Source organism: Pygocentrus nattereri, chromosome 27, assembly GCF_015220715.1.
Source record: "Pygocentrus nattereri isolate fPygNat1 chromosome 27, fPygNat1.pri, whole genome shotgun sequence".
Taxonomy (NCBI): Eukaryota; Metazoa; Chordata; class Actinopteri; order Characiformes; family Serrasalmidae; genus Pygocentrus; species Pygocentrus nattereri.
The window spans coordinates 23,957,688-24,069,854 of record NC_051237.1 but is presented as its reverse complement, the minus strand read 5'-3'; the positions used below and the strand labels follow the sequence as shown (position 1 = coordinate 24,069,854).

The 112,167-nt window shown below is 41.6% G+C and overlaps 4 protein-coding genes, 2 long non-coding RNA genes, 1 other non-coding gene, 2 pseudogenes and 3 gene segments (V, D, J or C); 8 read left to right on the top strand and 4 right to left on the bottom strand.

Moving 5' to 3' along the window:
• Positions 1-2,010: 2,010 nt before the first annotated feature.
• On the bottom strand, positions 2,011-5,316 carry LOC108438395. Its single transcript, XR_001858690.2, has 2 exons — positions 4,538-5,316; positions 2,011-2,496 (listed from the first exon to the last, which is right to left on the bottom strand). It is a non-coding gene; the product is annotated as an uncharacterized LOC108438395 (long non-coding RNA).
• An 80-nt stretch (positions 5,317-5,396) lies between these two features.
• LOC108438394 lies at positions 5,397-6,418 on the top strand. The segment is given in 2 exon segments: positions 5,397-5,472; positions 5,607-6,418. Coding segments are annotated over 2 exon segments (357 nt in total).
• Positions 6,419-12,370: 5,952 nt separating this feature from the next.
• LOC119262549 lies at positions 12,371-16,281 on the bottom strand. Its single transcript, XR_005129743.1, has 2 exons — positions 15,495-16,281; positions 12,371-12,868 (listed from the first exon to the last, which is right to left on the bottom strand). It is a non-coding gene; the product is annotated as an uncharacterized LOC119262549 (long non-coding RNA).
• A 6,326-nt stretch (positions 16,282-22,607) lies between these two features.
• Positions 22,608-25,163, bottom strand: LOC108438445. The segment is given in 2 exon segments: positions 22,608-22,930; positions 25,142-25,163. Coding segments are annotated over 2 exon segments (345 nt in total).
• LOC108438393 lies at positions 25,160-25,985 on the top strand. The segment is given in 2 exon segments: positions 25,160-25,255; positions 25,390-25,985. Coding segments are annotated over 2 exon segments (354 nt in total).
• A 9,278-nt stretch (positions 25,986-35,263) lies between these two features.
• Positions 35,264-74,867, top strand: LOC119262598 (annotated as a pseudogene).
• Positions 48,720-49,658, top strand: LOC108438444 (olfactory receptor 10J4-like). The gene has a single exon (XM_017716235.2). The coding sequence runs from the start codon at positions 48,720-48,722 to the stop codon at positions 49,656-49,658; it is 939 nt and encodes a 312-aa protein (XP_017571724.2).
• LOC119262624 lies at positions 61,894-62,045 on the top strand. Its single transcript, XR_005129780.1, has one exon. It is a non-coding gene; the product is annotated as a 5.8S ribosomal RNA (ribosomal RNA).
• Positions 67,378-68,313, top strand: LOC108438442 (olfactory receptor 6N2-like). Its single transcript, XM_017716233.1, has one exon. The coding sequence runs from the start codon at positions 67,384-67,386 to the stop codon at positions 68,311-68,313; it is 930 nt and encodes a 309-aa protein (XP_017571722.1). The 5' UTR covers positions 67,378-67,383.
• Positions 74,868-78,445: 3,578 nt separating the features above from the next.
• On the bottom strand, positions 78,446-79,384 carry LOC108438441 (olfactory receptor 6N2-like). Its single transcript, XM_017716232.1, has one exon. The coding sequence runs from the start codon at positions 79,382-79,384 to the stop codon at positions 78,446-78,448; it is 939 nt and encodes a 312-aa protein (XP_017571721.1).
• Positions 79,385-87,987: 8,603 nt separating this feature from the next.
• Positions 87,988-88,921, top strand: LOC119262552 (annotated as a pseudogene).
• Positions 88,922-101,100: 12,179 nt separating this feature from the next.
• Positions 101,101-102,012, top strand: LOC108438440 (olfactory receptor 10J5-like). The gene has a single exon (XM_017716230.2). The coding sequence runs from the start codon at positions 101,101-101,103 to the stop codon at positions 102,010-102,012; it is 912 nt and encodes a 303-aa protein (XP_017571719.2).
• Positions 102,013-112,167: the final 10,155 nt, after the last annotated feature.

The following is a 112,167-nucleotide window of genomic DNA, read 5'->3' as shown; positions in this document are numbered from 1 at the left end:
GGTGTTAGGAGTCTTGCCCAAGGACTCTTATTGGTATAGTGTAGGATGTTTACACAGGCGGGGATTGAACCCCAGTCTACAGCGTATAAAGCAGAGGTGTTATCCACTACACTAACCAACGACCAACAAGCACCACCAAAAAGATAAAGTATAATGTGCTATAAAACTGACATACTTAATGTGACTGGTATAGAAATTTCACTTGGACTCTCCCCACAGCAATAAGTCTACATTTAGCCCAAGATTTTACATGGCTGTTATTATGAGAACATACCTGGCCCTGCAAGAGTTGCAAAGGCCCAGCCTAAGCCTAAGACCCTAAGCCTGAGCCGCCAGCCACACCATCACCTAATATTCATTTAAGACCCTTTCTCACAGGCTTTCCTCTCTCTACTTGGGTCTGCCTCCCTGCCATCCCGTAATGAAAGCAGCTTTCATAAGACAGGAACGTTAGAGTGTCAAATGTTAAATATTTATGAGTTAACTTGATTCTGAGTCTGGTTCAGTTTACCTGGTAGAGATGCGTTATATATCTTAAGAGGTAACTCACCTTTAAGTCTGAGTCAGGGTACTCATTTCACGCCCCCTTGTACGTTATATATATCTCAAGAGGTACACTCCCAATTCCAGTGAAGTTGGGACGTTGTGTAAAACAAATAAAAACAGAATACGATGATTTGCAAATCCTTTTCAACCTATATTCAATTGAATACAAGATATTTAATGTTCAAACGGATAAACTTTATTGTTTTTTGAAAATATTCCCTCATCGTGCAATTGCAAGGAATTTAGGGATTTCATCATCTACAGTCCATAATATCATCAAAAGATTCAGAGAATCTGGAGAAATCTCTGCAAGTAAGCGACAAGGCAGAAAACAAACATTGAATGCCCGTGACCTTCGATCCCTCAGGTGGCACTGCATTAAAAACCAACATCACTCTGTAACGGAAAGCGAAAGCCATATATCAACAACACCCAGAAACGCCGCCAGCTTCTCTGGGCCTGACCTCATCTGAGATGGACTGACGCAAAGTGGAAAAGTGTCCTGTGGTCTGACGAGTCCACACTTCAAATTGTTTTTGGAAATCGTTGACGTCGTGTCCCCCGGGCCAAAGAGGAAAAGGACTGTCCGTATTGTTATCAGCGCAAAGTTCAAAAGCCAGCATCTCTGATGGTGTGGGGGTGTGTTAGTGCCCATGGCACGGGTAACTTGCACATCTGTGAAGGCACCATTAATGCTGAAAGGTACATACAGGTTTTGGAGCAACATCTGCTGCCATCCAAGCAACGTCTTTTTCAGGGATATCCTGCTCGTTTCAGCAAGACAACGGCAAGCCACATTCTGCACGTGTTACAACAGCGTAGCTTCGTAGTAAAAGAGTGCGGGTACTAGACTGGCCTGCCTGCAGTCCAGATCGGTCTCCCATTGAAAATGTGTGGCGCATTATGAAGCGCAAAATATGACAACGGAGACCCCGGACTGCTGAGCAACTGAAGTTGTACATCAAGCAAGAATGGGAAAGAATTCCACCTACAAAGCTTCAACAATTAGTGTCCTCAGTTCCCAAACGCTTATTGAGTGTTAAAAGGAAAGGTGATGTAACACAGTGGTAAACACGCCCCTGTCCCAACTTCTTTGGAACGTGTTGCAGGCATCAAATTCAAACTGAGTGAATTTTTTCAAAAAATAGTAAAGTTTATCCATTTGAACATTAAATATCTTGTCTTTGTAGTGTATTCGATTGAATATAGGTTGAAAAGGATTTGCAAATCATTGTATTCTGTTTTTATTTATGTTTTACACAACGTCCCAACGTCTCACTCACTCGTATCTGGTGCGGAGTGAAATAAAAGGCACAAAAGACGCTGATCTTGTTGTGTCTTGTTCCTTCCTGGTTCATGCTGCAAACATCACATCGAAACCATATGTTACTGGCCCCTTTTCCCCTAGGCTTACCCGTGGGGTTGTAACAATTGTGTAAATAATTCCAGATCAAAGTAAAACAGTGAAGTTTGTAAAAGATTTTATTTTGCAGACGTGATTAAAGCAGTGAATGAAGTGAAGTTGAGGATGAGAAGATCTGAGATGGAGCTGTAAGATGATGCAGGAGCTGCTGTCAGCAGGACACTCATACACACTGCAGACTGGTGGAGAGTGTGTGTGTGTGTGTGTGTGTTAGTTCTCGGTGCACTGCTGTGTGTTCAGACTCTTCACTGCTGTGCTGGAGCCGTGACTGACCTCACAGCTCACTACCCTCGTCTTCCTCCACTGGTCCTCAGTGAGGGTCAGCGTGCTGCTCCAGCTGTACAGGCCGTTTACCAGCACGCCGGGGCTGACCACCACACCTGAGCTCCACCTGCTACCGTCCACCTTCCAAGTCAGCGTCCAGTCTGAGGGAAAGCCCTTACTGACCAAGCACAGCAGTGTAGCCTTCCCCTGCTGGAACTCCTCACTGGAGGGGGGCAGCAGAGAGAGGGAGGGCTGAGTGACCCCTGGACACACCAGAGAGAGACGGACAGAGAGAGAGAGATGCAGAGAGACAGGGAGAGAGAGAGAGAGAGAGACAGAGAGAGAAATGAATAACGGAGGATCACCGTCCAGCAAGTCACATCATAGATTTCCATGAAAAGTTTTACAACCCTATTTCCAAAAAAGTTTGGATGCTGTGCAAAATGTAAATAAAAACAAAATGCAATGAAGTGCAAAGCACTTAAACCCCATATTTGCACTGCAATAAAAACAGACATGATTCTGTAGTGGAAATCACTGCATGGGCTCAGAAAGACTTCTGAAAACCACTGTCTGTGAAAACAGTTCATCACTGCATCCACAAATGCTGTTAAACCTCTAAAACACAAAGCAAATTGTATTGTATTTTATTGTAGTGTATTGTGTTGTATTGTATTGTATTTTATTGTAGTGTATTGTGTTGTATTGTATTGGATTTTATTGTAGTGTATTGTGTTGTACTGTATTGTATTTTATTGTAGTGTATTGTGTTGTATTGTATTGTATTTTATTGCTCTGCGCTGTGTTTAATTCTGTCTCTCTTTCTCTCGGGATCAACAGGGACTTTTTGTTTCTAGCAGTATCTGAGTTCAGGACCGGCTTTCTGTCCAATCTATTTGTAACTAGCAAGGATATTTTCCGTAGATAGACAAAGCACTTTTTGTAAGTCACACTGGATAAAAGTGAGTCTGCTAAATGCTGTAAATGTAAATATGTGTCAGTTTCCAAACACAGAGTGCTGTTAAAAGGCCCCCGTCCCAACTTTTTGGAACGTGTTGTTGGCATCAAAGTCAAAACGGTAAATATTTTTCAAAAAACAAAAAAATTTCTCAGCTTCAACATCTGATACGTAAACTTTGTAGTATTTTACATTAAAAATATGGTTCACATGATTTGCAGATCATTGCCTCCCAACTTTTTTGGAAATGGGGTTGTAAGTTTATCTGCGCACTGAACATTAATATCAGCGACACTGTTTTGGTTCTCTAAAATAGTCGTATTCGGTTCTGTCAGTCGTTCTGAAGATCTTTCACTTCCCTTTTCAGACTTTATGTTCATAAAGATAAACAGAACAGTTCTGTTAGAAAAGCAGCAGCTCATTAGAACTAATTTCACTGTTCACTACATTAACTGCTGCGATTAATAATATTCTAATAATTTAATAATAATTTAATCAACAAACCCTAACTTATATTTAACACTGTGTTTATAAAGAATAGAGTGGGGGGGCAGAAATGTCATTAATTACAGTAACGAGTGCAATAATTACAGACTATTTAATCAACAAACTCTAAATTCTATTTAAGAGACATTGTGTTTATAAAGAACAGAGTGAAAAAAAATCATTAATAACAGTAAAGAGTACAATAATTACAGACTAATAAATAACTACATTGTAATAAACACTTTTCTAAATAAAAAAATGTCTTAATGTGGGAAACAATTTAACTGTGTTTTTAAATAAAAAAATACACTGTATAAAACTGCAAAGCAAAATTTAGGTTTTGATTAAAAGTGATATTTTATCTCAATTCAAATCTTAAAAACACATCAGAAGTCAACTTCTGCCCTGTTTAATTTTTGTAAAATCTACAAAATTAAAAGTAATAAAACGGTAGAAGTAATAAAATTTCAATAGTAAGACATAAAAAAATGAAACATATTCAGGTAATATATTTACAATAATATTAACAAGTAAAAAGTCTCTTATTTAGAGAATATTCTAAAACAACTTTGGCATTCAATATATCCACATTTTTATTATGTTAAATTAAGTCATGATTTGTATGAATGAAATAAAGAAAATTAATGCAACATTCTAATTAAAATACACTCAAGTGGCTAAACTGAAATAATGATGTAAACATATACTGTAATATGTTGAATTATATTTTATTAAAGATGCTAAATTAAATTGTCATATTTAATATTTTTATCCATATTTATACATTTCCGTATCCATATTCATATATTTAGCATTCTGAACTAAATACTTTGTTATAAAGAGAATAAAAAATGACTCACGTCCAACAGAGAGTTTAGTTCCTCCACCGAAAACGTACCACAGTGATAGAAACTCACTGAGTGTCTGTACAAAAACCTCCTGCACTGAAACTGCACTGTTTAACTCAGAGAAACCCAAACCTTCTACAGGATCTTCATCATCTACAGCAGTTTACAGGAGCACAGATCACTCTCACTGCAGACGAGGCTTCCAGCTCATAGTTTACTGCTCAGTTTATTATCTACATTCATTTCTGACTTTCGTGATGTTGAATCTCTTTCCTGCAGAATGCAGACCTTTTTCTGCCTCTGGATCAGCAGGATTTCCTCAGTCGTTCAGTTCAGGATCAAATGATCGGTCTCACACTCTGATACTGCACTTAGTCCAACATTCGGTTTGGGTGCTCCATCAAACATCCACTGCAGTGAGTTAATCTCATTAACTGACCGTCTAAAAACAGCTGAGCTAAACTATTCAGGGACGATCAAACTGATCACGGTATATCGCCAGTTACTGGAGGAACGACGATGAGAGAAACTGTTCATTTACAGCAAAATGAAAAAAAAATTGAAGAAACATTTCAAAGTGAATAAACAGTTAAAACAGGATCAAAACAGAAATATCAGAAAAGAAAGAGTCCCACAGTTCTGGTTCGGATGGTGATCTTTGTGCTGCAACGCTTTTGAGAAAACAGGTTGGATCCATTTTAAAGGTCAGTAAAATCTGTAGGTTTCTATAATGGACTAAATGTGTGGGGATATGAAGGGCCTCTGGGTGAGAGCAGATGAAGGACAGTAAGGTCGGTCAGTAGAAGAGGTTTTGCATGATCACAGCTCCACACTCTTTAAGAGCAGCGTGTTCCTCATTGTAGACATCAGTCCTTTCAGAGCCCCTCACAGCACAATGATGACCACTCTGATCCTCCTGCTGACCGCACTGGGCTTCTTTCCTCAAGGTCAGACTTTATTTATTTCTACAGTCTGGTGAAGTGCTGAGTCTGGGAACTTGGTAACTTTCCACACTGACAGTGTTCTCCTACACTTCAGGAGGTTTTATTCATTCTTAGCTTGTTTGTTCTCATTCCTTCAGCGTCCCACCAAGAGGTCCAGACTCCTGAGAGAAGTTCTGTAGAACCAGGACAGTCCGTCACCTTCAGCTGTGTTGCAGATCGTGGGATCGGTTATCTCATGAGTTGGTACCAGTTGAAACCTGGAGCAGCTCCTAAACTGCTGATTTACGGATCAAGTTATAGAAATTCTGGAGTTCCACAGCGATTCAGTGGAACAAACTCTGGATACACCTTTACGATGACCATCAGTGGAGTCCAGCCTGAAGATGCAGGAGAGTATTACTGTATGGGTTACTATGACTTTAGTGCCGTGTCCGCACAGTGAAAAAGAGTCGTACAAAAACCTCCATCGGTCAGAGATGAGACTCTACACTGCTGCAGCTGCAGCTACTGAACCACAGTGTTATTGTTATTTTTGAATTGCAGCTTTTGTTTTTAATTTCCTTCATTATTTTTCTTCAGATAAAAGAAACCTCTGTGTCTAATTTAAACTTTTTTATAATCAATAACCACTCACTGTGTTTAAAATCATACTTTTCCTTCAAAGTGTGTTTAATTTGGCAGACACTGTGATCCTGAGTAACTTAGTTTGATTGTTTTACACAGGTAGGTGAAGGTCGCGTTAGACGTCTTGCCTAAAGACTCTCATTGGTAAAGTATTCGTCCAGACAAGTGATTGAACTCCAGTCAACAGATTGGAGGGCAGAAGTGTTATCCACTACACTACACCAGCCACTAATACTCTAATATTAACCTTTATTTATTAAGCTATAAACACATTGATTATAATGATTTAAAGCAAATCAATAATAAAGTTAAAAGAATAAATGTTTGTCAGCTGTGTGTCTAAGATAATCAGATGAACCTGATATGATGACATGCTTTATTCTCATTTAAGTGGAGAATTTTTGCCATTCTCGCTCTGACGTTCTTAAAGAAATCAAAAATAGATTTTTAAAATTAATAATTTAAACTTTCCATGAATAATAATAACTGCTATATATAGCTGTGTTTTTAGGTGTGAGGCAGTCCAGTTTAAGGCAGTCCTGTGAACAGAATCAGAGGTAAACAATGAAAACATCCACAATGGCAGTAATTAAAGAAGTGTTTATTTCAGTGTGATGATCGCTCGACCATTTAAGAATCATCTTTGTGCCAAGAAGCTTTCGGGAAACCCAGCCCTGGTCATTACTGCTTTAATAGTTTCTGGAAGTTGATTTCATTACATAACATTCGAAATATAATAATTTTCTGAATGAAAAAGTTCTGAACATTGCTGGTTTTAAAAGTTTGGTTTTATTCTCATGTTTTTGTTTTTCCTTTAAAGGGCCACCTGATAATTCTCCCCATTTAAAAAGTCTTGTCAACTGAGCTAAAGTGTAAGTGAAGGGTGACGGTAGCAGGAGAACCTCTCTGGGAGCATAAGAACAAAACACTGAAAGGAACCAAGACTCTGAAGGAGAACCCGTCCTCCTCTGGGCTGCACCTCATCGTTCAGTTAGGATAGAAGTAAAGAAGTTTACAGGGAAAGTGAAGCAGGCATCAAACAGAGGAAAGATTGAATGGTTATAATATTAAAAACTCAGAAATCTGCACAAAAACAAGCTGATAGACTAGTGATTGTGAATAATAGAGTTTAGTGTGTGTGAAAGACAGGATTACAGATTCTAGAACCGAGGAATTCATGCTGAGTTTGGTAATCTCGAAGCTGAATACAGATCATCACAGAAGTTTGAGAGAGATATGATAAAGTTTTGTTTGACACTGGCCTGGATATAAATATGTAGAAAACACCTTCATTGCTTCATCCAACTGTTAAAATGCACTGTCTCTTTGTATTTGTGTGTATTTTGCATAGTACAAGCTGACTTTAGTGCAGTTGTGGAGGAAGATGTTGATGGTACCGCATGAATCTTTGTCCAGATGTTCTTTATCATTTGTTTGAAGGTTTGTGCCGACCAACTTTTCAGAGTCTTCAAACTGATCTGAATCAGATTATTGAAGCTATGTGATGGACGTTCCTGCCTCGAATGCTCCTCAATAATCTCTTTTTCCAATAATAAAACAGTACATAAAATAGTTATAGAAATTGGTATTAGGACACGTGGAAAACAGCACAAACCCACTGCTGGACCCCCTGCAGATTGCATAAGAGGCCAGCCACCACCATCTTCAAGAAGGCAGTAGAGTTCTTTAAATTCATGGGAACAACAAGCACCAGGGACTTGATGTGAAACATCCACTCCATCACAAAGAAAGATCAGCAGTGGATGAGCTCTGCTGAGTTTCATGCAGCTGAAGACATTCACCCTGCAAGAGCTGCTGGATCAGTTCTACACAGCCTTTATAGCCTGTTTATCACAGCCTGCTTCTGCTCTGACATCCACAATCCAAAATGCATTATCAGGTTTGATAAAACACTGGCATTACTCATCCTGCTTTATCTGCACACCTCCAGAACCAGGAAGCGTGCAGAGAAAACCAAATGTTACAGTATTACTGTGGTAGAACCCAGGTGTTCATGTCCATGTTCTGATCGTAAAGCTACAGCACTGATATTGTGTCTGAGGAATGTGTGGGATGTCGCTCCAGGATCGATAATGATGCCTTCTTCAGTGGTCAATAACCTGATGATCATCTCATTTGCAGTGATGGAAATCCCCCTAAACTCCCACAGCTGTCTCAGTCTCAGGGAGTTTGGGTGGGTTTGTGATGTGAAACTCAGATTTGCATGAGCAGAATGGCTGATGAAGATCAGAGCAGCACTGTGGAGCTGCTGCAACTTGAGTCCACCCATCCATCCATCCATCCATCCATCCATCCATCCATTCATCCATCCATTTCCCAAGCCACTTCTCCGTCAGGGTCGCGGGTGCAATAGCTGCTGAATTTTAAGTTCTCATTCGATTTGTTTTTCCTGTAAAGGGCCCTGACAGTCAGTTTGAGAGGGGTATGATGACAAACCTTTTGGTGTTTCTTTCAGTCTTGTGAAAGAATGGATTGTTCTGTAGAGCTCACTAGATTCTAGCATGGTACCGTAATAGGATGCCACTGAAATTTCTTCCCTGCCAGATATTCCATGATCACATTTGAGTGGAATTATTGAAAAGTGGAATTGTTTGGGAATCACAGCAACTCAGTCATGAAATGTTGGACCATGTAAAGTTACAGAGCGGGTCACCAAGTTCTGAGGAACACAGCATAAAAGTCTCCAGTGCTTTGCTGATCAATACCTACAGAGTTCAAACCTCCTCTGGCATCAGTATTAGCACAGAAACTGCACCGGGAGCTTCATGGCAGGGTTTCCATGGTCAAGCAGCTGCATGCAAGTCTTACGTTGCCATACGTCGGATGAAGTGTAGGAAAGCGCCGCCACTGGACTCTGGAGCAGTGGTCACTCCACAGAATACAATTCCAATCAGCTTCTCTATCCGCCAGTCTGATGGACTAGTCTGGGTCTGGCAAATTCCAGGAGAATGTTACCTGCCTGACTGCACTGTGCCAGCTGTAAAATTTGGTGGAGGAGAGATGATGATATGGGGCTGTTTTTTCAGGGGTTGGTCTTCATCAGGTTTGATGAAACACTGGCATTACTCATCCTGCTTTATCTGCACACCTCCAGAACCAGGAACCAGGTGCAGAAAAAGCCAAATGTTACAGTATTACTGTGGTAGAACCCAGGTGTTCATGTCCATGTTTTGATCGTAAAGCTACAGCACTGATATTGTATCTGAGGAATGTGTGGGATGTCGCTCCAGGATCAATAATGATGCCTTCTTCAGTGGCCGATAACCTGATGATCATCTCATTTGCAATGATGGAAGTCCCCCCCAAACTCTCACAGCTGTCTCAATCTCAGGGGGTTTGGGTGGATTTGTGATGTGAAACTCATATTTGCATGAGCAGAACGGCTGATGAGTTGCAAAGGCCCAGCCTAAGCCTAAGACCCTAAGCCTGAGCCGCCAGCCACACCATCACCTAATATTCATTTAAAACCCTTTCTCACAGGCTTTCCTCTCTCTACTTGGGTCTGCCTCCCTGCCATCCCGTAATGAAAGCAGCTTTCATAAGACAGGAATGTTAGAGTGTTAAATGTTAAATATTAGAGAGATAACATGATTCTGAGTCTGGTTCAGTTTACCTGGTAGAGACACCCTTGTGGACGGCTCTGCATGCGTTATATATCTTAAGAGGTAACTCACCTTTAAGTCTGAGTCAGGGTACTCATTTGATGCCCCCTTGTGGACAGTCCTGTGTACGTTATATATCTCAAGAGGTACAACCCCAATTCCAGTGAAGTGGGGACGTTGTGTAAAACAAATAAAAACAGAATACGATGATTTGCAAATCCTTTTCAACCTATTCATATTCAATTGAATACACTACAAAGACAAGATATTTAATGTTCAAACGGATAAACTTTATTGTTTTTCGAAAATATTCACGCATCGTACAATTGCAAGGAATTTAGGGATTTCATCATCTACAGTCCATAATATCATCAAAAGATTCAGAGAATCTGGAGAAATCTCTGCAAGTAAGCGACAAGGCAGAAAACCAACACTGAATGCCCGTGACCTTCGATCCCTCAGGTGGCACTGCATTAAAAACCGACATCACTCTGTAACGGAAAGCGAAAGCCATATATCAACAACACCCAGAAACGCCGCCGGCTTCTCTGGGCCCGAGCTCATCTGAGATGGACTGACGCAAAGTGGAAAAGTGTCCTGTGGTCTGACGAGTCCACACTTCAAATTGTTTTTGGAAATCATGGACGTCGTGTCCTCCGGGCCAAAGAGGAAAAGGACTGTCTGGATTGTTATCAGCGCAAAGTTCAAAAGCCAGCATCTCTGATGGTGTGGGGGTGTGTTAGTGCCCATGGCAGGGGTAACTTGCACATCTGTGAAGGCACCATTAATGCTGAAAGGTACATTCAGGTTTTGGAGCAACATCTGCTGCCATCCAAGTAACGTCTTTTTCAGGGACATCCTGATTATTTCAGCAAGACAATGCCAAGCCACATTCTGCATGTGTTACAACAGCGTGGCTTCGTAGTAAAAGAGTGTGGGTACTAGACTGGCCTGCCTGCAGTCCAGACCGGTCTCCCATTGAAAATGTGAGGAGCATTATGAAGCGCAAAATATGACAACGGAGACCCCGGACTGCTGAGCAACTGAAGTTGTACAACAAGCAAGAATGGGAAAGAATTCCACCTACAAAGCTTCAACTTTTTCAAAAAACAGTAAAGTTTATCCATTTGAACATTAAATATCTTGTCTTTGTAGTGTATTCGATATAGGTTGAAAAGGATTTGCAAATAATTGTATTCTGTTTTTATTTATGTTTTACACAACGTCCCAACTTCATTGGAATTGGGGTTGTAACTTAATTCCAGGTTATAAAGAGGAAGCTACTGTTTTCTGGATTTACTGCTGGTAAGAATCCAGTCCTACAAAACTGGATCACACCTGCACTTTCAATCATTTTGGGCTGTTAATTTACTTAACATAGAAAAACTTGAAACTACTGCTGTACGATGTAACCATGCTCAGCCCATGACTGTTGAAACTTGGCAGACTTTTGTGTTTCGTATTTTCCTGCAAGGTATTGAACACGGACAATTCCTCCTCTATTTCATTTTGTCTGATGATTGTACCTGTGATCACTTTTGCTCTTTATTTTTGTTTAGGTTGTCTGTGGCTCCCTGTCCTCCTGTTGTTTATTGTTTGGTGAAACAATAAAAATGTATTGATCATAAATTAACTTAATTCTGAGTCTGGGTCAGTGTAGCTGGTTAACGCCCCCTTGTGGACAGTCTTGTGTACATTGTTACGTGTCGGGCCTGGAAAGGGGGGGCTTTTCTGGCCAGTGTTATTTTTTTTCTCTTTTCTATTCTCTCTCTCTTTCTTGCTTGTATGTCTCCTCCCTTGTTTGCTCCCTATCTCCGTTACAGGTTGGCTGCAGTGTCAGTCATCGTTATAGGACCCGTACCCCACTGCGGCCAATCATCAGTCAGAGTTCAGGCCCTGGAAGAGGGACTTGGATTTTAAAAGAAGACCAGCGAAGCTCGTGAAGAGGCTGGCGTTACCCCTGGGCTCTAAGCTGGTTTCATTTGTTCCTTACTGCTCCACTGTTTTCATGGGACTGTGTAGTGTGTGTGTGTCTGGTTAGTTAAGTGGCCCAGTTTAAGTTTAAGTGCCTTGCACTGATAGTCCTGCTGGCTTTCCTGCATTTCAACTCTCTCACTCTCTCACGCTGCTGCTGTGTTTTCTTGGGGTTCTGGACAGGGTAGAAGGGCACGCTCATTACATCACGTAGCAGCCCAATGTATAGACACCCTAGGTACGGGGCGGGCGCCAACCCGTGTATTTCGGTTTTGTGTTGGGGAGACTAGTGTAGCCAGCGTTTTTTTTTTCTCACTAGGTGACTGACTCCACGAACTAGGGTAGTTTTTTTTTGTCCGTTTGTTTTGATTATTTCTTTCCTTTGGAGCCGTCCGGGTCCAGAAGTCCATTTTTTCTTTTGACAGCAAAAATGTAAATGTAAAACTGTAAATATTGTAAATATTGGTGATTGTTGTTATGAGGGGAGGGTCTCACTCACTCGTATCCGGTGTGGAGTGAAATAAACGGCACAAAAGACGCTGAACTTGTTGTGTCTTGTTCCTTCCTGGTTCGTGCTGCAAACATCACATCGAAACCATATGTTACTGGCCCCTTTTCCCCTAGGCTTACCCGTGGGGTCGTAACAATTGTGTAAATAATTCCAGATCAAAGTAAAACAGTGAAGTTTGTAAAAGATTTTATTTTGCAGACGTGATTAAAGCAGTGAATGATGTGAAGTTGAGGATGAGAAGATCTGAGATGGCGCTGTAAGATGATGCAGGAGCTGCTGTCAGCAGGACACTCATACACACTGCAGACTGGTGGAGAGTGTGTGTGTGTGTGTGTGTGTGTGTGTTAGTTCTCGGTGCACTGCTGTGTGTTCAGACTCTTCACTGCTGTGCTGGAGCCGTGACTGACCTCACAGCTCACTACCCTCGTCTTCCTCCACTGATCCTCAGTGAGGGTCAGCGTGCTGCTCCAGCTGTACAGGCCGTTTACCTGCTGCAGCACGCCGGGGCAGACCACCACACCTGAGCTCCACCTGCTACCGTCCACCTTCCAAGTCAGCGTCCAGTCTGAGGGAAAGCCCTTACTGACCAAACACAGCAGTGTAGCCTTCCCCTGCTGGAACTCCTCACTGGAGGGGGGCAGCAGAGAGAGGGAGGGCTGAGTGACCCCTGGACACACCAGAGAGAGACGGACAGAGAGAGAGAGGTGCAGAGAGACAGGGAGAGAGAGAGAGAGAGAGAGACAGAGAGAGAAATGAATAACGGAGGATCACCATCCAGCAAGTCACATCATAGATTTCCATGAAAAGTTTTACAACCCTATTTCCAAAAAAGTTTGAATGCTGTGCAAAATGTAAATAAAAACAAAATGCAATGAAGTGAAAGCACTTAAACCTGTATTTGCACTGCAATAAAAACAGACATGATTCTGTAGTGGAAATCACTGCATGGGCTCAGAAAGACTTCTGAAAACCACTGTCTGTGAAAACAGTTCATCACTGCATCCACAAATGCTGTTAAGCCTCTAAAACACAAAGCAAATTGTATTGTATTTTATTGTAGTGTATTGTGTTGTATTGTATTGTATTTTATTGTAGTGTATTGTGTTGTATTGTATTGGATTTTATTGTAGTGTATTGTGTTGTGTTGTATTGTATTTTATTGTAGTGTATTGTGTTGTATTGTATTGTATTTTATTGTAGTGTATTGTGTTGTATTGTATTGTATTTTATTGTAGTGTATTGTGTTGTATTGTGTTGTATTTTATTGTAGTGTATTGTGTTGTGTTGTATTGTATTTTATTGTAGTGTATTGTGTTGTATTGTATTTTATTGTAGTGTATTGTGTTGTATTGTGTTGTATTTTATTGTAGTGTATTGTGTTGTATTGTATTGTATTTTATTGTAGTGTATTGTGTTGTATTGTGTTGTATTTTATTGTAGTGTATTGTGTTGTATTGTATTGTATTTTATTGTAGTGTATTGTGTTGTATTGTGTTGTATTTTATTGTAGTGTATTGTGTTGTGTTGTATTGTATTTTATTGTAGTGTATTGTGTTGTATTGTATTTTATTGTAGTGTATTGTGTTGTATTGTGTTGTATTTTATTGTAGTGTATTGTGTTGTATTGTATTGTATTTTATTGTAGTGTATTGTGTTGTATTGTGTTGTATTTTATTGTAGTGTATTGTGTCGTATTGTGTTGTATTTTATTGTAGTGTATTGTATTGTATTTTATTGTAGTGTATTGTGTTGTATTGTATTGTATTACATTGCTCTGCGCTGTGTTTAATTCTGTCTCTCTTTCTCTCAGTATCTACAGGGACTTTTTGTTTCTAGCAGTATCTGAGTTCAGGACCGGCTTTCTCTCCAATCTATTTGTTACTAGCAAGGATACTTTCCGTAGATAGACAAAGCTTTTGTAAGTCACACTGGATAAAAGTGAGTCTGCTAAATGCTGTAAATGTAAATATGTGTCAGTTTCCAAACACAGAGTGCTGTTAAAAGGCCCCCGTCCCAACTTTTTGGAACGTGTTGTTGGCATCAAAGTCAAAACGGTAAATATTTTTCAAAAAACAAAAAAATTTCTCAGCTTCAACATCTGATATGTAAACTTTGTAGTATTTTACATTAAAAATATGGTTCACATAATTTGCAGATCATTGCCTCCCAACTTTTTTGGAAATGGGGTTGTAAGTTTATCTGCTCACTTAACATTAATATCAGCGTCATTGTTTTGGTTCTCTAAAATAGTCGTATTCGGTTCTGTCAGTCGTTCTGAAGATCTTTCACTTCCCTTTTCAGACTTTATGTTCATAAAGATAAACAGAACAGTTCTGTTAGAAAAGCAGCAGCTCATTAGAACTAATTTCACTGTTCACTACATTAACTGCTGCGATTAATAATATTCTAATAATTTAATAATAATTTAATCAACCAACCCTAACTTATATTTAACACTGTGTTTATAAAGAACAGAGTGGGGGGGGGGGGGGGGGGGGGGGGCAGAAAGGTCATTAATTACAGTAACGAGTGCAATAATTACAGACTAATCAACAAACTCTAATTTCTATTTAAGAGACATTGTGTTTATAAAGAACAGAGTGAAAAAAAATCATTAATAACAGTAAAGAGTACAATAATTACAGACTAATAAATAACTACATTGTAATAAACACTTTTCTAAATAAAAAAATGTCTTAATGTGGGAAACAATTTAACTGTGTTTTTAAATAAAAAAATACACTGAATAAAACTGCAAAGCAAAATTTAGGTTTTGATTAAAAGTGATATTTTATCTCAATTCAAATCTTAAAAACACATCAGAAGTCAACTTCTGCCCTGTTTAATTTTTGTAAAATCTACAAAATTAAAAGTAATAAAACAGTAGAAGTAATAAAATTTAAATAGTAAGACATAAAAACAATGAAACATATTCAGGTAATATATTTACAATAATATTAACAAGTAAAAAGTCTCTTATTTAGAGAATATTCTAAAACACTCTGGCATTCAATATATCCACATGTTTATTATGTTAAATTAAGTCATGATTTGTATGAATGAAATAAAGAAAATTAATGCAACATTCTAATTAAAATACACTCAAGTGGCTAAACTGAAATAATGATGTAAACATACACTGTAATATGTTGAATTATATTTTATTAAAGATGCTAAATTAAATTGTCATATTTAATATTTTTATCCATATTTATAAATTTCCGTATCCATATTCATATATTTAGTATTCTGAACTAAATACTTTGTTATAAAGAGAATAAAAAATGACTCACGTCCAACAGAGAGTTTAGTTCCTCCACCGAAAACGAACCACAGTGATAGAAACTCATTGAGTGTCTGTACAAAAACCTCCTGCACTGAAACTGCACTGTTTAACTCAGAGAAACCCAAACCTTCTACAGGATCTTCATCATCTACAGCAGTTTACAGGAGCACAGATCACTCTCACTGCAGACGAGGCTTCCAGCTCATAGTTTACTGCTCAGTTTATTATCTACATTCATTTCTGACTTTCGTGATGTTGAATCTCTTTCCTGCAGAATGCAGACCTTTTTCTGCCTCTGGATCAGCAGGATTTCCTCAGTCGTTCAGTTCAGGATCAAATGATCGGTCTCACACTCTGATACTGCACTTAGTCCAACATTCGGTTTGGGTGCTCCATCAAACATCCACTGCAGTGAGTTAATCTCATTAACTGACCGTCTAAAAACAGCTGAGCTAAACTATTCAGGGACGATCAAACTGATCACGGTATATCGCCCGTTACTGGAGGAACGACGATGAGAGAAACTGTTCATTTACAGCAAAATAGAAAAAAAAATTTAAGAAACTTTTCAAAGTGAATAAACAGTTAAAACAGGATCAAAACAGAAATATCAGAAATGAAAAAGTCCCACAGTTCTGGTTCGGATGGTGATCTTTGTGCTGCAACGCTTTTGAGAAAACAGGTTGGATCCGTTTTAAAGGTCAGTAAAATCTGTAGGTTTATATAATGGACTAAATGTGTGGGGATATGAAGGGCCTCTGGGTGAGAGCAGATGAAGGACAGTAAGGTCGGTCAGTAGAAGAGGTTTTGCATGATCACAGCTCCACACTCTTTAAGAGCAGCGGGTTCATCGTTGGAGACATCAGTCCTTTCAGAGCCCCTCACAGCACAATGATGACCACTCTGATCCTCCTACTGACCGCACTGGGCTTCTTTCCTCAAGGTCAGACTTTATTTATTTCTACAGTCTGGTGAAGTGCTGAGTCTGGGAACTTGGTAACTTTCCACACTGACAGTGTTCTCCTACACTTCGGGAGGTTTTATTCATTCTTAGCTTGTTTGTTCTCATTCCTTCAGCGTCCCACCAAGAGGTCCAGACTCCTGAGAGAAGTTCTGTAGAACCAGGACATTAGCTGTGTTGCAGATCGTGGGATCGATTATAACATGAGTTGGTACCAGTTGAAACCTGGAGCAGCTCCTAAACTGCTGATTTACAGATCAAGTTATAGAAGCTCTGGAGTTCCACAGCGATTCAGTGGAACAAACTCTGGATACACCTTTACAATGACCATCAGTGGAGTCCAGCCTGAAGATGCAGGAGCGTATTACTGTATGGGTCGTTACAGTGGTCCAGAATTCACACAGTGAAAAAGAGTCATACAAAAATCGGTCAGAGATGAGACTCTACACTGCTGCAGCTGCAGCTACTGAACCACCGTGTTATTGTTATTTTTGAATTGCAGCTTTTGTTTTTAATTTCCTTCATTATTTTTCTTCAGATAAAAGAAACCTCTGTGTCTAATTTAAACTTTTTTATAATCAATAACCACTCACTGTGTTTAAAATCATACTTTTCCTTCAAAGTGTGTTTAATTTGGCAGACACTGTGATCCTGAGTAACTTAGTTTGATTGTTTTACACAGGTAGGTGAAGGGCTCGCGTTAGACGTCTTGCCTAAAGACTCTCATTGGTAAAGTATTCGTCCAGACAAGTGATTGAACTCCAGTCACCAGCTTGGAGGGCAGAAGTGTTATCCACTACACTACACCAGCCACTAATACTCTAATATTAACCTTTATTTATGAAGCTGTAAACACATTGATTATAATGATTTAAAGCAAATCAATAATAAAGTTAAAAGAATAAATGTTAGTCAGCTGTGTGTCTAACATAATCAGATGAACCTGATATGATGACATGCTTTATTCTCATTTAAGTGGAGAAATTTTTGCCATTCTCGCTCTGACGTTCTTAAAGACATCAAAAATAGATTTTTAAAATTAATAATTCAAACTTTCCATGAATAATAATAACTGCTATATATATAGCTGTGTTTTTAGGTGTGAGGCAGTCCAGTTTAAAGCAGTCCTGTGAACAGAATCAGAGGTAAACAATGAGAAACGTCCACAATGGCAGTAATTAATGAAGTGTTTATTTCAGTGTGATGATCGCTCGACCATTTAAGAATCATCTTTGTGCCATGAAGCTTTCGGGAAACCCAGCCCTGGTCATTACTGGTTTAATAGTTTCTGGAAGTTGATTTCATTACATACATATAATATAATTATAATATAATATAATATAATATAAAATAATATAAAATTTGAAATATAATAATTTTCTGAATGAAAAAGTTCTGAAAATTGCTGGTTTTAAAAGTTTGGTTTTATTCTCATGTTTTTGTTTTTCCTTTAAAGGGCCACCTGATAATTCTCCCCATTTAAAAAGTCTTGTCAACTGAGCTAAAGTGTAAGTGAAGGGTGACGTTAGCAGGAGAAACTCACTGGGAGCATAAGAACAAAACACTGAAAGGAACCAAGACTCTGAAGGAGAACCCGTCCTCCTCTGGGCTGCACCTCATCGTTCAGTTAGGATAGAAGTAAAGACGTTTACAGGGAAAGTGAAGCAGGCATCAAACAGAGGAAAGATTGAATGGTATTAATATTAAAAACTCAGAAATCTGCACAAAAACAAGCTGATAGACTAGTGATTGTGAATAATAGAGTTTAGTGTGTGTGAAAGACAGGATTACAGATTCTAGAACCGAGGAATTCATGCTGAGTTTGGTAATCTCGAAGCTGAATACAGATCATCACAGAAGTTTTAGAGAGATATCATAAAGTTTTGTTTGACAATGGCCTGGATATAAATATGTAGAAAACACCTTCCTTGCTTTGTCCAACTGTTAAAATAAGTTTAAGTGATACTGTTTTGATCCCAATGGAAATGGAAATTCCATCTCCGCATTTAACCCATCCATGCAAGTGAAACACCACACACACACTAGGGGGCAGTGAGCACACACACACAGTGGGCAGCCCTATCCACGGCGCCTGGGGAGCAATTGGGGGTTAGGTGTCTTGCTCAAGGACACCTCAGTCATGGACTGTCGGTGCTGGGGATTGAACCGGCAACCTTCCGGTCACAGGGCCAGTTCCCTAACCTCCAGCCCACGACTGCCCCCAATGCACTGTCTCTTTGTATTTGTGTGTATTTTGCATAGTACAAGCTGACTTTAGTGCAGTTGTGGAGGAAGATGTTGATGGTACCGCATGAATCTTTGTCCAGATGTTCTTTATCATTTGTTTGAAGGTTTGTGCCGACCAACTTTTCAGAGTCTTCAAACTGATCTGAATCAGATTATTGAAGCTATGTGATGGACGTTCCTGCCTCGAATGCTCCTCAATAATCTCTTTTTCCAATAATAAAACCAACAGTACATAAAATAGTTATAGAAATTGGTATTAGGACACGTGGAAAACAGCACAAACCCACTGCTGTACCCCCTGCAGATTGCATAAGAGGCCAGCCACCACCATCTTCAAGAAGGCAGTAGAGTTCTTTAAATTCATGGGAACAACAAGCACCAGGGACTTGATGTGAAACATCCACTCCATCACAAAGAAAGATCAGCAGTGGATGAGCTCTGCTGAGTTTCCTGCAGCTGAAGACATTCACCCTGCAAGAGCTGCTGGATCAGTTCTACACAGCCTTTATAGTCTGTTTATCACAGCCTGCTTCTGCTCTGACATCCACAATCCAAAATGCATCATCAGGTTTGATAAAACACTGGCATTACTCATCCTGCTTTAATCTGCACACCTCCAGAACCAGGAAGCGTGCAGAGAAAACCAAATGTTACAGTATTACTGTGGTAGAACCCAGGTGTTCATGTCCATGTTCTGATCGTAAAGCTACAGCACAGATATTGTGTCTGAGGAATGTGTGGGATGTTGCTCCAGGATCGATAATGATGCCTTCTTCAGTGGCCGATACCCTGATGATCATCTCATTTGCAATGATGGAAGTCCCCCCCCAAACTCTAACAGCTGTCTCAGTCTCAGGGGGTTTGGGTGGGTTTGTGATGTGAAACTCACATTTGCATGAGCAGAACGGCTGATGAGTTGCAAAGGCCCAGCCTAAGCCTAAGACCCTAAGCCTGAGCCGCCAGCCACACCATCACCTAATATTCATTTAAGACCCTTTCTCACAGGCTTTCTTCTCTCTACTTGGGTCTGCCTCCCTTCCGTCCCGTAATGAAAGCAGCTTTTATAAGACAGGAATGTTAGAGTGTTAAATGTTAAATATTTATAAGTTAACTTGATTCTGAGCCTGGTTCAGTTTACCTGGTAGAGTCGCCCTTGTGGACGGCTCTGCATGCGTTATATATCTTAAGAGGTAACTCACCTTTAAGTCTGAGTCAGGGTACTCATTTGATGCCCCCTTGTGGACAGTCCTGTGTACGTTATATATCTCAAGAGGTACAACCCCAATTCCAGTGAAGTTGGGACGTTGTGTAAAACAAATAAATACAGAATACGATGATTTGCAAATCCTTTTCAACCTATTCATATTCAATTGAATACACTACAAAGACAAGATATTTAATGTTCAAACGGATAAACTTTATTGTTTTTCGAAAATATTCACGCATCGTGCAATTGCAAGGAATTTAGGGATTTCATCATCTACAGTCCATAATATCATCAAAAGATTCAGAGAATCTGGAGAAATCTCTGCAAGTAAGCGACAAGGCAGAAAACCAACACTGAATGCCCGTGACCTTCGATCCCTCATCACTGCATTTAAAACCCACATCGTTCTGTAACGGAAAGCGAAAACCATATATCAACAACACCCAGAAACGCCGCCGGCTTCTCTGGGCACAAGCTCATCTGAGATGGACTGACGCAAAGTGGAAAAGTGTCCTGTGGTCTGACGAGTCCACACTTCAAATTGTTTTTGGAAATCACGGACGTCGTGTCCTCCAGGCCAAAGAGAAAAAGGACTGTCTGGATTGTTATCAGCGCAAAGTTCAAAAGCCAGCATCTCTGATGGTGTGGGGGTGTGTTAGTGCCCATGGCAGGGGTAACCTGCACATCTGTGAAGGCACCATTAATGCTGAAAGGTACATTCAGGTTTTGGAGCAACATCTGCTGCCATCCAAGTAACATCTTCTTCAGGGACATCCTGCTTATTTCAGCAAGACGATGCCAAGCCACATTCTGCATGTGTTACAACAGCGTGGCTTCATAGTAAAAGAATGCGGGTACTAGACTGGCCTGCCTGCAGTCCAGACCGGTCTCCCATTGAAAATGTGTGGCGCATTATGAAGCGCAAAATACGACAACGTAGACCCCGGACTGTTGAGCAACTGAACTTGTACATCAAGCAAGAATGGGAAAGAATTCCACCTACAAAGCTTCAACAATTAGTGTCCTCAGTTCCCAAACGCTTACTGAGTGTTAAAAGGAAAGGTGATGTAACACAGTGCTAAACACGCCCCCGTGTTTTTTTAAAAAAACAGTAAAGTTTATCCATTTGAACATTAAATATCTTGTCTTTGTAGTGTATTCAATTGAATATAGGTTGAAAAGGATTTGCAAATCATTGTATTCTGTTTAAATTTATGTTTTACACAACGTCCCAACTTCATTGGGATTGGGGTTGTAACTTAATTCCAGGTTATAAAGAGGAAGCTACTGTTTTCTGGATTTACTGCTGGTAAGAATCCAGTCCTACAAAACTGGATCACACCTGCACTTTCAATCATTTTGGGCTGTTAATTTACTTAACATAGAAAAACTTGAATGTACTGCTGTACGATGTAACCATGCACAGCCCATGACTGTTGAAACTTGGCAGACTTTTGTGTTTCTTATTTTCCTGCAAGGTATTGAACACGGACAATTCCTCCTCTATTTCATTTTGATCATAAATTAACTTAATTCTGAGTCTGGGTCAGTGTAGCTGGTTAACGCCCCCTTGTGGACAGTCCTGTGTACATTGTGTTACGTGTCGGGCCTGGAAAGGGGGAGCTTTTCTGGCCGGTGTTATTTTTTTTCTCTTTTCGATTATCTCTCTTTCTCATTGCTCGCTTGTATGTCTCCTCCCTCGTTTGCTCCCTATCTCCGTTACAGGTTGGCTGCAGTGTCAGTCATCGTTAGAGGACCCGTACCCCACTGCGGCCAATCATCAACCAGAGTTCAGGCCCTGGAAGAGGGACTTGGATTTTAAAAGAAGACCGGCTGGCGTTACCCCTGGGCTCTATGCTGATTTCATTCGTTCCTTAGTGCTCCACTGTTTTCATGGGACTGTGTAGTGTGTGTGTGTCTGGTTAGTTAAGTGGCCCAGTTTAAGTGCCTTGCACTGATAGTCCTGCTGGCCTTCCTGCATTTCAACTCTCTCACTCTCTCGCTCTCTCACGCTGCTGCTGTGTTTTCTTGGGGTTCTGGACAGGGTAGAAGGGCACGCTCATTACATCATGTAGCAGCCCAATGTATAGACACCCTAGGTAAGGGGCGGGCGCCAACCCGTGTATTTCGGTTTTGTGTTGGGGAGACTAGTGTAGTCAGTGTTTTTGCTTTTTCACTAGGTGACTGACTCCATGAACTAGGGTAGTTTTTTTTTTGTCCGTTTGTTTTGATTATTTCTTTCCTTTGGAGCCGTCCGGGTCCAGAAGTCCGTTTTTTCTTTTGACAGCAAAAATGTAAATGTAAAACTGTAAATATTGTAAATATTGGTGATTGTTGTTATGAGGGGAGGGTCTCACTCACTCGTATCCAGTGCGGAGTGAAATAAACGGCACAAAAGACGCTGAACTTGTTGTGTCTTGTTCCTTCCTGGTTCGTGCTGCAAACATCACATCGAAACCATATGTTACTGGCCCCTTTTCCCCTAGGCTTACCCGTGGGGTCGTAACAATTGTGTAAATAATTCCAGATCAAAGTAAAACAGTGAAGTTTGTAAAAGATTTTATTTTGCAGACGTGATTAAAGCAGTGAATGAAGTGAAGTTGAGGATGAGAAGATCTGAGATAGAGCTGTAAGATGATGCAGGAGCTGCTGTCAGCAGGACACTCATACACACTGCAGACTGGTGGAGAGTGTGTGTGTGTGTGTTAGTTCTCGGTGCACTGCTGTGTGTTCAGACTCTTCACTGCTGTGCTGGAGCCGTGACTGACCTCACAGCTCACTACCCTCGTCTTCCTCCACTGGTCCTCAGTGAGGGTCAGCGTGCTGCTCCAGCTGTACAGGCCGTTTACCTGCTGCAGCACGCCGGGGCTGACCACCACACCTGAGCTCCACCTGCTACCGTCCACCTTCCAAGTCAGCGTCCAGTCTGAGGGAAAGCCCTTACTGACCAAGCACAGCAGTGTAGCCTTCCCCTGCTGGAACTCCTCACTGGAGGGGGGCAGCAGAGAGAGGGAGGGCTGAGTGACCCCTGGACACACCAGAGAGAGACGGACAGAGAGAGAGAGATGCAGAGAGACAGGGAGAGAGAGAGAGAGAGACAGAGAGAGAAATGAATAACGGAGGATCACCATCCAGCAAGTCACATCATAGATTTCCATGAAAAGTTTTACAACCCTATTTCCAAAAAAGTTTGGATGCTGTGCAAAATGTAAATAAAAACAAAACGCAATGAAGTGCAAAGCACTTAAACCCGTATTTGCACTGCAATAAAAACAGACATGATTCTGTAGTGGAACTCACTGCATGGGCTCAGAAACACTTCTGAAAACCACTGTCTGTGAAAACAGTTCATCACTGCATCCACAAATGCTGTTAAGCCTCTAAAACACAAAGCAAATTGTATTGGATTTTATTGTAGTGTATTGTGTTGTATTGTATTGGATTTTATTGTAGTGTATTGTGTTGTATTTTATTGTATTGTATTGTGTTGTATTGTGTTGTATTTTATTGTAGTGTATTGTGTTGTATTGTGTTGTATTTTATTGTAGTGTATTGTGTCGTATTGTATTGTATTTTATTGTAGTGTATTGTGTTGTATTGTGTTGTTTTTTATTGTAGTGTATTGTGTTGTATTGTGTTGTATTTTATTGTAGTGTATTGTGTTGTATTGTATTGTATTTTATTGTAGTGTATTGTGTTGTATTGTGTTGTATTTTATTGTAGTGTATTGTGTCGTATTGTATTTTATTGTAGTGTATTGTGTTGTGTTGTATTGTATTTTATTGTAGTGTATTGTGTTGTATTGTATTGTATTTTATTGTAGTGTATTGTGTTGTATTTTATTGTAGTGTATTGTGTTGTATTGTATTGTATTTTATTGCTCTGCGCTGTGTTTAATTCTTTCTCTCTTTCTCTCGGTATCTACAGGGACTTTTTGTTTCTAGCAGTATCTGAGTTCAGGACCGGCTTTCTCTCCAATCTATTTGTAACTAGCAAGGATATTTTCCGTAGATAGACAAAGCACTTTTTGTAAGTCACACTGGATAAAAGTGAGTCTGCTTAATGCTGTAAATGTAAATATGTGTCAGTTTCCAAACACAGAGTGCTGTTAAAAGGCCCCCGTCCCAACTTTCTGGAACATGTTGTTGGCATCAAAGTCAAAACGGTAAATATTTTTCAAAAAACAAAAAAAATTCTCAGCTTCAACATCTGATATGTAAACTTTGTAGTATTTTACATTAAAAATATGGTTCACATGATTCGCAGATCATTGCCTCCCAACTGTTTTGGAAATGGGGTTGTAAGTAAAAGCTTTAATTTACTTCATGCCGTCCTGCAGAATTTCAACCGCGCTCCAAATATTTTTTTAAGTTCTGAATCTTGTCATTTTAAATTCTAAAGTGTCTTTTAAATATAGAGTTCAGTTTATCTGCTCACTGAACATTAATATCAGCGTCACTGTTTTGGTTCTCTAAAATAGTCGTATTCAGTTCTGTCAGTCGTTCTGAAGATCTTTCACTTCCCTTTTCAGACTTTATGTTCATAAAGATAAACAGAACAGTTCTGTTAGAAAAGCAGCAGCTCATTAAAAATAATTTCACTGTTCACTACATTAACTGCTGCGATTAATAATATTCTAATAATTTAATAATAATTTAATCAACAAACCCTAACTTATATTTAACACTGTGTTTATAAAGAATAGAGTGGGAGGGGGCAGAAATGTCATTAATAACAGTAAAGAGTACAATAATTACAGACTAATAAATAACTACATTGTAACAAACACTTTTCTAAATAAAAAAAATGTCTTAATGTGGGAAATAATTTAACTGTGTTTTTAAATAAAAAAATACACTGAATAAAACTGCAAAGCAAAATTTAGGTTAGCTGAGCTAAACTATTCAGGGACGATCAAACTGATCACGGTATATCGCCAGTTACTGGAGGAACGACGATGAGAGAAACTGTTCATTTACAGCAAAATGGAAAAAAATTGAAGAAACATTTCAAAGTGAATAAACAGTTAAAACAGGATCAAAACAGGAATATCAGAAATGAAAAAGTCCCACAGTTCTGGTTTGGATGGTGATCTTTGTGCTGCAGCGCTTTTGAGAAAACAGGTTGGATCCGTTTTAAAGGTCAGTAAAAGGGGATATGAAGGGCCTCTGGGTGAGAGCAGATGAAGGACAGTAAGGTCGGTCAGTAGAAGAGGTTTTGCATGATCACAGCTCCACACTCTTTAAGAGCAGCGGGTTCATCGTTGGAGACATCAGTCCTTTCAGAGCCCCTCACAGCACAATGATGACCACTCTGATCCTCCTGCTGACCGCACTGGGCTTCTTTCCTCAAGGTCAGACTTTATTTATTTCTACAGTCTGGTGAAGTGCTGAGTCTGGGAACTTGGTAACTTTCCACACTGACAGTGTTCTCCGACACTTTGGGAGGTTTTATTCATTCTTAGCTTGTTTGTTCTCATTCCTTCAGCATCCCACCAAGAGGTCCAGACTCCTGAGAGAAGTTCTGTAGAACCAGGACAGTCCGTCACCTTCAGCTGTGTTGCAGATCGTGGGATCGGTTATGCCATGAGTTGGTACCAGTTGAAACCTGGAGCAGCTCCTAAAACGCTGATTTATGGATCAAGTTATAGAAATTCTGGAGTTCCACAGCGATTCAGTGGAACAAACTCTGGATACACCTTTACGATGACCATCAGTGGAGTCCAGCCTGAAGATGCAGGAGAGTATTACTGTATGGGTGGTTACAGTGGTCCAGAATTCACACAGTGAAAAAGAGTCGTACAAAAACCTCCATCGGTCAGAGATGAGACTCTACACTGCTGCAGCTGCAGCTACTGAACCACAGTGTTATTGTTATTTTTGAATTGCAGCTTTTGTTTTTAATTTCCTTCATTATTTTTCTTCAGATAAAAGAAACCTCTGTGTCTAATTTAAACTTTTTTATAATCAATAACCACTCACTGTGTTTAAAATCATACTTTTCCTTCAAAGTGTGTTTAATTTGGCAGACACTGTGATCCTGAATAACTTAGTGTTGTAGTGTTATCCACTACACTACACCAGCCACTAATACTCTAATATTAACCTTTATTTATGAAGCTATAAACACATTGATTATAATGATTTAAAGCAAATCAATAATAAAGTTAAAAGAATAAATGTTAGTCAGCTGTGTGTCTAACATAATCAGATGAACCTGATATGATGACATGCTTTATTCTCATTTAAGTGGAGAAATTTTTGCCATTCTCGCTCTGACGTTCTTAAAGACATCAAAAATAGATTTTTAAAATTAATAATTTAAACTTTCCACAAATAATAATAACTGCTATATATATAGCTCTGTTTTTAGGTGTGAGGCAGTCCAGTTTAAGGCAGTCCAGTGAACAGAATCAGAGGTAAACAATGAAAACGTCCACAATGGCAGTAATTAATGAAGTGTTTATTTCAGTGTGATGATCGCTCGACCATTTAAGAATCATCTTTGTGCCAAGAAGCTTTCGGGGAACCCAGCCCTGGTCATTACTGCTTTAATAATTTCTGGAAGTTGATTTCATTACATAACATTCGAAATATAATAATTTTCTGAATGAAAAAGTTCTGAACATTGCTGGTTTTAAAAGTTTGGTTTTATTCTCATATTTTTGTTTTTCCTTTAAAGGACCACCTGATAATTCTCCCCATTTAAAAAGTCTTGTCAACTGAGCTAAAGTGTAAGTGAAGGGTGACGGTAGCAGGAGAACCTCACTGGGAGCATAAGAACAAAACACTGAAAGGAACCAAGACTCTGAAGGAGAACCCGTCCTCCTCTGGGCTGCACCTCATCGTTCAGTTAGGATAGAAGTAAAGAAGTTTACAGGGAAAGTGAAGCAGGCATCAAACAGAGGAAAGATTGAATGGTTATAATATTAAAAACTCAGAAATCTGCACAAAAACAAGCTGATAGACTAGTGATTGTGAATAATAGAGTTTAGTGTGTGTGAAAGACAGGATTACAGATTCTAGAACCGAGGAATTCATGCTGAGTTTGGTAATCTCGAAGCTGAATACAGATCATCACAGAAGTTTGAGAGAGATATGATAAAGTTTTGTTTGACACTGGCCTGGATATAAATATGTAGAAAACACCTTCATTGCTTCATCCAACTGTTAAAATGCACTGTCTCTTTGTATTTGTGTGTATTTTGCATAGTACAAGCTGACTTTAGTGCAGTTGTGGAGGAAGATGTTGATGGTACCGCATGAATCTTTGTCCAGATGTTCTTTATCATTTGTTTGAAGGTTTGTGCCGACCAACTGTTCAGAGTCTTCAAACTTATTAACATTATTATTAATAACTCATGTTTATTATTTACAATTTACAGGCCACCCGGTCCGTATTCTCAGTTCTTACAAGAATTCTCTGAGTTTCTATCAAACTTAATAACGTTTTCAAGTAAAATTTTAATTGTCCGAGATTTTAATATCCACATTGACAACCCTCACGACACATTAAGTAAGGCATTCATATCTATCATAGACTCCATGGGATTCACCCAAATTATAAAAGGGCCCACACACTACCTCAACCACACTCTAGACTTAATACTGACCTCTGGTGTGGACATAGTTAACTTAGCTGTTCTCCCCCAGAGCACAGCCGTCTCAGACCATTGCTTAATCTCATACAAAATCCAGTTTAGTGGTAACCTAAACCTCCCGCAGTTATCAACTTCAGTCCGCTGTACATCTAACCCTACTGAATTAGATACTATGACCAAATTCCTAGAGGATACTCTTCGATCTACATTAGACATTGTAGCTCCATTAAAAAGCAAAATAGTACGGCAGAAAAAAACTCGCCCCTTGGTATAATGATCACACTCGAGCTTTAAAACAGACTGCCAGGCAACTAGAGTGAAAATGGGGTCTGACTAAATTAGAAGTGTTCCAGTCCGCCTGGAAGGAGAGCCTTATAGACTATAGAAGAGCTCTTACTGCAGCATGCTCAGCCTATCTCTCCTCTCTCATAGAAAACAATAAGAACAATCCCAGACTATTATTTAGCACAATTTCTAAACTAACAGAGAACAAAAGAGTCACTGAACCCCAGATGCCATCAGCCTATAGCAGCAATGATTTTATGAATTTCTTTAGTGATAAAATCGAAAAAATTAGAAAATTCTGAACACACAGTTAAACTCCACAAACCTGCTGGCTTATAATTCCAGTCTAGACCCTGAGAATATTAGAGTCACTGCAGATAGGCTGGAATCGTTCACATTACTTCAAGAAAATTAACTAGTCAAAATAGTTTCTTCTGCAAAACCATCGACCTGTATTCTGGACCCAATTCCTACAGGTCTACTCAAGGAAATCTTACCAGAAATAACCAAGCCTATTCTGTCAATAATAAACTCCTCTCTTAGCCTTGGATATATCCCAAAAACTTTTAAACTTGCAGTAATTAGACCGCTGATTAAGAAAGCTAACCTCGATCCCTGTGAACTATCAAATTATAGACCTATCTCAAATCTCCCCTTTATATCGAAGATACTGGAAAAAGTGGTAACCAAACAATTAAGCTCTTATTTGCATAGGAATAATCTACATGAAAAATTTCAGTCTGGTTTTAGGCCACATCATAGTTCAGAAACAGCATTAGTAAAAATTATAAATGATCTTCTATTATTCACGGACCAAGGAAATGTGTCGTTGTTAGTCCTCCTTGACCTTAGAGCAGCATTTGACTCAATAGACCACTCTATCTTTCTAGACAGACTAGAAAACCTTGTAGGGGTAACAGGAACCGTTCTTTCCTGGTTCAGGTCCTACCTCACTGATCTATATCAGTTTGTTAATGTAAAGGGTGAATCATCTGTTCTTGCAAAAGTAATGTATGGTTTTCCACAAGGCTCTGTTTTAGGACCTATATTATTCACAATATTTATGGTACCATTGGGCACCATTATCAGTAAACACGGCATAAATTTCCACTGCTATGCCGACGACACCCAGTTATATATATCAAGCAAACCGGATGATACAATTAAACTTGGCAAGATTGAGGACTGTGTAAAAGACATAAAAGATTGGATGTCAAGAAATTTTCTGCTACTTAACTCAGATAAAACAGAGGTACTGCTTCTTGGTTCAAAATTAGCTAGAAACAAACTGTCTAACTTAACACTTAACAATCTCTCAGTTGCATCAAGCTTATCTGTTAAAAATCTTGGTGTCGTGATAGACGCTGATCTGTCCTTCGACACACATATAACTAATATAACTAGAACAGCCTTCCTGCATCTCCGCAATATCGCTAAATTAAGAAATGCATGATCTCTACAGGACGCAGAAAAGCTAGTTCATGCATTTATTACTTCAAGGCTGGATTATTGTAATGCCCTGCTGTCTGGATGTCCCAGCAAAAGCCTTAACAAGCTTCAGCTAGTCCAGAACGCTGCAGCCAGAGTCCTCACAAGAACCAAAAATTTCGACCATATTAGTCCAGTTTTATCAAACCTGCAGTGGTTACCAGTTAAATTTCGCATTGATTATAAAACTATATTACTGACATATAAATCTCTAAATGGACTCGCCCCTCAGTACCTGAGTGAGCTCCTCTCCCACTATGAACCATCACGCCTACTTAGATCACTAGGCGCTGGCTTATTACTTGTACCTAGAATTAATAAAGCTCCATCAAGGGGGAGAGCTTTCTCATACAAAGCCCCCCACCTCTGGAATAATCTTCCTGTTAATGTTCGGGAGTCAGACACAGCCTCAATCTTTAAGTCTAGGCTAAAAACTTACTTATACAGTCAAGCATTTGGTGATTAGTCTTCCCTGTCAGGTCTAGACCTGCTGGAGTGTCCACTGCTCTGTTTTACTGTAATCTGTGGTCAGCCACTCTTTACAGAACTGACTCTGTGTTTTTATTTCCTTTCTCTGCCGAGCTGATCAGCTGCCCATCCTATGCGTCTGATGCAGTTGCCTCTTCTGCCTTGATTGGTGCCGATGCTCACCAGCCTTCTGGACCGGTTTGACCACCAATGAGCTTCTTGCTGTGCAGTCCTCACTCTCAGATCTTTTCTTTTCCCACTTTACTATAATACTTCATACTAATAATGTTTGCTATCCGGTGTCAACCTTAGGAGGATGGGTTCCTCTTCTGAGTCTTGGTTCCTCTCAAGGTTTCTTCCTCTTTTAGGGAGTTTTTCCTTGCCACCGTCGCCGCTGGTTTGCTCATGGGGGTTCGGACCCGGATTTTCTTTTATTTTCTTTTCTTTTCTCTTCTCTCTGTAATACTGATTGTTTTGTAAAGCTGCTTTGTGACAACACCTGTTGTAAAAGGCGCTATATAAATAAATTTTGCTTGCTTGCCTGCTTATCTGAATCAGATTACTGAAGCTATGTGATGGACGTTCCTGCCTCGAATGCTCCTCAATAATCTCTTTTTCCAATAATAAAACCAACAGTACATAAAATACTTAGAGTAATTGGTATTAGGACACGTGGAAAACGGCACAAACCCACTGCTGGACCCCCTGCAGATTGCATAAGAGGCCAGCCTCACCATCTTCAAGAAGGCAGTAGAGTTCTTTACATTCCTGGGAACAACAAGCACCAGGGACTTCATGTGAAACATCCACTCCGTCACAAAAAAGCTCAGCAGTGGATGAGCTCTGCTGAGTTTCCTGCAGCTGAAGACATTCACCCTGCAAGAGCTGCTGGATCAGTTCTATACAACCTTTATAGTCTGTTTATCACAGCCTGCTTCTGCTCTGACATCCACAATCCAAAATGCATCATCAGGTTTGATGAAAGAACACTGGCATTACTCATCCTGCTTTATCTGCACACCTCCAGAACCAGGAATCGTGCAGAGAAAACCAAATGTTACAGTATTACTGTGGTAGAACCCAGGTGTTCATGTCCATGTTCTGATCGTAAAGCTACAGCACTGATATTGTGTCTGAGGAATGTGTGGGATGTCACTCCAGCATTGATAATGATGCCTTCTTCAGTGGTCGATAACCTGATGATCATCTCATTTGCAGTGATGGAAATCCCCCCAAACTCTCACAGCTGTCTCAGTCTCAGGGGGTTTGGGTGGGTTTGTGATGTGAAACTCAGATTTGCATGAGCAGAATGGCTGATGAAGATCAGAGCAGCACTGTGGAGCTGCTGCAACTTGAGTCCATCCATGCATCCATCCATCCATCCATTTTCCAAGCTGCTTCTCCATCAGGGTCGCGGGTGCAATAGCTGCTGAACTTGAAAAGTTTTGTTCTCTTTCGATTTGTTTCTCCTGTAAAGGGCCCTGACAGTCAGTTTGAGAGGGGTATGATGACAAACCTTTTGGTGTTTCATTCAGTCTTGTGAAAGAATGGGTTGTTCTGAAGAGCTCACTAGATTCTAGCATGGTACCGTAATAGGATGCCACTGCTGTAACATGTAACAGTGAAATTTCTTCCCTGCCAGATATTCCATGATCACATTTGAGTGGAATTATTGAAAAGTGGAAGCGTTTGGGAATCACAGCACCTCAGTCATGAAATGGACCATGTAAAGTTACAGAGTGGGTCACCAAGTTCTGAGGAGCACAGAGCATAAAAGTCTCCAGTGCTTTGCTGATCAATACCTACAGAGTTCAAACCTCCTCTGGCATCAGTATTAGCACAGAAATTGCACCGGGAGCTTCATGGCAGGGTTTCCATGGTCAAGCGGCTGCATGCAAGTCTTACGTTGCCAAACGTCGGGTGGAGTGTAGGAAAGCGCCGCCACTGCACTCTGGAGCAGTGGTCACTCCACAAAATACAATTCCAATCAGCTTCTCTATCCACCAGTCTGATGGACGAGTCTGGGTCTGGCTAATTCCAGGAGAATGTTACCTGCCCGAGTGCACTGTGCCAGCTGTAAAGTTTGGTGGAGGAGGGATGATGATATGGGGCTGTTTTTTCAGGGGTTGGTCTTCATCAGGTTTGATGAAAGAACACTGGCATTACCTATCCTGCTTTATCTGCACACCTCCAGAACCAGGAAGCGTGCAGAGAAAACCAAATGTTACAGTATTACTGTGGTAGAACCCAGGTGTTCATGTCCATGTTCTGATCGTAAAGCTACAGCACTGATATAGTATCTGAGGAATGTGTGGGATGTCGCTCCTGGATCAATAATGATGCCTTCTTCAGTGGCCGATAACCTGATGATCATCTCATTTGCAATGATGGAAGTCCCCCCCAAACTCTCACAGCTGTCTCAATCTCAGGGGTTTGGGTGGGTTTGTGATTTGAAACTCAGATTTGCATGAGCAGAACGGCTGATGAAGATCAGAGCAGCACTGTGGAGCTGCTGCAACTTGAGTCCATCTATCCATCCATCCATCCATCCATTTTCCAAGCCGCTTCTCCGTCAGGGTTGCGGGTACAACTTCAGTCTTATTTCTTTTAAGTGATATCTTCTACATGCTCTAATCTTATGCAAGTTACTAGCTTGATCTGGTTAAATGAGTTACTAGTTAAAAATAATGTGCTATATTCAGCTTTACTGCTATCAAAACAACTCCTGTCAGCATAAAGGCATTCAGTAAAATTGCAGTGTGGTAATTTACTAATTTGAATGCAGACACACAGCAATACGTCTACATTTAGCCCAAGATTTTACATGGCTGTCATTATAAGAACATACCTGGCCCTCTAAGAGTTGCAAAGGCCCAGCCTAAGCCTGAGCCGACGGCCACCAGCAGATGGCAATGGCGGACGAGGTGCCACAAATTCAGGGAATTCCATTTCCCAGAAGCCCTCAGGCTAATTAGGCCCAACCTGGCACACCTGTGGACTCCTCTAATTAAGGCCTTGGTAAGCAGCAGCCCTTTGTAGAGGGGTGACCGTTACGGTACTTAAACCAGGTGGGTATTTCGACCAAAAGGAAAGGCACAAGAAAAGAAAAGGAAAAGATTCCTGTTAGAATCACAGAGGAAGTGCCTTTCGTATTCTGATTATATATATTTTTTCACTTTATCTCAGCCTTTGTTTGAGCTGCTTTCACTCAGTTCACACTCCATCAACTAATATTCATTTAAGACCCTTTTTCATGGGCTATCCTCTCTCCACTTGGGTCTGCCTCCCTGCCATCCCGTAACGAGAGCAGCTTTCATCTTAACTTCAAATAATAAGACAGGAGCGTTAAAGTGTTAAATGTTAAATATTAGAGAGATAACATGATTCTGAGTCTGGTTCAGTTTACCTGGTAGAGACGCCCTTGTGGATGGCTCTGCATGTGTTATATATTTTAAGAGGTAACTCACTTTTAAGTCTGAGTCAGGGTACTCATTTGACGCCCCCTTGTGGACAGTCCTGTGTACGTTATATATCTCAAGAGGTAACTTAATTCCAGGTTATACAGAGGAAGCTACTGTTTTCTGGATTTACTGCTGGTAAGAATCCAGTCCTACAAAACTGGATCACACCTGAACTTCAGTTTCAATCATTTTGGGCTGTTAATTTACTTAATATAGAAACTTAAATGTACTGTTGCACGACTTAACCCATGACTGTTGAAACTTGGAGACTTTTGTGTTACGTATTTTCCTGCACTTCCTCCTCTATTTAATTTTGTCTGATGATTGTACCTGTGATCACTTTTGCTCTTTATTTTTGTTTAGGTTGTCTGTGGCTCCCTGTCCTCCTGTTGTTTATTGTTTTGTGAAACAATAAAAAATTATTGATCGCAAATCAACTTAATTCTGTGTCTGGGTCAGTGTAACTGGTTAACACCCACTTGTGGACAGTTCTGTGTACGTTGTGTAAATAATTCCAGATCAAACTGAAACAGTGAAGTTTGTAAAAGGTCTTATTTTGCAGTCCTGAATGAAGTGAAGTTGAGGATTAGAAGATCTGAGCTGGAGCTGTAAGATGATGCAGGAGCTGGCTGAGTGACACCTGGACACAACAGAGAGAGGGAGAGGAGTAACAGAGTATCACTGTCCAGCAAGTCACTTTATGGATGTCCTTGAAAGGTTTTGAGTAAAAGCTTTTCTTCATGCCATCCTGCAGAGTTTCAACACTGAGCTCCAAACAGTTTTCACTTCTGACGTTTTTCATTTTGTCCATTTCAGGTTTTAATTGACTTTTAAATATAGAGTTCAGTTTATCTGCTCACTGAACATTAATATCAGCGTCACTGTTTTGGTTCTCTAAACTAGTCGTATTCGGTTCTGTCAGTTGTTCTGAAGTTCTTTCACTTCCATTTTCAGACTTTATGTTCATAAAGATAAACAACAGTTCTGTTAGAAAAGCAGCAGCTCATTAAAACTAATTTCACTGTTTACATACATACATTTTACTGTAATAAATAATTACACTGTAAAAAACACTTTTCTGAATTCAACCTAAAAATGACTTAATGTGGCAACAGTGTAACTGTTTTTAAATACAAGAAAATCATTGAATAAAACAGCAAAATTGTGCAAAAGAAAATTTAAGATTAGATTAAAAGTGATATTTTACCTCAAATCTTAAACATATCAAACCAACTTCTACCCTGTTTCACTTTTTTACAGTATAAAAACTATAAAATTAGTAAATTGATAAAATTTAAACTGGAAATTGTAGAATTTCAATAACAGAAGAAAAGTAAATTATGAAAAATATTCGTAAAGTATTTAGAGAATATATTTAAAACGATATGTACAAGCAAAAAGTAACTTATTTAGAGAATATTCTAAAACAATACTCTGGCATACAATATATCCACATTTCAGTTATTTAAAATAAAATTATGATTTTTAAGAATAAAATAAATTACAGAAAATTTACTGTATTCTAATTAAAATAAGTTAAAGTGGATAAATAGAAAGAATTATTTAAACATATAAGGCATTCTAATGTTAAATTATATTTTATTTAAGAAAGCTAAATGAAATTTTCATATCTTAAATTTTTTATTCATATTCATGAATTTATTTTGGATCCTGAACTAAATTCTTTATTATAAAGGGAATAAAAATTCAACAGAGAGTTTAGTTCCTCCACCGAAAATGTACAAAACTCACTGAGTGTCTGTACAAAAACCTCCTGCAAAAAAAAAAAGTCCTGCAGTTCTGGTTCGGATGGTGATCTTTGTGCTGCAGCATTTTTGAGAAACCAGGTTGGATCCCTTTTAAAGGTCAGTAAAATCTGTAGGTTTCTATAATGGACTAAATGTGTGGGGATATGAAGGGCCTCTGGGTGAGAGCAGATGAAGGACAGTAAGGTCGGTCAGTAGAAGAGGTTTTGCATGATCACAGCTCCACACTCTTTAAGAGCAGCGGGTTCATTACTGGAGACTTCAGTCCTTTCAGAGCCCCTCACAGCACAATGATGACCACTCTGATCCTCCTGCTGACCACACTAGGCTTCTTTCCTCAAGGTCAGATTTTATTTATTTCTACAGTCTGGTGAAGTGCTGAGTCTGGGAACCTGCACTTTCCACATTGACAGTGTTCTCCGACACTTCGGGAGGTTTTATTCATTCTTAGCTTGTTTGTTCTCATTCCTTCAGCATCCCACCAAGAGGTCCAGACTCCTGAGAGAAGTTCTTTAGAACCAGGACAGCCCATCACCTTCAGCTGTGTTGCAGATCGTGGGATCGGTTATTACATGAGTTGGTACCAGATGAAACCTGGAGCAGCTCCTAAACTGCTGATTTACGGATCAAGTAATAGAAGGTCTGGAGTTCCACAGCGATTCAGTGGAACAAACTCTGGATACACCTTTACGATGACCATCAGTGGAGTCCAGCCTGAAGATGCAGGAGAGTATTACTGTATGGGTTATTACAGTGGTCCAGAATTCACACAGTGAAAAAGAGTCGTACAAAAACCTCCGTCAGTCAGACGCAGAGACTCTGCACTGCTGCAGCTGCAGCTACTGAACCACAGTGTTATTGTTATTGAACTATTTATTATCACACTATCATCATTGTTACTACTGTTTTTAGTTGTTTTCATTGAACATTCAGTTCAATTTAAACTCACTCATTGTGACTAATTTATTTTTAGTTATTCATGCTTTTCCTTCCTCTCCTTGGATCACCACCTTATCGTGGTGGAGGGGTTTGCGTGCTTGATGATCTTAGGAGCTATGTTGTCTGGAGCAAAAGCTCCTGGTAGGGTCTCCCATGGCAAACTGGTCCTAGGTGACAGGTCAGACAAAGTGTGATCCATAATAACCCCTATGAAGAAACAAAAACGGGACTTGTGTACCCTGCCCGGAACAGGGTTACCGGGGCCGTGGATCGGGCAGTGTCCGAAGGCGTGGGCCTTGGCGTTCTGATCCTCGGTTGCTGAAACTGGCTTTTGGAACTTGGAACGTTACCTCACTGGCGGGGAAGGAGCCTGAGTTGGTGCGCGAGGTTGAGAGATACCGGCTAGATATAGTCGGGCTCACCTCAACACACAGCTTGGGCTCTGGGTCCAATCTCCTTGAGAGGGGCTGGACTTTATTCTTTTCTGGAGTTGCCCGTGGTGAGAGGCGGCGGGCAGGTGTGGGCTTAATCATAGCCCCTCGACTCGGTGCCTGTATGTTGGGGTTTTCTCCGGTGGACGAGAGGGTAGCTTCCCTACGCCTTCGGGTTGGGGAACGGGTCCTGACTGTTGTCTGTGCTTATGCACCGAACAGCAGTTCAGAGTACCCAGCCTTCTTAGAGTCCTTGGGAAGGGTGCTTTAATATGCTCCTCATGGAGACTCTATTGTCCTACTGGGGGACTTCAACGCTCACGTGGGCAATGACAGTGAGACCTGGAGGGGTGTGATTGGGAGGAATGGCCTCTCTGATCTGAACCCGAGTGGTGTTCAGTTTTTGGACTTCTGCGCAAACCACAGTTTGTCCATCACGAACACCATGTTTGAACACAAGGATGTCCATAAGTGCACATGGCACCAGGACACCCTAGGCCGCAGTTCAATGATTGACTTTGTAGTCGTGTCATCGTACTTGCGGCCATGTGTTTTGGACACTCGGGTAAAGAGAGGAGCTGAGCTGTCAACTGATCACCACCTGGTGGTGAGTTGGATCAGGTGGTAGGGGAAGATGCCGGTCAGACCAGGCAAGCCCAAACGTATAGTTTGGGTTTGCTGGGAACGTCTAGCAGAAGAACCTGTCAGATTGATCTTCAACTCACACCTCCGTCAGAACTTTGACCAGATATCGGGGGAGGTGGGGGACATTGACTCAGAATGGGCCATGTTCCGTTCCTCCATTGCTGAAGCAGCTGACTGTAGCTGTGGCCGTAAGGTAGTTGGTGCCTGTCGGGGCGGTAATCCTCGAACCCGGTGGTGGACACCCCAGGTGAGAGATGCCGTCAAGCTGAAGAAGGAGTCCTACCGGGCATGGTTGGCCTGTGGGACACCAGAGGCAGCTGGCAGGTATCGACAGGCCAAGCGATCTGCGGCTTCAGTTGTCGCCAAGGCAAAAACCCGTGTATGGGAGGAGTTTGGTGAGGCCTTGGAAAGTGACTAAGTCGGCTCCGAAAAGATTCTGGCAAACCGTCAGGCGACTCAGAAGGGGAAAGCAGTGTGCCACTAGCACTGTATATAGTGGAGATGGTGTGCTGCTGACTTCGACTGAAGACGTCGTTGGGCGGTGGAAGGAATACTTTGAGGACCTTCTCAATCCCACCGACATGTTCTCCAGTGAGGAGGCTGAGTCTGGGTACATGGGAATAGGCTTGTCCATTACTGAGGCCGAAGTCGCTAAGGTAGTTAAGAAGCTCCTTGGTGGCAAGGCTCCAGGGGTGGATGAGATCCGCCCTGAGTTCCTCAAGGCTCTGGATGTTGTGGGGCTGTCTTGGCTGACACGCCTTTTCAACATTGCGTGGACATCGGGGGCGGTGCCACTGGATTGGCAGACTGGGGTGGTGGTGCCTCTTTTTAAAAAAGGGGACCGGAGAGTGTGTTCCAACTACAGGGGAATCACACTCCTCAGCCTCCCTGGCAAGGTCTATGCAGGGGTACTGGAGAAGAGAGTCCGGCTTATAGTCGAACCTCGGATCCAGGAGGAACAGTGCGGGTTCCGCCCTGGTCGTGGAATACTGGACCAACTCTTCACCCTCTCCAGGGTTCTGGAGGGTTCATGGGAGTTTGCCCAATCAGTCCACATGTGCTTTGTGGATCTGGAGAAGGCATTCGACTGTGTTCCCCGGGGTATTCTGTGGGAGGTGCTTCGGGAGTACGGGGTACATGGCTCTTTGCTACGAGCCATTCAGGCCCTGTACAAACAAAGCTGGAGTTTGGTTCGCATAGCCGGCAGTAAGTCAGACTCGTTCCCAGTGAGAGTTGGACTCCGTCAGGGCTGCCCTTTGTCACCGATTCTATTCATAATTTTTATGGATAGAATTTCTAGGCGCAGTCAAGGGATGGAGGGTGTCCGGTTTGGTGACCTCAGGGTCACATTGCTGCTGTTTGCAGATGATGTGGTCCTATTGGGGACATCAGGCCGCAAACTTCAGCTTTCGCTGGATCGGTTTGCAGCCGAGTGTGAAGCGGCTGGGATGAGAATCAGTACCTCTAAATCTGAGACCATGGTTCTCAGGCCGAAAAGGGTGGAGAGCCCTCTCTGGGTCGGGGATAGGCTCTTGCCTCAAGTGGAGGAGTTCAAGTATCTCGGGGTCTTGTTCACGAGTGATGGTACAAGGGAGCAGGAGATTGACAGGCGGATTGGTGCTGGGTCAGCAGTGATGCGGGCTCTTTACCAGTCTGTTGTGGTAAAGAAAGAGCTGAGCCATAAGGCAAGGCTCTCAATTTACCGGTCGATCTACGTTCCCACCCTCACCTATGGTCATGAGCTTTGGGTAATGACCAAAAGAATAAGATCGCGAATACAAGCGGCCGAAATGAGTTTCCTCCGCAGAGTGTCTGGACTCTCCCTTAGAGATAGGCTGAGAAGTTCAGTCATCCGGGAGGGACTCGGAGTAGAGCCGCTGCTTCTTCACGTCGAGAGGAGCCAGCTGAGGTGGTTCGGGCATCTGGTTAGGATGCCTCCTGGACGCCTCCCTCGGGAGGTGTCACAGGCGAGTCCACCTGGGAGGAGACCCCGGGGAAGACCCAGGACACGCTGGCGCGACTATATCGCCCAGCTGGCCTGGGAGCGCCTCGGAATCCCCCTTGGAGAGCTGGTGGAAGTGGCTGGGGAAAGGGAGGTCTGGGCTTCATTGCTTAGGATGCTTTTTAGTGCTGCAGACTTGGTGTTTGCACATACAGTTCGAGGCCCACTTAAATTGTCGCAAGAGCAGTGGACTTCCAAAGGTGATAACGCCACTTCACATGGTAACTTACTGGATTATGTCAGTTCATTCCGTGAGCGCTTGCATCACGTGTGCAAGTTGGCTCATGCCTCCCTGACTTCTGCTCAGACAAAAATGAAAACGCTTTTTGATAACAAAGCAGTTTCTCATTCATTCCAACAAGGTGATAAGGTGCTTTCTTTGTTGCCTGTTTCTGGCTCTGCTTTAGAAGCTCGTTTTTCTGGCCCTTATGAAGTTCGTGGTAAACTCAGTGAGTCTGACTATGTCATTAGCACCCCTGACAGAAAACGTAAGACTAGAGTGTGCCATATTAATATGCTCAAGCCTTATGTTAGTAGGGTGGAGGACATCCCAGAGTCAAAACCCACTGTCACCCCTCTTGCTACACTCTGTGTTGTCGTCTACAGATGGTTCAGACGTTGATGAGGATGGTCTAGGCATGCGTAGCATTCCTGTGGCTGGTGCTCGTTTGCAAAATTGAGATTTTGGCAGATCTGGATTCGCTTTTCTCATTTATCAGAAGATTTTCGTAGAGATATTATTGAGTTGATTCAGTTTTATCCTGCTTTATTTTCTGATATACCCTCACGCACTGATGTTTTGTCACATGATATAGATGTGGGACAAAGTGTTCCAATAAAGCAACATCTATATCGTGTACATCCTGTTAAACGACACCAAATGAGCAGAGAGGTTGATTACCTCCTTGATAATGGTTTGGCTGTTCCAAGTTGCAGTGCATGGAGTTCTCCTTGCCTTCTTGTGCCAAAGCCAGATGGCACTGTTCGATTTTGCACTGATTACCGGAAAGTCAATGCCGTCACAAAACCAGACTCATTTCCTCTACCTCGAATGGAGGATTGTGTTGACAAGGTGGGGTCTGCTTTTTATGTGTCTAAGTTAGATCTGCTTAAAGGCTACTGGCAGGTACCTTTGACCCCTCGTGCAGCTGAAGTGTCTGCCTTTGTTACACCAGACAGTTTTCTGCAGTATACTGTCATGGCATTTGGACTTCGAAATGCCCCAGCCACATTTCAACGACTCATGAGTCGGGTGTTGATGGGAGTTTCTGACTGTGAGGTTTATTTAGATATCGTGGTTCATTCATCTAGCTGGTTTGAGCATTTAAAGACTCTTCATACCGTATTTAATAGACTACATCAAGCGTCTTTGACTCTAAACCTTGCAAAGTGTGAGTTTGGTAAGGCTAGTTACTTACCTAGGGAAGCAGGTTGGCCAAGGGCAAGTTTGTCCTGTTGCTGCAAAAGTGCAGGCTATTCTGGATTTTCCTGTGCCACGCACCAAGCGGGAACTCAGGAGGTTCCTTGGGGTAGTGGGGTACTATCGTGGCTTCTGCAGAAATTTTTCAGATGTCGTTTTACCCTTGACAAACTTACTTCGTTCCTCCTGTGAATTTGTATGGTCCACGTCCTGTCAAACCTCATTTGAGTCGGTGAAAATGTTGCTCTGTAATGCTCCTGTGCTTTCTGCTCCAGATTTCTCACATCCTTTCAAGTTGGAAGTGGATGCCAGTGCAACGGGTGCTGGTGCGGTCCGACTACAAGAGGATTCGAGTGGTATTGACCATCCTGTGTGCTATTATTCGAAGAAGTTTGTAAAACATCAGCTTAACTATAGCACAATTGAGAAGGAGGCCCGGGCCTTACTGCTGGCTTTACAGCATTTTGAGGTGTACGTGGGGTCTAGTCCATTGCCCCTTGTGGTGTTTACTGACCATAACCCGTTGGTTTTTCTTTCTCGGATGAGAAATTCAAATCAGCGCATTATGAGATGGGCATTAATTGTTCAAGAGTATAACCTTGAAATTTGCCATAAAAAGGGTTCCGACAATGTTCTGGCAGATGCTCTTTCTCGAGTTTAATGTGTTATGTTTGAATCACATGGTATGTTGATTTTTGGTGGTGGGGGTGTTACGTTCTGTGTCTTGTAGGTCTGTTTGTTTTGTTTCAGGTCAGGTGTTTTGGTGGTGATTGGCTGCTCTGCTAAATTGGTTGCTTGTTGCTCCGCCCAGTTGTGCAGTTTCTATTGGCTGGATCTGATGGCGGGAAAATTCAAAAGGGCCCTTTGTCTTGCAGTCGGCGAGCTGCACAGATTCTTTTTCCTGTCGAGCTGACGTGTGGTGCTCCAGTGGATGCCCACCAGCACAGACCAAATTTCTTATGATGTTTGTTTAGTAGCAGGATTCTTAGGGGTGACCTGCCTTTTTTTTTTTTTTTTTGGGATTTTGCCTCTGTTTTTTGGAAAAGAGTAGGCAGGGTAGTTTCCTTGTAATTTATTTTCTATTGGTTTGGTTTCAGGGTAAGTTAAACATCTCTTTCTTTTAGGTGATTTGTTTGTTTTGGCCTGGGGTCATCCTGAAGCTTTTAAAATCCTGCTATTTTTGGTTATTTGTTTCAGAAATCGGTGAATCTCGAGAACTGTTCAGAATAATAAAACAATCTGCTCTACTTATTTTTTTGTGTTTTGTTTGGTCTGAGGCTGAGTGGGCACTCACGCAAACCTTTTGTGCGTCCTACATCTAGAGGACGTAACACCAGAATATGGACAATGTACAAAGTATATAAAAAACAGAGAATCCTGCAACCTAAAATGTACTAAGAAAAGAAATTATGCAACAAATTTACTTTAAATCAAAACAAAAAAAAACAAAAAGGAAAACAAGTCAATAAACCCCAAAGAAATATAAGCAAGAAATAAATAACAAGAAACACAGTAAAGCCCTTTTAAAGAAAGAAAATAAACAAAAATATAATGAACTCAGAAAGAACCGATGAGTTGAACAAGCTTGGCGTACAATCCCCGCAGAAAGCAGGACGGGCTCAGAACAGAGGGAGCACCGGCATGTAGCACCGCCAAGCAAGCAGCGATAGAGGAAGAAACAAAGCAGCAAGCACGGAGATGGAAAGCTTGCAAAGGTACAACGGCAGAAACAAAACAGCAGAAGCCAACACCAATTAACTATCCGTTTATCCAGAGCCAGGCACAGGAGAGCAAAGGCTAATTCAGACGCTTCAGACCGTGCAAACGTAGATGTCAATAAGCACCTGCTTCGGGCAATAGTGAGCTGACGACACCAACACCAATCCTGCAGTCTATTGGCCCAATGCCAGTTGCAGCCACAGGCAACCGAACACAAGTTCACAACCCAGAAGCCAACGGGAGGGAAATGAGCAGTGGCAACAGTCATTCACACAGCGCCCCCCATGGCTGTACGCAGACTCTTTTATAGTCCCACAGAGAGCCCTGATTGTTCTCACTAATTAACACAAGGAACGGCCAACAAAAAAAGGCACACAAGTGCAACTGAAAGCATACTGCTACATGTGTATGTAAGCCCTGTGTTTGCCCCTTGTGTTGGCCAGTCTTTGTATGAATGTATTGGTCTTTTGTTTGATGTGTTCATTCTGGTTTTTGTCATGTCTGTCCCCCGATCTGTCCGTATCGGCTACATGAACCTGGACTGTTTTGACCATGACCCTGGATTTGCACCTAATAAATCTCGCTTATCTCAGCGTATGCGTCCGCCTCCTCGCTCCCCCTTACAGAAAGACTGGCCACCAGAGGACGCAGCAGGTAAGCGAGACTCCGCATTTCTGCACCTTCAACGGTTTGGGTTACGTGGACAACTGGTCCTCGTTTTGGGAGCAGCCAGCGCTCTACCGGAGGGATGGGCTTCACCCTAGTCGTCTGGGATCTATTGTCCTCTCATGGAACATCGAGATGGCCATCCACTGACTTCAAAGCGAAGGCCACATAAGTAGCACCAAAAATAGAAACGTTACTGCTAGAAATAAGTCAAATGATAGCACCTCTACAAATGCTTATTCTTTAAATACATTTGAGACTGTGTTTGTTCCCCGAATAAAACAAAGCATCAAAAAGCCTTGAAAAGTTTGCTCTAGTAACCTCATTCATATCAGACCAGTTACATCAGTTTCCAAAGACCGCACCTTTGGTCTAAAACTAGGACTGCTTAACATAAGATCCCTTACATCTAAAACCATTATTGTAAATGAAATTATTACAGATCACTATTTCGATTCTCTGTGCCTCACAGAAACGTGGATTAGACCCGATGAATACCTTAGTGTAAACGAAGCCACTTCCACAGGCTACAGCTATGCACATAGCCCTCGTTTAAGCGGCCATTCATACTAAAACTTTAGGCGTGAGCCAGAAAGTAGGATATAGATTCTCTTCTCTTGAAGTTCTTTTACTGAGTATACTCGATCAAGGAACAAATAAAAACTCATTTTTATTAATTACAATTTACAGGCCGCCCAGTCCGTATTCTCAGTTCTTACAGGAATTTATATCAAACTTAATAACGTTTTCAAGTAAAATAATAATTGTCGGAGATTTTAATATCCACATTGACAATCCTCACGACGCACTAAGTAAGGCATTCATATCTATCATAGACTCCATGGGTTTCACCCAAATTATAAAAGGGCCCACACACTACCTCAACCACACTCTAGACTTAATACTGACCTCTGGTGTGGACATAGATAACTTAGCCATTCTCCCTCAGAGCACAGCCTTCTCAGACCATTACTTAATCTCATATGAAATCCAGTTTAGTGGTAATGTGCGTTCATCACCATGTTATCAGGTTAAGAGGACTATAACTTCCTCCACAGCTGGCAGCTTTATCAGAAACCTTCCTCATTTATCAGGTCCTGGCAACTGTCCATCTAACCCTACTGAGTTAGATATTATGACCAAATTCCTAGAGGATACTTTTCAATCTACCCTAGATAGTGTGGCTCCATTAAAAAATAAAATAGTACTTGCCCCTTGGTATAACACTCGAGCTTTAAAACAGACTGCCAGACAACTAGAGTGAAAATGGCGTCTGACTAAATTAGAAGAATTCCAGTCCGCCTGGAAGGAGAGCCTTATAGACTATAGAAGACCTCTTACTGCAGCATGCTCAGCCTCTCTCTCTTCTCTCATAGAAAACAATAAGAACAATTCTAGATTACTATTTAGCACAATTTCTAAAATAACAGAACAAAAAAAGTCACTGAACCCCAAATGCCATCAGCCTATAGCAGCAATGATTTTATGAATTTCTTTAGTGATAAAATAAAAAAAAATTAGATAGAAAATTCTGAACATACAGTTAAACTCCACAAACCTGCTGTCTTCTAATGCCAGTCTAGACCCTGGGAATGTTACAGTCACTGCAGAGAGGCTGGAATCGTTTACATTACTTCAAGAAAATGAACTAGTTAAAATAGTTTCTTCTGCAAAATCATCTACCTGTATTTTGGACCCAATTCCTACAGGTCTACTCAAGGAAATCTTACCAGTAATAGCCAAGCCTATTCTGTCAATAATAAACTTCTCTCTTATCCTTGGATACATCCTAAAAACTTTTAAACTTGCAGTAATTAGACCGCTGATTAAGAAAGCTAACTTCAATCCCTGTGAACTATCAAACTACAGACCTATCTTGAATCTCCCCTTTATATCAAAGATCCTGAAAAAAATTGGTAGCAAAACAATTAAGCTCTTATTTGCATAGGAATAATCTACATGAAAAATTTCAGTCTGGTTTTAGGCCACATCACAACACAGAAACAGCACTAGTAAAAATTATAAATGATCTATCATTCTCTGACAAAGCAAATGTGTCTTTGCTAGTCCACCTTGACCTTAGTGCAGCATGTGACACAATAGACCACTCTATCTTACTAGATAGACTAGAAAACCTTGTAGGGGTAACAGGAACAGCTCTTTCCTGGTTCAGGTCCTACCTCACTAATCAATATCAGTTCGTTAATATAAAGGGCGAATCATCTGTCCTTGTAAAAGTAAAGTATGGTGTTTCACAAGGCTCTGTTTTAGGACCTATATTATTCACAATATCATTATCACAATAACATTATCAGTTTCTACCACAATTTCCACTGCTATGCCGATGACAGTCAGTTATATACAGTTATCAGTTATATGCTCAAAAAAATAAAGGGAACACTCAATTAACACATCCTAGATCTGAATGAATGAAATATTCTCATTGAATACTTTGTTCTGTACAAAGTTGAATGTGCTGACAACAAAATCACACAAAAATCATCAATGGAAATCAAATTTATTAACCAATGGAGGCCTGGATTTGGAGTCACACACAAAATTGAAGTGGAAAAACACACGACAGGCTGATCCAACTTTGATGTAATGTCCTTAAAACAAGTCAAAATGAGGCTCAGTATTGTGTGTGGCCTCCACATGCCTGTCTGACCTCCCTACCATGCCTGGGCATGCTCCTGATGAGGTGGCAGATGGTCTCCTGAGGGATCTCCTCCCAGACCTGGACTAAAGCATCCGCCAACTCCTGGACAGTCTGTGGTGCAACGTGGTGTTGGTGGATGGAGCGAGACATGATGTCCCAGATGTGCTCAATCGGATTCAGGTCTGGGGAACAGGCGGGCCAGTCCATAGCTTCAATGCCTTCATCTTGCAGGAACTACTGACACACTCCAGCCACATGAGGTCTAGCATTGTCCTGCATTAGGAGGAACCCAGGGCCAACCGCACCAGCATATGGTCTCACAAGGGGTCTGAGGATCTCATCTCGGTACCTAATGGCAGTCAGGCTACCTCTGGTGAGCACATGGAGGGCTGTGCGGCTGAAGGATGTTGCAGGCAGCAGATCGCTCTCCACAGCGTCTCCAGACTCTGTCACGTCTGTCACATGTGCTCAGTGTGAACCTGCTTTCATTTGTAAAGAGCACAGGGTGCCACTGGCGAATTTGCCAATCCTGGTGTTCTCTGGCAAATGCCAAGCATCCTGCACGGTGCTGTGAGCACAACCCCATCTGTGGACGTCGGGCCCTCATACCATCCTCATGGAGTCGGTTTCTAACCGTTGGTGCAGACACATGCACATTTGTGGCCTGCTGGAGGTCATTTTGCAGGGCTCTGGCATTGCTCCTCCTATTCCTCCTTGCACAAAGGCGGAGGTAGTGGTCCTGCTGCTGGGTTGTTGCCCTCCTACAGCCTCCTCCACGTCTTCTGGCCTGTCTCCTGGTAGCGCCTCCAGCCTCTGGACACTACGCTGACAGACACAGCAAACCTTCTTGCCACAGCTCGCATTGATGTGCCATCCTGGATGAGTTGCCATCCTGGATGAGTTGCACTACCTGAGCCACTTGTATGGGTTGTAGAGTCCGTCTCATGCTACCACGAGTGTGAAAGCACCACCAACATTCAAAATTGACCAAAACATCAGCCAGAAAGCATAGGTACTGAGAAGTGGTCTGTGGTTCCCACCTGCAGAACCACTCCTTTATTGAGTGTGTCTTGCTAATTGCCAATAATTTCCACCTGTTGTCTATTCCATTTGCACAACAGCATGGGAAATTGATTGTCAATCAGTGTTGCTTCCTAAGTGGATAGTCTGATTTCACAGAAGTTTGATTTACTTGGAGTTATACCAACACCAACATAATAAAAGTTGACTTATGGTCCTGCTAATTGCTGGCAAGAAGGAGGGGTGATGTCCTGAGGATCCTGAAATCTCAGTCATGCTAGTGTTAAGAGAACCTCGTCATGCCTCTGATACATACCGCTAGTGAGTACAACATGCGTCTTCAGTGCACGGTACACACACCTCTTCCATTCTCATTTGCACCCAACTGGAACACCAAAGGGACTACCTAGGAGTAGCCTTGTGTCACGGTTGGCCCCTCCCAGTCCTGTCCATGTGTTTCGTGTCTTGTAACTCCGCCCCTGATTGTGTGTTTGCCCCTTGTGTTTGCCAGTCTTTGTATGAATGTATTGGTCTTTGTTTGATGTGTTCATTCTGGTTTTTGTCATGTCTGTCCTCCGATCTGTCCGTATGGGCTACATGAACCTGGACTGTTTTGACCACGACCCTGGATTTGCACCTAATAAATCTCGCTTATCTCAGCATATGCGTCCGCCTTCTCGCTCCCCCTTACACCTTGCATCCACCTGGGACACCATATTAATCCCCAGCAACAAGCAGGAAACAAGCAGGAAAAACTCCCTAAGAGTAAGAGGAAGAAACCTTGAGAGGAACCAAGACTCAAATAGGGAACCCATCCTCCTCTGTTCGCCCCCCCAATGAACAGCCTGAGCACCTGCTGGGACTGCTGGGATAGGCTCCAACACCACCTGCGAACCAGAAGGAGAAGCAGCTTAGAATATGTATGTAGAAGATGCAATATGAAGAGGATAAGATTTTACCATTAAAATGCATACAAACACACATTTTCTAAGCTGCTTATGCTTCTCGGTTGCTAGTTCAGAAGGCTGGCGAGCAGTAGCTTAGATAGCAGCAGAGACTCAGAGACAGGTTTAGATATATCTTCACTAAAAGGGAGAGCCAGATGGTAACAAAGTCATAGGGGCTCGCTGAGATGTCAGTGTCCCTCCACTACACCATCAGCAAACCTGAGTGAATGGATTAGCTGACATTTGATGAGGTTGGCGAGAGGTCCTAAAAGATTCTAACAAATCAATGGAAGATCTGATTGTATCATGCTGTCATAATGTCTACTTTGTTGACCATTTTAGAGACCTGAATGAGTCTACAGCAGAATAGATGAGCTGAGTGGGATTCCATCTGTGCAAGGAATTCAAGTTGAAGTAATAGAAGTAGTATGGATAGAATACTCCAGGTTGACATGGTAGAACAGGTTAAATGGACAAAAGTAAGAAAAATTTATTAGATATTAGTACCACTTCAAAACATGAACAATATAGTACCACAGGAAATATATACTACCAGCGGAAGTGAATGAGTAGGTTTAAGGTAATACTTTGAGCCTACCCACTGGTTGCAATCATCCTGCATGATAGGAATTGGGTGAAGAGATATACCTGACCAAGATCAGACTACAGGTCACTAACTAACCTTCACTACATTTAAAAGGAAATGTTCAGAAAGTACAAAAACAACAGAAAACACATTTATGAAATGCCAAATCCAAAATACAACCAGAAACAACCAGCTCACAACCAAGCAATTAAAGTTAACCTGGTCTGAAATAATTGTACTGAACAATAAATAAGTGTACTTTGACTGCACTGATCAGCTGAAAGCAGTTGTATAACGTATTACTACATAACATTCTCTAAACCTTTTATCATAAAGTTAGAATTTATAATATAGAATATATTAATAATATATAGTAAGTTTATAAATATCAGTGTAAACATCTAAAATGAATGACTTTTTGTGAAAACCTGTATATCAAACAAATGTTACAACACTAAGTGAGGTAAACTACACTTACCAGTCAGTAAATTAGTCATTAAACCACTAAGGAATTTGTATCTGTCCAGTAGAGAATATATAAACACACAAAGCTGTTGTCCTCACCACAGCCTGCACAGACACAGGACCTTCACTGTGCTCAGTATCTTCTCTGTTATGCATGGAGTTTATGATGCTTGACTGAATACATAAAACACAAACAAAGTTACACTGCCTGACCTGTTTAAGGCATTTTTTGGTGACTTCATGAACGTTCATGGATAATTTTATTAATGATACATATTTATTTTTGGAAGGGCATGTGGAGCTGGAGAAATATAGATACCTTTACTTTTTAATTTGTCTCGTAGTTCTTTTATTGATACTTTGTTGTAATGTTGTTGTGCTTTCTATCATTTACACAAACAAACCTCTCCATGAGCCGATGTACATATTCATTGCTGCTTTACTTTGCAATTCTCTCTTTGGAACAGCTGCCTTTTATCCTAAATTACTGAGTGATTTACTGTCTGACAAACAAGTTATCACTCATAGAGCCTGTCTGTTTCAGGCCTTTTGCATTTATACATATTTTTCATCAGAGTTTGCCCTGTTAGCAGCTATGGCCTATGACAGATATGTGTCCATATGTAAACCATTACAATATGCAAATCTTGTAAAAATGTCCACTGTTAAAAAGCTCTTATTTTTCTGTTGGTTTGTACCTTCCTGTGAAATTGGCATATCAATAATACTAACATACCGACAGCTGTGTAAATTTAAATTAAACAGAATATACTGTAATAACTATGCAATTGCTAAATTAAGTTGTGGAGATTTAACTGTTGTGAATTCATACGGGCTGTTTGCTTTAAGCATTGTTGTATTTCCTCCAGTGATGTTCATAATCTACTCATATGTTAGAATACTTGAAGTTTGTTTAAAGAACTCAAAAGATTTCAGAAGAAAAGCTCTGCAGACCTGCTTCCCTCATCTTTTCATTTTCACTTGCTTCTCTGTTACCGGATGTTTTGAAGTGATTAACAGTAGATTTGAAGGAAATGTACCTCATTTATTTGCCATGATAATGTCAGCTGAAAATTTGGTTGTTCCTCCTCTACTAAATCCTATTATATATGGGCTGAAACTGCAGGAGATTTGGAATAGGATTAAGAGAATAACTGGGAAGAGAAAGACACATGATTTTGCAGAATGAAATTCTTATTTTGTGTATGAAATAAACATGATGAATATTATGTGGCTGAAAAAAAAGTAGCTTAAAATTAAATTTACCTGACTCAAATGTGTACTTTGGTTCAACATGAATGAAGTATGTTACATAAGCATAAATATTACACGGAAGTACTTAAATAAGTTACTTAATGTCTTTCCATAGCTTTAAGCAAAAGTGAGGACATTGGCACTGTGGCCATTTACTGCTCTACCCACATGGTAGGACACACCCTGAATCTGGTAATCTGGGAAAGATTTAAACACGAGTGTGTCCTTAATCTCTAATGTTTTCATGTCAGATTATTTCTCTATATTCTTATAATCAGTATAAGAAATCAGAAGGAAAGTGACTTAAAAATATTTGAAAAAAAGCTGCATTGACTCAAACAGTTTAGAAGTTTAGTTATTTATAATATAAATACATTTATAAATTACAGCTCTGACTCTGATCTAGATGCTAGATTTAAGTAAACTGTTGCCACACTTGCTCCAGTCTAATGGAAGAAAAACTTGCACACTCATAAAAATCAATGGATGAAAGAAAAAGAGTAGCATTGATGCTTCCATATGAAACAATCTGAGGCCAATTTCTAATCTTCATTTTTAAATAATGTCTAAATAAATAAAGAAAGAAAAAAATGTTTTGTGTATTTTAATATCAAACAAGTAATATGAGAAGTTTCAATCAGGTTTTTGTTCTAACCATAGAATTGAGAAGCATTGGCTCCTGTTGTCAAAGACCTCATGTCTCCACACTAATGCACAAAATCCTTCTATTCTGGTCTTAATGGATCTTAGTGAACTTTTGATACTGTTGATCATAAGATTCTAATCCACCATCTCAAATACTGTTTAGGCCTCTCAGGCACATTTTTAGTTTACTCTTGATTTCACACCACCAGCTCTGGACAATGGCGGTAACCTGGTAATAAAATTCTCTCTCAAGTCCTGGTGTTTTCTTCTTAGTGTCACAGTTTTATTCATGCCAAGACCCTTAACCTGTCCTTAGTCAACCTGGAGGTCCCTGGTCCCATCTCTGCCATTAAAATGCTACTTAGCTTTGAAGGCGCTGCTGCAGGCCTCAGTTTTTACTAAACTAGACTTGTGCATTGCCTACAATACCATTAGTGTGCAGCAGGTTGACAAATGAAAGACAACATTCATTACTCCCCCAGGCCATTATGAGTACCTTGTGACACCCAGCTGTTTTCCAGCGACTGATTGACTAGGAACCTAAATCTCTACTTGTTCATCTACTTTGATGGCATTTTCATTTAAAGCTGCTTGGTAGATGGACATGTAGTCCATGTCCATACTGGAGAACCATCTATATGTGAAGCTGGAAAAATCCCTCTTCCATACTCAGTAGGCCACCTTTCTTGAGCTTGTGGTGTCAAAAGGCTTATGAGCATGCACATGGCTAAGACCAAGGCCATCATGGAATGGCCATGCCCCACCTTCCTTTGCTAAACTCAAAGCTTTCTGTGTTTCACTGATTTCAGGTGGCAAGAGATGTTTTTCGGCTGATTCAATTTTGTCTTGTTGTTTTGGCCACAGTTAAGCAACATTAAGGCTGATGCTCTCTTAAGACAGTGGGATGTCAGACCCCATCATTCCAAAACACAATCCAGGAGGCACTTCAGGCTGAACTGTATCCTGTGGAAGATCTCTAGGTTGTCAGTAAGTCCCATCCTCCCCTAGGGCTTAGGTTCTCAAGTGGGGGCATACCTCCCCTTTTTCTTGCATCCAGGGAGACTAGCACACTTGAGTTTCTGTGGAGGTGCTTCTGGTGGCCAAGTATGGAGAACGAATATATACCTGTGTAACAGTCTGCAAGGTCTGCAGTGGCTGTGAATGATGATATAGTGTATTGGGTAACACATCTTCTATGCTGTAGACTGGGTAATCATTGGGCAAGACTTCTAGACACTACCTTCACCTTCCTGTGTAAGATGATCAAGTTGTAAGTTGCTCTAGATAAGAGCATCTGCCAAATACTGTAAATGAAAGACTCATGGCAAAAGCAGAAACACTCAGTCAGAGGGCAGAGTAATGGCATTGGAAGCAACCACACTTTGTTGGCATGCAGAGCAGCAGTAGTGAAAGTAGCTATACTCTTAGTGAAAGCAGCCACACTCGGTTAGCATGCATAGCAGAGCACTCATTGTGAAAGGAGCCACAGTTGTTTGGTGCACAGGGCAGAGCAGTAGGGGTAAAAGCTCTTAGTTCTTAGGTGGTGAAAGGGCAAAGTAGCAGTGACAAAGGCAAAGTAGCAGTGGTGGAAGCAGCCACATTCATTTTGCATGCAGGGCAGAATAGTAGCATTGGTGGATGAAGCCAAACTTGGCGGGCATGCAGGGCAGACCAGTAGTGGTGAAAGCAGTTATACTCACAGTGAAAGCAGTCATGCTTGGTCAGCATGCAGGGCAGGGTAATGGTGTTCGAGGCAAGACTCGCTCCAAGACTGTGCTCCAAAAGAAGGGTCATTATTATTTTAGATTAGTGACATAAAACACAGACACAGGGAGAAGCAGCAGTCAGACATGAGGATGCTAGCATAACTGTCACCTTGAACTGATGTCATACACACAAACTCAGTGTTCTGCAAGTGTTCTGCAAGTGGACAAATCCTCAGTCCTTCGGAGCAACATCATTTCACAATCACTGATCTTTTGGGGGCTTAAATTTCAAGTGATTCTAATCCACCATCATAACTGAGCAACTGTTTTGTTGCCAACAGGATAATCTATTCCAGACTACCTCCTGCACTGACCAGAGCATCCTTCAGCTGCCTCCACCTATCATAACGCTGTGGAGTCCATCCAGCTTTGAACCTTAACTCCAACCTGGATAGTGGAGGGCTTTGGATGAGACCCTGGCTGATGAAACACGAAGCACACTAAGCAAATACAAATCAGTGACAAATGTTGGTTTGGCAGTATTCCAACCAGTCGGTTTATTATACTAGCTGACCAAACAAGCCACATCTCACAGCTTCATGGTGGTCACTTTACAAACCTTCCTTCTCTTACTACTGCACATCAAGACTGGGTCTAGGGGCTTCCCAGGACAAGGCTGGCCCTCGTAATGAGTCTTTTAAGTCTTGCAAGTAGAATCTGGCCTTACCTAATGTTATCTGACCAGTCTGGTCTGTTGTTTAGGTGAAAACCCAGGTATAAGTCCTCTCTCTCAACGTCCATTCCCTGAATGTTCACTGGTGGAGGGAGGTGATTGCACCTGAGAAAATCAAACACCAAATCTTTGGTTTCCCCTGCTTTGATCAGGAGGTTGTTGCTCAGACCCCAGTCCACAAAGTCCTGTTTTTTTCTGTACTCTTATCTGTAATGAGGACCCTACCATTTTGTAGTGAAAGTCCTCTTCCTTCCTATCTAAAACCCTATAAATTTACATCTTTACCATCCATCTCCCATGACAAAGTTCTTGCCATCCCCACAACCACCTCATCTCCTCCCTCTTCTTCAGTCCGGTGACAGTCCTACTTTAGTTACAAGAGGGATCTGGCCAACTAATGACAGACAGAAGCCACCCTGAACTTCAGCCCAGGTTCTCAAAGTTCTCTCCCCTGGTGCAATGGTGTGAGTGTTTTCTTGGTACACTGTGGGCCTATTAATACCCATCAATTATTGCTTGAATGCCACAGCCTATCTGAGTACTGTTGCTGTCCATGTGCATTCCTTCAAGGTCACAATTCACAATTTTTTATTGACAACTTTAGCACCATGTCACAAAGCAAAAGTCCTTTCAAACTCATTTCATGAACATGACAATAAGTTCAGTATTCTTCAGTGGCCTTCACAGTCACCAGGTCTGAATCCAATAAAACAAATTTGGGATGCAGTATAACGGGAGATACGCAGCATAAAATTGCTGTTAAAAAATTTGCATGATGTAATCTGAAATGACAGAATCTCAAAGGGATGTTTTCAACATCTTGTGGAAGCTATGACATGAAGAACCAAGACTGTTTTGAGAGCAAAGGGAGGCCCTCCACCAGTACGAGTGTAATGTTCCTAATAAAGTGCTCTGTGTGTGTATAAGTAGATTGTAAGGATCATTCCAAGATATTCTGTAACGGTGTTCTAATCCTTAGCACTTGATTTAAAATTGACAAATTTAAAGTAGTGATATATGTAGGGAGAGAAATGTTTTTCCACATAAGAACATTTACCATTTATTTGAATTACATTCAGTGTGATGGACGTATTAATTATTATTAATAATAAAGTATTATTAATTATAAATATCACATGTTAAATGTTAAGATGTTTATTTATCAAACCTGTTTAAATGAAGACCAGAAATGTGTACATGCAAATGATATACACTGCTCAAAAAAATAAAGGGAACACTTAAACAACACAATATAACTCCAAGTAAATCAAACTTCTGTGAAATCAAACTGTCCACTTAGGAAGCAACACTGATTGACAATCAAATTCACATGCTGTTGTGCAAATGGAATAGACAACAGGTGGAAATTATCACCACTGGCACCCTGTGCTCTTCACAGATGAAAGCAGGTTCACACTGAGCACATGTGACAGACGTCTGGAGATGCCGTGGAGAGCGATCTGCTGCCTGCAACATCCTTCAGCATGACCATCATGTTTGGCAGTGGGTCAGTAATGGTGTGGGGTGGCATTTCTTTGGAGGGCCGCACAGCGCTCCATGTGCTCGCCAGAGGTAGCCTGACTGCCATTAGCTACCGAGATGAGATCCTCAGACCCCTTGTGAGACCATATGCTGGTGCAGTTGGCCCTGGGTTCCTCCTAATGCAGGACAATGCTAGACCTCATGTGGCTGGAGTGTGGCAGCAGTTCCTGCAAAATGAAGGCATTGAAGCTATGGACTGGCCCGCCCGTTCCCCAGACCTGAATCCGATTGAGCACATCTGGGACATCATGTCTCGCTCCATCCACCAACGCCATGTTGCACCACAGACTGTCCAGGAGTTGGCGGATGCTTTAGTCCAGGTCTGGGAGGAGATCCCTCAGGAGACCATCTGCCACCTCATCAATAGCATGCCCAGGCATTGTAGGGAGGTCATACAGGCACGTGGAGGCCACACACAACACTGAGCCTCATTTTGACTTGTTTTAAGGACATTACATCAAAGTTGGATCAGCCTGTAGTGTGTTTTTCCACTTTAATTTTGTGTGTGACTCAAATCCAGGCCTCCATTGGTTAATAAATTTGATTTCCATTGATGATTTTTGTGTGATTTTGTTGTTAGCACATTCAACTTTGTAACTTAGTATTCAATGAGAATATTTCATTCATTCAGATCTAGGATTTGTTATTTGAGTGTTCCCTTTATTTTTTTGAGCAGTGTATTTTTCATGAAGTGTAATGTCACGTTACTATATATTTTTATATTTTGGATTTGGTTCTCTAAAGGCTTAATATTATTTGTTGTCATCAGGCTAAAAATTAAAGCCACTTAAGTGTGAAGTATATTCCTATCCTCTTTGTTGTACATTGGTTTGCTCCAAATTGCATTTTGTTACACACAATAAAAATGAACAAATTTTCTGCTTTATTAAATCATGGTTTTTAGAAGTCAAAATAAATGTGACAACAGCACCGCGATTTCACCTTCTTAGCAGAATGCATGAAAAGGTACAAATACACTAATATATTTTTCCTCTCTATATTCAAGAGTAAAAGCTGAAGCAGTACTGCACAGCATTAAACATTCACTACAACATTAATTTATTAATCAAAACTTCTTTGTGATAAAACAATTTTTGTTTTTTAATTTTACATAATTCTATAGGATCAATGCTATGAATGGGCAAACATCATATTTGTGTGTTTTATCTGATCTGATTTCATTTAAAGAATCATTTTTATTTGTGAAGCATTTTTTATCCAAAAAGCAGCTCAAAGTGCTTTATAACCAAGTAGTGAAAGGAAGTAATAAAAGCATAAGAAATGCCAGCACCAAAGATGGTGGGATCATCCTAATAAGGAACAGAATGCCTGGATCCACAGGTTTTTATGAAATAAGACTTTGTGCTTATGTACAGGCTATAAACAAGCCTGTTTGCTGTTTGGCACAGAAAAAAATGACTAGTGAGGAAAAAGGCAGTAAAGCTTTCATAAAATACATAGTACAAAAGTTCAGCAATTCAATCTAAAAAAAGTCTTCGATTTTGAAATCATTTTCTTAATCCTATTCGATATTTCCTGCAGTTTCAGTCCATATATAATGGGATTGAATAAAGGAGGAAAGACAGCATTTTCAACAGACATTAACAAGGAAACGATATGAGGTACATTTCCATCTATTCTGCTGTTAATCACTTCAAAACATCCAGTAACAGAGAAACTGATGAAAATGAAAAGGTGGGGGAAGCAGGTCTGCAGAGCTTTTCTTCTGAACTCTTTTGAGTTCTTTAAACAGACATCAAGTATTCTGGCATATGAGTAGATTATGAACGTCACTGGTGGAAAAACGTTAATGCTTAAAAGAAACAACCCATATGAATTCATTACAGTTAAATCTCCACAACTTAATTTAGCAATTGAGTAATTACTGCAGTATATTCTGGTTAATTTAAATTTACACAGCTGTCGATATGTTAGTATTATTGATATGCCAACTTCACAGGAAGGCACAAACCAACAGAAGAATAAGACCTTTTTGACAGTGGACATTTTTACAAGAGTTGGGTACTGTAATGGTTTACATATGGACACATATCTGTCAAAGGCCATAGCTGATAACAGTACAAATTCTGAAACTCCATATGTATAAATACAAAAGGCCTGAATCATACAAGCTTCACGAGAGATAACTGGTTTTTCAGATAGAAAATCACTCAGTAATTTAGGATAAAAAGCAGCTGTTCCAAAGAGGGAATTGCAAAGTAAAGCAGCAATAAAAACGTACATCGGCTCATGGAGCCGTTTGCTTGTGTAAATGACAGAAATGACAACAACATTGCAAAAAATAATCAGTATATAAACAATCAGAGTAATTAGAAAATAAATATATCTATATTTTTCCAACTCCACATGCCCTTCCAAAGATAAATATGTAACATTAGTAGAAAAATCCATTAATGTCCATGAAGTAATCCATAAATGTGTAAAAACAGATTAGTCCATACAATACGGTTGTGCTCACACCAGTGTTTTTATATATTCAGTCAGGCATCAGAAACACCATGCATATGAGTAAAGATACTAAGTACAGTGAAGGCTGTAGTGAGGACAACAGCTTTGTGTGTCTATATTTATATATTCTCTTCTGGACAGATACATATTCCTTAGTGGTTCAGACTAATTTACAGACTAGTAACAGTTGCATGACCTACATGTATTCACAGAATTTCAAAGCCTATTTCTGAAGAAGCTGGAAAATTTAGTAAAATGCAATAAGAGTAGATATTTGTGATTTGAATTACTTTTAACATTTTGGCTGACCAACTTGATTGTATTTTGTAAATATATATGCATTTTAAATTTGATCTCCAAACAGGTGAAATGAAGGTGAAGAGTTTATAGAATATTCAAGTTACACCATTTTAAAACATTTCATAAGAAGATGGACTGGTAACAGGTGTGGGTGTCATGATTAAGTGTAAAAGAAGCATAAACCAAAGGCTCAGTCTTTGCAAGAAAAGATGGGTAATTTTTCATAATTATTTACCAAACCTCATGAGACAATTATCAGATGGTTAAAAAAAAATATTTCTCAATTCCCTTCCTAGATCAAAGCCTTGTTGTCACAGAAGGGCTTGTGTGGTCTAGGCATCTTCAGAGCTAAATCGTCGGGAGCAATATGCTCCTGTTAGGGTCTCCCAAGGCCAACAGGTCTGGAGTGAAGACCCAGACTAACTCGATCCAAAAACCCTCCATACAAAAACGGACAAAGACAATCATGTACCCTGCCCAGGAGAGGGTCAGCGGGACCTACCCCTGGAGCCAGGCCTGGGGGTAGCACCCCTCAGTAAGTGCCTGCTGGCTGGGCAGCACACATAACACGGCCAGGCATAGCCCAAAGAGGCAATGTGAGGAGACCATGTGGGCCCACCACCCACAAGGCCTGGCATGGGGGAGTGGTGCAGTGCCATTTAGGCAATGGGAGATTGCAGGGGGGCCTTTGGTGGCCTAGGCCCCTGTGGCAGAAACTGGCTCTTGGTATGTAGAATGTAACCTCACTAAGGGAGTAAAGAGCCAGATCTTGTGCAGGAGGTTGAGAGATCCCAACTATATATAGTTGGGCTCACCTCCAGCCACAGTGTTGGCTCTCAAACCAAACTTCTGGATAGGGGTTGGTCCCTCTCCCACTCAGGGGTTGCACATGGTGAGAGGTACCGGGCGGGAGTGGGGATACTCACAAGTATCTGGTGGCCAGGCTGATGGCCATGTAGTTGAAGTTTGTCCTGGTGAATGAGAGGGTTGCATCAATGCAAATTAATATCACAGAGAGGAAAACTCTGACTGTTGTCTGTGCTTATGCACCAAAAAACATGTTGGAATATTTGGCTATCTTGGAGTGAGTGGGTGGGGTTCTGGAACAGGTCCCACCTAAAGACTCCATAGTCTTACTGGGAGACTTCAGTGCTCATGTTGGCGATGACTGGGAGACCAGGAGAGGCATGATTGGGAAGAATGGCCTGCCCGATCTAAACCTGAATGGTGAATTGTTATTGGACTTCTGTGCCAGGCATGGATTGTCCATAATGAAAACCAAGTTTGAACACAAGGATGTTCATAAATGTACATGGTAACAGAGCTCCTTGGGTCAAAGGCCAAGGATCGACTTTGTTGTCCTTTTATCTGACTTGGAACCATATGTTCTGGACACTCAGGTGAAGAGAGGTGCTGAGCTGTCACTGAGGTAGTTGGCAAGCTCTTCAGAGGCAAGGCACCAGGGTGGATGACATGGTTCAGGCTCTGGATATTGTGGGGCTGTCACACGCCTCTGACATGCCGCTACAATATTACATGGACCTCAGGAACAGTACCCTTGGACTGGCAGACCGGTGTGGTGGTCCCTGTTTTTAAGAAAGGGGACAGAAGGGTGTGTGCCAACTATCAGGGTATCACACTGCTCAGCCTCCCTGGGAAAGTCTATGCCAAGGTGCTGGAAAGGAGACTTTGACCCATAGTTGAACCTCAGATTGAGGAGGAACAATGTGGCTTCCATCCTGGCCATGGAACAATAGACCAGCTTTTCACCCTTTCATAAACTGTTGATGGGGTGTGGGAGTTTGCCAATCCAGTCTACATGTGTTTTGTGGATTTGGAGAAGGCTTATGACCGTGTTCCCCGAGATATCTTGTGGGAGATCCTCCAGGAGTATGGGGCGCTGGGGCTACTACTCTGGGCCATTCAATCTCTGTACTCCTGGAGTGAGAACTTTACTCTGCATTTGATTCCTTGTTCATTTACTCTGCATTAATTCGAACCCTTTCAGTGTTAGCGTTGGACTCCGCCAAGGTTGTGCCCTGTATCCACTCCTGTTTGTGATATTCATGGATAGGGTATCAAGGTATAGCTGGGGTCAGGAGGAGTGTGTGGAGGCCAGAGGGTGGCATCTCTGCTATTTGCAGATGATGTTGTTCTTTTGGCTGGATCACATGGGTGCCTCCAGTGCTCACTGGAGTGTGAAGCTGTTGGTATGCGGATCAGCACCTCCAAGTCTGAGTCCATGGTCTTAGCCCGGAAAAGGATGGCATGCTCACTACAGGTAAAGGGAAAGGACTTGCCCCAGGTGGAGGAGTTTTTTGGGGTCTTGTTCATGAGTGATGAGAAGAGGGATCGTGAGATCGGCCACAGGCTGGGACAGGCGACAGCAGTAATGTGGTCACTGTACCAGACTGTAGTGGTGAAGAGGGAGCTGAGCCATAAGGTGAAGCTCTCTGTTTACCAGTCTGTCTACATCCTGACCCTCACCATGAGCTGTGGGTAATGACCGAAAGAATGAGATCGCAAATACAAGCGGCGGAAATGAGCCTCTTCACAGGGTGGCAGGCTACACTCTATTCGATAGGGTGAGGAGCTCGGCCATCCAGGAGGAACTCACAGGTTCTTTCTTCCCCTGCTCCCAGTTTGGAACCCATCTACCCAATAGCTGGCGGTTTCCTGGTGTGAATGTCCCCCAACCTGTACTGCACTGCTAAAGACTTGGCACTTTTTGGTTTTGAAGGTCCACGGTGGACGTGGAAACAAGAAGAGCACATACACAGACAACAGACCCTGGCCGATTCAATCTGATGACTTGCTCTCCGTTCCACTCTCACCTGCATGCGAGAGCCTGTCGGTGCCTTCCCTGCCTCAGCAAACTGCCCCGGCAGTGGACAGGCCCTGACCCCTCCCATCATTTTTATCCTCATAAAGCCAGCATCTTATCATCCCTGGAGGCCACTGGGGGTTTTGGTTTGTGTCATGGCTGTTCAGGTTAAAACTGGGGCGGTTGGCCTTCATCCCTTTTGGTGCTCCAGTCTCAGATGTGTGTGCTTGTGGCTCATATGATCCGAGCAGGGCCTCCCACCCTGACCCACCGCGCTGCACCCTATGTGCCTCCCAACCTTGCTTGCTACCTGGTTGATCCTGCCAGTAACATATGCTTGTCTCAAAGATTAAGTCATGCAGGTCTAAGGACACATGAGCATTACAGTGAAACTGCGAATGGCTCATTAAATCAGTTATGGTTCCTTTGATCACTCCACACCATTGTTCTTGGATAGCTGTGGTAATTCCATAGTACATACATGCTACTAAGCACCAACTGCACATATTCTCTCCTCCTTCTCCGTTTATGTGGACAGGGGTCGGTCGGTTGGGAGGCGGGATGCATGCATTTATCAGACTCGTCTTTTGGTGACTGTAGATAACCTCAGGGTGATTGTGCGCCCTATGCAGCAGAGACATCTCATTCAAGCATCTGCCTGATCAACTTTTGATGGCAATGTATGGGCCTACAATGCTGACCATGGGTAACATGGAATCAGGGTTTGATTCCAGAGAGGGAGCCTGAGGAACAGATACCACATCCATGGAAGGCAGCAGGTGTGCAAATTGCTTCATGATGGATTCCACTTTTCCCCTCACCATGCATCCCCTCTCTGCTGGGCCCAAAAGGGTCCACTGGACGTTGTGTGGAGGTGGTATGGTGAGCTCTATACCCCACTTCGGGGTGGGTTCCACTTTCCCCACCCCACCACATGTCCCTCTCTCTGCTGGGCCTCAAAAAGAGTCCGCTGGAGAGGTATGCATGTGAACAGTGGGTACGGTGAGTTCTGAAGTGGTGTGGGTTCCACTTTGCCCCCACCGCACATCCCCTCTCAGCTGTTCCCCGAAAGGATCTGCTGGAGGTGCATGTGGACAGTGGGTATGGTGAGTTCCCAGCCTGCTCTAGGATGTGTTCCACTTTCCCCAGCCCACACACATCCCCTCTCTGCTGGCCACAAAAGGGTCTGCTTGGAGGTGCATGTGGAATGTGGTATGGATGGTGAGTTCCCAGCTCACTTCAGCATGTTCCACTTCCGCCAGCCCACACACATCGCCTCTGTGCCAGCTTGGAAAGGGGTCTGCTTGAAGGTGCATGTGGAAGGTTGGTACGGTAAGTTCCCAGCCCGCTTCGGGGTGTGTTCCACTTTCCCCACCCCATGCTCATCCCCTCTCTGCCAGGCCCCGAAAGGTTCACTGGTTTCAGGAGGTCGCCCCCAGGCACATGCCAGGGAGTGTGACGATGTGGCACGAGTGCGAGGCTCTGGGCTTGGAGGGCAGGTGAGGTCCATTACCCTCAGGCATCAGAGGTGTTTTCAGACGTTGGTCTGCTTTGTCCTCTACCGCTCGCTGTCATATGCAGCCCACCCCCGAAGTGCACCTTCCCCATGTCTATCCTTCCTTCTCCTCAGGTCCTCAGTCTCCTTAAACTCAATGCTTTGGCACAAAGGGTGCATGGGTACCTACTGCTTGCTGCCCTACGTGAGTTCTGTCCAGCCAATGGATTGGACCGCACGGGCGCAGGGGCAAAAAGTTTGATGACCCTGAGGGGCACCCATCCTGACGTTGTGGGGCGAACTCATCCAAGCCAAGGGGTGGTCTTCTCTCCTATAATACCCATTTAGTGATGGGAACGGCCATTCCTACAAGGGTGAACCCATCCGCCCCACCTTCCACCATTGGTTGTCCTTTGATTCTGGGCCTGTAAACCTCCATGAGAAAAGAGTAAGCACTACTCTTAGTGGTGGATCACGCAGCTCGTGTGTTGCTGAAGGACACAGCAAGCTGTGAGAACTAATGTGAATTGCAGGACACAGATCATCGATACTTCGAACACACATTGCGGCCCTGGGTCTATCCCGGGGCTACGCCTGTCTGAGGAATGCTATTGCAATCTATTGGACTCCCCAGCCCTATCATTCCCTTTTGAGAGGGGTTCATCCTTCTAAATGCAGACACCCTTCCGTTCTGTCCTTGGTTCCGCACAGGCTTTAATCTTGTAGTGCGGCTTGCTTTCCCCCTTGCCTGTTGGCTGTTTCTCTCCTCTAGTCACTGTGGTGGGCTTTGTTTTATGCTTCCCTTTCCCCCACTCCCCACATCTTCTGCTCACACCGTGCTACGTGACAAGGTGGGCGCTGGTGAGAGAGGTTGATGCGGTAGGGCGTGCAGACTCGGAACTTAATCCATTGCATAGTAGTGGTTAACTCCTCTTTTGCTGCCTGCATGATCTTCCCGTGCAGAACCACGTGTGCCACTCTCAGAGTCAGGGAGAAGCATGTGGCAGTTATCAGGGAAAGGGGGTTGTTTCATTCCCCATAGTTTATCGCCCTTGTGCGCTTCGGCCAGCCCTTGTTCTGCCATTCCTCACGAGTTCCAGGTGGCACATTGGAACAGCTGGGTACTTATGGGGCCCCAGCCGTGCTCATTCGAGTGCGCCCTCAGCTCAGGTAAGACAATCCACTGAATTTTTGCATCAGTAAGTGGAGGAAATGAAACTAACAAGGATTCCCCTAGTAGCAGCAAGCAAAGAGGGAAGAGCCCGACCCTACCCACGTGATCCATCTTGAAACACGGACCAAGGAGTCAAATGTATGCACGAGTCAAAGGGCTCAGACGAAACCCCAAGGCCCAATGAAGGTGAAGGTCGGAGTGCGCCAGCTGAGGTGGCAGCCCTGGACAGGTCGCCAGTCCATCGCAGGGCAGACAGACAGACACAGACAGTCACTCACACACTCACACCCAGGGGCAATTTAGCATGTCCAAATGGCCTGACTGCATGTCTTTGGACTGTGGGAGGAAACCGGAGAACCTGGAGGAAACCCACGCAGACACGGGGTGTCACAAACTGCTTCACACGAGGGGCAGGAGTCAAGTGCAAGTTTAATTCTGGATGCAAGTTAGGTAATAACAAGCAGGGGGTCAGAAATCCAAAAAAGCAGGCCACAGAAAGCAGACAAATCCAAAGAGTAGTCAAAAACAAACCAAGAGGTAAGGTCAAAACACCAGAAAACCAAATCATAAACATCAACGCTCAGAACTGTGGAAAAACCAAACAAGACTTCGCAATGAGCACCTGCAAACGCAGGGTATATATACACAAGATGGCAGACTACAGAGGTCAAAGGATCAAGAAATGCCTAGTATTCGGGAGACGGTGACCTCCTGTGGTGGGGAGGAGAATGGCAGGCGGCAGATGTGACACGGGGAGAACATGCAAACTCCACACAGAGAGGACCCCGGTCACCTGGCCAGGGAATTGAACCCAGGCCCTCCTTGCTGTGAGGCGACAGTGCTACCCACCATGTCAATTCATTATTTGATTCATAAATTCATCATTTAGTAAATGTTTAGTGTTTAGTGTTGTGCTTCAGCTTTAACGCTTTAGAGGTGAGGAAAAAAAATAGTGGTGTCTAACAATGTGGTTTCTGAATGCTGTTGTCACACATAGTTTATCATATACAGAACATAATTTAACAAAGCATTCTTACATTTTTATTTTGCCTCACAAAACCTACACACTTAAGTGACCTTTAGCCTGATGAGATAAATTCATTACAAGCTTTTTGTCTCTAAAATTGTAAAAATATATGGACAAATGTCTTTCACAAGCTATTTGCACATACAGAAATCTGGTCTTCTATCAAACAATGTGGATAGACAAAAACATAATTTAAAAACTGACCGTTCAAATTCATGTTTCTGTTGTACGTTATATAATCAAAACAGAAATACCATGTTTTTATTGGGAAAAAGTAACTACACTCTTACATATCACTTCGAAAATATCAAAATGAAATGAGGTGCACTCCGGATCACACCTTGTTACCATAATTACTAGCAAAAAGTTGGCATTTTAAATTACCTGCTTAAAGAACCAATCATACTAAGGTATTTTTGTCTCTACAGCCATTAATTTGCATATTACCCCATTACATAACTTGGATGGTAGAATAGGATTTTTTGTAGGGGCATGGGGGTGAGGTTATGTTGTGTTGTGTTGTATTATGTGTGGCGTTGTTGTCTTAAATGTTGTGAGGAATGTAAACTTGTCTAAACTGCTGTGCCTCAATGACTTGACACATCATAGCACAGAGACTGCCTTCAGTTCTGGTGCTACTTGATCTGAATGTTGCTTTTAATACTGTGGACCACCAGATTCTTTTAGATATATTATGTTAGCATATTGTCCTGTCTAAAAGTGTTTTTAACTGGTTTACCACACATCTTTATGGAAGACATTTTTTGTATCTATAAATAATCACTCCTCCAAAATATAAGGTTACTTGTTAGGTACCACAAGGATCAATTTTAGGGCATTTGCTTTTCAATTCTTATATGTTACCTCGGGGCATTATCTTAATGATGCATGGCATCTCTTCCTACAGCTATGCTGATGACATTTGGCCTGACTGATGCACTTATTTATGCACAATTGGCTGTATGTTACATATAAAAGCATTTATGTCACAGCACTTTTTATAGCTCAACCAAGATAAAACAGGAGCAAGCCAAGAAGCAAGACATCTAGGAGTAATTACTACCAGATGGGTCCATAGGCTTCAAGGATACAACTTTGAGTTGGTCAATTGTGAATGTTGATACCTTATCACACGGCCAAGTGTCCCAGCCACTGCCAGATACGGTTGCTGACTGCAAAGCAGTGATGCCATCTGAGGACAGATGGACAATCATTCTCAGTGCACAACAGGGTGATGCAGAGTTGCAGGCACTGATGGAACAAATAGAGTCTCAGCCAAATCCTATTGAAATCCATTACACAGTGAATAATGTTTACTTGTTTCTTCAGCTGTACATACCCAGAAGCCTAAGGGAGATGTTCCTACAGTTTGCCCATCACAACCCCCCTAGCAGTCACTTGGGTAGGATAAAGACCCATTTTCAGTTGCTAGATGTAGCATATTGGCCAGATGTCAGAAAAGATATATGGAGACACTATAGGGATTGTGCCACATGCCAAAAGTATAAGTCTCAAATAACCAAGCTTCCTGGACTGGAACCTAGGTGAAGGTTGAGAGCGGACATCATGGGTCCCTTTCCTAGCAGTAACAGACAGAACAAACACCTATTAGTTGTTGTAGACTACTGCAGTAAATGGATAGAGACTTTTCCCCTGAGGGTGGCTAAAACACCACAGATTGCTGCAATTCTAATTAAAGATCTTCGTGTGATGGGACACTGCCGTCTGTCTTGTGTTGGATCGAAGGGCACAGTTCACATCACAACTCTTTAATACAATAAACAAGCAGTGGGGAGTCATCTAAACACTTGAACCCTCAAGGCCACAATTACATTCTAAGCCCAATAACTGCATAGAGAGTGGAACAAGTGGATCTCAGAGTTTTGGTATGGGGTTGTTTTTCAGGAGTTGGGCTCGGCCCCTTAGTTCCAGTGAAAGGAACTCTTCAATTTTGGACAATTTCATGCTCCCAACTTTGTGGGAACAGTTTGGGGATGGCCCCTTCCTGTTCCAAAGTGACTGCTCACCAGTGCACAAAGCAGGTCCATAAAGACATGAATGAGTGAGTTTGGTGTGGAAGAACTGTCCTGCACAGAGTCCTGACCTCAACCAGACAGAACACCTTTGGGCTGAATTAGAGTAGAGACTGTGAGCCAGGCCTTCTCATCCAACATCATTGTCTGACCTCACAAATACGCTTCTGGAAGAATGGTCAAAAATTCCTATAAACACATTCCTAACGATTGTGGAAAGCCATCCCAGAAGAGTTGAAGCTGTTATACCTGCAAAGGGTGGGTCCAACATCATATTAAACCCTATGGATTAAGAGTGGGATCTCACTCAATTTCATATGCATGTGAAGGCAGACAACCCAATACTTTTGGCAATATAGTGTATTTAAGACACGCATGCTGTGGGTACTGATGTACCCTGAGAGAAGGTTGGCTTTTGCATCTTTTTCTGATATAAGTGTAGACGGTCTTTGTCATAGAGAAAGTGACCATTTATTGCTAAAACAACCAAAAACCACAACCTTTTTTTGCATGCAACAACTAGTTATTTGGTGGCTGTTCCTTTTGTACCAAATCATGACTCCCTGTAACATTTGATTCTCAGGAACTTGAGAAGGATCCATGTGTAAGTTTTGAATGGTTTATTAAAACATGGAAATCCAAGGGGCAAAGTTGAGGACAGAAAAAGAGGTGAAAAGCCAAAAGGCAGTCAGATAAACCAGACAAAGGTATCCAAAAAGGCAGGTGCAAAAACAGTCCAAGCAGCAGGCAAAAGTCAAAAATACCAACAAAGACAAGTGAATAAACAAAGCTTGGTAAGGAAGACACAAAGGACCTGGCAAGATCTCACAAAGTGTGAGCGCAACTAATGCCTGGTTTACACTACACAACTTTTTCAGTTGTAAGGTTTTTGTGCCGTTCACACTACATGACTGGTTGTGCTGTAATTGCGAGTTTTTCAGTTGTTGTGACTTTCATACTACATGACTGAGCGAGCGCCAATTGACCTCCGACCACAGGTTTCTGTCGGCGATCTACAAAAAACAGTCGGCGACTGAAAAACTAGGCTAAAATCGTGTAGTGTGAACTAGGCATAAGAGCTTCTCATAGGAGAGCAGATTAGGGCGGAAATGAGGATCAGGTGGCAGTCATTAGGGTTGTCATGGTGACATTGTTAAAACTCCAGAAGGGGGATTGCTGACAAACTGTCACCTGTTACCAATTTATCTGCTTGTATAGTAATTGTAGTATGTTTAAAATGGTATACCTTGAATATTCTTGTAAATTCTATTTTTTTAGTTTTTTTATTATATATTTACAAAATACAATCAAGCTAGTCAGCCAAAATATAAAAAAATCATTTCTTTGTACTTTTCTCAGTAAAATAAAAGTTCAAGAGGATTAACAAAACACAGATGATTTTATTACTTTTTGGGTTTGTCATTATTATATGTCGATCATGCAACACACTGTAACAGAAGAAGGCTAGACCGATGTGTTAGTTAGTCAGTGAACCACTAGGGAATATGTGTCCAGTAGAGAATATATAAATATACACACCCAAAGCTGTTGTCTTCACAGCCTGTACAGATACAGCACCTTCACTGTACTTAGTATCTTCATTCTTATGAATGGAGGTAACAATGCCTGATGAAATACATAAAAACACTGGTGTGGGCACAACCAGATTACACTGACTGACCTGTTTTAGAGACTTGTGGACAACTTCATCCATGGATTATTCTACTAATTATACATATTTATCTTTGGCAGGACATGTGGAGTTGGAGAAATATAGATATTTTTACTTTCTAATTACTTTCACAGTTTACATACTGATAATTTTCTGTAACGCTGTTGTCATTTCTGTCATTTACACAAACAAATGTCTCCATGAGCCGATGTATATATTCATTGCTGCTTTACTTTGCAATGCTCTCTTTGGAACAGCTGCCTTATTCCCTAAATTACTGAATGATTTATTGTCTGAAACACCAGTTATCTCTCGGGAAGCCTGTATGTTTCAGGCCTTTTGCATTTATACATATGGAGCTTCTGAGTTCACACTGTTATCAGCTATGGCCTATGACAGATACGTGTCCATATGTAAACCATTACAATATTCAACTCTTGTAAAAATGTCCACTGTCAAAAAGGTCTTATTCTTCTGTTGGTTTGTGCCTTCATGTGAAATGGGCATTTCCATAATATTAACATACCGACAGCTGTGTAAATTTAAATTAAACAGAATATACTGTAATAACTATGCAATTGCTAAATTAAGTTGTGGAGACATAACTGTTATGAATACATATGGGCTGTGTCTTCTAAGCATTGTTGTATTACCACCAGTGATCTTCATTATCTATTCATATATTAGAATCATTAATGTCTGTTTAAAGAATTCAAAAGAATTCAGAAGAAAAGCTCTGCAGACTTGCTTACCACACCTCATTATTTTCATCAGTTTTGCTGTTACAGTGTGTTTTGAAGTGATTAACAGCAGAGTAGAAGGAAATGTTCCTCAAATATTTGCCATGATAATGTCAGTTGAAATTTTAGTTGTTCCTCCCATAATGAATCCTATTATATATGGAATGAAACTGCAAGAGATATCGAATAGAATAAAGAAAATAATTTGGAATAAGAAGATATTTTTTTAGACTGAAATATATATATATTATGCAAGCTTTACTGCCTTTTTCCTCATTAGTCTTTTTTTTTGTGCCAGTCAGTGACACCTTTGTTTATTGCCTTTATGTTGGCACAGTATCTTATGAATTAAATCTATGAATGTTTATGGTTATTTTTTTATGTTTGCAGTTCAAACAATTTGGCATTTACGTCAGTTTTTTATATTGTTCTAATACTTTAAATTAAACTTAGTTTGGATAAAACTCTCAAACATGATGTCACTACCTGCATATCACTGCAATAATATAAATCATGTAAAAAAAAAGGTAAATGTTTCTTAATTATCACTTAATGAAGCTGTGATTATTAAGGTAATATTGTATTGAATGTTAAACACTGAAGTATTGCTTCAGCTTTAACCCTTTGATATTAAAGAAAAAGTAGGTCATAAAGACTACTTTAGCTGACTTTGATCAAAATTGGCAAATGTAACCTTTATACTAAATGACGCTTATTGGAGCAAGCATTTATGAACAGTTATGTAGGGTTATGTCAGTTGTCATGACAAGCTAATGTAGATGTAATGTTGCCTTATGAGCAGTACCCTACAGTAAAGTGTTACCAAAAATAATTTAACAAAGCAGAAAATTTAAACACTTTATTTTGAGTGGTCCTTTGTAAATTATTATTAAATCCGTAACAGAGAAACACATCAAAAATATATCAGGGAAGTAGGGCTAGTGAAGCACCTGAAAACATTGAAATAAATATCTTGAAGATGTCCTGTTGATATGTTATACAATGTAGACTTATGTTCTTTCATTAATTAAAACCTTACCCGAAATGTAACCCTACCGCTAATCTTGAGCCTAACTTTAGCCTCAACCCAATCTAACCCTCACCCTGGCCTTAACCAAAACCTAATTCGGTTAAACTCCAGGTACAGAATAGAGTCTAAAGTGTGTCTATAACAGCTTGTTGAAGATGTTGCAGTGGTCTGTATTACACCCGTTACATATCCAGTGACCTCTCAGGTTAAGATCTACAGATATGAATTTGGAAACCAAATAAAGTGAAAAACAGCTGAATTTAGCAGATTATAAACTAATTTTATTTGCACAGTTAATAAAAATCTTGTGCTAACCTAATGAATGCATTCACTGCTGCTACATCATTGACATGTTGGACATGTTACTGTTCATGAGAGTACGTTGAGTATTTCCTTCGTCCAAAACGGGACCCTCAAAATAGTATAACTGAAAATCCATACGTTTTTACTTTTTGTCAAATGTCATTTTTGCAAACAAACTGGACAGAAATACACTTCACTCTTCAGCGGCCTTTTAGTTTAGTCTCATGAAACAAATGAACAATAAACCCTTAGAGGACCAAATTGAAAATATCAGAAGAAAAGTTTATATCATGTTTGCACAAGCTTCTTCATTTTGACATTTAATCAATTTGATATTTTTATAAGTGACACTTAAACATTTTTCTCATACTTATATATACTTGCAGTGTACTTTAATGTAAAAAGTAAATGCACCCTATGTATCACTTCTTAAAATGTCACATTTAAATCAGTTGCTCACAATCAGGTTGTCATGATTAGCCCCTCCCAGTCCTGTCCATGTGTTCATGTTTTGGTTTAGCCCATGTGCGTTTGTTTTGGTTTAGCCCCCTCGTTTCATGACTCTGCCCCTGATTGTCTCCACCTGTTTTCCACCTGTCCCTCGTTTTCCCTGTGTATTTAAGCCCTGTGTTTGCCCCTTGTGTTGGCTGGTCTTTGTTGGTGTTATTTGCTGTGTTGGTTGTTCTGGTTACTGTGTGTTGTTCGAACCTGTTTATTATTTATTGTTTGTCTGTTATGTCTGCCCCCCCATTCAGTTCATGTTGGCTCTATGACCCTGGACTGTCTCCATCCTGATTTTGGATTTGCCCTTAATAAATCTCACTTATCTCAGCACGTGTCCGCCTCCTCATTCCCCATTACAGAAAGACCAGCCACCAAAGGACGCAGCAAGTAAGCGAGATTTGGTTTGTGGCTGTTCCGTTGGGACGAAACTCCAGCTGTTTCCACACAGCCCAAGTTACCCGCGTCCCAATGCCATCCTGCCAGTGAGAGAAAATCCCCTGGTGCTGAGGGACCGCGAGCCTCTCCTCAGTCCCGCATGAAAGCGAAGGACCTTCCCGCCCTATGTCCGGATGATGAGCGCTCAGGTTAGCGTCTTGGGTCTGCCCGTCTTGAGCAACGCTGCAGGGAGGAACAACCTGCAATGCAAGATGTGGCTAGATGTATGGAACATTCAGATAACCTGTACTGTGGTACTCGGTTCGTTTGCAAGCGCCACTGCGAGCTGCCTATAGCTCGAGTGAGCCTTGGGAACGGCAGAGTGGGTCCCGTGTCTGTTTGTTCCTCCAGGTTGGAGCAGTGGTCCCCAGCCCAAGTCCCCGATCCCATGGCCGCACCCAGCGGCAAGCCTGCGCCTCTGGACCCGCCTCGAGCCCCCGTGGACGTCGCTGAAGGCTCGCCTGCCCCCGTAGACGTTGCAGCCCCTTTGTTCCCACCCTCACCTGTGTCTGTTCTCCATGGTCCTCCTGTTCCTGTGTCTGCTGTTCCTTCTGTGTCTGGTGTTCCCTGTTGGCCTCCTGTTTCTGTTCCTTTGTTTTTGCCCTGTTCTATCCCTGTTGTTGTCCTGTTCCCTACTGTTGTGTCTGTGTTCGTTCCCGTTCCTGTTTCTCCTTTTGTTTCTGTGCCGGTTTCTGTTTGTATGCCTGTTTCTGTGCCTGTGTCAGGCTTGGTTCCTGTTCCCCTGTCATTTGCGTGGTCTGTGGTTCGTTCATGTTATCCTCGTCCTGTTTCTCTGGTTGTCTCTCGTTTGCTGTCGTTTTGTGTTGTGCCTCCTCGTCCTCCCTCCGTTTTTCGTTGTCGTTCTGTTCGTGTTTCATCTGTTCCTCTGTCTGGTGTTGTCTCCTATTTCTGTGTCTTTGGCTTCCGCTAGTATTTCTGTTTCTGCCTCTGTGCCCGTTTCTGCCTCTGCTTCTGTGTCCATGCTTCCTGTTCCGCATTCTCCTGCTCCTGTTCTAGTGTCCTTGTCTAGTTTGGTTCTGTCCTTGTTTTTGGTCCCTTGTGTCTGTTTGGTTTTGTTTTGTTTTTGTTTGGCGTGCCTCGGTACCTCATTTTCCCTGTGTATTTAAGCCCTGTGTTTGCCCCTTGTTTGCTGGTGTTATTTGCTGTGTTGGTTGTTCTGGTTACTGTGTGTTGTTTGAACCTGCTTATTGTTTATTGTTTGTCTGTCATGTCTGCCCCCCGTTCAATCCGTGTTGCCTCTATGACCCTGGAGTGTCTTGACCTTGATTTTGGATTTGCCCTTAATAAATCTTGCTTATCTCAGCACATGCGTCTGCCTCCTCGCTCCCAGTTACACAGGTCCTAACAATTAAAATATAATTGCTATGCAATTTTATTTAGTTACTTAGTCCACCCCAATGAATGTCATTTAATAATTGAATTTTTTTTTCCTCATTTTTCCTTCATTATTCAGATGTGCCATCATGTATCCGTAGACATGGCAGACATTTCCAATCCACTCTCAAAGAATTCTGTAATCAATCCAGGTTTTCTATTTTCTGCTTCTTGCTCACTCCTCACTCACATCAGAAAAAAACATGCTGTTTGCACTATATAATCCATTTACTTTATGTCCTGCAGATATGGATTGTATACCACACAGTTAATTTCATGAATTATATATTTTATTTCCATAATTATACTAAACCAAGTTTTTGTGTTTGAGTATTATAAAGACAATATTCTCTCAACTCACTATGTGTGTGTTTGTGTGTATTTGTGGGTGGGTGCACTGGCTGGCTAATCTCATGTAATTTCTGATTTGAACAATTTGTCAGTACCAAAATGTTTGAATTTGTATGCCTCTGTGAGTTTGAGTCAGATTTTTCCCCAATCTATTTATTCTCAAAGTAAAAATATGAGTTGTCACTTTGTTAAGCTCAGTGTTTTACGACTACAGTGGAGTTGCTGTTATCATGTATCAGTATCACAGATTCTGATGTTTATCTCTTCTTTTGATCTTCTCTTAACTAATCTTGAATATAGATGTGTAGAGATTAAGATGAAGTCAGTATGTAGGGAACAATCAGAGAACTCAGTAAAGTAGGGCTGTGAAAAATGCAGAGTGGTAAGAGACACTGTTTATTCATCTTCATGCTTCGTTGGCCTTGTTATGACCTTGAGGCTGATATCCAGATGAAGCTGCAGTGTAAGCAGAACACAAAGAAAGTTCAGCAGCCAAACCTGCCTAATGACATCAGGTGTTCTAACACTTTGATCTGAGTGAACAAGATGCAGATTATGTGAACCTTTTAATTGCATTTCGATTAAGGAAGGGTTTTTTTGTTTATTTTGTGTTGAACCTCAAATCTGGTGGTGGCACAGAATATTTTTAAATTATATGTCTATTTATAAAGATGCTTTTGTTTGTTTAGAGTGTTTTAAAGAGCTTGTTTGTCTTAAAGCCTGTATTTATCAACTTTCCTGTGGAAACCAGAGCAAAAAAACTCATTCAGTTCTGTATTCTGACCACAGCAAGAGGTTGGAATGTGGCTGCCTTCCAGAAGGGCCTCAGTGGTAATGTGAAAGATAAGCTAGCCACTTAAGATATTTCCTCTTCATTCTAAAAACTTATAGCACAAATTTTGAAGCTGGATAACCAGCTAGATGGCCACTTTAGGAATGGGAGACAGGAGTGCCCCCTCGGTACAGAGTCCCATCCACACGTACCATGTGTTCCCCACCACCCCTTGTTCTTCCTGAGCCATCTGAGCAGCCCATGCAGTTGGAATATACCCATCTTTCCTGCCAAGAGATGCCTCTACTGCGAGCAATCAGGTCATTTCTGTCCTGATATGACAGATATACGTGATCCACTCCCCTAAGTCACCTGGGCTTTTCCTTATAGCACCCTTTCCTAGGGAAAAGTCAGCAGAAGTGGCTGTAGGCCTATGTGAATGCCCTTCAGGTAACTTTGTGAATGTTGCCTTGGCAAAGACTCTAACCTTACCCTGTGTCAACCTGGAGGTCCCTATGCCTGTCTCTGCCATTGACCCTCTTGGTACCCTCTTGGGTCAGTGCAGGTCAGTCAGCACACAAGGCCAGTCACTTTATGTCTGGGTCAGCACACACAGCAGATTTCATTCTTGCCCGCCCAGATCATGAGGTGAAGCTAATATTTGGATTTCCCTGCCTACAGTGACACAGTCTGTGGTTGGATTGGCTGACTCAGTCTGTGGCAGGTTGGGGGTCTCAATGCAAGCGGACCTGCATTGAGAGACTCACTGTGACTTCTAAAAAGATTGTTGCTTCACCTGTCAGCCCCAACCTGAGTCACTATTGATTTATTGGAAGTCTTTTTAATAAACAAATTGTCAAAATTGGCCAAATTGTCTTCTGTCCTGATCCTTCTTGATCTCTCAGCAGCTTTTGACACAGTCAACCATACGATCCTTCTGGACACCCTCACCAACCTCGGAATCACTGGTTATGCAAGGAAATGGTTCAAGTCCTACCTGGAGGATCGCTCTTATCAGGTAACATGGAGAGGGTTCACATCCTCTCCATGCAGGCTCTCCACTGGCGTCCCCCAAGGCTCGGTCCTGGGTCCTCTTCTCTTTTCTCTTTACACTAGCTCTCTTGGTGACGTAATATCTTCTCATGGCTTCTCTTACCACTGTTATGCTGATGACACACAGCTAATGTTTTCTTTCTCTCCCTCTGACACACAGGTTTCCAGTCGCATCTCGGCATGCCTGTCTGACATCTCTACATGGATGGCAGCCCACCACCTGAAGCTCAATCCCAGCAAGACTGAGCTGATATTCATCCCTGCGACTACAGGTCCTCATGATCTTGCTATCTCATTCGAGAACTCCCGGATTGTTCCATCTGCAGAGGCAAGAAGTCTTGGTGTGACCCTGGATGGCCAGTTATCGTTCTCGATTCACATCGCGAACCTGACTCGGTCATGCAGGTATCTACTGTACAACATCCGGAGGATCCGACCCTTCCTCACCCGAGAGGCCACCCAGGTGCTAGTGCAGTCTCTGGTCATCTCAAGGCTTGACTACTGCAACTCGCTCTTGGCTGGTCTTCCCATTCAGACCATCAAGCCTCTGCAACTCATCCAGAATGAGGCAGCTACGACGGGTAGTCTTCAATCTGCCCAAGTTCAGCCACGTCACCCCATTGCTGCGCTCCCTTCACTGGCTTCCTGTAGCTGCGCGCATCAGATTTAAAACCCTAATGCTGGCCTACAAAGCCAAAAATGGACCAGCCCCTACCTACTTGATGGCAATGGTAAAATCTCGAACTGTACCACGAGTCCTTCGAGCTTCGAGTACAGCTCGGCTTGACCCGCCATCCTTCAAGGTGCACGGAAGACGAGCGTCGAGAATGTTCTCTGTACTGGCACCCAGGTGGTGGAATGAACTCCCACTGGCTGTCCGAACAGCAGAGTCTCTTGCTGTCTTCAAACGCAGACTGAAGACTCATCTTTTTACACAGCACTTGAATGAGCATTGAACTATAAACTGCACTTATTTTATTTATTGTATTGTATCTTATTGTTATTGTATTGCATTGAATGGCACAGAGTTCTGCGTTCAACTCTGTTTCTTTTTCTCTTGGTGTCTGCAGTGACATTTGTTTCTAGCAGTATTTGAGCTCAGGTCTGTCTTTTTCTCTAAGCTATTGGTAACTAGCAAAGATACTTTCTCTAGATTGAGAAAGCACTTCTTGTAAGTCGCTCTGGATAAGAGCGTCTGCTAAATGCTGTAAATGTAAATGTAAAACAAGAAGCTTAAGTCTTGCTTCCGCACAGGTCCTATGACTCTACCATAAATCTTTTACTTGAATAGCTATGGAGTACATCAGGGAGGCACTGGCACTGGACTAACCCTAACCACCTCACCAGCTGGAGTTTGCTTTTACTTTGTGTGGAAAAAAGACAGCAGTCTTTGATCTGCATCAATTACCAGGACCTCAGGAAATTACCATAAAAGACCTCTACCCCTTACAGCTGATGATATCAGCTTTTAAGACACTGCAACAGGCCTCAATTTTACTAAACTGCACTCGTGTTCATTATCCCCATGGGTCATTATGAATATTTTGTGATACCCTTCAGGTTAATGAATGCTCTGGCAGTCTAACTAACTAGCAGTTCCAGTGGACCCCAAAAGTTCAGAAAGATTTCAAAGACTTCAAGTGTTACCTGACCTTTGCACGGGTTCTGTGGCTACCTGACCCCACACTAACATTTATAGTGGAGGTTGACACTTCTGATATTGGTGTAGTGGATTCACTGGCTGCAGGGTGTGAAACATTTATTGCTGTTCTGGTTGGATCGTAAGAACTTGGCTTATATTCAGCAGACCAAGTGTCTTAATCCATGCCTAGCCAGGTGGGTATTTTTTTTAAAGACAATTTGATTTTGTATTTTCTTATTGGCTGGGGTCAAAAAATCTGAGACCTGTTGTACTCTACAGACATTGAAAATGTGCCACCCACTGAACAACCTCTAGAGCCTGTCATCCTAAGATGTATTGCCCCACTGTGCTGGGTACTGGAAACCACCATCTGGGGAGTACTTTGGGGCAAACTGATCCAGGAGGGGGCCTCCAGGTTGGTAGTACATCCCATGCTCCGTCAGAGGGTTCTCGAGTGTAGGCACACATCCACGGCCAACCTACACCCTCAAGTTTCTATGGTGAGGCTTTTGGTGGCTAACCAAAAAGAAAGATGCACATGCCTATGTAATGGCCTGCCAGGTCTGTGCTCAGAACAAGGAGCCTAGAATACAACAGAGAAGTTTGCTTCACCCCCTTCTAAAACAGTCTTGGCCATAGTCACACACTTCTCTGGAATTTGTCATCTGATTGCCTGCGTCCCAGGGCAATATAGTGATTTTGGTCAGGGTTGACCAAAGGTTTTCTAAGGCCTACAAATTTATAGTAGTGACTAGACTTTTGTCAACCAAATAGACAACAGTGCTGCTCCTGCAGCATGTGATAAGGATCCATAAGTGATTTGATGTCAGACTGCAGATCCCAGTTTACCAGCTGGTTTTGGAAGGCATTTTGCCAAATGCTGGGGGCTTCACTGAGCTTATCCGAATAAAACAAGTACTCAAAGAAAAAAATGATAGGCTTCTCATATCTGAAACAAATTTGAACTTCCTAGCTGAAGCTGGCACTAAGACTTGTTTTCTCATCTTGCAGCTTTCTCCAACTCAACTCCAACTTTCACTACTGTAATCTGAAGGAATTTATTGTTGTGAAATGTGCTGTTGTGAAACATTCTGTATTGTGTGTGTGAATGTGCTAAAGTTGTATTTTAGGCTGCCTATTTTGTGCTTACTCCTATATGGTTGGGTTTGTTACACCTGTTACTTGTCCTGTATAAGCTAGGTTTAATCTTGGCATCAGTCCAACTATAAAACTGTGTCAGTCCAATGTCTTATGGGCTGGCTGGATGTCTGGTACCTGCAGGCGCAACAAATAAACTTAACTTCTCCAGACAACAGGCTGGTTCCCCTGGTACAGTGAGGGTTTGGGTCCTTCAAATCTCTGTGTTCTGGCCTCAGGCCAGCCCCTAGGTCTTTAACTTTTGAACAATAGCATTTCAGTTCATAAAAGTATGAAAGGTGTGGCATTTGTTATTTTTGCCATGGCTTCAGTGACACGTATTTCCCCCTTGGCTTTCTGTAGGAAAGTTAGTTTCTTATAACTATTAATTTCTGACATCTCCTGGGAGAGATTTTCACCAGACTTTTCCAGCTGTGCAAAGCTTGAGTTTTTATGACACAAAATAATAATGTATAAATTTTCTATTTTATAGTATATTTATAGAAATCAAAAATGTAAAAATAACATTGAGAAATCACAATGTTAGAGACAGAAATACATTAATACATATAATTAGAGTTATATCCTTTACAACAATGTTCAGTGTTAAACATTCATTACATTATTATTTCATTAATCATAGGTTCATTAAATGATAAAATAAATAGGTAAAAATGTGACATTTAATTCTAGGTGATTAAATAGTTCACTATCATATAACTTAACAATCCTTTACATGACTGTATACATTTACATTTCAAACTTCATAAAAGGCCATTGAAATGTGAAATTAATTGCTATCCAGTTATGTTTGTGATACTCAGAATAGAAGTTTCTGCAAGTGTATGAAAATGTATCATGTCCTTTACATGTTATAACATAAATCATGTCATTAGAAGAGAAGATTAAATGGCAGAAATAGATATTTCGTGCCTCATTATTAGAGATTTATTCTCAAACAATATTGTGCAAAGATTAAAGATTATCTTTTTAATCACATCTTCTTAAAGCGATAAACTAATTAGGCGACTATCTGTTATTAAAGTTTTTTATGTAACATGATTCTACAGGATTATTCCATGGCTATGGCATATTTGAGACTGTCATTCAGTCTAATTTTCATTCAAAGAATCAAACCACATAAATCTGGAGTATTAAGCAAAGGACATAATGGTCTAAGTGTAAATACACCTTAAGTTTTAGATAAATAAAAAAAAAAGCCAGTACCAAAGTCTGATTATAATTACACCCAAGCAAACAAAAAAGACCTCCCTAACCCACAGGCATTCACAAAATAAGACGTCACAGAGTACTTTTTGCTAATAATGAGTAATCTTGAACTACACTTAAGTATGGATGAATGGTCAAAAACCATGTCCTGATGCTTCCAGGGTTTTTATTCAGAAACCTATGCTGTCTGTTCGTGGTATGTCTTATAAACTGTTCTACTGGAGTTTAAAGAATAGACCAATCTGTGAATATACATACAGCACAGTATCCAATGTTTTAATTCAAGCTAATATACAGGCTTCAATCAAATACATTCACTGTTTGGCACAGAGAAAGGAACTACTTATAAATACGAAGTTTTGCGTTTGAAAAATGGAATAGGTTTCATAACATACACATTGAAAACAATACCGTTTCATAAAATTAAATGTCTTTATTTCTAAATGATTTTCTTAATCTTATTCAAATTTCCTGCATTTTCAGATGATGGATAATAATCATACTCAGATTTCAGTCTGCAAAGACATGCATATTTCTCTTCCAAATCAGTCTCTTAATCCTATTCCAAATCTCTTGCAGTTTGAGTCCATATATGACAGGATTGATTAGAGGAGGGACGACAAAGTTTTCAGCTGACATTATCATGGCAAACATATGAGGCATATTTCCTTCTAATCTGCTGTTAATCACTTCAAAACACACTGTAACAGCAAAACTGATGAAAATGAGAAGGTGTGGTAAGCAGGTCTGCAGAGCTTTTCTTCTGAAATCTTTTGAACTCTTTAAACAGACTTCAAGTATTCTAACATATGAGTAGATTATGAAGAACAGTGTTGGAAATACAACAATGGTTAGAAGAATCAGTCCGTATGTACTCATAGCTGTTATGTCTCCACAAGTTAATTTAGCAATGGAGTAATTATTACAGTATATTCTGTTTAATTTAAATTGACACAGCTGTCGGTATGTTAGTATTATGGAAATACCAATTTCACAGGAAGGCACAAACCAACAGAAAAATAAGATCTTTTTAACAGTGGACATTTTTACAAGAGTTGAATATTGTAATGGTTTACATATGGACACATATCTGTCATAGGCCATAGCTGATAACAGTGTGAACTCTGATGCAGCACAAGTATAAAGACAAAAGGCTTGAAACAGACAAGCTCCATGAGTGATAACCTGTTTCTCAGAGAGTAAATCACTCAGTAATTTTGGGTAAAAGGCAGCTGTTCCAAAGAGACCATTGCAAAGCAAAGCAGCGATGAATATGTACATCGGCTCATGGAGAGGTTTGTTTGTGTAAATGACAGAAATGACAACAGAGTTACAGCAAATGATCAGCATATAAACTGTGAGAGTAATTACAAAGTAAAAGTATCTATATTTCTCTAGGTCCACATGCCCTTCCAAAAATAAATATGTAATATTATTAGAATAATCCATTAATGTTCATGAAGTCGCCTAAAAATGTGTAAAACACTCCGTCAGTGTAATCTGGCTGTGGTTACACCTGTGTTTTAAGTTTTTAGTCAGGCATCATAAACTCCATGGATAAGAGTGAAGATCCTGATTACAGTGAAGGTCCTGTATCTGTGCAGGCTGTGATGAGGACAACAGCTTTGTGTGTTTATATTTATATATTCACTACTGGACAGACACAAATTCCTTAGTGGTTCACTGACTAATTTACTGATCGGTAAATCTAGCCTACCTCTTTTACTGCTGTGGTATTTGTGTGAAATAGAGGTCTGCACAGAGTTACATGAATTACTTTTTACGATTTTTTCATTAATAGTATATCGAGCAATTTGTTGAACAAAATACGTAAATCTATCCCCGCATCAGCATTTTCAGAGGATGTTAGTGACAAGTCATACAACTGCATTCAGCTGATTAGTGTTGTCATAGCACAAATTTGTTTTTAAGTGCATTTTTATCTGTTATATATCATATATATATGTGTGTGTGTTTTATTGCTATTTTTAATTTTTGTATTTTTTTTTTCCAACTGTAGTGAATGTCATTTAGCAACCTTTGTTATTGGACTAGGTCAGGTACATGTCTCCAGTCGTCCTATCGTACAGGATGATTTTAACCAGTAGGTGGACCCAAAGTACTACCTTACACCTACCTTTCAGCTCCATCTGGTCATAACTGTTACCTGTGTTACTATTTTATTCATGTTTTGAAGTGTTACTACATGTCCATGTATCTCTTTGACTATGTACGTCTGAATATTACATTCATACTCCTAATATTACTTTAAGTCAACTTCACACAGATGGAATCTTAGCTCATTCATTCTGCTGTAGAACTCCTCGTTGAGGTCCTTAAAACTGTTAACACTGCTGCCTTTTTTACAGCTTATGCATCCAGCCCTTCTATTCATTTACTGGAACTTACAGTAAATTTGATCGTTCTCTTAGAAACCTCATCAAAGTTCATCTAATTTTCATAGGACAGGGTTGCTTTGATCTTGCTCAGTGGACCCAATCTAAAGAATCACTTCATCATGACCTTGGTTACCACCATCTCATTTCCTATGACCTCACGCTCTAAAGACTTCACACACCCAAAGAGCCAGATTAAGCTTAGATGACATCTTCTTATGAAACATTACTATGTTTAACCTCAGCTGAGTAGATTAATAGATTGAATGACCCTTATTATTCCCGCAATAGGGAAATCCAGGATCCATCCATGCAGTGAAACACCACATACACACTCGTGAGCACACAAACTATGTAACACTGTCCTGGAGTGGGGGGCAGCCCTATCCCAGTGCCTGTCGAACATTTGGGATTTAGGTGCCTTGCTCAAGGGCACTTCAGTCATGCATTATCCACTAAGGGGATCGAGCTGGACTTCCGGTCACAAGGCTGGTTCCCTTACCTTCAGCCCATGACAGCTCAGGTACACCACCTCAGCCTCCAGCCCATGACTGCTCAGTTACACCACCTCATGAATCAGATCAGTTATTGTGTCAGTCTCTCTTCCATTAGAATTCCGCTTCAGCTTACCTTCAGGAGGATATTTGAAAAGTCACTGATTCACTGATCTCTTCAGCATGACAAATTTTACTGCCAGTGTTTGTCTAAGGTAACTGCAGGGCTGTGTGCTTATTGTATGCACCTGTTAACAATGGGTGTAGCTGGAACAACAAAACCCACAAATTTTAAGAGGTGTCCTGTCATGAATCCAGACCCTGTACCACATCTTATTCCCAAAGATTTGCTTCTGCTATTAAGACCTGCGGCTTGTTCTCCTTTATACATAAGCCACAAACTGATAGGTTACTTCTTCACACATGCCTTGCACCTTCCTTGTCTCTTTACGATTTTTTGGTTAAGGCCTAGCCATTTCACTGAATGTACCCCTTTTCCAATGAAGTTGGGATGTTGTGTAAAACAAAAATAAAAACAGAATACGATGATTTGCAAATCCTTTTCAACCTATATTCATTTCAATACACTACAAAGACAAGATATTTAATGTTCAAACGAATAAACTTTATTGTTTTTTGCAAATATTCACTCATTTTGAATTTGATGCCTACAACACGTTCCAAAGAAGTTGGGACAGGGGCGTGTTTACCACTGTGTTACATCACCTTTCCTTTTAACAACAATCAATAAGCGTTTGGGAAATGAGGACAATAATTGTTGAAGCTTTGTAGGTGGAATTCTTTCCCATTCTTGCTTGTTGTACAACTTCAGTTGCTCAACAGTCCGGGATCTCCGTTGTCGTATTTTGTGCTTTATAATGTGCCACACATTTTCAATGGGAGACAGGTCTGGACTGCAGGCAGGCCAGTCTAGTACCCGCACTCTTTTACTACGAAACCACGCTGTTGTAACACATGCAGAATGTAGCTTGGCGTTGTCTTGCTGAAATAAGCAGGACGTCCCTGAAAAAGATGTTGCTTGGATGGCAGCATATGTTGTTCCAAAACCTGTATGTACCATTCAGCATTAATGGTGCCTTCACAGATGTGCAGGTTACCCATGCCATGGGCACTAACACACTCTTGTACCATCAGAGATGCTGGCTTTTGAACTTTGCGCCTATAACAATCCGGACAGTCCTTTTTCTCTTTGGCCCGGAGGACACGACGTCCATGATTTCCAAAAAGAATTTGAAATGTGGTCTGATGAGTCCACATTTCAAATTCTTTTTGGAAATCATGGACGACGACACTTTTCCACTTTGCATCAGTCCATCTCAGATGAGCTTGGACCCAGAGAAGTTGGCAGCGTTTCTGGGTGGTGTTGATATTTGGCTTTCACTTTGCATGGCAGAGTTTTAACTTGCACTTGAAGATGGAGCGACGAACTGTGTTCACTTACAGTGGTTTTCTGAAGTGTTCCTGAGCCCATGTGGTTATATCCGCTACAGAATGATGCCGGTATTTAATGCGGTGCCGCCTGAGGGATCGAAGGTCATGGGCAGTCAATGTTGGTTTTCTGCCTTGCTGCTTACTTGCAGAGATTTCTCCAGATTCTCTGAATCTTTTGATGATATTATGGACTTTAGATGATGAATTGCACATTGAGAAACATTGTTCTTAAACTGTTGGACTATTTTCTCAAGCAGTTGTTCACAAAGTGGTGAACCTCGCCCCGTCCTTGCTTGTGAACGACTGAGCCTTTCAGGAATGCTCCCTTTATACCCAATCATGACACTCACCCATTTCCAATTAATCTATTCACCTGTGGAATGTTCCAAACAGGTGTTCTTTGAGCATTCCTCAACTTTCCCAGTCTTTTGTTACCCCTGTCCCAACTTCTTTGAAATGTCTTGCAGGCATCAAATTCAAAATGAGTGAATATTTGCAAAAAACAATAAAGTTTATCTATTTGAACATTAAATATCTTGTCTTTGTAGTGTATTGAATTGAATATAGGTTGAAAAGGATTTGCAAATCATCCTATTCTGTTTTTATTTATGTTTTACACAACGTCCCAACTTCATTGGAATTGGGGTTGTACTGTCTGGCCATGATTTATTCAATATTGTAGCATTCTCTTCTGGTGTGTCCTTAGCTTGTGGTGTGTTTCTACAATAGCATATCCTACCTGGCCCTGGCTCTGATGTAGTATGCGTTGCGTGTTTAGAGCCTGTGCTAAGCAGTTGACCAGGGTCTTCACTGATATTTTCAGTCGTTGGCTCAGACTAGCTTCGACACTGCTGCTACTGTGCCAGAGCTAAAGCATTCAACTGCTTCAGCCCTGAATGACATCCATCCTGTCACACTTACCTCTATCATTTCCAAGTGCCTTTAAAGACCAGTTCTTTCTCATTTGAAATCCTGTCTGTCTGCTACACTGGAACCACACCATTTTGCCTACAGCTGTATCAGGTCAACAGAGGACGCCATTTCCACAGCACTCCACACTATACTGAACCACCTGGACTGTCAAAACTCATGTCAGAATGCTGTTCATTGACGTCAGTTCAGCATTTAACACTGTGATCCCTTCCAAGCTGATCTTAAAGCTTATCCAGCTTCATATCAACACACCTCTGCAACTGGATTTTGGACTTCCTGACTGACAGACATTAGTCTATTAAGTTAAACAAACTCTTCTTCTTCACATCTCCCTGAACACAAGGCTGTGTGCTGAGCCCTCTTCTGTACTCCCTGTTCAACCATGACTGTGTTTCTTCATGGCCTCTTCATGGTCTCACCTCTGTCATGGCTCTAAATACATAATCAAGTTCACGAATGACACTACGGTAATTATTTCTGATCAGAGGTATTGAGATGGCCTACATGGATGAGCTGCTGCACCCAGCTGTATGGTGTGATGAAAACAATCTGGCATTAACGCTAGAATGACTAAAGCTAAAAAATTTTCATAAGGGAAACTAGCCACCCTGTAGCCCACTCCCTGCTGTGAAGCGATTAATGCCTATGGTCTTGGTAATGATAAGGAATGCGTTGGAAGCACCAACCCCCATGCCCACAGAAAGCTCCTACAGCTCCCAAAGCACCTAGCGTGACACAACTTGAAGGTGAATTTGAAGTTACAACCCGAGCGTATATGTTACCGATCCTACAGCGCAATGGAAAATTTGTAGAATCATGTTTCAAAAGTTATAATTCAAGGGCACATAGTAGCAGACGTATAGAGTGATTGTTTCACTAAAGAGTCCCACTAAATAATAAAAAAAAACTAAAGTCTGAATCTTGCTCTTTGTACATTTCTTTTTGTTCTTATTGGAAAAATAATTATATTATATAATAGTTATTTTGTAATTTCGTAAAAGATTTCGTAATCGAACACCGCACACTGTATACGCCATGTTCGGTTTCCTTTTGCGGTTGTGGGAAATCTTCACATGTTGGTACATAGTGCTGAGAACACAGACTGTTGTATTTGTCTTGGGGGCATACACCATCAGCATTGCACCGTCAGATCTGTACACCTGCGTGGAGAATCTCTTGCGTCCCTTGGTGTTTTTTGCTTGCAGAGGAATTTCCCGTCTAATCTTGTTCATCGTCCCAAGCAGAGTTGTATTACATTTCAGCAGTCTGTCAGCCAGTGACAGAGATGTAAAGTAATTGTCTGTGGTTACAGTTCTGCCCTCGCCCAGGTATGGTTCCATGAGTTTCATTACCACATTCTTGGACACTCTTTCTCCCTTGGGATGATCAGGGTCCTTTCCTAAATACGGAATTGAATTGCACATGTATTTGCTATTCAAGTCGGAAGCAATCCAAAACTTAATTCCAAATTTGTTGGGTTTTGATGCAATGTACTGTAAGAATGGACAGTGGACCTTGGTATTGTAACAAGGTTAAAAAAATGCTTATTGGTTTTTGTTGTTAAAATTCCACCAAATCCTGATTTTTGTATAAATATCTGTTTGTGTTCCATGTATTTCATATTTGTACTGGGGAACCTTTTTATTTTAAAGAGTTGGTTAATTGTGTACTGTCCCTTTAAGAGACGCAGCTTTGCTTGGTGCCATCGCCATAGCTACCTCACTCTGTGAATAGCTAGCTGAGAGGAGGTATGTAGCTCTGATGGTCGTGCTTAAAACACATATTTTTCTGTGTAAGACAACATAAAATGGGCAGTAAACAGTGTTAAACGCTAGAAGCAGGGTTGTGAGCGTGTAAATGTGTAGTAGCTTGAAAGTGAACTGACACATGTGCTCTGTGGCTTCATGCCCCCCATGTGCATTTCTGCTAACAGGAGGTTGATAACCTGCGTGTATGAGAGAGAGAGCAGTGTGTGTGTTCACTCCTGAACTGTATGTTCACTCCAGAGCTTTAAGAGCTTATCTATCTGTTTATACAGGTATGTAGTTCCCCCAGTTATATCTGTTCACTGTTTAAAACATGCATTTATTAAGTTAGTGTTTCTGATAACTGTATTTACATACAGAGCTGGTTTTATGTCAGAGCTGGTTTTTGTCACTATGAAAAATTCATATTTCTTTTCATTTTATTTTCATGTGTAGAATGCTAACTCATTATTGTACAAACGCAAGTGTGCTCATATAATTTAGAGAATATTTAAATTAGCTCTCTCTGTGAATAGCTAGCTGAGAGGAGGAGGCTGATAACCTGCGTGTATGAGAGAGAGAGCAGTGTGTATGTTCACTCCTGAGCTGTATGTTCACTCCAGAGCTTTAAGAGTTTATCTATCTGTTTATACAGACAGATAACACCAGCCATAATAAAGAACCCAAACCAGCAGTGGCCGTGCTCTGAGTCTTTCCTTCATGCATCACAGATCCCCCAGAACACAACGCAGAGTATTTATGGGTTAACGGGAGTGCGGATGGACAGTCCTGACCACCGTAAAGTTTAGATGCAAACCCGTGACAGTAGGAAACACCTGCTTGTCGACTGTAACATGTTGTCCTGGCACAGGTTGCAGTTATGTACAAATCGTTGAAGCATAATTTCTTTGTAGCGGTCATGTGACATCCCCTTGAGACACGGAACAATTTAGTTTTACTGTATAACTGTATCCAAAAATGGTATTTATAATGATATATAATGAGAAAACATATACATGTAGTGCAAAACATTATTTTTAATATGCTGTAGAAAATCAAATATACTGATGATAATGATATGGAGATATTACATCAACAACAACCATCAACAACCAGTATATTATATATTTATATACTTAGAGAGATAGGGAAAGAAAGACATGTTACTAGTAGTTACTGAATGCACCACAGAGCTGCTGCCTCAGTGTTTTTTTGTGAATTAACATAATAAAGGTTGACCTATGGTCCTGCTAATTGCTGGCAAGAAGGAGGGGTGATGTCCTGAGGATCCTGAAATCTCAGTCATGCTAGTGTTAAACACCTAGAAAACCAAAGTTGATTGTAGTCGACTGTAGCACGGCCTGTGCTACCCTGGGCTCAAGGAGGACGCTGGAGGCAGGGTTCAGAGTTGCAGCAGCCATATCTGTTTTTGTAAATGCTCGGTTACATTGAAAATGAAGGTTGCCCTCAATGTACTTCAGAGTCAAATTAAAGGTTGATTGATTGATATCTCTACTTTGTACACCATAAACACAAACCAAATAAAACCAATGCTATGCTGACCATTTTCAGTCTCTTATGCAAGCTTTTCAGGTCTTCAGCCCTCTTGTTTCCGCTGCTTGTCCCCCTCTCTATTTCTCTCTTTTCCCTCTCTGCTCTTTTTAAAAGGGGCTCAGCCAGGTTGCTAGCCAGATCACCGAGCAGAGGGGGAATGAAAGCTCACCACTCTGCCTCCTCGTTACTGGCCACCTGGGTCAAATGTGAAGTGTAGTGAAGCGGCCTCGCTGCGTAACAGGGACCAGGGCCTGGGTGGTGGAGCTCGGGTCTCGTCCCTTCCTCTGGTGTCTCCCCGGCATCCTTGCCAAGGTCCTTTGCTGCTGAGTGTTTGGGCCTGCCTTCCTGCCGGCTCTCGTGGGCGTCATTGTTGGATCCTGGGGGGCAGGCGCATGCTACATAGAATTTAGCAGGGTTCAGAGCCAGGTACATTCCCCTAATATGGAGAGTATTCCCACAAATTAGTTGATTTCAAAGTGTTAACAACAACAACCCGTAGTTTTATTCAGAAATCAAGAAAAATATGGAACCCAGTTACTGAGGCTGACATCCCACAGCTCTACTACCGTGACTAAACTGCACAGAAGAAACCCAAGGCACTCTGATTGGCCTAGACACAAAACACATATGTACGGTGGCCCATAATGAACAAACAAGATGATCATTTAGCCAAATGAGCTACACTGAGAAAGGCCCTTTTCTGTTCCAGCACAACTTTGTCCCAGTGCACAAAGCAAAGTCTATAAAGGCATGGCTGGGTGAGTTTAGCGTAGAAGAACTTGACTGGGCTGCACGGAGTCCTGACCTCAACCTGATAGAACACCTTTTGGAATGAACTAGAATGGAGATTAGAAGAAAGACCTATTGTCAATTGTCAAATACCATGATATTGTCAGTGTCAAACACAAGAGATCAATCAATGTATTGAAAACATTTTGCCAGATAGTGATTTGCTTATTGTTTTTCTTTTTATTCTTCTCACTCTTATCCAATCAATTCATTTTGTCATGTCATGTGTTTTGTGTTTCTCTGTGTTGTAAAAATGAAAATGTAGAAGATACTTTAAAAAATGTAATGATGTTTGAATAAATACATTTAAGCATTATTAATCTGGTTCAGAGATCATTTGAGTTTGTGACTCAATCAGTTACCACTCTACACTTTCACAATCAGACTGGAATAATCTCTGTTGCATAAAGTTTGTCCAATGACAGAAGGAGAAGACAAATCAGGGTGTGTAGGCAGGCTACACTCAACAATCAGTAAATTAGTCAGTGAACCACTAGGGAATTTGTATCTGTCCAGTAGAGAATATATAAATATAGACAAACAAAGCTATTATCCTCAGCACAGACTGTACAGATACAGGAACTTCTCTCCTATGCAACTTTATGATGCATGAAAACACTGGTGTGCGCAAAACAAAGTTACACTGACTGACCAGCTTTAGACATTTTTGGGTGACTTAATGGACATTGATGGATTATTCTACTAATGTTACATATTTATCTTTGGAAGGGCATGTGGAGCTGGAGAAATATAGATACGCTTATTTTGTAATTTGCCTCACTGTTTACATTCTGATATTTTGTTGTAATGTTGTTGTCATTTCTATCATTTATACAAATGAATTTCTCCATGAGCCGATGTACATTTTTATTGCTGCTTTACTTTGCAATGCTCTCTTTGGAACAGCTGGCCTTTATCCTAAATTATGTGATTTTCTGTCTGAAAAACAAGTTCTCTCTCATGGAGCCTGTCTGTTTCAGGCCTTTTGTCTTTTTACATATTCTACATCAGAGTTCACGCTGTTAGCAGCTATGGCCTATGACATATGTGTCCATATGTAAACCATTACAATATTCAACTCTTATAAAAATGTCCACTGTTAAAAAGCTCTTATTTTTCTGTTGGTTTATACCATCCTGTGAAATTGCCACATCAATAATACTAACATACAGACCGCTGTGTAAATATAAATTAAACAGAATATACTGTAGTATTTACTCAGTTGCTAAATTAAGTTGTGGAGATATAACTGTTATAAATTCATATGGACTGTTTGCTTTAATTATTTCTGTTTGTCCACCAGTGATCTTCGTAATTTATTCATATGTTAGAATACTTGATGTGTGTTTAAAGAATTCAAAAGATTTCAGAAGAAAAGCTCTGCAGACCTGCTTACCACACCTTATCATTTTCATCAGTTTCTCTGTTACTGCTTGTTTTGAAGTGATTAACAGCAGATTTGAAGGAAACGTACCTCATGTATTTGCTATGATAATGTCAGTTGAAAATGCAGTTATTCCTCCTCTAGTCAATCCTATTATATATGGACTGAAACTGCAAGAGATTCAGAACAGGATCAAAAAAATGATTTGTTAGAGAAAGACTCACATCTTTACAGATTGAAATTTGTGTATGACAAAATAATGAAACATTATTTTCTATGTATTGAAACTGTACTGAAATTTCGAATAAGGTTAAGAAAATTATTTAGAAAGAGAAGATATATATTTTTAAACTGTACTGTACTATTTTCAGCATATATTTAATGAGAGCTTTTGTGTATTGCAAACACAGAACTGCTGCGTATTTCTCATAAATTGTTTTTTTCTGTGCCAAAGAATAAACACATTTGATTGCAGCCTGTATGTTAGCTAGAAATGATGAAAGTGTCATCATAAATTGGCCTATTTTTTAAAACTCTAATAGTGTAGAAGACAGACCTTGAATAGACAGCAGAGCTTTCTGAACAAAAGCATCAGAACATATTTTGCCAATTTATAAGCACTTAACAGTAAATTAAGATTCCTCATCATTACTAAAATCGTCTTTATTGTCTTAGTTTGTGAACATCTCTGGGTTATATATATCTCAGATTTTTTTAAATTCAAGTGAAATTATAATCAGGCTCTGGTATTGACAGTTTTCTTCTTTTTTTCATGTGAAAAATAAAATCTGTACTTTCACTTCAAAAATTATGACCTTTGGTTTGCATTCCAGATTTATACGGTTATGATTTTTTAAAATGAAAGTTTGATTTAATGAAATACTTATACCCACTACATCCATATCTCCATAATAATCCAATGGAATTATATAAATGTAATTAAACATTACAAGTGTCCCTAATTATTTTAACAGTTAAAAAAGCTATGATTAATGAATTAATAACAGTGAATATTTAAGATTCTCTGGTATTCAGCTTAAACTATTAATAGTGAGGCTAACAGTGTCATTTTCTGTCATTTAATCTTCTTCTCCAGTAATATAATTTCTCAATCTTTTCACTTTTATTTGGTGAATCATGGTGAAACATGATTTAATAACACAGAGAATTTATACTTTTTTATTTTGGCAGAAAATACAGTTTTGAAAAAACAAATGTATAGTAAACTGGATAGGAATATCCTTGTCCTTGTCTAGCCTTGACACCTTGTCCATGAATATTACGAACAGGAGTGGTGACAGGGCAGAACCATGCCAGAGCCCAATGCTAATACTGAAAGGGTCTGACTTAATGCTGAGTATGCAAACACAGCTCTCACTCTGGGAGTACAGAGATATAATGGCCCAGAGTAGCAGCCCTGATACCCCATACTCCCAGGGGACACCCCACAAGATAGCACAGGGAACCCAGTCATAAGCCATCTCCAAATCCACAAAACAAATGTAGACTGGGTTATAAACTCCCATGCTCCCTCAAGAGAGAGGGTGAAAAGTTGGTCCATTGTTCCATGGCTGGGATGGAATCTGCATTGTACCTCCTCAGTCTGAGGTTCAACTACTGGTCAGAGTCTCCTTTCCAGCACCTTGGCCTAGATTTTCCAGGGAGGCTGAGCAGAGTGATACCCAGATAGTTGGCACACAACCTCTGGTCCCCTTTTTTAAAAATGAGGACCACCACCCCAGTCTGCCAGTCCAAGGCTACTGTTGCTGAGGTCCATGCAATATGTCAGGCATGTCAGCCACGACAGCCCACAATATCGAGAGCCTTAAGCATCTCCTGGATGAGACAAATCTCATCCATCGGGAGTCCTTCAGGTCACCCAGTCCCTAAAGGCCTCTTTCTTCAGCTTGATGGCTCACCACTGGTGTCCACCAGGGGTTCTTGGGTTACTGCCCCAACAGGCACCTACAAGCTTTTGGGCACAGCTATTCCTGGCAGCTTCCACATTGGAGGTTTTGAACAGGGTCCATTCAGATTCCATGTCCCCTACCTCCCCGGGGACATGAGAAAAGCTCTCCCAGAGGTGGGAGTTGAAATCATTGTGAACAGAGGTGTCCGACAGTTGTTCCCAGCACTCCCTCACTATTCACTTGGGGCTACCGGGTCTGACCATCAGTTTTCCTTGCCATCTGATCCAGTTCACCACCAGATGGTGATCAGTTGACAGCTCAGCACCTCTCTTTACCTGAGTGTCCAGAACATAAGTCAGATGAAATGACAAAGTCGATCATTGACCTCTGACCTGAGGACCTCTGGTACCATGTACATTTATGAACATCCTCGTGTTCAGACTTGGTGTTCATTATAGACAATCCATGCCTGGCACAGAAGTCCAATAATAATTCACCATTTGAGTTTAGATTGGGCAGGCCATTCTTCCCAATCACACCTCTCCAGGTCTCCCAGTCTTTGCCAACATGAGCATTGAAGTGTCCCAGTAAGACTATGTAGTTTGTAGGTGGGACCCTTTCCAGAACCCCACCCACTCACTCCAAGAAGGCCAAATACTCTGACCTGTTGTTTGGTGCAGAGTTTTCCTCTCTGCAATTTTAAATCACATTGAGGTGACCTTCTCATCCGCCGGGAAAAACTCCAACTGCATTGCCGCCAGCCGGGGACTTGAGCCTTTCGCCCTGTGCAACCCCTGAGTAGGAGAGAGACCAACCCCTATCAAGGAGTTTGGTTCCAGAGCCAACACAGTGGCTGGAGGTGAGCCCAACTATATCTAATTGGTACCTCTCAACCTCCCGCACAAGCTCTGGCTCCTTCCCCCCAGTGAGATTACATTCCACATGCCAAGAGCCAGTTTCTGCCACAAGGGCCTAGGCCGCCAAGGGCCCCCCTGCAATCTCCCACTGCCTGTGCAACACTGCACCAGTCCCCCATGCTGGACCTTGCGGGTGGTGGGCCCACGTGGTCCCCCCACATTGTCTCTTCAAGCTGAGCCCGGCCAGGTTACGTAGTTACATATTGCTCCCAATGACTTAGCTCTGAAGATCCCTAGACCACACAAGCCCTTCCACCATGACAAGGCCCCAATCCAGGAAGGGTGACAGACAGTTGTGTTGTGTTATTTCAATTGTGTTCATTACACAATTAAAATAAGCATAAAAGCAATTTTTTTTATGTGGAAAAAATAAGCACACCCTTACGTATCATTACATTAAAGTTGAATTCAGGGGCACCCACTCAGTTATTAAGGGAAAATCTTGGATAAACCTGTCTAACATAAACCTAAGATACCTGCTCTGGTTTGTTCTATGTTACTGTGTGGTATGTCAAGAAATGGAGTGGCTGCGTCAAAGCCTAGACCTAACTCCTATAGTAATGCTGGGAAGGAATTTAAACATTAAGGGCTGTACTTGCAAAACAACAACTCAAATAGTGCACAATTAAATTAATTCTGCATGGAGACGTTGGCAAAATGTTCTTGAAGTAGATTTCAGAAGCTTGTAGTTAGTAGTGTTACAACAGTAGCATGTAATTGATTAGGTTGAAGCTTGACAAAGAGCCTATTTACACTCGGCTGAGTGGGTATTTATCTGATGGTGGAGATTGTCAAGTGTGTATATATCCATGTTTCAGATAGTTCAGGAGGAGCTTTGAGACATCTTGTAGAAACAGTTGGGCCAAATTGAGATACACCTGTATTAGTGTTGTATATGCAATGATATTGCATCTGCAACTGAATGCATATAACATGAGATTTGACACTATATGCAAAACTACCTATAGGTGTTTTGGACATGTTATGCTTTAACACTTACATTCTGAACCACCACTGTTGACAAGTCTGCAGCACAGCAGTGCTGTAAAAATTACCAGGAAGGTAAACTGCAGACCTAATATAGATCCTCTGCTGGTCTCCACAACTGCTGGCACAAGCCAAGTTCCTGGTTCCGTCTCTGGTTGATATCATATCTCAGGTGGTTAATATGGTATCCAAGGCAGTTGATATGCTATACCAGTTGGTGGCTAAGATGTGTTAGAAAAATTAGTATTACATTGTAAAGAAGAGGGTGTTTCCAAGCATTGAATGCATGATGGACAAGTTGGTCTGACTGAACCAGTGGGCTAAGTAGCTGATTATGGTCATCTGTGCCTTGTTTCTGCCAGTCTACTTGTAGCCATCTCTACCTTCAGTAGGTGTCAGAGCCCCGAGAGAGAAGTAGAGTGGTGAAGAGCAGAGCCGCGCTGACCCAAGCCGGCTGAGTGGAGCTAAATGAGCAGAAGAGGAAAAAGGAGTGAAAAGTCCTCATGCCATGCCTTATTTTGTAGGCTGAAAAGTGGAATGTTTTTGTTTGAGACAATAAAAGAATGCTCTCCACCTTTACACCCTTCCCCCGGTGTCTTTCCTCCAACCACCATTAAAAATTGTTACAGTGGTGCTGAAACTTGGGAAGGAGTTGATAGACATCGCCATGTAGTCCTCACCACTTGAAGAGTTGGTTAAAGCACTCTCCCTCCTGCAGCAGACCCAACATGAAGCTCTCCTGGACGTCCAGCAGGAAAACCAGGCCCATTTCGAGGTCCTGGCTCATGGCCAGGAGGCGGACAGGAAGATTCTCCAGAGTTTGTTGTAAACCACCAGTACTCCAGCTCCAGCAACCATCTCCATCTCAAAGATGACTCCGCAAGATCACTCAGAAGCATTCCTGGAGCTCATGGGGGATGACCAGCTGGCCGCCCAACAGCTCCCCACTCAATTGCAGGTGGAGTACAACAAAGCTGAAAAGCTGAAAAGGGTGGTCCTCCAGAGGGTTGGTTGAACTCTGGAGCAACACCGTCAGCGATTCCGCACACTGACACTCCACAAGTTTGACCGGACCTTGGTGCTAGTGGAACAACTCTGAGTTTCCTGCAGGAGGTGGCTCTTGTCTTAAGAGCATGATTCCAAGGAGGTCCTCGACCTGGTGGTGCTGGAGCAGTTCACCACTCGCTTACCTGAGGAGATGGAATCTTGGGTCCAGTGCCACCAACCGGAATTGCTGGATGAGGCCTCAAAGCTGGCAGAGGTGCACATGGCAGTGTATCTGGGGGCAGGGGCCCCCACCCAGCAAACCTCTCTCTCTCAAACCCTGGTGAGGATAAAAAGCTGGTCGAGTGTTCCACGACCAGGGCGAAACCCGCATTGTTCAACTTATAGCTGAGATTCGGCTATCAGTCAGACCCTCTTCTCCAGTACGCCTCCAGTAGACCTTACTGGGTAGGCTGAGAAGGGTGGTTCCCTGATAGTTGGAACACACCCTCTGGTCCCCTTTCTTAAAAAAAGAGGGACCATCACCCTATTCTGCCATTCCAGGGGGACAGCCCCAGATGTCCACACAATGTTGCAGAGGCATATCAGCCAAGACAGCCCTACAACATTCAGAGCTCTCAGGAATTCCGGGTGGATCTCATCCACCCCCAGTGCTCCACTACCAAGGAGTTTTCCAACCACCTTTGCTACCTCAGCCCAAGTGATGGACAGACCTTCGCTCGGATCTTTGAAGTATTCCTTCCACCGTTCAATGACATCCCCAGTCAAAGTCAGCAGCCCCACAGCCCCACTGTATATAGTGTTGGTTGGACCCGCTTTCCTCTCCTGAGGCACCTGACGATTTGCCAGAACCTTCTCTCTCCATGGCCTCACCAAACTCTGCACCTGAGTTTCTGCCTCAGCAACCACCGAAGCCGTGACCTGCTTGGCCCTTCAGTACCCATCTTCTGCCTCCAGAGTCCCACAAGCCAACCAGGCCTGATAGGACTCTTTCTTCAGCTTGACGGCTTCCTTTACCCAAGGTGTCCACCAGCGGGTTCGGAAATTGCCGCCACGACAGGCACCTACAACCTTGCAGCCAAATCTCCGATGGAGGCACAGAACAGGGCCCACTCAGCCTCGATGTCACCGGACTCCCTTGGTATGCGGTCGAAGCTTTGTTGGATGTGGGACTTGAAGATCTTTCTGGTAAGTTCCTCTGCCAGATGTTCCCAACAAACCGTCAGAACTCTGCCAGGTCTTTCCGGTATTTTCGCCCGCCATCTGATCCAACTCACCACTAAGTGGTGATCGGTTGACAGCTCTGCTCCTCTCTTCTCCTGGGTGTCCAAAACACAGTCACAAATCCGATGACACAACTGCAAAGTCAATCAATGAACTGTGGCCTAAGGTGTCCTTATGCACACCTTTGTGTTCAAGCATGGTGTTTGTTATGGACAGACCGTGGCGAGCACAGAACTCCAATAACAAAACACCACTCGGGTTCAGTTTGGAGAGGCCATTCTTCCCAATCAAGCCCTTCCAGGTCTCACTGTCATTGCCCAGTGCTGAAGTCACCCAGCAAGACAATGGAGTCCCCACAGGGGGCACTTTCTAGTACCCCCTCCACGGTCTCCAAGAAGGCCGGGGTCTTTCAGCTGCTGTTCAGTGCATAAGCACAGACAACAGTCAGAGCCTATTCCCTGACCAGAAGGCGCAGGGAAATAACCCTCTCGTCCACTAGAGACAACCCCAACGTACAGGTGCTGAGCCGGGAAGCTATGAGTAAGCCCACTCCTGTCCGACACCTCTCACCCTGGATAACTCCAGAATGGAATAAAGTCCAAGCTCTCTCAACAGAGTCTGTTCCAGAGCCCCTGCCATGTGTTGACGTGAGCCCTACTATATCTAGTTGGTATCTCTCAGCCTCATACACTAGCTTGAGCTCTTTGCTCCCTGCCAGAGAGGTCACGTTCCATGTTCCAAGAGCCAGTTTCAGTAGCAGAGGATAGGAATGCCAAGGCCCCCCACCTTCGGCCGCCACACGATCCACATTGCACCAGACCCCCATAAGCGACTCTCCCACAGGTGGTGGATCCATGGGAGAGTAGTCCCATGTAGCAAATTCAGGCTGAGCTGAATTTACCCATGGGTAAAGGCCCGGCCACCAGGCACTCTCTGAGGAGCCCCTCCCCCAGGGTGATTTCCTGGTTACTGTAATCTGGCCGAGGGAAACTGGCTCTAGCTTTTTCAGTCTTTTCACAGAGCTTTTCAGCTCTGTCAGTCTCTGCTGCTGCTTGTCCCTCTCAGCTATTTTTAAATGTTCTTATGCTGCCAGCCAGATCAGCATCAGCTAGCTATAATTAAGGGCAGCAGGAGCACTGGAGCCAAGAGGGAATGAGAGCTCACCACTCCGCCTCCTTATTATCACCTCCAGCTGGCAAGTCAGCCACCTGGGTTGAACGTAGCAGCTTCACTGCATAACAGGGGGCATGGCAGCAGAGCTTGGGACTCGCTCCTTGCTCTGGTACCTCTTGTGGTTGTCACCAGCCTTCTCGTCCTCCTCCTCCTGCCGTCACTCCCATGACTCACATCCATCTGGGGAGCTCTGGCTTGGCGCTCCACCCCTCCACACTCATGGCTCTCTCTCCAGCATCCGCACTGAGGTTCGTCACCACTGCATGTGTGGGCCCCGCCTTACTGTCGGCTCGCGTGGCCGTCATCGTCGGGGACCAGGGTGGGCACATGCCACATGGAGATTGTGAGCTGCCAGAAATTAAAGTGGAGACATTGGTTAGAGGGTCCTAACGACCCCTTTTATTGTATTTATTGACAAGCAAGTTGGTCCCTGTTCTTCTCTTCTCTGGGGGAGGTGGAACGAGCCTGGGTCTATGCTATCTGATGGCTGCTGGGCTCCTGGAGAATCAAATCAAATTTATTTGTATAGCACCTTTTACAACTGATGTCACAAAGCAGCTTCACAGAATTCCAGTAAAGACCAAGTTTTAATATGAATGTAAAATCCCTCAGGTGAGCAAGCCAGGGGTGAGAGTGGCAAGGAAAAACTCCCTCAGAGCTGAGGAAGAAACCTTGGGCGGAACCAAGGCACACAAGGGGGGACCCATCCTCCTCTGGTCAAAAGTTATTATACTACTAACATTAATAGTATTATTATTATTATTATTATTATTATTAGTAGTAGTAGTAGTAGTAGTAGTAGTAGTAACAGCAGCTAGGAGTCCATGAAAACATCAGTGTAGTCCAAGGCAAGTGGTGGTAGCTGGGATGTGGGCAGATGGTCTGAAGCGGGTAGCAGGAGAGCTCGACAGTCAGTCGAAGGAGTTCCAAACATTCTTTGGCATTAACATCAGCATAAAGCAAAAAGCAAAGCTGGATGGCATGGAGTAAAGCACCCTGGAACAGTAGAAATGTTTTCTGTGGAGTGATGAATCGCACTTCTCTGTCGGGCAGTATGATGGACAGGTTTGGCTTTGGTGATTGCCAAGAGAACGTTACCTGCCTGACTGCATTATGCCAACTGTAAAGTTTGGTGGAGGAGGGATAATGCTATGGGATTGTTTTTCAGTTGGTGGTCTAGGCTGCTTAGTTCCAGCACAGGGGAATTTTAATACTTTTAGTATGCTAAAACATTTTGGAAAATTGTGTGCTTCTAACTTTGTGGAAACAGTTTGAGAAAGGCTCTTTTCTGTCCCAGCATGACTGAATCCCAGTACACAAAGCAAGGTCAATAAAGGCATGGCTGGGTGAGTTTGGTGTGGCAGAACTTGACTGGCCTGCACAGTCCTGACCTCAACCCCACCCAACACCTTTTTGATGACCTAGAATGGAGATTAGGAGCAAGACCCTCTTGTCCAACATCAGTGTCTGACCTCACAAATGATCTTCTGGATGAATGGGCTCAAATTCCCATAGATACATACCAAAATCTTGTAGAAAGCTTCCCAGAAGAGTGGAAGCTGTTGTCTGTGTGCAGTAGAACTGGATTCTGTGTGCTTCTTTCTTCATCCACCAGATGGTGATAGTGAATATCAAACACATGAGATCAATGTATTGATATTTGTCACTAGTAAAAACATTCTGGATGATGGTGCTCTAACAATATAGTGATCTCATAATGGAGTGTATACCAACCAAACATATTTGATGCTTGCTTCACTCCTTAATGTATTTTATAAAGTCTGGGACCCTTATATAGTGATAGTGATTTGCTTATTATTTTTCTTTTTATTCTTTTTTCCTCACTCATATCCAATTAATCCATTTTCTCCTGTCAGCTATGGTGCTCTGTGTTATAAAAATGAAAAATGTAAAAGATATTTTTAAAAATGTAATGTTTGAAAAAAAATTAAGCATTATAAAACTGGCTCAGATCATTCAAGTTTGTGACTACCAGTTACCAGGCCACACTTCCAAAATCAGACTGGACTCAACTCTTTCATAAAGTTTGGTATGGCAAACTCAATTTGATGTAAATGATAAAACAATTTAAAAATTCATTGTGCATATCCCCTTCCTGGATCGGGGCCTTGGCGAAAAGGCTTGTGTGGTCTAGGGATCTTCAGAGCCAAGTCGTCAGGAGCAATATACTCCTGGTAGGGTCTCCCTGGGCAAACAGGTCTGGAGCGAAGACCCAGACAAACATGATCCAAAAATCCACCATGAAAAATGGGCACAGAATGTCATGTACGCTGCCTGGGAGAGGGTCACCAGGACATCCCTCCTGGAGTCAGGCCTGGGGGTAGTGTCCCACAGCGAGCATCTGGTGGCCGGGCAAGCCATGTAACCCGGCTGGGCTCAGCCTAAAGAGGCAACATGGCGAGACCATGTGGGCCCACCACCTGCAAAGTACACCATGGGGGAGCAGTGCAGTGCCAGTTTGTCCATAACAAACACAAAGTTCAAACACAAAGATGTTCATAGGTGGACATGGTACCAGAGCTCCTTGAGTCAGAGGTCAATGATTGACTTTGTTTTCATTTTATCTGACTTGGGACCATATATTCTGGAGACTCGGGTAAAGAGAGGTGATAAGTTGTCAACTGATCACCATCTGGTGGTGAGTTGGACCAGATGACAGGGAAGACTGATGGTTAGACCCGAGCGAATAGTGAGGGTGTGCTGGGAATGATTGTTGGAGGCCCCTGTTTGAAATGATATTAACTTCCACCTTCAGGAGAGCTTCTCATGTTCTGGAGTGCTAAGGGACATGGAGTCTGAATGGACACTATTCAAAACCTCCATTGTGGAAGCTGCCAGGCATAGCTGTGGCCAAAAGCTTGTGGGTGCCTGGCGGGTCAGTAACCCAAGAACCTTCTGGTGAACATCAGTGGTGAGGGAGGCCGTGAAGCTGAAGAAAGAGACCTTTAGTGACTGGATGACCCAAAGGACTCCTGACTCAGCAGATAGGTACTGACAGGTGAAAAAGGTGGCAGCAGCAAAATCCAGGGCATGGGAGGAGTTTGTGAAGCCATGGAAGACGACTTTCAGTTGGCTTCAAGGAGGTTCTGGACAACTGACCAGCGACTCAGGAGTGATCAGGGTGGCTGTGCCCAAACTGTAGGGGTGAAGAAACTAACTTCAAATGAGGATATTGTCAGTCGGTGGTAGGAGCACATTGAAGAGTTTCTTAATCCAGGAGACATGACTCCTTCATTGGAGTGAAGGCCAGAGGTTTCAAGCTCCATTTCCCTGGTGGAGGTCACTGAGGTAGTTGGCAAGCTCTTCAGTGGCAAGGCACCAGGGGTGGATGAGATTTGTCCGGAGATGCTTAAGGCTCTGAATATTGTGGGGCTGTCATGGCTGACGCGCCTCTGCAATATGGCATGGACCTCAGGAACAGTACTCTTGGACTGGCAGACCAGGGTGGTGGTCCCCATTTTTAAAAAAGGGGACCAGAGGGTGTGTGCCAACTATCAGGTTATCACACTGCTCAGCCTCCCTGGAAATGTCTATGCCAAGGTGCTGGAAAGGAGACTCCAACCAATAGTTTAACTTCAGATTGAGGAGGAACAATACAGATTCCGTTCCAGCCATGGAACAATGAACCGGTTTTCCTCTTGTTGAGGGGGTATAGGAGTTTGACAACCCAATCTACATGTGTTTTGTGCATTTGGAGAAGGCTTACAACCATATTCCCTGAGATATCTTGTGGGAGGTCCTTCAGGAGTAGAGTACCTGGGCTACTACTCCTGGCCATACAATCTCTGTATTCCCAGAGTGAGAGCGGTCTTCGTATACTCAGCATCAAGTCTGATACTGTGTTAGCATTGGACTATTGCAGGGTTGCGTACTGTCTCCACTCCTGTTTGTGATATTCATGGGCAAGGTGTCAAGGCACAGCCAAGGTCAGGAGGACATTGTGTAGAGGCCAGGGGTGGCATCTCTGCTATTTGCTGATGTTCTTTTGGCTGGATCACATGGATGCCTCCAGTGCACACTGGAGCAGTTTGCAGCTGAGTATGAAGTGGTTGGTATGCGGATCAGCGACTCTAAATCTGAGCCCATGGTCATAGCCCAGAAAAGGATGGTATGCCCACTTCAGGTAAGGGGAAAGGACTTGCTCCAGGTGGAGGAGTTGAAGTATCTCGGGGTCTTGTTCACAAGTGATGGGAAGAGGGATCATGAGATCGGCTGCAGGCAGGGATGGGCAGCAGCAGTAATGCTGTCACTGTACCGGACTGTAGTGTTGAAAGGGGAGCTGAGCCATAAGGCAAAGCTCTTTTTATCGGCCGGTCTACATCCCAACCCTCACCTATGGTCATGATCTTTGGGTAATGACCGAAAGAAAGAGATCACAAGCACAAGTCGTGGAAATGAGCTTGATTCACAGCGTGGCGGGCTACACTATTCAATAGAGTGAGGAGCTCAGCCATCTGAGAGGAGCTGGGAGGAGCTCGGAGTAGAGCTGGTACTCCTCCGCATTGAGCCAGAGTCAGCTGAGGTGGTTCAGGCATCTGATTCAGATGACCCCCGGACACCTCCCCATCGGGGTGTACCTGGCATGGCCTACCGGGATAAGACCCTGGGGTTGTCCTAGGACATGCTGGAGGGATTACACCTCCAAGTTGGCCTGAAAGCGGCTTTGGGTCCCTGGGAATGAGCTGGAGGAATTTGTGGTGGACAGGGTCATCTGAGATTCTCTGCTGTCCCCAACCGCTACCTATCTGGGCTAAGCGGTTAACGATGATATTGCATATCATGGTTCATGGCATATACAGGATATTAACTGCTTAAATTTGACAATTCCACTTAAAACACCTTGACTCATCTTTGCTTTAGAAAGTGTGAAGTGTGTTTTGTCTGAGGAATGCATGTTGTGTGTGGAGTGTGATAAATTAATAACTATTCAGAGGCAGGCTACACTCACCAATCAGTAAATTAGTCAGTGAACCACTAAGGAATCTGTTCATTAGAGAATATATAAATATAGACACAAAGCTGTTGTCCTCAACACAGACTGTACAGTTACAGTAGTGTTTTCTCTCTCATGCATGGAGTTTATGATGCCTGACTGAATACATAAAAACACGGGTGTGAGCACAACCAGATTACAATGACTGACCAGCTTTAGACATTCTTTGGGTGACTTAATGGACATTGATGGATCATTCTATTAATTTTACATATTTATCTTTGGAGGGGCATGTGGAGTTGGAGAAATATAGATATGTTTATTTTGTAATATGCCTCACTGTTTACATTCTGATACTTTGTTGTAATGTTGTTGTGCTTTCTATCATTTACACAAGCAAACCTCTCCATGAGCCAATGTACATATTCATTGCTGCTTTGCTTTGCAATGCTCTCTTTGGAACAGCTGCCTTTTATCCTAAATTATTAAGTGATTTTCTGTCTGAAAAACAAGTTCTCTCTCATGGAGCCTGTCTCTTTCAGGCTTTTTGTCTTTATACCTGTGCTACATCAGAGTTCACACTGTTATCAGCTATGGCCTATGACAGATATGTGTCAATATGTAAACCATTACAATATGCAACCCTTGTAAAAATGTCCACAGTGAAAAAGCTCTTATTTTTCTGTTGGTTTATACCTTCCTGTGAAATGGCCACATCAATAATATTAACATACAGACAGCTGTGTAAATTTAAATTAAACAGAATATACTGTAGCATTTATTCAGTTGCTAAATTAAGTTGTGGAGATATAACTGTTATAAATTCATATGGGCTGTCTGCTTTAGGTATTGCTGTTTGTCCACCAGTGATCTTCATAATTTATTCATATGTTAGAATACTTGATGTCTGTTTAAAGAATTCAAAAGATTTCAGAAGAAAAGCTCTGCAGACCTGCTTACCACACCTTATCATTTTCATCAATTTCTCCATTACTGCTTGTTTTGAAGTGATTAACAACAGATTTGAAGGAAACGTACCTCATATATTTGATATGATAATGTCAGTTGAAAATGCAGTTATTCCTCCTCTACTCAATCCTATTGTATATGGACTGAAACTGCAAGAGATTAGGAATAGGATCAAAAAAATGATTTGTTAGGGAAAGACTCACATCTTTACAGACTGAAATCTGTGTATGACAATGAATCCTCAAAGCACTGAAACTAAGTTTTGAATAAGAGAAGATATATTTTTAAACTATTGTACTATTTTCAGTGAATATTTAATATTTATTGCAAACACAAAACTGCTGCGTATTTCTCATAAATTGTTTTGTCTGTGCCAAAGAGTGAACACATTTGATTGCAGCCTGTATAGGAGCTTGACATGATGAAAGGGACATCATAAATTGGTCCATTATTAAAAACATGAATAGAACAGTGTAGAAGACAGATGTTGAAAGTACAGCAGAGCTTTCTGAACTGAAAGGCCTGGAAGCATCAGAACATATTTTGCCAATTTATGAACCACTAACATTAAATCAAGATTCCTCATTATTAATAAAATCTAGTCTTTGTCTTAGTTTGTGAACATCTGCGAGTTATGGATATACATCCAATTTTTAAAATTCAAGTGAAATTATAATTAGGCTCTGGTATTGACACTTTTCTTCTGAAAAATAAAATCTGTATTTTCACTTCAAAAATTATATCACCTTTGATTTGAAGTCCAGATTCATATAGTTATGTTTTAATGAAAGATTTAGCTAAATATTTATACCCACTACTTCCAATCAAATTTAAGTCTATAAATACAATTAAACATGACAAGTGTCCCTAATTATTGTAACAGTTATGGTTAATAAATTAATAACAGTAAATGTTTAAGATTCTACAGTATTGCTTCAGCTTAAACTATTAATGAGGCTAATTGTGTCATTTTCTGTCTTTTAATCTTCTCCAGTTCTCCAGTAACATGATTTCTCAGTCCTGTTGTCACTTTTATTTGGTCCAAAAAAAAAATGATTTAAGAGAATTTATACCTTTTAATTTAGTCAAAAAATGAAATTTTGAACAATAAAGCCTTAGAGATCCAAATTCAAAGTGTACATGTATTCTGTCATGTGAAGAAATAAAAATACATGAAGAATTTAGACATTCAGCATATTTGCACATACCGAGATCCAGTTCTCTCTCAATCAATTTCTGTAGACACATAATGAACATGTAATGAACACAATTTAAATAAGCAGAAATGCAAATTTCTTATGTGGAAAAAGTACACACCCTTACTTGTCATTACTTTAAAGTTGAATTCAGGGGCACCCACTCAGTTAAGAGAAGATCTTGGATAAACCTGTGTAATATAAACCAGAGATATCTGCTCTGGTTTGTTCTATGTTACTGGATTGTGTTGTATCATCAAGAAATGGAATAGCTACATCAAAGCCCAGATCTAACTCCTATAGAAATGCTGGGAAGGAATTTGAACATTTGTGGCAGTACTTGCAATTCAAAAGCTCAAATATTGCACAATTAAATTAATTCTGCATGGAGACGTGGGCAAAATGTTCTTTCAGTAAATTTCAGAAACTTGTACTTAGTAGTGTTACATAAGTAGCATGTAATAGATTAGGTTGAAGCTTGGCAAAGAGCCTATTTACACTGGGCTGAGTGGATATTTAAACTCCTTCAGCGCTGGTAGGTCCTCTCCCCTTAACCTGGAGTTGGCATGCCCTCCTTTTCAGGGATAGAACCAAGGGCTCAAATTTGGAGGTGCTGATCTACATACCAACCACTTTACATTCAACTGCAAACTGCTCCAGTGAGCATTACAGGCATCCATGTGATGGAGTCAAAAGAAAATTTTGAAAATGGAGTCAAAATCATTCGCAAACAGCAGAGATGCCACTCTCCAGCCTCCACACCTGCCCACCTGACCTTGGCTACACCTTGACACCCAATTCCATGAATTTCATGAACTTGGTGGAGCCCAAAACACTCATACTTAACGTCCTTATACTTAATGCCAAGTATATGGACACAGCTCTCACTTTAGTAGTACAGAAACTGAATGCCTGTTATGCTTATGAATCTCTATTGTCCTCCTGATTTAAAGGCTTTGACAATGTTCTTTTAAACCTAACTACTTACCTACAGACAGTACCTATATCTTTTGGAAGAAACATGAAGCCCACTTCTGGAGCTTGATATGGTCTTTTGTAGCATGTAAGAGATGTCAAAAGAATAAACAGCTTGAGTCTAGATTAACTAAATTGGAGAAATATTACATATCTAGCCCAATCCCAAGTTCTCTCAAGGAATGGATGGCATTCTGACACATGCTGCACTAAATATTTTGCTGGTGCACAACCTTAAATTCACCAGGCAGAAATCTGGGGAAAAAAATCGGCAGACATCTTGCTAATCATGTTAAAAAGAGAGACAACTCTCAAACTTTTGTCTGAAGTATACACTCCATAAAATGTGTATCAATATATTACAATCTAAATAAATCAGAACAGCTTGACAACGCCCTAGCATTTATGTACTTATTTTTCTATCAAAGGTGCCAGTCAAATGCCCAAATCACATTGCTTGCTTTAAAGTCTATGCCATTGGGTGTGAGTTTTTAAGGAGTTGAATTTTAGTAGCATTCTATAAGACCAATTGCTGGCTATGTTTAAGCACTTTTTTTGAAAATGGGATCCTACCTCAATCACTCAGGGAGGCACTGGTTTAATTAGACCAGTGGAGGATATTTAAGGGCTCATTCCAGTTAAAGGAAGAGTCTGGTTGGTAGTTGAGCCAATGTGCGCTGGTGGAAAAATTGTTGTTTTCCTGAAGTTGCAAACCTACTTTCTAGATTTTTTTGTTGTTTTCTAACTTTTTTGGACGTTTTCTCACTTTCACCGAATAAACACCCTTGCACTGAATGTGCTATTGTTGTTTTGCCATCATTTTTATTTCAACTCACAACCTTCACAGAGCATATTTACCCTCACCTGCAAGCGAGGTGTGACAGTGGAGTACCGTTTAGAGTAAGTGTTACCATGACAGCCAACATCACGTGAGGTCCAGTCGGTGTGAGATAAGTTTCCAGTTGGCACACTTGAGTTTTTAATTGCTTTAAACTGATGTCAGACTCAAAAAAACATCCTTCACATGTACTTATAAAGGAAGACTCTGAGACACATAAACTGGACGTCCATCTCACCACCATCATTTAAAGCTCAGAGTATAAACCTTGTCTCCTCTGCAGACCAGTTCCTGCTCTTCCATGTTGAATTTTATAAACCTTTCGCTATGACACGACACGCATGCGCAGATCGTTCTTACACCTTCCAATTGGAGTGTAATCGGATTCAGTTTACATGGCTATTATTCTTCTATTTAACAGATTATTTAGAGGTTTACCCACTTTATTCAATTGGATAGAAATTGTATTCCGAATGGCCTCAATTGGATTAGTCTACTCCGATTGAGGTGTTTACCTGGACGTGTTCTATTCCGATTGAGCTATTAGTCGGATTATTAATGGATTACCAGGCTGCATGTAAATGTGGCTAATGCAGTATCCGTCCCTGCCATGGAACAATGGACCAGCTTTTCAGCCTCTCAGAGATTGTTGAGGGGGCATGGCAGTTTGCCAACCCAGTCTACATGTGTTTTGTGGACTTGGAGAAGGCTTATGACCGTGTTCCCTGAGATATCTTGTGGGAGGTCCTCCAGGAGTATGGGGTGCTGGGGCTACTACACTGGGCCATTCAATCTCTGTACTCCCAGAGTGAGAGCTGTGTTTGTATACTTAGCATTAAGTCAGACTCTTTCACTGTTAGTGTTGGACTCCGCCATGGTTGTGCGCTGTGTCCACTCTTGTTCGTGATATTCATGGACAGAGTGTCAGGGTGTAACCAGGGTCAGGAGGGCATTATGTGTGGCAGCCAGAGCGTGGCATCTCTGCTATTTGCAGATGATGTTCTTTTTTGCTGAATCACATGGATGCCTCCAGTGCTCACAGGAGCAGTTTGCAGCTGAGTGTGAAGCAGATGGTATGCAGATCAGCACCTCCAAGTCTGAGTCCGTGATCTTAGCCTGGAAAAGGATGGCATGCCCTCTCCAGGTAAGGGGAAAGGACTTGCCTCTCTGTTTATTGGTTGGTCTACATCCCGACCCTCACCTAAGCTGTGGGTAATGACCGAAAGAATGAGATCGCGAATACAAGCGGCAGAAATGAGCTTTCTTCACAGGGTGGTGGGCTACATCTATTTAATAGGACGAGGAGCTTGGTAATCCATGAGGAGCTCAGAGTAGATCCGCTAGTCCTCCACATTGAAAGAAGCCAGCTGAGGTGGTCCGGGCATCTGATCCAGATACCCCCTGGATGCCTACTGGGACAAGAACCTGCAGTCGTCCTAGGATCCCCCGGGAATAGATTATATCTCCAAGTTGACCTGGGAGCAGCTTGGGGTCCCTCGGAATAAGCTGGAGGAAGCTGTGGGGGACAGGGTCATCTGGGATTCTCTGCTGTCTCCTGCTACCGTGACCCTATCTGGACTGAGCAGTTAACGGCAATGATGATGATGGTCATCATGAAGAACTTTTACAATATCCCATTCTAAATCCAGAGCCGTTGTACCCCTTTTCAACTATAACAGCTTCCACTCTTCTGGGAAGCTTTCTACAACACTTTGTACCATTGGTGGGAATTTTCACCCATTCATCCAGAACATTTGTGAGGTCAGATACTGATGGTGAACAAGAGGGTCTGACTCACAGTCTCTGCTTTAGTTCTTCCCCAAGGTATTTGATGGAGTTGAGGTCAGGGATCTGTGAGGGTCAGTCAAGTTCTTCCCCACCAAACTCATTCAGTCATGTCAGGTCTTTATAGAGCTGCTTTGTGCACTGGTGCTCAGTCATGCTGGAATAGATAAGGTTCTTCCTCAGACTGTTCCCACAAAGTTGGAGGCATTGCCAAAGCATTAAGATTTCTCTTGACTGGAACTAAGGGTTCTAGACCAATCTCTGAAAAACAGCCCAATATCATCATCCCTCCTCCACCAAACTTTATAGCTGGTCCAGTGCAGTCAGGCAAGGTAATGTTCTCCTGGCATTTTCCAAACCGAGACTCATCCATCAGAATGACAGATAGAGAAGCATTTGTCACAGTGGCAACGTGCTTTAACCCCACCTCCCATATGCTACCCGTGTGAAGCTGCTTGGCCATGAAAACACATTTTAGGAAGCTCCTGATGCACAATTTGTTTGCTGATGTTGCTCTTGGAACTCTTTAGTGGGTAAGTCAACAGAGGTTAGACACTGTGCGCTCAGTGGTCCCACTCTGTGAGTTTGTGTGGTCTACCACTTTGTGGCTGAGCTGTTGTTGCTCCTAGATGCTTCCACATCACAGTAATAGCACTTACTTTTGTCTGGGGCATATCTAGCAGGACAGAAATTTCAAACACTGACTTGTGGCAGAGGTGGCATCCTATGTCAGTGTTATTAGTACAACCCATTCTACTGCCATTGCTTGTCTATGAGGACTGCAATGCTATGAGCTTAATTTTATCCACCTGTTAGTAATGGGTGTGGCTGAAACACCTGAACTTAATATTTAGGAGATGTGTGCCAATACTTTTGTCTACATAGTGTATGGTCAGATATTTAAGGCCAATTTCCCTCCTCTTTTGGATTCCAGAAATTTAAGACTATTTCAATTGGTAGTACATCTCCTGGTAATAGCAGACTGGCTTATATTTGACCCAGCCTCAATCTGGCTTGTCATTGAACCCTTGCAGTCCAAATGCTTTTTGTGGAATTTGTTATTTGTGATTAACTTTGAATCTGTTAAGTTCCTCTGTATTAACTCTGTTACTCTGAGTGAAGTAAGAGCCTTCTTAGATCAATTTATACTACACAGGGATGGACTCTACCAAGCTACCAAAATTAGAGTTTTAAAGAATGGAAATAATGATTACTATACCTTCCGCATGCTAGTGAAATCTTTACAAAAAGTTGATTTTTTTAAAACAATCTGCACTAATAACCATTGGTGCCACTTCACATGTAGAAAGAGCCTTGTCAATATAGCCAACATTATAATAATATATATATATATATATATATATATATATATATATATATATAGCCTCCCAGACACTGTTCAGAGAGGTGTACTGTTTTCCTTCACTGTAAATCTCCTGTTTAAGAATTGCCCACAAGTTCTCAGTTGGCTTCAGGTCAGGTGAGGAAGGGGGCCATGTCAAGTTTTTCATCTTCAATGCCTTTACTGGCTTTACTTGGATGCATGTGATGGAGTATTGTCCTGCATAAAAATCATTGTCTTTTTGAAAGATGCAGATTCTTCTGCAACATGCTTATCGGGTTAACGCTGCAAAGCAGGAAATAATGCGTTATCTTAGCAATTTCAAGAGTGCTGTATCCCCCTGAGAGATTTTTGGTAATTTTTAACTTTTCAGAATCAGTTCAATCTCTTTTCTGGCCCATTTTGCTTAAAGAAAAAAGCTGCCTAATCATTATGCACACCTTGATATAGGGTGTTGACCTCCTTAGGCCACAACCTCCCTCATTACACAGATACACATCACCTGATATGCTTAAATCCATTAAGCATTCACGTTTATCCAGCTTGGAGTTAGAAAATATGCCTAAAAATTATAATATGGTCAAAATACTCACTTGCCTAATAATTGTGCACACAATGTACAATACGCAACTCTTGTGAAAATGTCCACTGTTAAAACGCTCTTATTTTTGTGTTGGTTCATGCCTTCCTGTGAAATGAGTGTATTATTTATTCTGTCATACAGACCGTTGTGTACATTTAAATTAAACAGAATATACTGTAATAATTACTCCATTGCTAAATTAGGTTGTGGGGACATAAGTGATATGAGTACACATGGACTGATTCTTTTGCTGTCTGTCCACGACTGATCTTCATAATCTACTCATATGTTAGAATACTTGAAGTCAGTTTACAGAATTCAAAGGATTTCAGAAGAAAAGCTCTACAGACCTGCTTCCCACATTTGGTCATTTTCATTAATTTCTCTGCTACTGCATTTTTTGAAGTGATTAACACCAGATTAGAAGGAAATGTCCCTCATATATTTGCTATGATAATGTCAGTTCAAAATGGGGTCATCCCTCCTCTACTTAATCCTATTGTTTATAGACTGAAACTGCAAGAGATTTAGAATAGTAAAGTAAGGGAATAGTAAAAGTAAGGGAATGATTTGGAAAAGAAAGACACATGTCTTTTCAGACTGAAATCTGTGAATAACTGTCACAATTGGCCCCTCCCAGTCCTGTCTATATGCGTTTGTTTTGGTTTTCTAGTCCTGCCCCCTCGTTTCATGACTCCACCCCTGATTGTCTCCACATGTGTTTGCACCTGTCCCTTATTACCCTTATGTATTTAAGCCCTGTGTTTTGCCTGGTCTGCTTGCTGGTCTTTGTTTGAATCTCTGTCTGTATTGTTGGTGTTATATGCTGTGTTGGATGTTCTGTTTGCTGTGCTCTGCTCTGCTTGTTCTGTTTGATTCTGGTTTTTGTCATGTTTGCCCCCCATTCTATCCATTTTGGCTCTCTGTGACCATGGACTGTCTCAACCCTGATTTTGGATTTGCCCTTAATAAATCTAGCTTATCTCAGCACATGTGTCTGCCTCCTCGCTCCCCGTTACAATAACAAAAATACAGGAACTTTTGAAAAGGATTTAGAAAATTGCAGCAAAACTGCTGCTTACTTCTCATAAGTCATTTTTGGTGCCAAACAGTGAACATATTTGATTGTAGATTGTGTTAGCTTGAGATTTTTTGTTAAATAAAATATCTGATGGAAAATATTGTGCTGAATCACAGATGGTCTAAAACAGACGAAGAATAGACAGTAGAGCTTTCTGAACAAAAAGACCTGGAAGCATCAGAACATGTTTTGAACATTCATCAACAACTAACAGTAAATCAGGATTCCTTGTCCTGAGTAAAGTCTCTAAAGTCTTATTTTGTGAACATCGGTGGGTTAGGGAGGCTTTTTTTTATTCCAGTGAAATTATAATTATAATTATGAATACATCCAGGACACATTGCAAAAGGAATCTCTGTGATTTCTTAGATACTTCAAGAGGAGCTTTGAGACACACTGTATCCACAGTTGGGCCAAATGGAAGTACATAGGTATTAGTATTGTATATGCAATGATGTTGCATCTGCCACTGATTGCATGTGACATCTGATATTTGACACTGTATCTAGATGCTAATTACTTATGGGATGTGTTTTTGGATGTTATTCACACTATATCACTTACACTCTGAACCACCACTGTTGACAAGCCTGCGACACAGCAGTGCAGTATAGATGACAAATAAGGTAAACAGCAGACTATTTTTACTTCCCCTGCCATCTGAAAGAAGGCCTAAATGGTGCAATCCCAGGACCAATGAACAGTGTTGTGAGTGAGGTGACAGGTAGTGAGATGGTTGTGACAAAAAATATGGTGGAGATCAGCAACATTCAAGGGATCCTGTTTTGAGCATATGAGCAGAGAACAGAATAAAATATTGCCATGACATTTACCAAGAGGCTCTGGAGTGTGGTCAAAGTAAATGTGAAAGGAAAGTGTGGTTGTGTAAGTTGTGATAATGCCAGCTTTGGTGACAATTCCTAAGACCTCAACAAGGAGCTTTAAAATAGGACAGATGAGCTGATTTTATGATCGGTATGTGGTTTGACCTGTTGGTGAGAAGTAGTATGGTGAAGTATATTATGTAAGTAAGTGGTAGAAATTTTTACATGGACAGAGTCAGAAAAGGTTGATAAACTTAATGGACACAGACAGGTAGGAGCCCTTCTTGATGGACTCCTGCAGGTAGATGTCCTCTGCAACGTACACCCAAAGGTAGACTGCCTCATGGAGGACTCTCCAAGGAATGCTTCCTCCTTGGAGAACTCCTCAAGGTAGACTCCCTCTTTGATGGATACCCACAGGTGCAGTCCCTTCTTGATGGGCTCCCACAGTAACATGTCCTCTGGTTGGACTTGCAAAAATTAATTTCTTCCTTAATGAACCCTTTTGAGCTCTTATAGAATCCCATAGGTAGACTCCATCCTTGATGGACTCCCCCAGAAAGGTTTCCTTAATGCAATTGAATCTGATTAACTGCATATTTTTCTGTGAATTATTAGAAAACTTTATGTGGTGATATGTAGCTCATACTGTTACAACAGCTACAACAGTAAAATAGACAGGCTAACTTAGTAATCCTTCAATTAGTCAGAGAATCACCAAAGAATATATATTTATCTAGTAGAAAGTTTATAAATATAGACACAAAGGGCTGTTTTTCCTGATTACAGTCCACACTTTTACAATGTATACACTGTATTTAGTATATTCTCTCTAAGGAACAGAGTTAATGATGCCTGACTAAATGAATGAAAACATAGGTGGGAGCACTACCAAATTATACTAACTAATTTGATATAAAGATTCATAGAATACTTCATGAAAATGTACAGATTATTCTACTGATGTTTCCTATTTATCTCTGGGGGGACTTGTGGGCAGATATGTGTCCATATGTAAATCACTAAAATATGCAAATCTTGTAAAAAATGTCCACTGTTAGAAAGCTCTTATTGTTCCATTGAGTTGTGCCTTCCTGTGAAAATGGAATATCAGTAATATGATCACAATGAGTTCAGGTGTTTAAATTTAAATTTACCAGAATATGCTGTAATAAAAACTCATTGGTTAAATTATGTTGTGGAGACATAATTCTTTGCAGTTCAGAAAGAATGTTTTCTTTAAATGTTAATGTATTTCCTAAAGTGACTTTCTACTTCTTCTAATCTACTCATCCGATCAAATAACTGAGGCCTATTTAAAGAATTCAAAAGATTTCAGAAAAAAAAAATTCTACTGACCTACAGTGTACCTATTTGTACACTTTTTAATCAATATATTCTGGAAGGTAAACCCTATCCTCGATGGTCTCAAAGTTAGACATGCTCGATGATAAAGTCTCACAGGTAGACTCTTCTGGGTGGACTCCTGCAGGTAGACATCTTCCTTGATGGACTCCTCACTTCTCATTGTACAGAGAGACAAAAGAAGCAGATGTTGTAGGTTTAGTAAGGATTCAAAAACAAATAAATCTATAGGCCATACTTATTACCTGTGCGAGCTTAAAATAGTTTGAAGGAAATATTTTGACCATAACAAATGGTTGCAATCACCCTGCACTAACAATAGGAAATGGGTGAAGGTATATACCTGACCAAGTCTGA

Excerpts from the sequence above, each read along its gene's own strand:
- LOC108438444 (XM_017716235.2), top strand. The coding sequence starts at position 48,720 with ATGGATAATTTTATTAATGATACATATTTATTTTTGGAAGGGCATGTG.
- LOC108438442 (XM_017716233.1), top strand. The coding sequence starts at position 67,384 with ATGGATTATTCTACTAATTATACATATTTATCTTTGGCAGGACATGTG.
- LOC108438441 (XM_017716232.1), bottom strand. The coding sequence starts at position 79,384 with ATGGATTATTCTAATAATATTACATATTTATTTTTGGAAGGGCATGTG.
- LOC108438440 (XM_017716230.2), top strand. The coding sequence starts at position 101,101 with ATGGATCATTCTATTAATTTTACATATTTATCTTTGGAGGGGCATGTG.